The sequence below is a fragment of the Protopterus annectens genome, chromosome 11.part0, assembly GCF_019279795.1.
Source record: "Protopterus annectens isolate FY-2018-M chromosome 11.part0, PAN1.0, whole genome shotgun sequence".
In the NCBI taxonomy this organism is placed as follows: domain Eukaryota; kingdom Metazoa; phylum Chordata; order Ceratodontiformes; family Protopteridae; genus Protopterus; species Protopterus annectens.
This window is the reverse complement of record NC_056745.1, coordinates 11026793-11170971: the sequence shown is the minus strand read 5'-3', so window position 1 is coordinate 11170971 and position 144179 is coordinate 11026793. Positions and strand designations below refer to the sequence as shown.

The following is a 144179-nucleotide window of genomic DNA, read 5'->3' as shown; positions in this document are numbered from 1 at the left end:
TGAACAATTTACAGTTACATTTCATGTTAGAGAGCAGGTGTAGATTCTTAGGTACGTGTTACCTTTAGATACAGACACAATATTATTAATGAACAATTTACAGTTACATTTCATGTTAGAGAGCAGGTGTAGATTCTTAGGTACATGTTACCTTTAGATACAGACACAATATTATTAATGAACAATTTACAGTTACATTTCATGTTAGAGAGCAGGTGTAGATTCTTAGGTACGTGTTACCTGTAGATACAGACACAATATTATTAATGAACAATTTACAGTTACATTTCATGTTAGAGAGCAGGTGTAGATTCTTAGGTACATCTTACCTTTAGATACAGACACAGTATTATTAATGAACAATTTACAGTTACATTTCATGTTAGAGAGCAGGTGTAGATTCTTAGGTACATGTTACCTTTAGATACAGACACAGTATTATTAATGAACAATTTACAGTTACATTTCATGTTAGAGAGCAGGTGTAGATTCTTAGGTACATGTTACCTTTAGATACAGACACAATATTATTAATGAACAATTTACAGTTACATTTCATGTTAGAGGGCAGGTGTAGATTCTTAGGTACATGTTACCTTTAGATACAGACACAATATTATTAATGAACAATTTACAGTTACATTTCATGTTAGAGAGCAGGTGTAGATTCTTAGGTACGTGTTACCTGTAGATACAGACACAATATTATTAATGAACAATTTACAGTTACATTTCATGTTAGAGAGCAGGTGTAGATTCTTAGGTACATCTTACCTTTAGATACAGACACAGTATTATTAATGAACAATTTACAGTTACATTTCATGTTAGAGAGCAGGTGTAGATTCTTAGGTACATGTTACCTTTAGATACAGACACAGTATTATTAATGAACAATTTACAGTTACATTTCATGTTAGAGATCAGGTGTAGATTCTTAGGTACATGTTACCTTTAGATACAGACACAATATTATTAATGAACAATTTACAGTTACATCTCATGTTATAGAGCAGGTGTAGATTCTTAGGTACATGTTACCTGTAGATACAGACACAATATTATTAATGAACAATTTACAGTTACATTTCATGTTAGAGAGCAGGTGTAGATTCTTAGGTACATGTTACCTGTAGATACAGACACAATATTATTAATGAACAATTTACAGTTACATTTCATGTTAGAGAGCAGGCGTAGATTCTTAGGTACATGTTACCTTTAGATACAGACACAGTATTATTAATGAACAATTTACAGTTACATTTCATGTTAGAGAGCAGGTGTAGATTCTTAGGTACATGTTACCTTTAGATACAGACACAATATTATTAATGAACAATTTACAGTTACATTTCATGTTAGAGAGCAGGTGTAGATTCTTAGGTACATGTTACCTGTAGATACAGACACAATATTATTAATGAACAATTTACAGTTACATTTCATGTTAGAGAGCAGGTGTAGATTCTTAGGTACATGTTACCTTTAGATACAGACACAATATTATTAATGAACAATTTACAGTTACATTTCATGTTAGAGAAGAGGTATAAATTCTTAGGTACATGTTACCTTTAGATACAGACACAGTATTATTAATGAACAATTTACAGTTACATTTCATGTTACAGAGCAGGTGTAGATTCTTAGGTACATGTTACCTGTAGATACAGACACAATATTATTAATGAACAATTTACAGTTACATTTCATGTTAGAGAGCAGGTGTAGATTCTTAGGTACATGTTACCTGTAGATACAGACACAATATTATTAATGAACAATTTACAGTTACATTTCATGTTAGAGAGCAGGTGTAAATTCTTAGGTACATGTTACCTTTAGATACAGACACAATATTATTAATGAACAATTTACAGTTACATTTCATGTTAGAGAGCAGGTGTAAATTCTTAGGTACATGTTACCTTTAGATACAGACACAATATTATTAATGAACAATTTACAGTTACATTTCATGTTAGAGAGCAGGTGTAGATTCTTAGGTACATGGTACCTTTAGATACAGACACAATATTATTAATGAACAATTTACAGTTACATTTCATGTTAGAGAGCAGGTGTAAATTCTTAGGTACATGGTACAAATCTGATATTTACAATATGTACATGTGTGTGGTAGCCTATAGATCATAGCTGGAGAGGGGTTTAGAGGTGGAGAGAGAATTATAGGACTAGGTGGGGAGAATGCAGTTGCATTTTTCTGTTAGAGTAAAGGTAGGAATGTAACTGAGATTTAAAGTTTTCAAAGTTATAAATATATTGAAAACTTTTTTTTTAAATCTGATGCCAAGATTGTCAAAGTCTGAAGTATCTGATAGTCCAGTGATTTGTGGACAGACAACATACATCTCATAAGTGATTAATACTTTTTGGAAAATGTATGATAATTAATGCATATTTTAAGTTTCAGTGGTAAAGCAGGGTTATATTTACTGTCTATGCTATATATATATATATATATATATATATATATATATATATATATATAGTGTGTTACACAGTGCTTAAATGTAGTGTACAAAACAGATTTTGAATGGATTTCAATAGAAAGGATATGCTAACATGCTTTACTGTATCAATGTTATTTAAATGTTTGGAAAGCAGACTAATACTGGCTTAATTTTAATAATGGAATGATTTTAATGCAAATTACTTAAGAATAAGTCTATCTCTGATGGCCGCTTGAAAGTGTGGATGTGAGAATAGATTACTTGCCTTTAAGGTGATACGTTCTTGATTACTGGGAGACTGTGACATCTCCTATGGATGATCAGTCATTACAGCCAAAAACTTAGGTCTCCTTTGTGTGTTGTAAGCATTAGTAGCTATAGAACCAATGTAAATGATACAGCACTCATGAGATTAGGTACATTAATATGTGCCCTGACAACCTCACTGACCTCCACACCCTCACTCAGAGTTCTTTCAACACCATTGAACACTGGCTGATTGACAACCAACTCATCCTTAACCCTAAAAAAATATAAATTACTTCTTTTCCTTCCTAAAACTATGTCCAAACTTAGTGCCTCTTTCTATATCTCTTCCCTAGACAATACTATCATGCGGGCCGACTCCCACGTCAAACTCCTTGTATTACAATAGACAGTCAACTAAAATCTGACCATTACATCCAACACTGCATCAAAAAAAAAAATCAGAAACTTGGTGTACTGTATACAAACAAAAAATATGTATCCACTACCTCGAGGACTTCTCTTGCCCAAGCCTACCTCATCCCCTGCCTACTCTACTCATCCCTATATTTACCCACCTCCAAGCCAACCTTATAGCCAAACTTGAACATACTTACAACCAAATTGTTAGATTTGTCTGTGACCTCCGCTATAAATCTTACCACTCCCTCATTGTCAAACAACTACATTGGCTTGAATTCCTTCAACTATTCCAACTATCTCAGGTACAAATGGCCCAGTCACTAATTAACAAACCCACAAACTGGCCCTCTCTGTCCACTCTTATATACCTCTCTATACTTACATGTTCTCTGTGTGGCTCAAAACAATTCCTACTCAACACCTAGAAACCAAACAGATTAATAGGCAGAATGGTCTATCAATGCTGAATATCCCATACTTGGAACAGACTTCCCAGTAAAATACATTTTATCAAATCTACCTTGGTACTATACCGTCTTGCTCTTGGCACCACCCTACCTAACTCCTCCCTCCTCGTTATCTCTTTAGAATCCTAACTCCTCCTTCCTCATTATCTCTTCAACATCCTAACTCCTCCTTCCTCATTATCTCTTTAGCATCCTAACTCCTCCTTCCTCATTATCTCTTTAGCATGTGCTCCTTCCTAAAGAATATTTAACAAATAATGTATCACTTCTCTTAGTCTACTAAAAGCTGATTCTTAATTCATTGTCTTAACTAAGACTCTTAATTCATTGTCTTAACAAACTATAGCAATTATTGTATATCCTCTCTCATACTACTAAACAGTTGTATGCTTTTAATTCACCTTATTTTGCCCTCCAAAATATTTTCTTGCCTCTCCTCTACCTCTTTCTCACTTCCCTATGTTTAAGACTCTGTCATGCATTCCTGTCTCCCTATTTCTACCTCACTGCCAATACTTTTTTCTTTACCCCATCTGTTCAATTCTACAAGTTCTAATAATTTATCTCCTGAATTTATTTGATATGTTAATAAAAAAACAATAATATTTTTTATCTTCTGTATAAACTTTCATACTCTCTTATCTTCTGAATTTTCTCCATCTTTGTATCTGTTGATTGTATATATTGCATGCATGTTTGCCATTATATGGTGTTTATATTTCTAGTATTGTTAAAATATTGTAATCTGCCTTTTTATGTAGAGCTTTTCTCCTTAGGTCTCCACTAAAAACTGGTCACTGGCCCAGTTAGACTAACCCGGTTAACAAAACGCAAATAAATTAATTAATTAATTAATTTTGGAACATACGTGCTTGCATATGGCAAACTGAAAGTGTTGTGGCATAGTTGAGTTCAGGGGATTATGAACATTGGAGAAGTCAGACACGTGTTTCAGATGAGCTTTGGAGTCGACCTAACAGCACGTTCTTGAAATGTATTAAAATAAGACAACATGTCTCTGCCATTATGGTAAGTGCATAACGTTCATTTTTTCTGAGTGTGTTTGTGTGTGTATGTGTGTGTATCATGGTTACGAACCTGCTGGGCAGGTGAGCAACACCATATTTATACATATATATTTTTATATCCATAACAAAATACTCAATGTTATGTCATTCACTCTTCACTGATTAACCTTCTATCATTCTTTTGTTCAGAAGTATGCTGTGATTTTGTGTGCTGTGTGTGAATGGTCAAGTATGCTTGTTGTTCATGGCATATCACAGAAATGGTAAGCACAGTTGAAATGACAGCTCCATGCCTCACTGCAGGCAGGATAGTTGTGTGCATGCACTTTGGTTACTCTAGTAGGATTGAAAATAATGATCTGAGGATGTCAGTTAGTCTTGACCCCAACAGACATTGCATCAACGGTCTTTAGTAACTGTGGACAAAGCAGCAGGACTCAACATTACATGGTTAACATATGATTATGTGTCACTCCTAGGCATTGTAATGGAAAGCCACTTTGTAAATGCAGAATGACGTAGAGCAGGGTAGGTAACGGGAAACTGGTTCACTGGTTTTAGTGCAATAGATTTGCATTCATGTGTATGGGCATACTGACTTAACAGAAATTGCTTTGCTAACAGTAGCTATATACCACTGTTTTCCAGACAACTAGCAATTTTTTCAAGTTTTTCCAATATTGAAAAAGTGTGTGTGTGTGTGTGTGTGTGTGTGTGTGTGTGTGTGTGTGTGTGTGTGTGTGTGTGTGTGTGTGTATGTGTCAGCATGCATACATGCATGCCTGTATGGTGTCTATGGTGTAACAGAGAAGTGTGGAACAAAGATGGACTGACACCTCCTTGCTGCCCTGCTGTGGGGACAATTGCGTCATTGCAGTGGCCTTGTAATGATTAATGAGGGAATGTGTTATGAGTTGAAAGTGATAATAGAACACCCCTGTTGATACTGAAGCAGTGTTTTGTGGAGAGATGAGTAAAGGAACACACTTCAATGGTTCACTGCTTGTGGGTGTGGGTGCACTCAGTTATGTACATAGGTGCACATAGGGTACCCTCCACAGTGTAACAGAGAACAAGTGCTGAAAATGCTGTGTGTGTGTGCGTGTGTGTGTGTGTGTGTGTGTGTGTGTGTGTGTGTGTGTGTGTGTGTGTGTGTGTGTGTGTGTGTGTGTGTGTGTGTGTGCCTGCATGATGTATATGGTGTAATGAAGAACTGTGGAGCAAAGCTGGACTGATGTCTCCCTGCTGCCAAGCTGTAAGGAGCACCATGACAGTCCAGCAGGCTTCAATTAATGGGGGTGTTATGAGTTGACATTGTCAGCAGATCAGACAACCCCACTGAAATTGGAGCAGTGTTTTGTGGAGAGGTGGGTAAAGCAACACACTTCAACATTACATAGTGTGTCTGTGTGTGTGTTGATCAATGTACACAGGATGTCCATGGTAAAACAGAAAACAAGTGCTGAGAATGCTGTGTGTGTGTGTGTGTGTGTGTGTGTGTGTGTGTGTGTGTGTGTGTGTGTGTGTGTGTGTGTGTGTGTGTGTGTGTGTGTGTGGCTGTTTGTATTTTTGTGCATGTTTGTGTGATTACATGTGCCTGTATATGTGTGTGAGTGCATGTGTGAAGGGATGCATGTTGTAACAGAGAAACATGGATTATAGCTGGTACCTCCTTGTTGTGTAGAGAGGTGTGTGTGTGTGCACGCACATGCATGTGCATATGTGTGTGTGTGTGCGTGTGTGTGTGTGTGTGTGTGTGTGTGTGTGTGTGTGTGTGTGTGTGTGTGTGTGTGTGTCTGCATGCATGCCTGTATGACATATATGGCGTAATATGGAGCTGTGGAGCAAAGCTGGACTGATAACATCTTGATGACCAGCTGTGGGGAATCCAGCACTAACATCTATCACTTTGGTTGACAAAGGCATTACAGCAGTGTTTTGTAAACAGGTTGGTAGAGCTGCTGACACTGTTTCAAAATATGTGTGTCATTAAGTATGTAAATGCCTGACTGAATTGAGGGCGATATGATGGGGACAGAAGGGTAGGAGTGTTGGGTGTCATACCAGCATACCTCACAAATGTACCTAATTTCAGCATACAGATTTGCTTTGACATAGTAGAATCCATAATGAATTTTAGAATAAGGTTTTATATTCTCTTGAACAAACAATAACATTTACTGCAATTAAGGACTCTTTTTCATGAAAGGGATGTCAATTTATGTAGTCTTATTCTGTGAGCTTAACCAAATACTGCTACTTAGAAAAAGGTATATAACTTGGAAGCTTTCTCCATGAGTCTGTCATTGAAAGGATGAGATATGCTTGAAATTATACAACTAAAAAAAAAGTCTGCGTGAAGCTACAGTAACAGAAAGTAGTGGGTGACATAAGAGGCAAGGGAGGTCATTGTTAAGGGCAAACAAACCATGTAATTGTTAGGTAAAGCGTGGCATTACCCAAGATGCTTCATGTTATGCTATGAAAGAACAACCATACAAAAATAACGACATGACCTGCCAGAAAGCACTGCGCAAGCCAAAGCAAATAGTTTACTTTGTACATTTGAAAAAATATATATATTGGCCAAAACAGTGGATTGAGATTATTATGTTTTTTATTCTCATATTTCCTGGGATAGTACTAGTCAGCAGTAAGGAATAAAGAGTCACTAGGGAACAGTTTTAGTGGCAACTAGGCTGAGATTTGTTTGATGTCTATTGCCATGCAAGGTTGCTAATTAGCTGAACCTAGCCTAGCTGGAAATGTGAGAATCTATTCATTGAAGGAGGAGAGATGGAAGGAGTAACTTGGATAGGAACTGACACTAACAAAACTTCTCTTTGTAAAAAGTCTTTTTTATCTCAGTAATTTGTTGTCACTTTTGTAAGCTTCTTTGAGAAAAAGTGTATTACATCAGTAGGAACAAACACTTGTAAAACTCCATGCAGGCCAGTGAATGACACTTGACTGTTAAACTTGACAATATTTTTCAGGTTTTCCATTCTAAGTGAATGAAGTCTGATGTGACAACAAAAGGTATGGCTACTTGTTCTCACAATCAGGGCTGTCAGACTGCATTTTGCGACAGATTTAGCCTTCCAAAGGAAAAACTCTCATCAGGATGTCTGCTGCTATATGGACAGACAGGAATAAAAAAATAATTTTAAGCATGAATACTTTTTTTGGTTGAATGCAGCTTTGGATGGTGCATAAAATCATGACTAGATAAAAAAATATGTTTTTTTCATCATTTGCCCCCAGGAGTCCTTTAACTAGGATTTAATTTGATCTGATCAATAGTAGTGTGTGTGTGAGGGGGGTACTTTATTTATTATTTGTTTACCAGGAAAGTCCAACTTGGAACAAAGTCAATGTTCAGGAGAGGCCCAGGGAGAAACACTCCAGATGCATGTCTTTACAACATGGGAGGAATCCCCCACAAATGCAGCGAGGACATGTAGACTCCACACAGAAGGTACCCCAGCAAAGAATCAAACTAGAGAACCTCTTGTTGGGAGGCAACAATGCTACTCCTGCACCCCTGCACTGTATAGGTTATAGGTTATAGGTTAGTAGGTTAATAGGTACTTGTTCTAAAATGTACTTCTACGGCCCTATTTATACTGTTTGCCTTCAACAGGCTGGTTTAAAATGAAACAATACATACCTTTTCCACACTTACTTTTAAGTATGTAACAGCTGATGTTTTTAACATTGTTAAAATATTTCTGATTTTTGTTACTGAGGATCACTTGTCTGTGACGAATAAAGGTATGTTGCTTTGGAACTCTACCTGGGTTTCATGATTTTTGGAAATTATTGTGACTAAGGCCACTTTTTTTTTTTTTTTTTAATATATCAGATCTACAAACACAAAAAGAAAAACAAAGACGGGAGAGAGAAAGAGTTGCACTAGTTTTAATGGTGGGAAAAGAACAACACAAGTGAATATTATAACAGCAACATGAAAGAAGTTGTCATACAGTATGATGTAAATACTTGTTTCAAAGCAGCACTGAATGCATGCAGTCTACTGAAGAACACTTCAAATGTAAGATAATTCTAGAAAGAAGGAAATAATACTGAAAAAGATGCATGCAAGAATAAATGACATGGGGGCTGGGGTGTATGTATACTGTTGCTTGTCCAAGTGTATGAGAACCTAAGTGTGATGCTTAACTCCCTAGGTGCATATCAATTACATTTACATCCTTTTGTGCTTCTGCACATATAAAAACCCTGCCCCCCCCCAAATGAGCCACTCTGAAATTAGGTTTTATCTGAAGGTCAGTTGGTGCAGCTTTTCCTCATTATGACCGGGTGTGACCCCCCTTCAGAAGTAACTTTCACGCAGCATATATAGCTGTTTTTATCGTTCTTTGCGGGTTCTCACTGTAAGTGGGAGAAAGACCACATTTTCTTGGGAGTACCTTCTGTCACTCACGTTTGTTCATTTAAGTCTGTGAATCCCAGAAGGTACATATCCTAACAGAAAACCTCATTTCATCACTACTGCTGTAGTCTTAGCTATATGGGTTATATCCTGCATAGGTTATAACGGCCAGACAGCTTCCAGAGCTTAAGACCTTCCAAGCACCCACACTGTTGGCATCTTGAGCAGAGCTATAAAAAGTCAATAATCTGGGTGCCAAACCCTGCAGAGCTTTCTACTGTCAAATCTCTCTCCTCTTTTAGGCTTCCAAGGGTCAACAGTCGGCTACTGTTTCTCCATTACTAGGCATAAAAGTTCTCTTTGGGGGAAAAATTCCACAATTTATTTTATAACAGAAATAGTATTTTATTCTGTGAAACTGTTTGTTTTATGCAAGGAATTTTATTTTTCCTGGACTGTCACGTGAGCTTACCTCTAAAAGTCTCAGTTCTAGAAATCTGGACAAAGCCAAAACTAGGGACAGATTTTAAATAGTGCTCATGTAAACTTAGAAAATTGATAGAATAAAAAGTTTTGTATTAGTGTGAATTTTTTGAAGGATGTGAAGTCTGAAACTCAAATATCTGCCATTGTTTAGAGACATCAATCCTCAATGATTTGCCAGAAAACCACAAAGTTTATGGGAAACAGACTAAAAAAATCTGGACAGTTGAGAGGTATGAAGATGAGTTTTCAGTCAGTTGGAATATTATACTTCAAGTTTTAACTTTAGGGAAAAAACTTGTTACAAATATTATTTAATTTAGTTTTTTTTTTCTTTTTTTGAAGAATACTTTTAGTAAACTGTGTTTAGGATCTGGAGTAAGCATATGTTGGGCTTGTGACAGTGTTTTCATGATGAAAATATTACTTTTTAGCACTTATCCTTTTACCAGTTGATGCACAGTGATACCTGGACTTCAAGCTTAACTCTCAGCTTTACCATGTAACAAATTACAGGTTCCTTAGTTCTTCATTCTTCAGGCCACAAGAAGAAGAAATTTCCAGAAGGCCTTTGCCCCTATGAATTTGCCTCATCCACAGATGGGTGACTCTGCAGTAGCCATTTCTGGTTCCTCAGACCACTCATCCTCTACCTCTTTGGTCTTCTCTGGTGTAGTCCTTTTGTCCACAATGGAAGGGGGTTAGATGCTTCCTTTGTAGCTCTGTGTCCTTAGTGGGCATGTGACAACTACTCTTGTCGGTCTTACAAGAAGGTGGGAGGAATCCTTCTCTGCCTAGCTGGACTAAGATGCCTGCTCCCTAGGGTCATGTCTCCGATAGGAGTTGATTTACTTCTATGGACATTTCTGTAAAAAAAAAAAAGCATAAAGTTAAACGTTTATGTTCTGCTGTCTCTGTAATTTTATTGAGGGATGATTTATTGAGCTTAGTGCAGAGCTTAATTTAGGGTCTTAACCCCACTCATTTTCGGTTTACTAGTGAAAGAAAATGGGTTTCTTAATTCCCTAATTATTTCCAATCTGATGAGCAGGGAAATGACTGTGAGAGAACAGCATCTGTTTTTTTTTTGTATTTGTTTTTTTTTTTGTCTGTTTGTTTTTTTCCCTCGTGTAACTTATTCTGATGAAATTCTGATTTTCCCTTGAAAGATTTTTTTTCTTTTCTGAATCCATTTTATTTTATTTATTTATTTTATTTTACATTTGTTTACCTGGAAAGTCCAACTAGACACATGTCCTTTTTCAGCGGAGGCCAGGGGAGAAAAGCTCCAATTAACAGAATACACACAAAAAACAATGGGCAGGATTCACGAAGCCTCCGTGTAAGAGTTACAAGGCTTACACAGAGGCTGCAGTTAAACGGTGTGATGTCAGCATGTCATACATATGCATGAGGGCATGCTGAATCACACCTAAGGCTAACACGGTCCGTGGAAGACAGTAGGGGGCGTGTCTGTAGGGCGAGCCCTGCAAACGGACACGCCCCCAGAAGAGTAAAAGTCCCGAAAGTAAACCCCCACGACAGAGTCCGTGTAAATGTGAATAAACACAACACAACACATGCCCCCACAGACTATGAACATAAAATGTATACATGAACATCTTATATCTTTTTTTTTAAGTTGTAAAGATGTTTGCCCATGAGTGTGCTCGTTTGCGCGGGCCTGCCTGTCGCTTAGCCACAGTTAGCAGTCAGTGGAAAAGCATATAAGAACTAAATATGCAAAGTAAGCCAAAAAGCAATAGCGTAGCAGTAGAGACATCGGCTGAAGAGGAGGCAGTCATGGTTCGAGCCCCCACAACATCAATTTTTATTTTTAGTAAACTAAGCACGAAACAAGTCCATGACATATATGTACACATATAAAATTATATTTTATGTAAAATGTAATGAAATGGGCCATGTATTTTGAAGAAATGTGAGATAATAAAAAAAAAAATGTCAGATGTGCCTATAGCTGAGCTACAGTCTAACAAGTTGAGTACATCTGCCTGTAGGTGAGCAGTATTTTAACAGGTTTAAAATGAGTGCCCGTAGGTGAGCAGTGGTTTAACAGGTGTAAAATGAGTGCCCGGGTTTAAGCAGTGTTTTAACACGCTGAAACTGTGTGCCTGTAGCTGAGCTGAGCGTAATATGCGTGCTGACAGCCAAACCACGCGTAAACCAGCGTGATCCTTTTGCGCGGAGCTGCACACCGCGCAAACAAGCTAACCGACGGGCAACATTGAGCAAGCTGTATCAAAACTGCCTTTACACAGACACACCTCCTAGCCTGTGTAGACAGACATAAAATATAAAAAGCAATGGCCAGGTTCGAACCCAGGATACCATGCACCATAGTCAAAGTACTGAACCACTAAGCCATGACAGCTGCACTTAGAAATGCAGTAATAGCATATATATAGGAATGAATAGAAAGAGGAGCATGACAAAGCAGGTTTTGTGAAGCTGATACAATTCCAAAATGGCCAATCACAGATAAGTGCGGGAAAAACGGCATATATAAGCCCCATAGGCGGGAATACAGAGCATAACCGATTGTAGAACCGACTTGCAGCCAGGATGTCAGGTGTAGGTGAGGGTAGTTGCTTCCGAGCACAGAGGTGGGGCGTTGAGGAGTCGAAATATATGGTTTGGCTCCTCGTCCATAATCATGAGGCCCAACTCATGCAGGGCCAGGTCCTGTGGGGAGCATATAGGGCTGAGGCGTGGGACCGGTTGGCTCATGATCTCACCAGTGCCACAGGAATGCCAAGGACTGGTAAGCAGGTCCGTCACCACCATGTGGACCTGAAGAGACGGAAGCAGGACCAACTGAACCGTTGGATCCAGGAGGCCTGGCAAATGCCCAACGCCCCACTACTGAGTAAGTTACATGTAATTATTTATGTAAGAAATTAACCTAGCTGATATAATGGAGATGTGTATTCCAATATTACTTTATTTATATTACAGCTGCAGGTGTCCATTCTGCGAACCGTCGAGCCTATGGCGATAGGCTGGCACAGTTGCGCCACCAGGCAGGTCAGTAATTCTCTCCCTGTAACTGTAAATAAATATATAAGTATGATAGTTAGCAAAAGAGTGCAGTGTAGTCACTAATTAATAAAATGTGCAAGTAACAGTGTAAGAGGGTTTGCAAGTATTGCTTGATTACAAAAGTGTGATGCAGCCTGTAATCCAAACATAAAAATGAAACAAGTCTGAAATAAAGATGTCCCACCTGTAATATAATAGTACATAACCTGCAGCAGGCTGAAAAGTACAGCTGCAGAAGCTGAGTAAAACACGTGTGAAATATATCCCTGTTGAAATACAGAAACATGACAGAAGTGAGACTGTTGGAAAGGATTGTTATAACTACAGGTAAAACATGTCAATAAAGCCTAGAATTAAGTACCATCCTGAATTGTAAAAATAAAACAAGTGAGAGAGTGTGAGAAAGAGGTATGAATCCACCAATAAAGTGGTAATAACTCCTGAATAAAGTATACTGCAGTCAGTACATAATGAAATGAATGTGACAGGCAGAACCAAACAGTAACATGTGTTGAAAACGGTCATGCAGCTGGAATGTGTGTCCCAAAATCTGGATATGTTGCTCTCAGTCTACAATATGCAGATAGTATGGTTGTCTGAAATACCAAACATCCACAGTTGTCTATAGCTATATAAAGCAAATGTAGCAGGATGATGTAGCTGAACAGAGCCAGATATGAATGTGTATGAATACAAATGAAATGTATATTGATGTAGCAGTAACATTCCTATCACCAACCTGAAGTAGTTATCACATAGGAAACTGTAGGCAGAACTGTAGTGTGTATATATCTGCAGCTAGTAGAAATGTATAGCATATGTATTGGTATTTGAAGTTGTTAATTAAATTTTCTTCACCTTACCCTATAACCACATATAATCCATTCCACGTGAAATTGGTATGTGCAATCACAATTAACACCCCTGGACATTTGTCCTGTTGGTTCATACATATTTGCATGTATGTTGATGCATCTGCCCTGTTCATACATCCAAACCTGATGGCCTGTTGCAATCAATCAACCTCGCATGTTGTTGGATTGTGTATTGCTGTTCAAATTATGCATGTGTTATGCTTGCTGTTCAATGGCTTGAATATATGGGTGTTTGGTTAATGGGAATACTAATGCATGCTGTTACAACTAATTGTGAATGATATTGTACGTTACTAACCCAAACTGTCATAACATAATGCAAAATATAGGACGACAGGGAAGGCGGGTTCCAGCGGACCCACCTCTCCCTTCTCAGCTGGCGAGTGCACCTGGCAGTAGTGCCCAGGCCGGAACCTCCTCCGGTGGCCCTGTGCCACTTGCAGGTAGAAGCGCTGCAGGGGATGGGGCTCGTTCCCCCTCTGCAAGCGTGGCCGGAGGAGAACATCCACTCACCCTCCGTAGTGTCCGGACTGTGGTGCGTAGGAAGATCCGGCATGCTGTGCTTGGACTCCTATGCCAGCTTGAGGCACGGGTGGCACAACTCACGGGCATGCCTACTGCCCGGCCTACACAGCCCCCAGCACAGCCCCGTCCTGGGCAGTGAAGGCACAGTGGCAACTGCCCATGGGTGGGGATCTCAGTTTCACTGTTGCCATCTGTGGGCTCATGGGCTCGAGATATCCAAACATCCGTCCCCGTCAATTGTGTAACCCCCCCACATGTGTCATACACCACCCCTGTATGCATCTTGTTTGTCTTGTCTGTTAACCTACACAACCTACCTCCCCAGCTATACCGACATCCTGTACCTGACATACCACTCTCACCTGAAAAAAAAAAAAAAAAAAAAAAAAGGGGCACTCTGTACCCACAAAAAAATTACGCCCCATACATAGCTGCCCATTTTGCACACATGTCTGCTGGACATGTAAACTGTCAATTACAATTGGCTGTACAAGTATTATTGTTGTCCTTACACCTCTCTCAGGGGTGGAAGGTTTCAAATGTCACACTAAATTACAAACATATGCACAGCTGTTGCTGATGAAGAAATGGGCAGCTATGGGCCTTACCTACATCCCTCCTGCAAAACCTGAGCTTGTTTCCCTACTGTCCTACCCTCTTTGTAACCCCTTTTTCACCACTTTCCTGTCTCCCCATTTTCATTTCTTTCAAAGAAATTAGCACGGGTGTGTGCAAGAGTAAGCACTTTTAAGCAGTTGTAAGCGGGTATGCGCTTGTGTGCACGGAGCTAAACGCCAGTGCGCATGCGTGAGCTCCGCGCAAACCAGCGCTAACCCGCTTACAACTGCTTAAAAGTGCCTTAGTCACTCTGAATGACAAGGCCTGTAGTCTGCTCATAAGCAAAATAAAATCCCACTGTCAGTCCCAAACCCAGGACCTTGGAAACAGTAGTCTGCATGACTTACCACTAAGCCATGACTGCTATATAAGAGCATTGTGCTACAATAAATATATCATGCAATAGTAGGAATGAATGTAAAGGGAATATAGGATGTGTAGTACACAAAGCATGTCATGTATATTTACTGTCAAATGTAGTGGATTTCTGTAATAGTAGTGTGTGAACAGAAACAGCCATGCTAGTTGGTAGCTAGTAGGTAATAATGTCACTGTAGCACCTTGCAAGCCACACACATACTCACAGCAGGATAATCACTGCCCATACCCCACAACCTCTTACAGCAACACATCCGGACTAAGTAATAAAAAATGTGGAGCAAAGGCCCAAAAACAGGGACACATTTCAAATATTGCTCCAACAAACTTAGACAGTTGAGAGAGTAACAGGTTTTGCATTATGTTGAATGTTTGGAAGGGTACGAAGTCTGAAACTGAAATGTTTGTCACTATAGTCTGACTTGAGCCCTGAGTGATTTGCCAGAAAAAGCTGTTTATGAGATATGGACCAAAATATGAGGCAAAAATGTGGACATCCTGCAAATATGTGTACACTTGAGAGGTCTGACACTGCCATATTTGAATAGTTAAGAGCCTAGACATAGCAACAGTGACTGAGTTACAGGGATGCCCCACAGACTCCCTGTGAAATGTACAAACAGTAGGCAGAAAGGTGTTACAACACATGCAATGGTAACTATGAAGTACTGAAAGTATGCACCACTTGCACGGCAGAAATAGTGTAGTAATACATATGCTCATGCTAACCCACAGTCACAACTGCAGAATACCAAACAATTTAATGGGTGTACCCCACTGATATGTACCATTCCATGAGGCAGATAAAAGATGCACCTGAGAGTCTCTGGGGCCTGCTCAGCAGCATACTAAAATACCCTAATAGATGTCAAGGCCCACACCATGGCCAGACCACACTGCATGCAGTATCACCCTAGCAGATAGAGCAAGCATTCCAAGGTGTGAATGTACATGGAAAATAGGAAAGCCACAGCAACACACTACAGTCAAGACACCTAGCAGGCATACAAGTAGTGAATGTAAAGGGCAAATATTGAAGCCATAGCAACAAAGTGCAAGAGCCACTGCTATATACCAGTTACACCACATGTCCCACAGGAAAGCACACACACCCACATTAACAGTAGTAGTAGTCTTAGGTGTTAGTGTACATACACACTTAGTACAGTAAACTGGAGAAATGAATGGAGAAATGTTAATCTACAACACAGCCGGAAATATGAGAGAGATACTAACCTTTACACTCACAGAACAGTGTCCACAGCATACCAGCATCGTCCCTGCCCTTAAACTCTGAAAGGGCTATGCCTATCTCACATACCTTTTTATAGCACTGTCCTGAAATCACAGTGAGAACTGCAATCAGTACACAACTGGCTGCATGCAATTAGCAAATGCTGGCTAACAATTGGTGCAGAGGCCATCACATGGACATATGTAGATACCTACAAAAGCATGCTGTACTCCCAGTCCACACATGCAATACTCTCATTGCACCCTCTGGAGGTAGGGAGAGAGAGAGCGAGAGAGAGAGAGAGAGAAATACACAAACAAAAACACTTAACAAAACCTACTAGAAAGCTGACATCTGTCAACTGGAGCAGCAGCAGGACACCGATCCAAAAGGCAACGCAAGCAGCTGTGACAAACATTGGTCTGTATCTATATGTATATGAAGATGTGCATAGGGCAGGGGACATACAGCAACTATCAGTGAAGGCTGTACATACATATGTATGTGAGGGCATCTATGTGCACATATCAATGTAGGTTGAATGTAGGTTGTAGTGCAATGTACAAAGTAGGTTTCACAGTTATGTATGTTTAGCAGTATGTTAGTGTGTGTATACAGTTTTGTAAACAAACATGTTGATATACCTATCTATCATATGGATACGTATGTATGTATGTCAATATATGTATGTATGTATGTATATATATATATATATATATATATATATATATATATATATATATATATATATATATAATATGCATATATGTATACATAGATAGAGAGGGATGTAGGAATACATAGACAGATGTAGATAGATAGAATATGTACAAACATATATGTGTAATACACACATACAGATATAGATCTATGTAGATACATATACATAGACAGACAGATCTGACTATCTATAGATATGACTGTATATGACTATCTCACACTCCCCCTGTCCCACCCCCTCTGTCACTCTCATCCCCTCTCTGTCACACTCCCCCCCTCTCCATATCTATAGCAATATATGTACATCGATATATATATGTGTATGTATACAGACATATATATATATATATATATATATATATATAGACATATATATATATATATATATATATATATATATATATATATATATATATATATATACATATAGATATATATATATATATATAGAGAGAGAGAGAGAGATATTCTGAGTGAGGCACATGTGTACAGATGTATTGCAACAGGTGCCTGGTGACAAAGGCATGGAGTGAACACCAGTGTCGAAACTGGAGTACCATACCCCATTTCAAATCACCTACACCAGTAACCACCAGATATGTCATTGGCTGCCCACCACTGCATGTGTCAGGGGTGAACAGGGTCATAAATGTGTACAATAGTCCCCCCAATGATAGTCACAGTGGCACACTATTCCTGGAATACCTGTACATGGTATGTGTCAGCAGACATGGTGTGTCAGCTATGGACATGTAGGTCAGTGTACCCCTCCACACCACACAATGGCTGCCACGGTATGTACCTCACATGACAGCTACAGATATGGAGAAGGACACAGTGACATGTACGACACTGTGACAATGCACTCAAACACATTACCAATGCACAGTCACTGACAACACCACAGAGTGCACACATACTACCCACATAGAGGTTACCACTCCTGGATTTACATACTTAAGTCACACCCATGACAGATGTCCAACAACCATAGTAACACCTCACACCATCCACAACCTAAATGACCGCTGTGTGTCGTCCTTGACACCACAGTAGAGAGCACATGGCGGAGGTACAGGTTCTTATCCACAGATAAGACATACCCTGTAATAAAACACACAGCGTTAAGAAGCAAGACTCCCCATGAGTACATGTCACACATACCCCTGCTGAATGTTAGTCAGATAGGAAATATGCCATATGAGTCACCCTGTGTAAATGTTTGACAGGAGCAGGTACCATCACATCACATGTGTCAAAATGGTCGGGGTAGCAGAACAGTATGCTGCCGTAGTCCCAGGGGCAATAGCATATTGTATTGTATTGTATTGTATTGTATTGTATTGTGTTGTATTGTATTGGTATGTAGAGGTGCCTCCTTTGTGGAGTGGAACCACTGCTGCTGAACGCCAGTGTACAGGTACATATCCTGTAGTCAGGCTAGTGTTACATAGCACTTCTATATGCGGGTTTAGCTCCTCTTGGAGTTCATGTAGCATGCAACTGGGGATACCATCAGGTCCCAGTGATGCTGTGTTTTTTGCTTTTCTGAGGGCGGCTCTCACCTGGACATCTGTGATGACAGGGAGGTTACATTCAGCTGGGATAAGTATGTCTTCGTTTGGGGGAGAGGGAGAGGGGAAAATTGCACTGAACCTGTCTGCCACAATGTTGCCAATATCTGTGGGTTCAGTGAATTATTTGTTGTTGTGTACTAACTATGAGCATATTGGAGGGTTTCTGACCAGGTTTCTAACATAACTGAAGAAGGCCTTGTGGTTATCTGTAGTGTTCCCGGTGATTTCCCTCTCAAAGCTGCCCATGGATGTTTGTATGACAGAACATAGCTCTTTACTAGTGCTGATCAGACATGCCTTCCCTTTATGGAATTATGCTCTGTCTTGCAGCAGCTTCCATCTTTTGTTATACAATCTGTTTATGGCTGGGGTCCACCAGACAGGATGCTTTCCCTTTGTGGAGAGTGTCTTGGTCTTATATGGGATTGCATGATCCATGCATTCTCGGAGATGTCTGTAGAAATCATTTGTGAAGGAGTCAGCACTGTGGGTTGTGGCTTCCACTGGCCCAGTGGGCTTAAAGGATACCATCTCAGTCTTAAGAAGTGTAAAGTTTGCGTTTGAAATGTTATTCACTGTAGTCGTTTGTGCTGGTGGTGGAGGTGGGATATGTATATCCAGGGCGATTAGTTTGTGGTCAGATCACAGTAGTTGATGATGTACCCCATACAGTACCTCGATACAAACCCCCAGAGTGAGGAGGTGCTTTGGACCTGAATCAGTGTGCTGACTGCTGGGGTTTGGTAGTATGTCGTATGGAGTATGCCAGGTACTGTTGCACAGTTGTTGGCTGAGCACTGATATCTGGCCATTTACATGTGTATCCACCAATAGACAGACAGATGCTATATATGGGAGATATGTTGTATCACAACAGTCGAGTCGCATGTGTAGTATGTGTGCCAAATTCTGCTGACATATTTTGCTGATATCATTTTATTTTCTTTTTCAGGACCATGGCTCACCAACGCAATCCAGCATACTCTGCAGCTGAGGATGAGGAAATACACCAGAGCCTGGTGTGGGATTTTGCAATACTCTTTTCCTGCCCCAGCCAGAATCAGCAGGAGAGGGCTGCACTGTGGCAAGACCTGGTCTGTCAGGTAAATGACATAGGCACGCATAATAGGACATATGAGCAGGTATGACATCACTGCAGTGATTTAATCAGAAATGTCAGTCAGCGTGCATCGGATATCCACAGGCAACAGGTTGCCACAGGTGGTGGGGTGGCTACACATCCCCCACTCACTAGACTGGAGGGACTACTCCTAAGTGTTGTAGCTCCAGCTCACCACCAACAACAACAGCAGCAGACCTGCATTATGATGGAGGCTGGAGCCACACAGCACCATGACTACGAGCGTGCAAGTAATATGCCATATGTATAGTTGACTGTTGTGTACACTGGTAGTTAATGTATGTGTGAGGTGTGTCCTTGGTTTGTAGCTGTCATCATAGTATTTAATGTGCAAGTGTGATATTCTCAATATCAGCAGCTAACCTGTGAAAGGCAACTGTTGTACTACTGACCTGTATCATACTCAGTAACAATGGCACATGTGTGCCCACTGACATTAATGTCCTCACTTCTGCAGGTCCCTCCGGTGTAACAGCAATGCAGCCTATCCATGCTGGTGAGTGTGTATTAACAATGCCTTTAATAGTCTTGATAGTAATAGTAATATTAGGCTCAATCAGTAGTGCTACGTGTATGCATGCAGGTGTGTCTGTGTCTGTGTGTTGATATCTCGCATACTGAGTAGTGTGCAAGTGTGCAACTGTGTGCAAGTGTGCAACTGTGTGCATGTGTGCATGTGTGCACCTGTGCATGTGTGCATGTATGCATCACTGGTAACATTGTGTAGACATTGTAAACTGTGTTTCCTGTTTCCCTCCCACAGGTTCTGGTGCTGCTCTGGTGTCATGCAGCAGGGAACCTGAATCAGGTGCCACGGGTACTGATAATGATGACATCTGTGTAATGGCACAGGAAGGTGTGCCAGGGTCCGTCATTGGTCAGCCAATTGACAGTACACAGCTGTCAACCCCATCAATGCGCACAGTCATCCTGCCAATACATCCTTTGTCACCAATGTCCCTAGGTGATGGACAGGATACAGTGGGCATTGACCAGGGTAATGTGGTATCTGTGGCACATGCTTCCCCACACAGCAGCCATGGGCATGGCCCTGAGATGGTACCACACAGACAGATGTCCAGGGGTTCTCGTGGCAGCATCCGTGGGCGTACTGCCCCTGTCAGACGTGCCCACAGAGGTCTTACAACCTCAGCTATGTTTCGGGCTGTCATGCAGGCACAGTCACGTATGGAACGGTACACCAGACAGGGTCTGAGGGAGCTGACAGCATGTCACACAGCCATGAGTGACAGTATGCGTGACATTGCGGCTGCCATCCGTAATTTCACCGATGTCATAGACAGACGTTGTGGGGACATATTAGATCAGTTCCACAACTACATGTCCATGAGCCAGGGCAATGGTGGATGGTTGAGGCGTCGACGTAGACGTATGCCAGCAACAGCAGCAGCTGGCAGTCGTCGCGGACGACAACAGGGCTGCGGCCGCGGCCGCCCCCATAGTGCCAGCAGCAGCCCCAGCAATGCTGGGTCTGTGCTGTCATCAGACCGCCCCAGGAGACCACGTGCACATGGCTCTGGACAGGCCCAACAGGGATCTGTGTCCAGTCAATGAACACCTGCTTCTGATGACAGTACCCAGTCTGGATTAGTACCGGATACGGTCCGTAGCACCCCTGCAAGGGACAGGTACCGTGTCCGAGGCCAGAGACACTGATCTGTATGACCTGGCAGGTACAGTCTGTGGCTGTCCACAAACACCGGTATATGGCAGCCATGAGGTGGAACTGTGTGCATCCATACACACATGCGAATTGGCAACACCTAGGGCTACCGCATACATGCACACACTGCATCAACATTGCCCCACCTTGAAATGCTGTCCCTCACCAACACACATGCACATACATGTCAATTGGTGGTATCAGTGGCAGACTCAGGCATACCAAGTTCACACCCTGTGCATATGATGAAACTGTGCCACCTCCTGCAATCTGTAACATCAGTGCAGGTACAGGTTAACATGTTGCTAATGCACAGGGTGACTACATAGACGTGTAGTAATAGTATCATGTTGTTAACAGTACAGTGTGCTGATATAATTGTGGGTATATCCCAGCATGCCTGATGCAGTAAGGGTATGATTGTCTTGTACTGTTTTCTACACCCATGGTAAGTACCATAGTGTATCATCTGCACATGTTTGCATACTGGTGGTAAGGATGTCAACAGAAGGCCACATACATAGATAGCACAGGGGATAAGGTAATGAAAGTGTTGATACGCAATGATGGACATGTAAACTGAAAGTGGCATGTTGCCCACACTGGACTCTGCAATGCGGATGTTTGAGGATGTTGATATGTGTGCAGTACTACACGACTGGTACAGGACACACAGGAGCACCCTAGCACTGCAAGCTCACATCTCATACCATGCTAGACAGCCCCAACACACAAAACTAACTTTCACAGGAGGGAGAGTCCCCATAAATGTCAGGGCTACTGTGGTGGCAGGACAGGTAGCATACATCCTACTAAGTATGGAACCACTGAGTGAAGGCTCAGTGTCTGTTATTTGACATGTGTATTACTGCAGGTATGAGCACCTGGGTTTCCATCCGGTTATTGTACATCCTGATGGTACATGGTCTGTACACTTGTGTGCGCTGAGACTGGGACCCTGGCCATCTGACCTGTGTATTTCCATGTACATGTGTATAGTGCCTGCATATTTGCACTGTTACCTACTGGAAGTGGTACAGCTTGTTTGTTGTACAATGGACTACATGCAGCCCTGCTTACTGTAGCTTTGTTTGCATGCATGTTTGCTTGCAGTTACCCTGGAACACTGATTCCACCTGCAATGCAGATTTACGGAGCTTCTGTGGATTCCTAGTGCCATCTGCATAGCTTACTATATCTATGTCCATGTCTCACTTGACAGAACGTCACTGTTTGTCCTGTTCGCATGTACGTTGCCTGTGATGCATTGCATATGACTTACCTGGCATTTGACCACGTGAGCAGTCATATATGCCAGTGCTAACTAATCACAGGCACTACACCCTTACATACTCACCTTCTGTACCTTGTTCCCCATTGGCCCTATGTGCTGTTAATCACCATGGCAATCACAATACTATGGTAGCATGTGCAAAGGTCACTTGTCAGTCACCTCTATGGTACAGTTGTGGAATATGTGAGTCATGTGGCAATGTCACAGCTGCCACATGTACACAGTCAACCCTCTCCCCTACACATGGATGTAAAACACATGTGTGAGATGCAACCACATAGCCAAACTGGGGACTAAGCACTCTGAACCCAGTACTGGCATAACCTGTCAGGTGGCATGAAATACTACAGTGACTACAATACCAGTCTGATGTAGACCTACACTGACAGCAATCCAAACACATGAACACACTGGGGCATTCTTGGAGCCTCAGAATAGCATCCTGCCTGAGCAGCAGACACCTCTGCAGCTGGCACACAGGCATACGTTAAGCCGGAACACAGCACGTGCAACACATAGCACACAAATCCTGTGTGCCAAACAGTCACAGCCTGTACGGCTAGACAACACACCTGCTACAGTTGTGTTAGGTACCTTTATTGTCTGGTACAGTGAGGTCCCGCTCACCAGGCTGGACAAGGTGAAGGTCACAGTGATATGCCCGTGGGGCACTATGGTCCACCTCATAACACAAGCATACAGGTCAGTCAGAGGCATGGACACATATGACTCAGTCATTGTCCGTGCCACTATGGCTGACCTGTGATGTACCTCCCTGGACTACATGATAGGGAACAGAGAAGGGCTCTCTGAGCATGTGGCACAGGTTGGTATGACCCTGACCTTGGTTGGCATCATACCCTCACCAAGAATGCTGAAGTATTACTGAATGCTGAGGAATTACTGTAGCTACAACACCCTAGCTGAAAGGTTCCTAGCATGTAGTCACTGCATTGCTATGGAACAACTTGTTACCACTCCCACAACAGGTGAAAACATGCAGCACCTGTTCATCAACAACATGTAGACTATATGCCCCAGACCAGATGTGTATCCCTCGCTGCTAGGATGATACCATATACAACTCACGCTGTATATACACATAACACATGCAGCACCCACACAGAAAACCACAGTCATAATGTTATCCAGTGCAAATACCATGTATTCACATGTGGCAGGCGTCAGACATGGGAACTATTGAAGGTCACAGGTATATATGTGTATTTGGCACACACATACATCATATGTGTGCATTGCCATTACTGGTTTAATCGATGGCATGCATTATTGTGAACAACAACCCACACACATGGGCATTGTGTGTGACAAAAACACACGTGGCATTTGTGGAATTCAAAGCCATAACTAACTCTGCTATGACAGTAGTGAGAGACGCAGTAGCAGAGCGTGCTATTTGCATTACTGGGAGATTTGCCCTCTTCTGCTGTACTTGTAGGGTGCTGACATCATCTCTGTGTAGAGATTGGAATATGCAGCAGCTGGTGTGTTGTACTGGTTGCCAAAAGGGTCAGTTTTCTCACACATGTACTTGCACACACCCTACTTCCACCCCCACACACATTTGCAGGATTCAAACCCCTACCTAACTATGTTATGACACTAGTACGAGATGCAGTAGCCGAGCACACTATTTGCATTACTGGGAGGTTTTTCTTCTCCGGCTGTACTTATAGGGTGCTGACATCATCAGTGTTTAGAACGTAGAATGTACATCATGTAGTGTGTTCTCCTAGTTGCCAAAAGGGACATTTCTCTCACACAGAATTGCACACACACTAACCCTCCTCATTCAAACGCACACACTGAGCATTTGCAGGATTCAAATCCCTACCTAACTATGTTATTATACTCAAGACGGACGCATTAGCGGAGCGCGCTATTCGCATTACTGGGAGGTTTCCTTTCTCCTGCTGTACTTATAGGGTGCTGACATCATCAGTGTTTAGAAAGGGGAATGTGCATCATGTAGTGTGTTCTCCTAGTTGCCAAAACGGACATTTCTTTCATACAGAATTGCACACACACTAATCCCCCTCACCCAAACACAGAGCATTTGTAGGATTCAAACCCCTACCTAGCTATGTTATTACACTCAAGACAGACGCATTAGCTGAGCACGCTATTCACATTACTGGGAGGTTTCCCTTCTCCTGCTATACTTATAGGGTGCTGACATCATCAGTGTTTAGAAAGGGGAATGTGCATCATGTAGTGTGTTCTCCTAGTTGCCAAAAGGGACATTTCTCTCACACAGAATTGTACACACACTAACCCCCCTCACCCAAACACACACACTGAGCATTTGCAGGATTCATACCCCTACCTAGCTATGTTATTACACTCAAGACGGACGCATTAGCGGAGCGCGCTATTCACATTACTGGGAGGTTTCCCTTCTCCTGCTGTACTTATAGGATGCTGACATCATCAGTGTTTAGAAAGGGGAATGTGCATCCTGTAGTGTGTTCTCCTAGTTGCCAAAAGGGACATTTCTCTCACACAGAATTGCACACACACTAACCCCCCTCACCCAAACACAGACACTGAGCATTTGCAGGATTCAAATCCCTACCGAACTATGTTATGACATGTGAGACAGACACATTAGCAGAGCGTGCTATTCGCATTACTGGGAGGTTTCCCTTCTCCTGCTGTACTTATAGGGTGCTGACATCATCAGTGTTTAGAAAGGGGAATGTGCATCCTGTAGTGTGTTCTCCTAGTTGCCAAAAAGGGACATTTCTCTCACACAGAATTGCACACACACCAACCCCGCTCATCCACACACACACTGAGCTTTTTCAGGATTCAAACCCCTACCTAACTATATTATGACACTTGAGGGAGACGCATTAACAGAGTGCACTATCTGAATTACTGGGCATCTGTTCTGCACCTGCAGTATTTATAGGGTGCTGACATCATTATTTATACAGAGGTATGTACATCTATTATTACCTGTCAGGTGCGGGATAGCATATATATGCATTTGCAGCCACCTACTTCAGGGTCAGATATGCACATCAGCACTGGCAGGTTATGTTTTATACCATGCTTTGTGACCACAGGACCTGTAACACACAACACAACCAGTTCAGACCACCCCTCCCACATCCAGGACACACACTTTGCTTCCCTGGGAACAGTGCCAAGATATGAAGGTGTTCACATACACCATTCCAGTTGTTAACGTCAGGTACAGGTATATTGTGTGTGGGAACTACTCAGGCCTCTACAACATTACCCTACAGCCACTACAATTTGTGAGTCCATGTGCTATGGCAAGACCACACACCACAGCCACAAGGGGGAATACATATTGCAACTGACCATCTGCAACATGGGTACTCACTGTTCCACACCAGAGGTAGACCACCATTGTTGATATCTGACCATACCCACCTTTCCCTGGACATCCATATCCCATCCCCACCCCCAGGCAAGGTTGTCACTGCAAACAAAGTGTATTTATCAAAAGCAGACTTTGCACTTGTGAAGACTGGGGTGGAAGACTTCAAAGGGCCCATGCTGGGGGAGTATACAGGCCACTCTGCATAATCCTTGACAATTGCATTCTATGAGCATGTGGAAGGTTTGCATTGATCATGCTATCCCAAATATACCCATGGCTCCTCCACAACAGGACACCTGTCAGGTGTACACCAGCCATATATGAGCTGTCCAACAGATGGAGTGAGCTAATACATTGCAGAGCAGTAGCCCACAGAGGCAGGACATCTCTGAACAGTACTGGCATGACACTTCAATCCCTCATAATCATCACGACAAAGTGTTGACAGTGAAATTGTCCAGACACTGCAGATAAGGCTCCCCTCAGTCTGTTATTGACGCACACTTACTGTTAGAGGTCCTCACCAACCCTCTTCCAGCACACACCAGCCACATGGATGTGGCATAGCACATTCAACCCCTGGGATCTCCACTGTGTCCCTGCTTGACAGAGGCACAGCACACTAGCCTCAAACGTTGCCTTATGTGACCTACTTTACAGTGGCACAGTAGCCTACTGTACTGGGGAGGCAGACACCAAGCACACTCTGGCTAAGCTTTCATTCCCTAGGGCAAACAGCCTAGTATTGACCTCTACACCCATATGTTTAATTGTCAGATGCACAACATTTGTTGCTGATAGACTGTTTGCAGGTCTTTACTGCCATAGCATTCCCTGTTTCTATGAACAACTTGTGTATCTGTGGAAGATGTTTGAATATGAGAGGGATCCACTATATCACTTATGTCTCTGTAGTCATTTAACTGTGTGCACTGGGCAGATTGCTGTAATGTGGTTGGTTCCTGGAATAACACGTACAAATACCAGATATGTGTGGCCAACTGCTAAACTGAGATATGGCCTAAGTGTGTGAGCATGCCCAGTTCAGGCTTTCCATGGCATGTTGTCTGACATATGTCTCATTTATCAAAGTGTGCGAGCATGCCCAGTGTGAGCTTTCCATATGTTGAACTCTGCAGTCCACCACATTTGTGGATGAGTGTGAACTTCAACAATATCTCACGTTTATGGTTGTGTGTTGGGTGTCATGTTGTGTACTTACTGGCCAACTGCTTTGTGTCTGAACACAACAGGGATTATACTGTGCCTGCAGGGTTTGCATGGGATACTTTGCATACAGTTGTCAACATCCTTTCATACTGACCTAACACTGTAGTACCATATAGTGTACTGGTTCAGTACTTTCACTGTGGTGGACAGTATCCTAGGCTTTAGTCCTATCACTGCTTTAATTTTCCATAGTGAGCACAACAGACTGGTTAGGGGCCACTTGTGCGCATATGACCATGTTGCATTATGTTCAGATATGGACTACTTAAACCAGGCTTGTCCAACATTGGTAGTGTATTCCACAACATAGGTGGACATTGGCAAACACTAGCGATGTGCCCTAGGCCATTTCTAATGCTAGTCAGAGAGTGTGTTTGTCCTTCGGCACACATTGTAACTGGAGTTTGCCATGACTTATGTCATGGTTAGTATACTGTGCCTCCGTCTACCCATGACATAACAGTGATACCCAGGGTAAACCTACCATCTCCCATCCACTCATCAAGATTCCTCTTGAGGAGAGTCGATGAGTGACTCTCTGGCTAACCTATACTGGGAGTTTACTCAAGAGTGGGGGTGGCTTCTGTGCTATGGATCATTCAGTACAGCTTGTCCTATGTATGTCAGTGCTGGGGTTCAGTTCTCTCATGTGCATAGCTCACTGCCATTCAGATTGTACAAGGTGCAGCATGTTCATTGATTCCAGCTTCGACATGGCTTTATACATCAGGCACAACTTGCCTCTGGGTGGGCAGTATGGCAGTGTGTGGAGCTGCAGTTTGTTTAATCAGGCAACACATGGCATCTGTTCTAGCTCTTTGATACTCCTGGTGAGGTACTTTTGGGGTCTTTCCAGTTGATGGAGGTGTCTGCTGAGGTACATCCCACAGGGGCCATTGTAGTCAATTGTGACGCTGATGAAGGATGACTGCAGAGCCACAATGACCTCCCCTGATCTAGATCTGACTACCTTCATGATTAGGTGGGTATATGGTATGTTTCTGTAACCACTACAGCCACATGCTTGTCCAATGCAAGATATCTATCAACTTGTGTCCCCAGGTCTCTTATTACATCTTAAGTACTTCATGGGTTAACACCTATGTGGTAATTGGTGGGCACTTACTGTATATCCACAGGGGTTGACTATACACTTTTCTGCAATTAGCTTGCTGACATGGCTATGGCACCAGTTGTCTGTTTCTATGTGGCCCTTTTGTGGGATGCTTGTGTCAGCTGGAGGGTCAGATATGGTGGCCAGTTTGTAGTCCTCTGCAAACTTGTTCAGACACAGTCCTTCCATGTTGGCCTGTACCTATGGGACATATATACCAAACAAGGGTGGTCCCAGGACCGAGCCTTGTGGGATGCCAGTTGTATCTGGTTTGTAGTCTGACATGGCTGCAGCATTTCTGACCATGTCATTTCTGTCCTTGGTCTGGTTTGCAACCCCTCTACTGACATAGGGGTTTATATTTAAGCTGGTGAGCTTATCTATAATGAACAAGTGGGGTATTGTATGGAAGCCTTTTGCAAGGTCCAGCTAGGCTGTGTGGACCACATTCCCCTCATCAATGACCTTAATGACTGTTTCAAATGAGTCAAACATGTTTAAGGGGCAGGATCTGCACTTAAGAAAGCCACATTGGGTAGGGTCCAGTGTCAGTAGGTCACCAATATCTTTATGTCTGAGGTACATGCTGATCCTTTCCATAGCTTTGCAGACCAAGCTTGTCAGGATTCTGGGGTGGTAGTTTGCAGTATCCATTCAGGCAACACCTTTGTGGAGAAGGACCACTGTTGTTGTACACTGCTCTTTGGGTATATATCCTGTGGTAAGGCTGACATTGAGCAGTAGTGTTATTTGGTGTTCCATTCTTCTTTGAGTCCATGTTGAACTCAGCCCAGGACACCATCTCGTACCATTGATGCTGTGTGTTTTCCTTTGTAGATGCTGGCTGTTACCTCAGCATCTACAATGTCAGGGGGCCAGCACTCTGCTGGGATAGATATTTCGCATTTTGTGGGGGGGGGGAGGTTTGCACTGCACCTGTCAGGTTGGATGTTGGCAATATGTGTGTGTGTTTGGTATGTTGTTTGTAATATGTGTGTGATTCAGAGCATATCTGTGAATTCCCAACAAGGTTCCTACCATCAGTTAAGAAAGCCTTGTGATTATCCTTAGTGTCCTGTACAATTTGTATCTTCATAGGTTTATAGGTTCATATTAGGCTATCCGCCCTAGGGCATTTATAAGCCTAGCCAGAGTGTGTGTGGCTTTCGCCACCCCTTGCTATGTGAATATTATGGCCATTTTACTTTACTGTGCCTCTGTCTGGACGTGGCACAGTGAAGACCCCCCAGTGTACATCTACGATCACCCATCCACTTGGCAAGATTCCTGTTGAAGAGAGTCAGTGAGGGGCTCTGCCTAACATGGAGTGGGATTCCGTTCCACTGTGTAGGGAGCCTCTGGGTTATGTATCTGTCCCTCCAGCACATCCTATTTCATTATGTGTTGAGGTTGACATCTCTCACTCTCACAGCTCTGATGGATTTGGGTTTTCTGGGGTGGAGCATGTCCATTAATCCTGTGTTGGACATGGCCTTGTACAACAGGCATACAACGCCTCTGCATAGGCAGTATGTGACTGCATACAGCTGGGGTGTCTACAGCCAGGCAGCATATGACATATATTTGAGACCCTTTATCCTCTTGGTGAGGTACCTTTGAGGTCTTTCTAACAGCTGCAGGTGTCGGGTAAGGTACATCCCAAATGAGGCATTGTACTAAATTATGGGCCTGATAAGAGAACAGTATAGGGGCACAATGACCTCTGTTGACGTAGATGTGAATCCTTTCATGATAAGGTGGCCAATATAGATGGTCTTCCTAGCCACGTTGGCAATGTGAGTGTCACATGACAGGTTACTGTCCACTTGTGTCCCTAGGTCCCTGATTACTCCTTCCATACATAATGGATTACCACCTATGTGGTAATTTGTGAGTACCTTGTTTGGTATTTGGTGAGACATTCATACTGTCCAGTGTCTTCAGGAAGGCTAAGTGGGGTTCCTTTGTGTGAGAGTGTGGTCTGTAGCATGCTGCAGACTGTACAGCAGTTTTGCCTATGGTTAGTTGCACATGGGTGGTCTCCGATGCTTCGTGCATTGTCAGTTACCTGGACGTGTGGGTATCTGTGCTGAATATGGATACTCCCCCTCCTTTTATGTTTTGGTCCAGGTTTTGGGGCCATAACGCATGATATGAGGTATAACCTGGTAGTGCTGGTGTGCTGTCAGGAGCCTTGCTGCAGGTGTCTGTCACTGCACGGACATCAATGTTCTCCATACTGGGGAGGGCCCCGGGAGCATGCATGTTAAGGTTTACACATCTGGCATTGGGCAGCATTACCCTTATGTTTCTTTCCACTTATGTTTTCTAGGGAGGTGGGTTAGTCTTTTCAGCCTTGCCTACAAAAGCCAATATCCAGATGCCCAGGGGTAACAGGTGCAAGCCATCTCTGGCACAGCAGCGTGGCTTGTCAAGCATGACATCCGAAGCAGACAGACATTGGTTCCCCTTGGAATGACACCAGTAATTGTGCCACTTGTTAAAGCTGATCATTCTGTGTTTGTACTGTGGCATAATTTTTGGTGAGGGTAGGATGCTGCACAAGGTCAGTGTCATACCGGCCTGGACTACATAATCGGAGAGCTCATCTATGTCTCTTTTCATGTAGTCCGGGGAGGTACATCTCAGGTCATTCACGCCAGCATGGACAATGACTGCATCATATTTCTACTTGCTTTGGGGTGACCTGCGTACTTGTGTTATGTGGCATATTGTAGCAGCCTACAGGCAGCTTACTGTACCCTTTCCCTTGTTCAGTCTGGTGAGCAGGACAGCAGTGTGTCTGACTATGTAGTCACCTATTACAACTGTATCAGGCATGTTGTTTCTCCTTCTGGCCTGTGACTGTTTGGCACACCAGCTTTGTGTACTATGTGTTGCATGTGCTATGTTTGGAGGTAGTGGTTGCTTGGGTGTCTGCTTTGGAGGCCTCTGTTGATGTGGTGTGTTTGTAATTAGAGCCTCTGGGAATGTTTTTCTGTGTTTATGTCTTTGGTTTGCAGTTGTGATAGGTCGATGTGAGACTGGGTTTGTGGTGTGTGTGGTTACCTTCTCCTCCTGACTAGTTTTGACAGTACTGAGTTGAGAGAGCTCAGCCTCCGGTTTGGATAAATGGTTGCATCTCTCACATATATTTGTATTTCTTGGGGGAGGTGAGGGTTGTCTGTGTACATGGGGCAGGTGTAACATTGCCTCAAGATTCACAGATTCAACTTGTTGTAGCTGGCCTTAGTGGATTGTATGAGTGGACATATTTTATTGCCATACTACTGATCAGAGATTACTTCCCTTTTTAGGTTTGCTCTATCATGTAGTAGCTTCCTCATTCTCTTGCATGGTTTGGTAATGGCTGGGGTCCACCATGCCAGATGCCTGCGTGTATGGCATTGTGTTTTGGTTTTATTTGGGATTGCATAATCCATGCATTCCTGGCAGTGTTCATGGAATGCCTGTATAACAGGTTCTGAGGTGTGGCCCATATTTTGCACCTGCACAGGGCCTTTAATGGATTCCACATCAGTTTGGAGGAGTGCAACATTTGCTTTACACATGTTTTTCACTGTGGTTTTCTGGCCAGGGACTGTGGTCAGGATGTGTATATCCAGTGTGATTACTCTATGGTCTGATCTTACCAGTGAGGGATACACTTCTCATCTTGCCATCCAGTACCCATGTTGCTGATTATCACATCCAGTATGCTTACCCCTCTTGTGGGAGTGGTACATTGTTCCTGAGCATTTTGGTTTATAGATTCTATGAACCTTTGTCCTAGGGTGTTGGAGCTAGAATAATGCTCCCAGTCTATGTTTGGGTATTTCCAGTCACCCATTATAATGTGGTTTGGAGGGCTTGATATATTCATGTATTCCAACATAGGCCAAGTGCAGTTCCTGGTGTTAGGACGGTAGTCTGTAGCATGCTATAAACTGGGAGGCAGTTTTAGCCACTGTTACTTGACCATGGCTAGTCCATGCTGCTTCTTGTTGTGGTACCAACATGGGGGTGTGGTTATCCTTGACAATTATTGCTAGTCACCCTCCTTTTGTAGCTTGTTCCATGTTTTGAGGCTGTACAGCACAGTATGAGGTGTAACCTGGTAGTGTTAGGGTGCTGTTGTGAGCCTTGACCCAGTTTTCTGTTACAGGACAGATATCAACATTCTCCATACTGGGGGAGTTTAGACTGCATGCATCTTGCTGTTTAGACTTCTGGCATTGGGTAGCATTACATCTAGGTTCTTATCCCTTGTGATACCTATGGAGGTGGGTTTGTGTTTTGAGCCTTACCTATTCAAGGCACGCTGCGGGTAACAACAGCCTTTGCCAGTATCCATAAGGCCAGGACTGATAGGTGCACGTCACCCCTAGCAGGTGGAGCATCATGTCATGCTCAGCATGTCATCCCAGGCTGGCACACATTGGATCCCCTTTGACTAACAGCAATACTTCAGCCAATTATTGCAATTGATTATCTCATCTTCATATTGTGGCATCATGCTTGGTGAGGGTAGGATGTTAGTCAGGGTCATCAAGTTTGCATATACTACATGGTGTTACATTGCTTAACACATGGCAATCATGCCTCAGGTGGTGCTGCAGGGCTGCCTCTGTCGGATGCACATACTACACTCCCTGTACATGTTTGAGAGCAGGTTATGTCATTTTAGGCATCCCTGTTATTATATGAGTGAGTCAGAGAGGGGTATCATTCCCAGGGTTCCTACTGAGCCAGTGTATGTGCTATGCATTTCCTCTTTGCCAAGGCCAGGGCATACTGGGCACACCTCCTTCTGCCTACTGGGGCAGGCTCAGGTTGTTCCTCCTCTGAGTCACGCTCTGCCTGTGATGGCCTTGGCAATGGTGGGGGGCTGTTTGGGCAGGCCCTATGCTGGTCCTGCTGCAGCTGTTTTTGCAGGATCATATTGTAGTTCCTGTGTACTGTTTCCTTGCCTTATTTGGGGGAAAGGAAGTTACCTTGCTTACCAGTGGGAGTGGGAAGCATTGAGCTGCCTTTTGTCCAGTTTTGTGAGGTTTCAGCCAGTAACTAGTAGTTTATTGGTCGTTTTGGGCCAGTTTCTAGCTTTTTCCAGCCCCTGGTAAAGCAGCTAAACGCGTTAGCTGATTTAGCGATTTAAGCGATTTAGCGATTAGTAGGCTGGAGCTGCCACTGTTGCACACTAGGGCAGCGCCGGCTAAGCAGGTTTAAACTATTCGGGCTACCTAAAGTCCACTCTTCAAATTTTCCCTTAAAACTACCTTCCTCGAACTATACTACTGATCAAATCAGCCTATCCTATAACTAAAAAGATCATCTCTACTTGACTCCAAGTAGACTATTCTCTATCTATTAAATCTAGCACTTGCTCCTACAGTACTTATTACCTTGATACGGCACTCTTGTCATAGATAGTACCCCAAAAAGGCAACCCCCCATTTCTCGGTCACCCACGTCCCCCGGAATCTTTTTTTAAAGTTTTTCGTCTATCCTTCTAGCATGTCGAGGGATCAGTTGCTAGTGTCTTCTCCTGCTCAGCTGGTGAACCTGGGAATATTGAGGCAATGTTTCAATTGCCTCATGTACACAGACAACCCTCTCCTCCTCCCACAAAACACAAATACATGCGAGATGCAACTATACGGCCAAACTGGAGGCTGAGCTCTCTCAACATAGGACTGGCAAGACCAGTCAGGAGAAGAAGGTTACCACACACACTATAGACCCAGTCTCACATAGTACCATTACAACCTCAAATCATACACATAAACACACAAAGACATACTCGGAGGCTCTGATCGAAAATCTACCAAAACAGCAGAGGCCACCAAAGCAGACACCCAAACAACCACCACCTCAGAACACAACACCCGCAACACATAGACCTCACAGTCAGAGTGTCAAACAGTCACAGCCCTTAAGGCCAAACACAATGCCAGACACACTAGTCATTGGTGACTCCATAGTCAGACACACTGACGTCCCGCTCACCAGACTGAGTAAGGAGAAGGTCACAGTAAGCTGCCTGTCGGGCGCTAGAATCCACCACATAACGCAAGCACTCAGGTCTCTCAACAGCAGGTACAAATATGACTCAGTCATTGTCCACGCTGGTGTAAACGACCTGAGATGTACCTCCTTGGACTACATGAAAAGAGACATTGAGGAGCTCTCTGATTATGTAGCCCAGGCAGGTATGACCCTGACCTTGAGCAGTATCCTACCTTCACCAAGAATGATGCCACAAAACAGAGATAAGATGATCAGCTTTAACAATTGGCTTAAACACTGGTGTCATTCAAAGGGGATCCAGTACCTGTCTGCCTGGGATGACATGCTGGACAAGCCACGCTGCTTCAAGGACGGCTTGCACCTGTCACCCTGGGATTCGGATATTGGCAAAGGCTCTTGCCACCCCATAGTGCCTTTTTTAGGCAAGGCTCAAATTCTAAACCTACCACCCTAGAACACAAAAAAGGAAAAAAACTAAGGGTAATGCTGCTCAATGCCAGAAGTCTAAATCTCAAAATGCACGCACTCGAGGCCCTTCTCAGTATGGAGAACATCGATGTCTGTGCTGTGACAGAAACCTGGTTCAAGGCTCCTGAGAGCACCCCAGCGCTATCAGGTTTTACCTCATATCATGCGTTCCGCCCCAAAATCCGGACAATACCAAGAAAGGAGGGGGTATCCATATTCATCAAGGACACCCACACCTCAAGACTGGTGGCAATGCACGATGCATCGGAGACCATCCAGGTGCAATTAACCATAGGCAAGACTGCTCTGCAAACTGTAGCATGTTACAGGCCACCTCACAAACTCAGGAACCTCACATGGCTTTCCTGAAAACACTGGAGGGATAAATGTATCTCCAAACACCATCATACTAGGTGACTTCAATTACCCTAATATAGACTGGGAACACTACTCAAGCCCAAACACCCTAGCCCAAAAGTTCCTGGAATTCATAAACTCAAATGCCATGGAACAACTAGTCACCATCCCCACAAGAGGAGATAACATACTTGATCTCATCATCACGAACATGGGAGCACAATGTTCAACACCGGAAGTATACCCCTCACTGGTGAGATCAGATCACAAACTAATCTCGCTGGAGGTCCTCATCCCACCCCACCTGAAATAAAAAGACCACAGTAAAGAACTTCTCAAAAGCCAACTTCACACTTCTAAAGACTAGTGTGGTCTCCTTTCAGGCCCCGAGCTCATGGAAAACAATACTCAAGCCGCTGAATCACTTACAAACGCCTTCTACCAGCACCTGTAGGACTGCATGGATAAGGCAATCCCAAGCAAAACAAAGACTCTTTGTACCAAAGGCAAGCGTCCAGTCTGGTGGACCCCAGCCATAAACAAACTCTACAACAAAAGGAGGAAGCTACTACAAGATAGAGCAAAATCCTTAAAAGGTAAGACACCCTTGATCACTATAAGTAAAAACTAAGAGCTCTCATAAAATCATCCAAAGCAAATTTTGAGAGAAAAATAGCTAAAGACTCAAAAGACAATCATAAGGCCTTCTTTAGCTATGTTAGAAACCTAGGAGGAAACTCCCAGATATGCTCAGAACTAGTTCAAAATGATGTGAAGATTACTGATCTTACAGACATTGCCAACATACTGGCTGACAGGTTCAGTGCAAACTTCTCCCCCCCCCCCAAAAGGAGAGATATCTATACCAAACGAGTGCAGCCCCCAAACATCTCCAGTGCCCAAGTGAGAACTGCTCTCTCCAAGCAAAAACACAGCATCCATGGGACCTGATGGTGTCCCCGGCTGTGTGCTCCACGAACTCAATGAGGAATTAAACCCACAGCTAGGACAGCTGTTTAATCAAAGTCTTACCTCTGGATACGTCCAGGAGTGGCGCACTGCAACTGTGGTCCCACTTCACAAAGGCGGTGCCTCCACAGACCCTGGAAATTACCGCCCATTAGCTTGACAAGCCTTATCTGCAAAGCCATGGAGAGGATCATAATGGACCTCATAAATAAAGACATAGGAATTTGCAGACTTTGGATCCAACCCAGTTTGGCTTTGTCAAAGGCAGATCATGCCTTTAAACTTGGTTGACTTTTTCAAACAGTCACCAAAGCCATTGATGAGGGAAAGGCAGTCCATACAGCCTACCTCGATCTGGCTAAGGCCTTCGATACAATACCCCACTCGGGTATCATTGAAAAACTCATCAGCTTAAATGTTAACCCATACATCACAAGATGGGTTGCAAACTGGCTGAGTGACAGAACCCACAGGGTCAGAGTTGCTGGCGCCATGTCAGACTCAAAGCCTGTCACAAGTGGTGTCCCACAGGGCTCAGTCCTGGGCCCACTCTTGTTTGGCATCTACTTTTCAAGTACAAGCAAACACAGGAGGGTTATGGCTGACAAAGTTTGCAGATGACTGCAAACTGGCCATAGTAGAAAACACATCTGACACAGATATCCTTCAGAAGGGTCTCACAGAAACGGATAACTGGTGCCAGAGCCACGGCCTAAAGTTAAATGCCAAAAATGCATAGTCATACCCTTCGGGAAAAACAAGGTTACCCCTAGCTACCAAATAGGTGGCAATCCACTGAGCACAGAAGAAGTTATCAGGGACCTGGGGACCCAGGTTGATAGTAGTCTGTCATTCGACACCCATGTAGCTAAAGTAGTTAGGAAGACCTTCTACATTGCCCACCTTATCATGAAGGGATTCTCATCTAGATCAAGGGAGGTCATAGTCTCCCTTTACTCATCACTCATCAGACCAATGATTGAGTACAATGCCCCATTCGGAATGTATCTGACCCGACACTTGCAGCAGCTGGAGAGGCCACAAAAGTTCCTCACCAAAAGGATAAAGGGTCTCAAAAATCTGTCCTATGCTGCCCGATTGAAAGAACTCCAGCTCTATTCAGTCGCTACCGCTTGCTCAGAGGTGACCTTTGCCTAACATACAAGGCCATGTCAAACCCAGATTTGATGAATATGCTTCACCTCAAAAAATCTAGATCCATCAGAGCCACAAGGGCGGGAGATTTAAACCTCGACACGGCTATTAATAGGACGTGCTGGAGGGATAGATTCATCACCCAAAGACTCCCTATGCTGTGGAACAAAATCCTGGTACATGTGAGGCAGAGCACCTCGCTGGCCTTGTTCAAGAGAAATCTTGACCAATGGATGGGAGATCGCAGATATACCCCAGGAATTACCTCAGTGTCACTGCTCGACAGAGGCACAGCAAAATAATGGGTATAGTTCCCCATACTAAAGGGGTAGCGTAAGCCACAAAACGATGGGCTAGGCTTATAAATGCCCTCGGGCAGATAGCCTAGTATGAACCTATGAACCTATGAACCTATTATGTAGCATAGCACATACCATGACAATTTGGGTACATGTAGTTGGTGAGTACTGCAAGGCTCCACCAGATGTGTCCAGACACCGGAACCGTGACTTGGGCAGCCCAAACACACGCTCTATTACATTACGTGTTTGTGCGTGTGCCTCATTATGGCGTTCCTGTTCAGGTGTGTGTGCGTTTCTGATGGGTGTCATCAGCCAAGGCTCCAGTGCATAACCTGCATCCCCCACTAGGTGTCCATGTGGGATGTCCCCATTGGCAAATGTCTGGTACAGCTGCGTCAAATGCCAGATATGGGAATCATGGTAGCTCCCAGGGCAGCCAGCAAACACATTCATTATTATGCCCTGGGCATCACACACGACCTGGCAGTTGATGGAGGGGAAGCCCTTGCAGTTTATGTAGGCCCTACCCCGCTCACCGTCTGGTGCTTTGATGTGTATGTGCGTGCAGTCTATTGCACCCACTACTTCAGGGTATGCCACTATTTGCTGGAAGAGACGCATATTGCTGGCCAATACCTCACCGGCATTGGGGAAAATATACATGATCACCGACATGTGCTGACATGGCATCCAGGAACTAGTGCAGTACCCTGGAGGCTGATGCCTGTGATATCCCCATCATATCACCAGTTGGTCTCTGGAAGGTACCTGTTGCTAGTATTCTTAGGCCAACACATACCTTGGTTTCCACTGGGATGGGTTCCCCTCTGTTGGTTCTGTGCGTGAGGCGTGGCCTGCACAGCTTGATAATTTGCTGCAGGAGGTCTCTGTCCACTCTATAGTGCTCCACTATCTCCAGCTCATGTAACCCGTGGTAGGTGACCCTGGGCCTGTACACTCTTCTCTGTCTCCTCACTGTGGGTTGTCTGGCACCATTTGCATTGTCACCACCCTCAGCAAGTCGCCTATGTCTCCTTATGACAGCTATGGCAGCCCCTAGCATTTCTGCTCTGAGTTAAGCTTTTTCAGTTTTCACTTCTAATAGCTTACTCCTGTCTTGCAGTGGCTCTTGAGAGAAACATCCTGCACTGCTGTTTGCAGAGTTTTAAGTGCTGGGCTGGGCTACTATTCTGCCTGTGTAATTGCCTGCTTCTAATTGTTTTCACCTGCTAGCTTCAGCAGTATTCCCTGCTAGCTTCCTACTAATTCTGTTGCTTCCTTTTTCCTTTCTTTTTCCTCAGGGGGCAGCAACGCTCATACCAGCGGAAACATGTTCACAGTGGCTTACACGTGCGCACACATGCTTACATGGCTTAGAATCTACTTATTCGGGTTAAAACACGCGCACACCAGCACAAACAGTCTTACAAGTCTGCCAACAGGCTCCCACATGCTCAGTCTGCCTTACATGCGCGCACACTGCCCTACTCGTGCCTCATGGTGCACACACGTGCGCATGCACGCCCAGCAAGAAACTTTGGTGTTGGCAACAGTGTACACCTTCCATTTCTTGACTTTCCCATGCTTATCTTGTGGCACTCCTCTTTCCATGATATGTGTCTGTCATCTGTCACGTAACACTGTCCTCCAGTGAACTGCATTTCTTTCTGCCATTCCCCCCTGTGATGTCACCTATCTCCTACTCTGTTCCTCCCCCTTATGTAACTCTTACACTACTCGGAATGTGCTCATTTGCTATGTGACAGTGGGATTCAGTATCCTAACACTCATTTACATCAGATTGCCTACTAATGCTTAGTTACATGTCTTAGACTCAGCTTCCCCCTTAGCAACCACTAAACGGTGGCCATGTTGTTTTTGGTCTGCTGGTCCCTGCATTGTAAATCCATGTATTGCATATAACCCACATTTGTGGGTTTATAACCTTCATTTTTATGTTTTATATAGCGCAGCCTGTTTGCGCGGGGCTGCGCTGCGTTTAAACATCGACAATCGCCGAAAAAAATATATATTTATTTCTCATATTTGCATCGGGGTACCTTGCCAATGGCCACATATTTGGCCATTGGCATGCTGCCTGACACATATGTACCCTTTATTTGGAGCTGACATGTCTCCATTGTGTTATTTGCAGAAAAGTACTCAGTTGTCAACTGAGTACATTTCTGCAGCTAACACGACTCTTACATGGGCTGGTTTGAGCTTCGTGGATCGATAATCTACCTCATTTGCATGCCTTTCGACTGCAAGTGAGGTGATTAGCATATCCATGCCCAGTCCGTGTAAGAGACGTTTTAGCTGGTCTCTTACACGGAATTTTGGGCTGTTCCTGGATTGCGAGGGCTGCATGGAGTCTTACACTACTCTTAGACTCCGTGCAAGCCTTCGTGAATCCTGCCCAATATGTATACATATAATAAAAACAGATATACAATGTAACATATAAATCACACAAGGAACAATATGTATACATATAATAAAAACAGATATACAATGTAACGTATAAATCACACAAGAGACTCTAAGTATGCATTAAGATGCCCTAGTACTAAATATATATATATATATATATATATATATATATATATATATATATATATATATATATATATCCATATCAAAGATGAACCAATTGTTTCAGTGTGGCAACATAATGACATTCCAGTTTCTTAGAAAAAAATATGATTTGTTACAAGTGGAATTTCCCCTTGCTACTTCTGTTCCTTCTGTTTTTCCAGCTTTGGAGAATGTTTTCATCACAGCTTGTAACATACTTGACAGACAACTTATAGCATCTAAGAAGGCAGATAAATTGCATAAAGTTCCTAAGTGTTACAAATGTTTATTTTTTAATCCCAGATATCACAATGCAGTGATTTCCTTGCCAGTGAGGTCATATAGGGATGCCAGTTATGCTCCAGAGGTACTTCTGTGAGGAATATTTCATTCACACCAGCCCATTCAGCTACTGGACAGTTTCTGCTTTGGCTAATCAGTCAAATGTTGAGAAGGAAGCTTCAAAATCATATTTACTAACATTTTCTGTAGAAAGTAGCTAGTTTGCATTGTAATCTGACCCACCAGAATAGACAGCAAAATATGTGTTCTGGCAGAACTGCCAGAGGATTACCAGTCATCCATGAACATAGTCAGCTCTGTGGCTTAGTGGAAAAGAGTGCTGACTACAACCCACATGACTGGGAGTGAAGTAGTAGCCTTAGCATCAGAGGAGCCAGTGTGTGTGTGTGTGTGTGTGTGTGTGTGTGTGTGTGTGTGTGTGTGTGTGTGTGTGTGTGTGTGAGTGTGAGTATGTGTGTGTGTGTGTGTGTGTGTGTGTGTGTGTGTGTGTGTGTGTGTGTGTGTGTGTGTGTGTGAGTGTGTGTGTGTGTGTGTGTGGGGGGTGGTGAATGAAGGAGCTGTGCCCATTTGCCTCTGTCTGGAGTGGAGGTACGAAGGTTGTGCATCGGGAAGAAGTGTAGATGGCAGCAGAGTACACTCCAGGCCAGGAGTGATGGGCAGCAGAAACGATGATGCACTACTGTGAAGGTAGAGCATGGTCTCAAACTGTCCATTACACTCCCTTGGAAGGTGGAGCTCAAGATAGGGATGTGATGATAAATTGAGTAACACACAGCACTGGGCCTGAAACCACCATGGCAGGATATGGATTAATCTTAATCAACCTTCATCATCACATCCCTTGACAAGACCACCATTAAAATAGAATGCCACACCAAGCTCTTAGGTACCATTATCGATGATGAATTAAAATGTAACCTGTATATCCAGCAAAGTATTAAAAAATATACCAAAAAACTAGGTCTGCTATGCAGAAATAAGAAATTTCTTACTTCTGATAATAAACTCTCCCTGGTTCAAGCATTCCTCCTTCCCTCCCTTCTCTATGCTGTCCCAATCTTTACTAACATCCAATCTGCACTTTTATCCAAGCTAGAACAAACTAGCCACAAAATAGCTTTATTTGCTACACTCATCACATAATTCTTAACACTGCCTTGCTGCCAACACTTCAATTGCTAGAATTCTCCCAGCAGCTCCTACTGTCACAATTTCACATCACACATTCTATTCTATACAAACCTACATCCTGCCCCTCCAAATCCTCCCGTGTTTCATACTAAACCCCCAGTCATCCTCTCCGTACCTCAGACCAGCAACTCCTTGATATCTGCAAACCCAACAAAAACATTGGAAAACTACTACACAGATATACTGTAGCCCTAGCCTGGAACAAACTCCCCTCATTCATAAGAACTATCTCCCACCCAAAGCACGTCAAAAAGGAACTGAAACACCATCTACTCAACACAAAGTCCTGTCCCTGTCATGACCCTACCTAATTCCTCCACACCCCTTTTCTTTCTCCGTATTCTTCACACAGATTTTATACTCCTCTTTGTCTCTATACTAAACACACTGTGTACATTTTTAACTCCACAAGCTTCACTACTGTAACCCCTTGTATATGTGTACATATTAAGCTATATTTTAATATTTTACTCTTATGATATATTGCATTCCACCACTGCTTTTTCTTCCTATTTTTCCTACCTAATTACAAAAAAAATATTAATCACATCTTGCAACTGTATTTAATTGCTACAAGTTTTTTGTGTCTTTTTTGTACTCATACATATTTCTGTTCTGTATTCATAAATACTTTTATGTAATTATTATTACTTATTGATCTGAAAACTTTGGAGCTTTTCTCCACAGATCTCCACTGAAAATGGCCTTCTGGTTCAGCTGGACCAACCCAGTTAACAAATGTCAAATAAATAATAATAATAAATAAATCTGCTAGTCCACTGAATGATGATTGGTCCTGGTTAATCCAACCTTCACCCGTGGTGGCTACATGAGAAGGAGTAGGCTAATCAGGTGACCAGGAGGAAGAGCTCATGGGCTTCAGCAGGCAACCAAAAGGCAAATTAAATAAATAAAATAAAATCCAAAAACAAAATGCCTCTGCATCATAGCAGTCAGTTTGGTAAGTACATCTGTGTACTCCTGCTGTGCCCTTATCATTTGTCCTCCAGTCTGATGCAAAGTCAATTGGTTTTAGAAGCACAGTGAGAAACACTGATACCTGACAATGAGAGGCTGTCTGGTACCTCACAACAAGAGGCTGTCTAGTACCTCACAACAAGAGGCTGTCTAGTACCTCACAACAAGAGACTGTCTAGTACCTCAAAACAAGAGGCTGTCTAGTACCTCACAAAGGCTGTCTGGTACCTCACAACAAGAGGCTGTCTAGTACCTCAAAACAAGAGGCTGTCTAATACCTCACAACAAGAGGCTGTCTGGTACCTCACAACAAGAGGCTGTCTAGTACCTCAAAACAAGAGGCTGTCTAGTACCTCACAAGAGGCTGTCTAGTACTTCACAACAAGAGGCAAGAGGCTGTCTAGTATCTCACAATGAGAGGCTGTCTAGTACCTCACAACAAGAGGCTGTCTGGTACCTCACAACAATAGGCTGTCTAGTACCTCACAGCAAGAGGCTGTCTGGTACCTCACAACAAGAGGCTGTCTAGTACCTCACAACAGGAGACTGTCTAGTACCTCAAAACAAGAGGCTGTCTAGTACCTCACAAAAGGCTGTCTGGTACCACACAACAAGAGGCTGTCTAGTACCTCAAAACAAGAGGCTGTCTAGTACCTCACAACAAGAGGCTGTCTGGTACCTCACAACAAGAGGCTGTCTAGTATCTCACAACGACAGGCTGTCTAGTACCTCACAACAAGAGGCTGTCTGGTACCTCACAACAAGAGGCTGTCTAGTACCTCACAACAAGAGGCTGTCTGGTACCTCACAACAAGAGGCTGTCTGGTAACCCACAACAAGAGGCTGTGTCATTACATTCACAGCTGAGATGCCTTCTGCAGGGACTATGTTTGCCTTCCTTGTCTTTGTGCAAGCATTCTTCCACATATTTATTTTTTTCTTCCCCATCCAAAAGACATGCAGTAGGCAGACAGGTGAATCTAAATCTTCTGTAGGAGTCCATGTGGTGTATGTTGAAGAAGAAAGGCCCAGCTACCTACTTCCAGACCGTACCTCCCTATGAAGCCCTGTGGATGGTGGTGGCTGTTCATGGGGTCGCTATAGGAGGCGGATGCAACTTGTAAGTCTGAATGTATGGCAGCTGGTTTAAATGAAGTCAGCTTATTTATTTATTTTTTTTGCTAAGGCTTAAAAGACTTTCCATTTTGAAAAAGTTCTTATAGTAATGGCTATGAGTATCGTAGCATGTTCCACAATGCCAAAAATGCATGACTTCTATAGGTTCATAGGTAGGTACTAGGCCATTGGCCCTAGGGCCTGTACAAGCCTAGCCATAAAGATTCCATGGCTTTCGCCACCCAAAAATTATTTTCCTGTGCTCCTGTCGAGCAGAGCCACAGAAGTGATCCTTGGGGTGAATTTCCTATTTCCTATCCAATTGCAAAGGACTAATATGCACCAATATGAAATGGTTTACACCCTGTCCAATGGTATCAGACTCATTTTCACACTCTGGCGTTTATGGAACAGTGCACTGATACACTGATGAAGGGTTTATAACCTGAAAGTTTTGTTTGTAATAAACAGTTTTTATTTGCATTATCCAGTCCTCTTCTGCCTTTGTTTGCATTCCAGTACATGCACTGTGATTTCACTTCATATCTTGCTTTTTCCACTACTTACAAATTATTAAAAGGAAGCAGAATTAGTACTTGCAAAGTGCTCTGTTGTAGCAATGGCTTCCTTTTTTTTCATCAGTAATACGTTTTTACTTTGTCTTAGTCACTTCGTCAAACACAGTAGGGAGGGAACAATTTGGAAAAATGTGAAAACAATTTGGAAAAACCATGGAGGTCTTTGGCTGTAGATCTGTCTTAGTCAGTTACGTACTGTCCCTTTTTTCTTTGTCTATTCTATTTTAGTTTTGACAAAATTCAGAAATCTTACTTTCTGCAAACTTTAGGCACATCGAAGAAGTTACGCTGAGCACACTTGGCTAACATCAAAAACTGAAGAAATACCAATCTCATGAACTCTAGTCATACTCTGACTTATGAATGGGGTCCATTCCCATTATGATATTAGATACCCAAAACTCTTAGAGAAATTAAAGAGTTAGCTAATGTACTCACAATTCTCTTTTCTTATACTCCTTTCTACCTAAAGCCTCCACACACACACACACACACACACACACACACACACACACACACACACACACACACACACACACACACACACTTTCATTCTACAGATATTTCAGTGAACATCATTGCTACTGCATATATTTTCCCTTCTGGCATTATGGCAGCTTATTACATACTGTTGATATAAACTTGTATTTATTTTTTCTCCTATATCTAACCGACCATTTTTACTAAAAGGCTTCTCACCTGTACTCTTTCACTTTACTTCACCCTATATTCATTCATGAAAGATTTGCTCATTCTTTCATTTTCTTCTTTCATTGCACAGTGATGTTTTTTCATACCTACAGATAGACTGCTGATTTTTTGTTTGTCTGCTCCATTTTCTTGTTTAGCATGTATACACTATACTGCACTTCCTGTTTAGCATGCATACACTATACTGCACTTCCTGTTTAGCATGTATACACTATACTACACTTCCTGTTTAGCATGCATACACTACACTGCACTTCCTGTTTAGCATGTATACACTATACTGCTCTTCCTATTTAGCATGTAAATGCTATACTGCACTTCCTGTTTAGCATGTATACACTATACTGCACTTCCTGTTTAGCATGTATACACTATACTGCTCTTCCTATTTAGCATGTATATGCTATACTGCACTTCCTATTTAGCATGCATACGCTATACTGCACTTCCTGTTTAGCATGTATACACTATACTGCTCTTCCTATTTAGCATGTATATGCTATACTGCACTTCCTGTTTAGCATGTATACACTACACTGCACTTCCTGTTTAGCATGTATACACTATACTGCACTTCCTGTTTAGCATGTATACACTATACTGCTCTTCCTATTTAGCATGTATATGCTATACTGCACTTCCTATTTAGCATGCATACGCTATACTGCACTTCCTGTTTAGCATGTATACACTATACTGCTCTTCCTATTTAGCATGTATATGCTATACTGCACTTCCTGTTTAGCATGTATACACTACACTGCACTTCCTGTTTAACATGTATATGCTATACTGGACTTCCTGTTTAGCATGTATACACTATACTGCACTTCCTGTTTAACATGTATATGCTATACTGCACCTCCTGTTTAGCATGTATACACTATACTGCACTGCCTGCTTAATATGTATATGCTATACTGCACTTCCTGTTTAGCATGTATACACTATACTGCACTTCCTGTTTAGCATGTATACACTATACTGCACTTCCTGTTTAGCATGTATACACTATACTGCACCTCCTGTTTATCATGTATATGCTATACTGCACTTCCTGTTTAGCATGTATACACTATACTGCACTTCCTGTTTAGCATGTATACACTATACTGCACTTCCTGTTTAACATGTATATGCTATACTGCACTTCCTGTTTAGCATGTATACGCTATACTGCACTTCCTGTTTAGCATGTATACACTATACTGCACTTCCTGTTTAGCATGCATACGCTATACTGTACTTCCTGTTTAGCATGTATACACTATACTGCACTTCCTGTTTAGTATGTATACACTATACTGCACTTTCTGTTTATCATGTATACACTATACTGCACTTCCTGTTTAGCATGTATACACTATACTGCACTTCCTGTTTAGCATGTATACACTATACTGTACTTCCTGTTTAGCATGTATACACTATACTGCACCTTAGGCTTATACTTGCTTGCACATGCCCTACTTTCTTGCACATCATAACACAATGACTTAATCACCACACTGCATAATTCTACAATTTTCTGAATATACTTAGTCATATTGCGATTTCTGAAGATTAAAAGTGCCAGATTATATCTCACATATTAATACTAGTTTCAGATTTCACTTCATGGATGATAGATGAATGCCAAAAATTACTTGCATGATTAATTGATCATGTACTGCCATCATCTAACTCATTCAAAGTACTGCTTCATAACTAATAAACTTTAGAATCATGATTGGACTTAATTTCAAAGTTCAAAGGATCTTATTTAAACCATTTAAAATATTAAATCTGCTGCAGTTTGCTTGTTTGTGCAATATTCTGAGGGACATGGCATTGTACGTTTGAGTGACATAAGGTTAGAACTATATCATATGACTGTAGAAGTTGGTAAAGCCTTGAAAGCTACTGGTAACCTCATAGAATAGTTTGGAAGTTAAAATGACATAATATATTTCTGCATGCATCCCATGTACTCTTAATATTTACACCCCCATTTGCTTACTACAGTGAAATGGGAATTTCTAAAGCTCTTGCATAGTAACATACAAACTGTACATTGCATAATTCAAAGAAGGGAGTCAACCCATCAGAATTAGTGAAGTGCAGTACCAAGCACAGGGTGTACTTGGCAATGTCACATGGTATATCTTTGATATACAGTACAACATTATGTCCTCCACTAGGTAATTTCACATGGTATACCTTTGGTATACAATATGACATTGTGTCCTGCACTAGGTAAGGTTGCATGGTATATCTTCAGTATATGGTGCAACATTGTGTCCTGCACTTGGTAACGTCACCTGGTATGCCTTTAGTATACAGTGCAACACTGTGTTCTGCACATGATAATGTCGCATGGTATAGCTTTGGTATAAAGTATAACACTGTGTCCTGCACTCGGTAATGTCACATGGTATACCTTTGGTATAAAGCACAATGTGTCCTGCACTCGGTAATGTCACCTGGTATAATTCTGGTACACAATGCAACATTGTGTCCTGCACTCGGTAATGTCACATGGCATAATTCTGGTATACAGTGCAACATTGTGTCCTGCACTCTGTAATGTCACCTGGTATAATTCTGGTATACAGTGCAGCATTGTGTCCTGCACTCAGTAATGTCACCTGGTATGCCTTTAGTATACAGTGCAACATTGTGTTCTGCACTTGGTATTGTCACATGGTATACCTTTGGTATACAGTGCAACATTGTGTGCTGCACTCGTTAATGTCACATAGTATACCTTTGGTATACAGTGCAACATTGTATTCTGCACTTGGTAATGTCACATGGTATACCTTTGGTATACAGTGCAACATTGTGTCCTGCAATTGGTAATGTCACATGGTATAATTCTGGTATATAGTGCAACATTGTGTCCTGCTCTTGGTAATGTCACATGGTATAATTCTGGTATACAGTGCAACATTGTGTCCTGCACTCAGTAATGTCACATTGTATAATTCTGGCATACAGTGCAACATTGTGTCCTGCACTCGGTAATGTCACATGGTATAATTCTGGTACACAGTGCAACATTATGTCCTGCACTCGGTAATGTCACATGGTATAATTCTGGTATACAGTGCTACATTGTGTGCTGAACTCGGTAATGTCACATAGTATACCTTTGGTATACAGTGCAAGATTGTGTTGTGCACTCGGTAATGTCACATGGTATACAGTGCAAGATTGTGTCCAGCACTCGGTAATGTCACATAGTATACCTTTCGTACACAGTGCAAGATTGTGTCCTGTACTCGGTAATGTCACATGGTATACCTTTGGTATACAGTACAACGCTGTGTCCTGCACTTGGTAATGTCACATGGTATACCTTTGGTATGCAGTACAACATTGTGTCCTGCACCTTGGGGGAACTGTTACTGCTTCATGGACAAGATCATCTCTTGTTATTCCTTGTCTCATGCGTAGCAGTGATACTTGCCTAAGATTCATATTGCTCACCAAATGTGTCACCTATAGTATACAAACTTGCTCTTGACGTGTTTGTAACATGCACATTGGATGTTTTATGACACTGTCACGCAAACATCAATCTTCATATGTATTGATATCTATTAGTACCTTTTTTTTTCTGTGTCTGATATAAATAATTGTTCCTGCTTGCCAGTATCTTCCATCCTTACATCCAATATTGATAGTGCTATTATATACAGAGATTGTTAATTTTATATCACTGTACTGTAATGATGCACATCGGGGTTATACTGGTAAGAAACTGTGGGTTACCATTAATAACAATGTTTTAGTCTCCACATGATGTACACACACACACACACACATACACACACACACACACACACACACACACATACACACACACACACACACACACACACACACACACGCATGAGCACACACTCATATGCAAGCACACGCACACATGCACACTCACTCTAAACACTGCAGATCTTCTGTCATTGTATCTCTGCTACTTTACAGGAATAGACAATGTTATTCATAAAGTTGGTGACACCACCATCATGGGAGAGGGAACAGGAGTGGTTAAACTCTGCTACTTTGCACTGCACAGATGTGGAAATATGCTGCATCTCTGCATATTTTATTTATTTATTTAACATTTTTTACCAGGAAAGTCTGACTTGGAATGAGCCAATTTTCAGCAAAGGCCCAGGGAGAAATGCTCCAGATGCATGCCTCTGTAACATGAGAGAGAAAATGGAGCAACCAGAAAAAACCCACACAAATATAGGGAGTATAGCCAGACTCCACACAGAAGGCACCCTAGCTGAGAATCAAACTGGAGATCCTCTTGCTGTGAGGCAACAACGTTAACCACTGGACCACTGCACCACTGCACTGTCTAGTGTCCGTAATCTATCATTTGAAAGCAGTGTTTTTTTTTCTGAACTGCATATTCTGATGTTGATGCCAGCTGTGATCTGCTGAATAAAACATCATCAAGTCATTCACACTGAGACTCTGTTTCTTGAGTTTGGTGAGGATCGAACAAACATACTCTCCCATAAAGTTATGCATGCACTTGCCACACAGATTCACCTCTATGTTTCATGGAAGAAACTGACCAACAGCATTTACATATATTGTCTGTACATCCTACAATCCATGTGTAAGCAAACTTCATTTGCAGTTCCAGGGGATTTATGACTCATATAGGGCTCAAAGTATGTGTGCATTCTAACACCTAGGTCTCAAATATGTGTAAATACCAATGTACCATATGTGCATATGAGCGTTATAGGATTTCATAGGTTCATAGGTAGGTATTAGGCTATCAGCCCTAGGGCCTATACAAGCTTAGCCAAAAATGTACCCTGGCTTTCGCCACCCAAGAAAATTATTTCCCTGGGCCCATATCAAGCAGAGCCACAGAGGTGATCCCTGGGGTGAATTTCCTATTTCCTATGCAATCATCAAGATTTTTCTTGAAGAGTGCTAATGAGGAGCTTTGTTTGATATACATAGGTAGTTCCAGAGTATTGGAAGTCTCTGGGACAGGAATCTATCCCTCCAGCATGTTCTGTTTATTGTGGTGATGAGGTTTAGATCCTTAGAGCGTGTAGCTCAGAGGGATTGGGATTTCTTTAAGTAGAGCATGTCCAACAGCTCTGGGTTTGATATAGCTTTGTATGTTAGGCAGAGATCGCCTCTGAATAGGCGATATGCGATGGAGTAAAGCTGGAGTTTTTTCAGATGGTCTGCATAAGGCATCTGTTTGAGGCCAGTAATCCTCTTTGTGAGGTATTTCTGTGGCTTTTCCAGTCACTGTAGATGTCTTGTGTTACTTACCAAAAGGGGCATTGTACTCTATAATGGGTCTAATGAGTGACGAGTACAGGGGAACAATGACCTCTTTTTTCCTGGATGAGAAACCTTTTGTGATGAGGTGTGCCACGTAGAAGGATTTCCTGACTACTGTGGCGATGTGATTATCAAAGGAAAGACTACTGTCCACCTGTGTCCCAAGCTCTCTTATCACACTTTCAGTGTTAAGTAGACTACCGCCTATGTGGTAGTTCATGGGTACAGAGTTTTTACCAAAGGGATGACAATGCACTTTTTGGCATTGAGCTTGAGGCCATGGCTTTGACACCAGGCATCTGTCTCAGTGAGGCCCTTTTATAGGATATCCACATCATTAGGAGTATCAATTATGGCTCCTAGTTTGCAGTCATCTGTGAACTTCATTAGCCAAAGACCTTCTGTGTTAGCCTGTACTTCAGAAAAGTAGATACCAAACAGGAGAGGACCCAGGACTGAACCCTGTGGTACTCCAGTTGTCACTGGTCTGAAGTCGGATTTGGAGTCTGCTACTTTCACAGTGTGGGTTCTGTCAGTGAGCCAGTTGGCAACCCATCTTGTGACATAGAGATTTATACCTAGTTTAGTGAGTTTATCTATAATTCCAGAGTGGGGGATAGTGTCAAAAGCCTTGGAGAGATCTAGATAGGCTGTGTGAACCACCATAACCTCGTCTTCGGCTTTGGTGACTGCTTCAAAGAAGTCAATCAGGTTTAGAAGACATGATCTGCCTTTTACAAACCCGAACTGGGTGGGGTCCAGAGTTTGAAGATTACCAGTGTCTTTGTTTATAAGTTCCATGATGATATGTTGCATGGCCTTGTAGACCAGGCTCCTTAGGCTAATGGGGCGGTAGTTCCCGGGGTCAGTGGTGGCTCCCCCTTTGTGGAGTGGGATAACCATTGCTGTGCACCATTCAGTGGGGCACAAAGCCTGAGGTGAGGCTATGACTGAACATGGTGCTTAGGTGGGGTGCCTGTTCATTATGTAGTTCATGTAGAACACAGCCTGGGATGTTGTCAGGTCCCATGGATGCTGTGTTCTTGGCTTTGGAGAGTGTGTTTTTTACCTGTGCAGCCGTGATTACAAAAACTTTGCATTCTTCCAGTATAGAGATGGGCCCTTTAGCGGGTGAGGGGGTAAAGTTATCACTGAACCTATCTGCCAGGATGTTGGCAATATCAGTTGGTTCTGTATATTTAGTGCCATTGTGCTGTAACTCAGAGCAGATCTGAGTGTTGCTATTGAGATTCTTGACATAGCTATAGAATGCTTTGTGGTTGTCTTTAGAATCAGTGGCAATTTTGTTTTCATAACTAGCTTTGGAGGATTTTATGAGGGATCTCAGCTTCTTACTGAGGCTGAACAGGGAGCTCTTCCAGTCATGGGATTGTACTCTTTTTTGCAACAGTTTCTTTCTTCTGTTGTAGAGTTTGTTTATGGCAGGGGACCACCAGACTGGCTTCCTTTTTTTGGAGGATAGCATCTTGGTTCTGTTAGTGATAGCATGATCCATGCACTCGTGTAAGTACTTATAAAGTGCATTTGTGTAGGATTCAGCAGTCGTACCTCTATTGTCCATCTGCATGGGTGTTGTGAAGTTTGCCACTTCTGTCTTATGAAGCATGAAGTTGGCTTTGGAGAAGCTTTTTAAGGTGGTTTCCCTAATGGGGGGTGGGGGGCAGGATGTGGATGTCTAGGCTGATTAGCTTGTGGTCGGATCTGACCAAAGAGTAATTGACCTCTGGTGTGGAACACCAGTCGCCCATGTTTGTAATGATCAGGTCCAGAATATTGCTGATTGTAATGCCCCAACTGATTATTATAATCATTTGCTAGTAAATTAAGTATAAAGACACTGTTCACTTTTAAAAGTGGAAAAAGAAACCTGAGCAGAAATGTTCAGTGGGAGCTGCTGAGTCTTCTTTATACTCGCAGGAAGTTTAAGGTATCTCACAGGGAACATTCTATCTTGTCTGTTTTTTTTCTTATACGTTTTATTGAACGGTCTGTCTGTGTGTCCTTTTTACTATTTAGTTTGCATGGTAGTTGGGATATAATGCAGGCACCTTAATCTTTATGAGCATCAACTAGATTTAATGAGATTTAAAAAGTAAAAAAAAAGTCATACACATTCAGAAGCCGTGTAGCTGAAGCACTTGATGTCTACACAATGAAAACTCTCACTTTGCTGGGTTTTTCTTATAGTTTTTTACTGAGAGTTTGTCTGTGAGTCCTCCTTACCCCTTGTTTGGATTTTAGTTGGGGTATTTTTCAATACTTTAATCTTTATCGGCACCAGCTGCATTTAAAGACCCCTTGTTTTTAAAGCATACCCAAACTATCCACTTATGCTGTGATGATGAGGTCGATAAAAAGGCTGAAACATGCATTCTACAGCTAGTGGGTTTGGGCTTTATTAGCTTGAGTGTAACCATAAAGACCTAAAAAGTAAAAAAAATGTCATGAGCATTCAGGAGCCATGTATCTAAAACACTTGATGTCCTTAAAGAGGTCATTTGCATATATTGTATGGGCCTCCACTACAGGATGCTTAAGATATCACATAGTGAAAACTCTAGCTTGTCTAGGTTTTTCTTGTAGTTTTAATGAATGGTTTGTCTATGTGTCCTTCTTACACTTTGGTTTGGATGCATACCTCTCAACCTCACAGTGCAAGAAATCTGGACAAAGTCACAAATAATGGAGGGACTGAGGTCCAAAAATAGGGATGGATTTTAAATATTGCTCCTATAAACTTAGAAAGTTGGTAGAACAACAGGTTTTGTGTTATTATGTATTTTCTGAAGAATATGATGTCTGAAACTCAAATGTCTATCATTATTTTTTTATTATTTAGGGATTCAGTCCTCATTGATTTGCCAGACAACTACAAATTTTATGAAGAACGGACTAAAAATATGAGGCAAAATCTGGACATTCTGTGAAAATCTAGACAGTTGAGAGGTATGTTTGGATGCTAGTTGGGATATTTTCTGGCACATTAATCTTTATAGGCATCAGCTTGGTTTAAATGCCCTGTGTTGCTGAAGTATAGCCAAACTACCTTTTTATATAATTTTTTTTTTTTAGGTTTTAAAACATAAAAGTATAGCCAAGCTATTCACTTATGCTGTGCTGATGAGGTCAATAAAAAGGCCAAAACATGCATGTCCACAGCTAATGGGGTTTGGCTTTATTGGCCAGAATGCAACCATAAAGTGAAAAGAAAACCCATGGACATTCAGAAGCCATGTAGCTGAAACACTTGATGCTCTTAATGTATCATTTGCATATATCCCACATGCCTCCACTACAGGAAGTTTAAGGTACCTTAATCTTTATCGGCATGATCTGAGTTTAAAAACCCCGTGTTTCTGAAGTAGAAACAAACTATCCACTTATGCTGTGCTGATGAGGTCAACAAAAAGACCAAAACATGCATGTCCACAGCTAGTGAGGTTTGGCTTTATTGGCCTGAATGTAACCATAAAGACTTAAAAAGTTAAAAAAGTCATGGACATTTAGAAGTCATGTATCTGAAACACTTGATGCCCTTAAGGGATCATTTACATATATCCCATGGGCTTTTAGCTTGCCTGGGTTTTTCTTGCAGCACCCACAGACAGGAAAACGTGATGTCTCTTCTCCCTTTCCACTTATTTCTGACTTTTATCCATAATCCCTTTTCAGAGCGGCTTAACGTTTCTGTACTTATTTAACTGTTGGCATCACAGTTTTATGTTGTCCATATTAAACCCCTCTCACTCTCTCACTCTCTTTTCATTGTTTATTGTGTTTGTCTTCTCTCTGTCTTCTTCCTCACTCACTTCAGAAAAACATGTTTCGTCTGTGTGGAATACCACTTTTTTTCTGTTTCACCTCATTTTATGTGCTATACTCTCCTATAGTTAGGTGTTAGTACTATTAATTGTATTATTACTGTATTTGTTTCGCACAGAACTGCTGTTTAAGATAACTGTCGACATCTTATTTAATTTTTGAACTACTGTGTTACATTTGCCAACATGGATTGTATTTACTTAATTTTTGAATCATTGCATTCCATTTATAATTCATCTGCATTCCTTGCCTTGCAGAAATTGTACCCTTTTCACATGTTTTTAATTTCTCCAAGTGTTTTGGGTTTCTAATAACATGACTGGAATGGACCTCCATTCCTAAGTCAAAGGGCAATTAAAGTTCATAAAATGAGTCTTGTTTCAATCTTTGATTTATTTATTTATTTATTTATTTATTTGTTTGTTTGTTTGTTTGTTTGTTTGTTTACATTTGTTAACCGCAAAAGTCCGACTGGACACAGGTCCTTTTTCAGAGGAGGCCCAGGGAGAAAAGTTCCCATTACTAAGCAAAGAATATAAATACCTTAGGTTTTTACAATAATAAAAAAAAAAATCACAGGATTGGATGACTTATGAAATAGAGCCATAGATGTTGGGTAACACAAAGAATAATACATAGTTGACAGTAATGACAATACAAAAGTAAAAGTCCATAGGTTTTGACCACTTTTCAAAATCCAAGGATTCAGATTTTTTTTTTTTTTAAGAATGAGCCTTGGATGTTAAATAACACAATAAAATGGATACATCAGTTACAATTTCTATGATTTGAATCCTTAATATGGTTGACAATGCTAGACTGAGTCAATAGAAGGTCAGCCAAAAGTGCTCTTCATAACACCCGCACTGTGCCCAATAATAACTCCTGCAATTCATATGGGATTACATGTATTCGTAACATACCTAAACACAATTGTAGATTCTGTTTTTATAAGAGACATTGCTCCTACTACTGCTGTAACTGTCTGGGTATCTTTCTTCCACATAGCTCTCGTTTCTGTCTGCAGATCCTGATATTTTATGACTTTGTGTCTCTCTTCTCCTACTCTATAGCAAAATTACCACAAGAGGGGAAAACATACTGGACCTGATCATCACCAACATGGGGACTCTATGCTCCAGACCAGAAGTGTATCCCTCACTGGTAAGATCAGACCATAAACTAATCTCACTGGATATTCACATCCCGACCACACCCCCTGCCCAGAAAACCACAGTGAAAAACTTCTCTAAAGCAAATTTCACACTCCTCAAAACCGAGGTGGAATCCTTCAAAGCCCCCGGGCCTGTGGAAAATACGGCCCAGACTGCAGAATCCTTTATAAATGCATTCTATGAACACCTTCAGGAATGCATGGATCATGCAATCCCAAATAAAACCAAGACCCAATCCTCCAAAGGCAGACGTCCTGTCTGGTGGACCCCAGCCATAAACAAACTACACAATAGAAGGAGGAAGCTACTACATGATAGAGCAAAATCCCAAAAGGGAAGGCATCTCTGATCAGTATTAGCAAAAAACTAAGGGCACTCATAAAATCGTCTAACGCCAGCTTCGAGAGAAAAATTGCACACTTCACTAAGGATAATCACAAGGCTTTCTTTAGTTATCTTAGGAACCTGGGTAAGAATTCCCAGATATGCTCAGAATTAGTCCAAAATGACAAAAAATACACCAAACCCACAGACATTGCCAACATCCTAGCTGACAGGTTTAGCGCAAACTCCACCCCCCACCAAAAGGGCAAATATCTATCCCAGCAGAGTGCTGCCCCCCTGACATCTCAGATGCTCAGGTAAGAGCCGCCCTCTGTAAAGCAAAAAACACAGCATCAATGGGACCAGATGGTGTCCCGGGCTGCGTCCTACATGAACTCCAAGAAGAGCTAAACCCAAACATAAAACTACTGTTCAATCTCAGCCTTACTACAGGATATGTACCCAAAGAGTGGCGTACAGCATCAGTGGTCCCTCTCTACAAAGGTGGTGCTTCAACGGACCCTGGAAACTATCGCCCCATAAGCCTGACTAGCTTGGTCTGCAAAGGTATGGAAAGGATCATCATGGACCTCATAAATAAAGATATTGGGGACCTACAGACACTGGATCCTACCCAGTTTGGCTTTGTTAAGGGCAGATCCTGCCTCTTAAACCTGGTCGACTTCTTTGAAACAGTCACCAAGGCCATTGACGAAGGGAAGGTGGTCCACACAGCCTACCTGGACCTCGCAAAAGCCTTCGATACAATACCCCACTCTGGCATTATAGATAAGCTCACCAGCTTAAATATAAACCCCTATGTCACTAGATGGGTTGCAAACTGGCTCAAGGACAGAACCCACATGGTTAGAATTGCTGGAGCCATGTCAGACTCCAAACCAGTTACAAGTGGTGTCCCACAAGGCTCAGTCCTGGGACCTCTCTTGTTTGGTATATATTTCTCGGAGGTACAGGCCAACACGGAAGGACTGTGGCTGACCAAGTTCGCAGATGACTTCAAACAGGGCGCCATAATTGACTCTCCAGCTGACACAAGCATCCTCCAAAAGGGCCTCATAGAAACAGACAACTGGTGCCAGAGCCATGGCCTCAAGCTAAACACCAAAAAGTGTATAGTCATCCCCTTTGGCAAAAACAAAGTGCCCACAAATTACCACATAGGTGGTAATCCATTAAGTACAGAAGAAGTAATTAGGGACCTGGGGACCCAAGTTGATAGCAATCTCTCATTTGACAACCACGTGGCCAAAGTGGTTAGAAAAACATTTTATATAGCCCACCTAATCATGAAGGGATTCACATCTAGATTAGGGGAGGTAATCGTGCCTCTTTACTCATCCCTCATCAGACCCATAATCGAGTACAATGCCCCTTTTGGGATGTACCTTACCAAACACCTGCAGCAACTGGAAAGACCCCAAAAGTACCTCACCAAGAGGATCAAAGGGCTCAAACAGATGCCATATGCTGCCCAGTTAAAGAAACTCCAGCTCTACTCAGTGGCATACCGCCTGCTCAGAGGCGATCTGTGCCTGACGTATAAAGCCATGTCCAACCCGGAATTAAGGGACATGCTGCACCTCAAAAAATCCAAATCCCATCGAGCTACACGCTCGAGAGACTTGAACCTCAGCACTGAAATAAATAGGACATGCTGGAGGGACAGATTCATAACCCAGAGGCTCCCTTCACTCTGGAATAAAATCCCAGTCCAGTTTAGGCAGAGTCCCTCATTGACTCTCTTCAAGAGGAATCTTGATGAGTGGATGGGAGATTGTAGGTTTACCCCGGGTATCACTTCTGTGTCACTGTTAGACAGAGGCACAGTATACTAACCTCGAAAAAGGGCATAGCAAAATTAATTTAAAATGGGTGGCGAAAGCCAAACATACTCTGGTTAGGCTTATAAATGCCCTAGGGCAGATAGCCTAGTATGAACCTATGAACCCTTCCTCACACCATAACGTCTGTGTCATCATGCACTAACTTCAAAGCTGCTCTAAAATCTCATCTAAAACAGCACTGGACATGCCCCTGTAACAAACCTCTCTAACATCTCTACCCCAACCTCTCTAATCCCTTTCTTCCACCCCTCTAACTACCTTGGATTGCAGCGAAATACATTGCTTGTAAACCTATATCTTAGCTGTAATCTTTGCCACTGTTATTCAAGTGTAACAGCTGCTAGCTCAGCTATTAAAATACTTGCTAGTCTTTATGGTAGCAATGATATGTGTTGTACCATTTAAATAAATAATTTAATTTTGAACTATAACTGTTTACTACTACTGTTAAAACCTACCTATACTTCTTGTAACTTGTAATTAATTGTTTTTATTGTGGAGCTTTTCTCCCTGGGCCTCTGCTTGTTGGCTGTTGGTGAAGCACCCACCAAGAGGAGAAAACGCTGAGAGAAGAAAGGAGCCACTTTTGAGATTTTAAGCATTTTTCCTGTTTATTTGCTAAGTTTTTCTGCATAGCCGCCTATTTTGACCATTTTCTGGCTTGTTAAATTTGATTTCTGCATTAGTAACTGTATTTAGAGCACAACCAAAAGCTGTTTACTGAATTTCCTGTTTGCACTTATTTTTAAAATCGTTTTTTTCTCAAAACTTGCATTTTATCTGTCTTTGGCCTAGCACTCTTGTGTGGGGTCATTTACTGCACTGTTATAACTTGTTGATACTTGTGAACCTCTGCTATCTCTGAAAAAAACAAAAAAAATCTTGCTTTTTTCCCACTTTTCTGAGATTTAAAAAAGTTCAGTTACAGGCTTGCTGTTCTGAACTGTTTGTAAGTTTCTGTGAGGCCATTTTTTGCTTGGGATAAAGGGAAGTCTCTCTGTTGATCAGTGGCAGTGAAAAACATTGAGCAGCCTGCCTGCCCCTGTGGGAGTGGTTACTGACTTGAAACTGTAGTTTTATTGGCCATTTTGGGTCAATTCCAAAACTCCTTCATCTTCCTCTCTTAAAACCTGGTTGCCTCGTGGTTTTGGCGTCTTTTCAGGCTTGTTGGCTGTTGGTGAAGCACCCACCAAGAGGAGAAAATGCTGAGAGAAGAAAGGAGACACTTTTGAGATTTTAAGTATTTTTCCTCTGTTTATTTGCTAAGTTTTTCTGCATAGCCGCCTTTTTTGATCATTTTCTGGCTTGTTAAACTTGATTTCTGCATTAGTAACTGTATTTAGAGCACAATCTAGAGCTGTTTACTGAATTTCCTGTTTGCACTTATTTTTAAAATCATTTTTTTCTCAAAACTTGCGTTTTATCTGTATTTGGCCTAGCACTCTTGTGTGGGGTCATTTACTGCACTGTTATAACTTGTTGATACTTGTGAACCTCTGCTATCTCTGAAAAAAAAAAAACAAAAAAATCTTGCTTTTTCCCCACTTTTCTGAGATTTAAAAAAGTTCAGTTACAGGCTTGCTGTTCTTGAACTGTTTGTAAGTTTCTGTGAGGCCATTTTTGCTTGGGCTAAAGGGAAGTCTCTCTGTTGATCAGTGGCAGTGAAAAACATTGAGCAGCCTGCCTGCCCCTGTGGGAGTGGTTACTGACTTGAAACTGTAGTTTTATTGGCCATTTTGGGTTAATTCCAAAACTCCTTCATCTTCCTCTCTTAAAACCTGGTTGCCTCATGGTTTTGGCATCTTTTCAGGCTTGTTGGCTGTTGGTGAAGCACCCACCAAGAGGAGAAAACGCTGAGAGAAGAAAGGAGCCACTTTTGAGATTTTAAGTATTTTTCTTCTGTTTATTTGCTAAGTTTTTCTGCATAGCCGCCTATTTTGAGTATTTTCTGGCTTGTTAAACTTGATTTCTGCATTAGTAACTGTATTTAGAGCACGACCTAGAGCTGTTTACTGAATTTCCTGTTTGCACTTATTTTTAAAATCGTTTTTTTCTCAAAACTTGCATTTTATCTGTCTTTGGCCTAGCACTCTTGTGTGGGGTCATTTACTGCACTGTTATAACTTGTTGATACTTGTGAACCTCTGCTATCTCTGAAAAAACAAAAAAAAAACAAATCTTGCTTTTTTCCCACTTTTCTGAGATTTAAAAAAGTTCAGTTACAGGCTTGCTGTTCTTGAACTGTTTGTAAGTTTCTATGAGGCCATTTTTTGCTTGGGCTAAAGGGAAGTCTCTCTGTTGATCAGTGGCAGTGAAAAACATTGAGCAGCCTGCCTGCCCCTGTGGGAGTGGTTACTGACTTGAAACTGTAGTTTTATTGGCCATTTTGGGTCAATTCCAAAACTCCTTCATCTTCCTCTCTTAAAACCCTCTTTTGCGCTTGTTTTGCGCGTTTTTGTGCATGGCGCAACAGCGGGCAGCGCCGCCTAATTGGGTTTAAACTATTCCTGGCTCCACAAAGTCTGCTCTTCACTTTTTCCCTTAGAACTGCTCTATCTCTCAATTTAAACACCATATTCTCATTCTAAGGCCCTTCACTGGTCCAATTAAGTAATCCTACAAGTTAGCACTATTAAACCATAAGCACTACTTACTCTTATACTCTCTACGATTACCCTGTCCTCTATTGGTCCATCTTAAATTCAGTTTCCCTATATTACTCTAGCATGTCCAAAGGTCAGTCAATGGTTTCCTCTCCAGTCCAGCTGGTGAATCTGGGAATTTTGAGGCAATGTTACAACTGTCTCATGTACATGGACAACCCTCTCCTCCTCCAAACAGGTTCAAATATATGTGAGAGATGCAACTATTTAGCCAAACTGGAGGCTGAGCTCTCTCATATCAAACCTGGTGTAACCAGTCAGGAGGAGAAGGTAACCTCACACAACACAATTCCAGTATCACATAGTCCCACCACATCAGCGAACCAAACACATAAATACACAAAAACATACTTGGAGGCTCTAAATAAAAATCTACCTAAGCAACAGAGACCTCCAAAGCAGACATCCAAGCAAACGCTACCTCAAAACAAAACATGCACAACACATAGCCCACAAAGTCAGTGTGCCAAGCAGCCACAGCCCTTAAGGCTGAATAACACACCTGATACTCTTGTAATAGGTGACTCTATTGTCAGACACACTGACGTCCCGCTCACCAGGCTGAATAAAGAGAAGGTCACGGTGAGCTGCCTGTCGGGTGCTAGGATCCGCCACATAACGCAAGCACTCAGGTCACTCCAAAGCAAATACAAATATGACTCAGTCATTGTACATGCTGGTGTGAATGACCTGAGACGTACCTCCCTGGACTACATGAAAAGAGACATAGAGGAGCTCTCTGATCATGTAGCCCAGGCTGGTATGACCCTGACCTTGAGCAGCATCTTACCCTCACCTAGAATGATGCCACAGTACAAAGACAAAATGATCGATTTTAACAATTGGCTAAAATTCTGGTGTTATTCAAAGGGGATCCAATGTCTGCCAGCCTGGGATGACATGCTTGACAAGCCACGTTGCTTCGTTAGGGACAGCTTGCACCTGTCACCACTGGGCTTTCGGATATTGGCAAAGGCTCTTGCCACCCCCATAGTGCCTTTTTTAGGCAAGGCTCAAAACTCAAACCCACCCCCATAGACAGCACACAGAACAAGAAACTAAGGGTAATGCTGCTAAACGCCAGAAGTCTTAACCTCAAGATGCATGCACTCGAAGCTCTCCTCAGTATGGAGAACATCGATATCTGTGCAGTGACAGAAACCTGGTTCAAGGCTCCAGAGAGCACCCCAGCACTACCAGGCTATACCTCATATCATGCTTTTCGGCCCCAAAACCCGGACCAAACAACAAAAGGAGGGGGAGTTTCCATATTTATCAAAGATATCCACACCTCCAGGATAGTGGCATTGCACGAAGTATCGGAGACCATCCATGTGCAACTAACAGTGGGCAAGACTGCTTTTCAGTTTATAGCATCCTACAGACCACCCTCTCAAAGTCAGGAATCCCACTCGGCTTTCCTGAAAACATTGGAGAACATGAAGATCTCTCCGAACACCATTATATTGGGTGACTTCAACTACCCAAACATTGACTGGGAGCACTACTCAAGCCCCAGCACCTTAGCCCAAAGGTTCCTGGAAATTATAAACTCAAATGCTATGGAACAACTAGTCACCACTCCCACAAGAGGGGACAACAAAATAGACCTGATCATTACCAACATGGGGACTCTATGCTCCACACCAGAAGTATATCCCTCATTGGTAAGATCAGACCATAAATTAATTTCACTGGATGTCCACATCCCGACCCCACCCCAGCCCAGAAAACCACAGTGAAAAACTTCTCAAAAGCGAACTTCTCACTTCTCAAAACTGAAGTGGAATCCTTCAAGGCCCCAGGGCTAGTGGAAACTACGGCCCAAACTGCAGAATCCTATATAAACGCATTCTACGGACATCTCCAGGAATGCATGGATCATGCTATCCCAAACAAAACCAAGACCCAATCATCCAAAGGCAGGCGCCCAGTCTGGTGGACCCTTGCCATAAATAAACTGTACAACAGAAGGAGGAAGCTACTACATGATAGAGCAAAATCCCTAATAGGGAAGGCATCTCTGATCAGTACTAGCAAAAAATTACGATCCCTCATAAAATCCTCCAAGGCCAGCTTCGAGAGAAAAATTGCACAGGACACCAAAGACAATCATAAGGCTTTTTTCAGTTATGTTAGAAACCTGGGATGCAACTCCCAGACTTGTTCTGAGTTGATTCTAAACGACAAAAATACACTGAACCCACAGACATCGCCAATATCCTGGCAGACAGGTTCAGTGCAAACTCCCCAAAAGAGCAAGTATCTATCCCGGCAGAGGGCTGCCTCCCAAACATCTCTGATGCTCAGGTGAAGGCTGCCCTCTCCAAAGCAAAAAACACTGCTTCCATGGGACCAGATGGTGTCCCAGGTTGCGTCCTACATGAACTACAAGAGGAACTAATCCCTCAGATAAAACAGCTATACAATCTCAGCCTCACTACAGGATATGTGCCACAGAATGGCGTACAGCAACAGTGGTCCCACTCCACAAAGGTGGAGCCTCTACGGACCCTGGAAACTATCGCCCCATAAGCCTGACTAGCTTAGTCTGCAAGGCTATGGAGAGGATCATCATGGAGCTCATAAACAAAGACATTGGGGACCTACAGACACTAGATCCTACCCAGTTCGGCTTTGTCAAGGGCAGATCCTGCCTTTTGAACCTGGTTGACTTCTTCGAAACAGTCACCAAAGCCATAGATGAAGGGAAGGTAGTCCACACAGCCTATCTGGACCTTGCAAAGGCATTTGACACAATACCCCACTCGGGCATCATAGATAAGCTATCCAGCTTAAATATAAACCCCTATGTCACAAGATGGGTCGCAAACTGGCTCAAAGACAGAACCCACAGAGTGAGAGTTGCTGGAGCCATGTCAGACTCGAAACCGGTCACAAGTGGCGTCCCACAGGGTTCTGTCCTGGGACCACCCTTGTTCGGTATATACTTTTCCGAGGTACAGGCAAACGTGGGAGGACTATGGCTCACCAAGTTCGCAGACGACTGCAAACTGGGCGCCATAATCAACTCTCCAGCTGACACAAACATCCTTCAAAAAGGTCTCACAGAGACAGATAACTGGTGCCAGCGCCATGGTTTAAAGCTAAATTCCAAAAAATGTATAGTCATACCCTTTGGCAAAAACAATGTGCCCACAAATTACCACATAGGCGGAAACCCATTAAGTACAGAGAAAGTTATTAGGGACCTGGGGACCCAAGTTGATAGCAATCTCTCCTTTGAAAACCACATTGCCAAAGTGGTTAGAAAGACCTTCTACATAGCCCACCTCATCATGAAGGGTTTCACATCTAGATCAAGAGAGGTAATCGTGCCCCTTTATTCATCCCTCATCAGGCCCATCATAGAATACAATGCCCCTTTTGGGATGTACCTTACCCGACACCTGCAGCAATTAGAAAGACCCCAAAAGTATCTCACCAAGAGGATCAAGGGTCTCAAACAGATACCATATGCTGCTCAGTTAAAAAAACTCCAGCTCTACTCAGTTGCATACCGCCTACTTCGAGGCGATCTATGCCTGACATACAAAGCTATGTCAAATCCAGAATTAATGAACATGCTCCACCTCAGTAAATCTAAATCCCTTAGAGCCACACGCTCGAGGGACTTGAACCTCAGCACAGAAATAAATAGAACTTGCTGGAGGGACAGGTTCATAACCCAGAGGCTCCCTTCGCTCTGGAATAGAATTCCACTTCATGTGAGGCAGAGCACCCTCACTGAATCTCTTCAAGAAGAATCTCGATAGGTGGATGGGGGATCGTAGGTTTGTCCCAGGGATTACTCCTGTGTCACTATTAGATAGAGGCACAGTAAACTAAACCTTAAAAAAGGGCACAGTATACTCAAATCAAGGGGTGGCGTAAGCCATACAGAATCGGGCTAGGCTTATAATTGCCACAGGGCAGATAGCCTAGTATGAACCTATGAACCTATAAAAAGCACCTCTGTGCAGTCGTATTTTCCCGGTCAACAAATGTAAATAAATAAATAAAATAAATAAATCTGTACGCAAGAGACTAAAGTCACTGGGTGTGGTGATTTCATATCATACATCAAATGTATGTTATTATTTAGTAACTTCAAACTTCACTGATTTGCCACAGAAATCCAGAAAAATCACAAAATTTATGAGGAACAGAACAAAAGATATGAAGCAAAAGACTGGGCATTCTGTGAAAATCTGGACAGTTGAGTTGTAAATATAAATAAATGTCTGAGAGCCTTCAAGAACTATTCACAATATGCCACTACAAACTAAAGCTGAGTGGGGAGGATATATAACTTAGAATTTTTCTCTTCACTTCTCTCCTCACCTCCCCCAGCTGGGAGCCCATCCTGTGCTATGCATATCACTAAACAGATTTGCATGATAAAACTGTGGGGGACTTGATGGACAGGAAGTGGGTATTTGTGACTGGGAGTTGCTAAAACAAAATCATTCTCAGTGTTGAACTGTTATTCCAGGGGAAAGGCAGCATTCGCTTGTTTCTGTGAAGAGCCTGTTTTGTGGTGCTGGACTCTGAGGCAGAAGCATGAAGCTGGAGGTAAGTCACTTATTGCAGCATGTGTTTATGCACAATTTGTTTATTTATCGGGGAGACTGAAGTTGGTTAAATAAAGGCATAATGCTGACTACCGAGGGAGTAGGCTCCCTGAGAATAATTAGCCCTTCCATTCCTGGTTCCAAACTTGCGATTTGCAGTTGCATACATTTTTGAAACAAGCCGAACAAAATCTACGCTTTCTGTATTTGGCTGCAAGTTGTCGATGTTTGCGTTTCCTGCTGAAAATGGTAGAAATGCATTTTGTAGGTGCACATTAACCCTAACCGGTTTTAAAGATGTTTTATTAGAATAAACAAAACATTATTATTAACGTCAGAGGATGACCGGGAGAGGGACAATTGTAAGAAGACAGACGGAGCGGTTAGCGGTGAACGTTATCGCCTCACAGTAAGAAGTTTCCCGGTTCGATTCTCGGCCGGGGTGCCTTCTGCGTGGAGTCTGCACGACCTCCCTGCGTTCGCGTGGGTTCCCTCCGGGTGCTCCAGTTTTTTCTCACATTCCAAAGCACGTGCCTGGAGCATTTCTCCCCGAGCCCCCGCTGAAGGTGGGCTCAGTCCCAGACGGACTTTCCCGGTAAACAGACGTTAGAGGGCCGAGATGCCACCCAGCTATGTGTATCTACAGGAACGAGGAATAATATATATACACGCACAAAGGCCTGGGGGGGGGGGGCTGACTCCCATAACATTTAATATATTAATTCTGCTCTACGTGGGATGGGGGGGGTAATATATTAACTCTGCTCTACGCGGGATGGGGGTAATATATTAATTCTGCTCTACGCGGGATGGGGGTTAGTATATTAACTCTGCTCTACGCGGGATGGGGGTAATATATTAACTCTGCTCTACGCGGGATGGGGTTAATATATTAATTCTGCTCTACGCGCGATCCCCGGGGGGTAATATATTAACTCTGCTCTACGCGGGATGGGGGTTAATATATTAACTCTGCTCTACGCGGGATGGGGGTTAATATATTAATTCTGCTCTACGCGGGATGGGGGTTAATATATTAACTCTGCTCTACGCGGGATGGGGGTTAATATATTAATTCTGCTCTACGCGGGATGGGGGTTAATATATTAATTCTGCTCTACGCGGGATGGGGGGGGGTAATATATTAACTCTGCTCTACGCGGGATGGGGGTTAATATATTAACTCTGCTCTACGCGGGATGGGGGTTAATATATTAACTCTGCTCTACGCGGGATGGGGGTTAATATATTAATTCTGCTCTACGCGGGATGGGGGTTAATATATTAACTCTGCTCTACGCGGGATGGGGGGTTAGTATATTAACTCTGCTCTATGCGGGATGGGGGGGGGTTAATATATTAATTCTGCTCTACGCATCGGGGGGGGGGGGGTCTTACGCTTTTGTTGTTCTCCGCAAAGCCACATACTGTGCCACAACTAAACAGTGAAAGTGGAACATCCGCAGTCACTTACACTGTAAAACTGCTGCAAGTCTCAGAGAAGTGTTCTTCCTCTCTTTTTTATGTATTGCTTCTGAAATTAATATTTTCTACATCTTCCGCAGGGTTGTTCTTAATTTCGTTTGGTTCTGTGCCCCAGATCCAGAGCTCCAACCACTTACATTCCTTTTACGAAGGGCAAGGACTGTGTGCCTGAGCTGTTCTAACTGACCCAGCCTGCTCCTTTCTCTCTTAAAGTAATATATTCAACTGAGCAAACGACTGACTACATTTATGCAAAGTTTCACAAATATTATCTCTACTGCTACCATGTACTCTTTTTTGTGTCACACTCATTTTTACCTTAATATTTAAATGTATTTCGGTTACTCATACTCGTTTAGCCAATATTCTGTGCTGTAACTGCCCCCCCCTTCCAGTTAGAAACAGTCAGCTTTATGCCTACTGCATGGCTTGTGTACCTGACACAAGCCAGATGCTTTGTAGTGGGTTAGGCCAGGTCTCTGCACTGTATCTCAATGCACTAAAGATTCTTGTCCTTTCATCCTGTCTTCAGTCAGTGCACTGGGCCACCATCAGTGGCTGTAATGCTGGTGTGTTGTCTGCCATCACCACAACTTCCATTCATTTCCTCAGGCCCTAGAATTTATACTATGGCATTGTTGTGTTCTATGACTGCTCCGTTATGCCCACTTTTAGCCATCTCCTGTCTATTTGTATGGCCTTTATTCGGGGCCCTAATATTCTATAGGGTTATGAGCTAACCTTTCTCTCTCAAGTCTTACCTTTGTTTTGATCTATTTTAACTCCTTTAACTTTAACAGGAAGTTCTCAAAGCACTGTCTTGATCTGTCACAAAAGTTTTTAAGTTCTTGCATCCATGCAGGCTTAGAGGTTAGTTTTCTTTCTTCATCCGATTCTCTGCCAGCTGTGCTAACTACAGATGTTTGTGCTTCTATGTTTTCAGACGTGAGATAGTGCAGCTCTTTTGCCTTCCTCCTCTCATGTGTAACTGTACAGATTGCTTCATAAATTTCTTTCACATATCTTTATTATGTACTTAAATTTGCTTTAAATTGACATGACTACCCCAGTCTCCTTGAAACTGAGGTCTTCTCTGTTTATTTGTAAAGGCAGCAATCATTTCTTTCAGTTGAACATTTGGCTAAAGTAGATATCCACTCTGCATTGAACTTTCCTGCTTCAGATTTAATGTCTACAGGTGCACAAAATAGCTAATTTAATTACTATTATCAAGACATGCGTGAATGGGCATACCTTCGTTGAAGGTTGTGCATCAGGGCCGGCAACTCGGCATGTAAAAATCTACTGCCAATCATTAGCCGGCCGGAGTTCCGCTGTGGCAACCCCTAACCGGGAAAAGCCAAAAGACACAACAACAACATAAATCCCTCCTTTCCCCAGAGATTGCCGGACACATTCTGAATTTTGTACTGTGAGCTGTCATTGTTCTGTCTAAAGTGCTTTGCTTTCAGTTGTCTTCCTTACTCCTACTGTTTACATCTGTAAGCCAGTTTATTGAGTTTTGTTGGGGATCAGTAACTCACTGTCAACTTTGTGCATAAATGGGCGTGGCCTGCATGATTGACAAGACAGAGGCCGGTGATACAATATGCTAATGTGGCATGATTGACAGGGAATGCAGATTTACCTGTGACATCATGCATACATTGCTTCGTGGGTAGTTGGTATAGAACAGTGGTATTCAAGCCAAATACGACTAGGGTTGCCACCTTTTCAAATGCCCAAAGTGGGACATGTTTGGTACAAAAGTCATATTTTGCAGGACAAAACATATCCATGGCCAGTGCCAAGGACAGAACTTCACTTCTTTTGCCTAAATAAAAGCTTATTCTTGTAACATTTTAGTTGCTTATTCTGTTTCTTATAACATTTAGGTGTTTCAGATACAGAATAACTGTTTTATGCAACTATTACATAACAAACCTAAAGAAAACCTTATCCCTTCGAAACACACGCTCTAGGGATCTAAACCTCACCACAACAATAAATAGGACATGCTGGAGGGATAGATTCCTGTCCCAGAGACTTCCCATGCTTTGAAACAAGATCCCAATCTACATTAGGCAGAGCTCCTCACTAACACTCTTCAAAAAAACATTGACGAGTGGATGGGAAACAAAAAATTTACCTCGGGGATCACTTCAGTGGCTCTGCTGGACAGAGGCACAGGGAACTAATCTAAGGGGACGGCGAAAGCCAACACATTCTGGCTAGGCTTATAAATGCCTTCGGGCAGATAGTCTGGTACCCACCTATGAACCTATATAGGAAATAATTTTGTCCTAAAATCTCAGGACGTTTGCCAGTTTTTCAATTTTTTTGCAGTACACAACTGCCCAAAGAGAGACTGTCCCTTGCAAAGTGAGACAGTTGGTAACCCTAAATAAGGCTCATGAATGAAAGGAATTAATCAGCAGATGTTTTCAGATTTTTTTTGTTCCCCCATAAACAGAAGACATTAATTCTTTACTGGGTTTTAATTCAGAAGCAGATTAAATTTCTATTATTTTTGTTCTGCCACAAACAGCTCTTCAGCTCCTGCCAGCACAATAATTTGTTATAATCATTAAAAAAAATATTAATGCCTAACCCTAAGCCTAATCAGCTCCTACCAGTTGGGAACTGTGTTGGCTAGGCTTATTTAGGCCCTTGGACCGATTGCCTAATACCTACCTATGAACCTATGAAGCAGCACAATAATTTGTTACAATCATTTAAAAAATATTAATGCCTAACCCTACCCCAAACCCTAACCCTTTTTTTTTGTTCTGCCACAAGCGTTATAATATGAAATGAAGAAAGATTTATAACTATGTGTTCTGGTGTTGACTGCAGGAGATGACACTGCTACTGTGTAGTCTCCTCAGTAAGCAGACAAGCAGTGCATTTTTTAATAATAAAAATAAATAATAATCAGACTTTGTACACTTCAGAAAATTCATGCTAATGCAAAACCCTATTATTCTATTAACTTTTTAAGTTTGTAAGCAATATTTAAAACTTGTCCCTATTTGTGGGCTTTTGTACCAATTTTGCTTACGGCTTTGTCCAGATGTCTTGCTCTAAGAGCTTGAGAGGCATGGCAGTAATGTTTAGGTAAGTAAGTCATTTCTGTCTTTTGTACAGAAGGGTCCCAACCCACGTTTAGTAATAAGCCTTGATTGAATTGTTTACTCAGACTGCCTGCAGAATATAAACACACACAGTATTTTACAGTAAGCATCATGCATCTACATGACAGCCTTTCAACACTTACTGGCTTGAAACATTAACACTGGTTAATTATAGTAGCTGCAGTGGAAATAACTAACACTTGTTCCTCATAATAAAAAGAAATAATAAGTACTTAACTTACAAAAAAATAACAATGAAAAATTCACGGCTGAGCAAAAAAAGGGTTAGGGTTAGGCTGTAATAGTTAGGCTGCAATTTGCAGTGTTAAATGTTAACTTCGATAATTTCTTTCACTAACAAAAAGAAAACGTACATTACATCTTTGTGTGCTTGTAAAATTTCCTGCTTCGGCACGTTATGCACATTCATTTGGACAAAGAGGCTGAATGAAGAATTTCGGAGTGCTTAGTTTGATGTGAATATCCATTATTAATGTATTACTGTAAGCAGTATCAGGTTACTTTTCTTTCGGTTATGTGAGTGTAATGGCTGAAATGCACTGTGAATATTCATGTGGCCAACTGGGAAGAATGAGTAATTTTGGAATGCCGTGATCCTGGGTCTCAGGCCAGGCTGGAGCAGGGCTTGCTACTGCGCATCTAGTGGGTTACTAATCCTCAACAATGTTTATTGCACTGTTTTGTTCCAGAAAACAAATGGCTACCTGTGAAACTCCTCTGCAATGCCAATTATAAGTATTACGTGCATGCACTACCCTGTTGTTTTAGGGTTTACTTGCATACGTTAAAACACACGTTTCTTGCTGCCCATTAGTAGTTTGTTTTGATTCAGATAAAACAGCTTTAACTTTGGCACGTCCTTGTTTGACCCCCACAGATGCTGCTGTACAGAGTGCATTCACACTGTCGTAATGTCTGCCTGTTTTCACTGATTGCTTGCTTTATTATACAGATATTGTGGATTTGTATGGTTTTCATAGTAAGCTTCTTGTCACTTAGATGTTTCAGGTTTGATCCATCACACAGCACTGTTACCCATTCTGAATTCTTCAGTCATTTTACCTCCTCCCTGTCATTCTGATTCAGCCTTGCTGCTGTAGGTGGTATGTTTCCCTGAGTACACAAGCTGTCCGCCTTTTCTATATTTTAGTCAAAATGCGTACGCTTGCTTATCTGCTAGTGCATTCCTGCTTACTCTGTACAAGTCAGATTGTTATTCACAGTTTGGGTAACAAGCAGGAATATTTTGTTAAACTTCTACTCGTCAGCTTTTGTCAGCTTTTTTTTTTTTTCTGCTTCTATGCTCAAAGTGTCACCTTTCTAGTTTGCCTTCTTAAAATTTGACCAGTTTATCGGAAGGTCAGATAACTCTGGAATTTCCTCATGGTCAGTCTGTTGTGAGGTAGAGGGTATGGCGATGTTGCAGTGTGCTGGCTCACCAGATGCGCAGTAGCAAGCTCTGCCCAAGCCCCACCCCAGCTGGGTGATGTATATCTGTACTCATGAATAGCCAATATGATGTGGTTCTCATCTGCATGAATATTCATCGTGATGAGGAAGCACATGCATGCGGAATTGGGCATCATGGAAACCATTTATCTAAAGTTCAGGAACTATACCTTGTTGGTATTTAAATGCAATTTCTAAGATATGCATTATCAGACAGTAAAAAGACATACTTGCCAGCTTGTAGTAGACTACTATTTAAGCCTAGTCTATCTGAGTTTTAAAGTTGACTTGTTGGTTACCCAGTTGTACAAGAATGGCCTTACATATTTCAAAGGTACACACTGGTGTAAAGGTAAGTAGCGACAGGGCAGTACCGGTGATGTGCATCCTTGCGTTACTGTTTTCCCTTTGCTTTTGCAGGGTAACACATCCCTCTCTGTGTGGAGGGCTGCTCCCCCCAACCACCCTACCTCAACATACCAACTCCGAAATCACAGTACATTGAGGATGAGAGAACTACCTTAAGAAACAAATCAACAATGAATGTATGCATGATGTCATTGGCAAGTCTGCATGACATGCCAATCATTCGTGATTTGCATATGACATCACAGGCATTGGGTCTGTCGGTCACTCCGGCCACACCCATTCCTGCATGAAACGGCCGGTGAGCCAGTACACTACAAAAACACCGAGGGTACCATGTCCTTATCTACCAATACAGGTAATGGAGCTCAGGTTTTAAGTTTTGTCATGGGAAAGGCAGCTCTTAGCAGTACTCCTTACTATCCGTTACTGTTCTTCTGCACTTACGTTTGCTCTCCTCTTGTATGAATGGATGCACAGAGCCAGCTTCCTTCTCCTTATAGCGCCTGCATTTTGGCTCAGGAATATTGCTAAAGCTCTGCTCGAGGTTATGTTGCCCTGTAAATATAAACTACCCCATTTCCTCTCCTTTAGGTGGCTCACCTTCTGCCTCACAGTGACTGAACTCCACCATCTCAATTATTTTTCTTTTCTAGACAGAATGGGTTCATCAGAATATAATTTATCTTCAATGCTGCTTTTCTCTTTACTTACATTTACCTTCTCCTTATTTGAGGTTTCTGACAGAAATGGAATTAGAACTGTAAGACTGTACTGCCTCTGTGTATTTGGCTACCCTTGTGGTATCTTTCTCACTGGTAGCTCTTCCTTTCATCTCTCATCTCCTACTTAGAATTCTCTGTTTCTAAAGTCTTCTGTTTTAGATTGACAAAAAGTCTAGAACTCAGCAGAAATGGTATATTTTCTATACTTCTTAACTTTGCTCTATTAGAGTATGTCTTCTCAGTGACTGATTCCTTCTCATTAGTTCTACTGATCATGTCTCCTGTCTGTTTTCAATATTTATATTCTATAACATCTTGTTGTGCAAGTCCCTTCTTTAACACTGATTCTGTACTTGCAGGATGCTGTATTACAGCAGGCTGCAAGGTTTTAGTGTGTAAGTGTCTCCCTTCTATAGGCTGCGTTCCTGCTAGCTCCCCTGTTATATGGGTGCACTGACTCTTCTGTAAATGGTGTATAGTCTTTATTGCTCTATGTTGCCAAGCTAATTTTTGTACATTTAGGGCTTTCAAACAGTATACCTAGATTTTTGTTGGTTATGCACTTAAATACACATATCTGGTGTTTGCTTCCCCCTCCCACTTTGTGTTAGACAGAAGCATATCCATGCACATGTCTGGTGTTTGCCTCCCCCTCCCACTTTGTCTTAGACAGAAGCATATCCGTGCACATATCTGGTGTTTGCCTCCCCCTCCCACTTTGTGTTACACAGAAGCATATCCGTGCACATATCTGGTGTTTGCCTCCCCCTCCCACTTTGTGTTACACAGAAGCATATCCGTACACATATCTGGTGTTTGCCTCCCCCTCCCACTTTGTCTTAGACAGAAGCATATCCGTACACATGTCTGGTGTTTGCCTCCCCCTCCCACTTTGTCTTAGACAGAAGCATATCCGTGCACATATCTGGTGTTTGCCTCCCCCTCCCACTTTGTGTTAGATAGAAGCATATCCGTGCACATGTCTGGTGTTTGCCTCCCCCTCCCACTTTGTGTTAGATAAAAGCATATCCGTGCACATATCTGGTGTTTGCCTCCCCCTCCCACTTTGTGTTAGATAAAAGCATATCCATGCACATATCTGGTGTTTGCCTTCCCCTCCCACTTTGTGTTAGATAGAAGCATATCCGTGCACATGTCTGGTGTTTGCCTCCCCCTCCCACTTTGTGTTAGACAGAAGCATGTCCGTGCACATATCTGGTGTTTGCCTCCCCCTCCCACTTTGTGTTAGACAGAAGCATGTCCGTGCACATATCTGGTGTTTGCCTCCCCTTCCCACTTGTGTTAGACAGAAGCATGTCCGTGCACATATCTGGTGTTTGCCTCCCCTTCCCACTTGTGTTAGACAGAAGCATATCCGTGCACATGTCTGGTGTTTGCCTCCCCCTCCCACTTTGTCTTAGACAGAAGCATATCCATGCACATATCTGGTGTTTGCCTCCCCCTCCCACTTTGTGTTAGATAGAAGCATATCCGTGCACATGTCTGGTGTTTGCCTCCCCCTCCCACTTTGTGTTAGATAGAAGCATATCCGTGCACATGTCTGGTGTTTGCCTCCCCCTCCCACTTTGTGTTAGACAGAAGCATGTCCGTGCACATATCTGGTGTTTGCCTCCCCTTCCCACTTGTGTTAGATAGAAGCATATCCGTGCACATGTCTGGTGTTTGCCTCCCCCTCCCACTTTGTCTTAGACAGAAGCATATCCGTGCACATATCTGGTGTTTGCCTCCCCCTCCCACTTTGTGTTAGATAGAAGCATATCCGTGCACATGTCTGGTGTTTGCCTCCCCCTCCCACTTTGTGTTAGATAGAAGCATATCCGTGCACATGTCTGGTGTTTGCCTCCCCCTCCCACTTTGTGTTAGATAGAAGCATATCCGTGCACATATCTGGTGTTTGCCTCCCCCTGCCACTTTGTGTTAGACAGAAGCATATCCGTGCACATGTCTGCTGTTTGCCTCCCCCTCCCACTTTGTCTTAGACAGAAGCATATCCATGCACATATCTGGTGTTTGCCTCCCCCTCCCACTTGTGTTAGACAGAGGCATGTCCGTGCACATATCTGGTGTCCCTCCCCCTCCCACTTGTGTTAGATAGAAGCATATCCGTGCACATATCTGGTGTTTGCCTCCCCCTCCCACTTGTGTTAGATAGAAGCATATCCGTGCACATATCTGGTGTTTGCCTCCCCCTCCCACTTGTGTTAGACAGAAGTATATCCATGCACATATCTGGTGTTTGCCTCCCCCTCCCACTTTGTGTTAGATAGAAGCATATCCGTGCACATGTCTGGTGTTTGCCTCCCCCTCCCACTTTGTGTTAGATAGAAGCATATCCATGCACATGTCTGGTGTTTGCCTCCCCCTCCCACTTTGTGTTAGATAGAAGCATATCCGTGCACATATCTGCTGTTTGCCTCCCCCTCCCACTTTGTGTTAGACAGAAGCATATCCATGCACGTCTGCTGTTTGCCTCCCCCTCCCACTTTGTCTTAGACAGAAGCATGTCCGTGCACATATCTGGTGTTTGCCTCCCCTTCCCACTTGTGTTAGAAGCATATCCGTGCACATGTCTGGTGTTTGCCTCCCCCTCCCACTTTGTCTTAGACAGAAGCATATCCGTGCACATATCTGGTGTTTGCCACCCCCTCCCACTTTGTGTTAGATAGAAGCATATCCGTGCACATGTCTGGTGTTTGCCTCCCCCTCCCACTTTGTGTTAGATAGAAGCATATCCGTGCACATGTCTGGTGTTTGCCTCCCCCTCCCACTTTGTGTTAGATAGAAGCATATCCGTGCACATATCTGGTGTTTGCCTCCCCCTGCCACTTTGTGTTAGACAGAAGCATATCCGTGCACATGTCTGCTGTTTGCCTCCCCCTCCCACTTTGTCTTAGACAGAAGCATATCCGTGCACATATCTGGTGTTTGCCTCCCCCTCCCACTTGTGTTAGACAGAGGCATGTCCGTGCACATATCTGGTGTCCCTCCCCCTCCCACTTGTGTTAGATAGAAGCATATCCGTGCACATATCTGGTGTTTGCCTCCCCCTCCCACTTGTGTTAGATAGAAGCATATCCGTGCACATATCTGGTGTTTGCCTCCCCCTCCCACTTGTGTTAGACAGAAGCATATCCATGCACATATCTGGTGTTTGCCTCCCCCTCCCACTTGTGTTAGACAGAAGCATATCCGTGCACATATCTGGTGTCCCTCCCCCTCCCACTTGTGTTAGACAGAAGCATATCCATGCACATATCTGGTGTTTGCCTCCCCCTCCCACTTGTGTTAGACAGAAGCATATCCGTGCACATATCTGGTGTTTGCCTCCCCCTCCCACTTGTGTTAGACAGAGGCATGTCCGTGCACATATCTGGTGTCCCTCCCCCTCCCACTTGTGTTAGACAGAAGCATGTGCGGAGGCTTGTTCACGTGCTGATTCTCCTCCTTCACTGATAGTGTGGTGTGTTGGTGTGTCAAAGAAGTATTTTCTTCCCATTTTACCTCCTTAAGGGGAGAATCTTTCCCTATTATCTTGTGTGTTGCATCGAGAATGACAATTTTCTTAGGAAATGGTGAATGTGTGTGTTTTTTTTGTACATATTTCTCTTTCATAAGTGTCATGACCTTGCAGTTCTCTGGCACCAGTTAAGGCAGCTGCAAACATAAGTGGCATAACTGGTGCTAAGGTAGTAGGTGCAACCGAGCAAAACAGTGATTTAATTTTAATGTAAACAGATCTGTTGCCGGTGTTTGCCAGCAAAGGGGATACCACTCCTTCAACCACCCACTACTGTTTAAGTGAAAATAGAAAAATTAAAAAATGATTACTGTTGCACTGCACCAAACTGCAGGCACTGTTTGCATGTGTGCAGGGGCAGGGGGTGTGGGCAGGTGGGGGAAGGCTGCCACTTGTGTTAACTCCCATGACTTTTTTCTATGAAACTGTAAAAGAACGCTCTTCTATTCATCACGAGAGGGGGAAGTGCACAGTATTCTCATGTCATCACTCAGTACTCTGTAGATTTTCCAGGGGAACAGAGGAGCATGGTGAACAGGTTTTGTTGCTGTGTGTCTTGCGGGGTCCTATAAGGACATTTTATCTTTGGCTGTTCTTTGATGCATATTAGAGCTTTCTTCCAGCCTTTTAATCCATGTATGTGATCTACCCGTCATCACTGGAGTTTTGACAAACATTTCAATTTTATGTTAATTTATTAGAGTAATCTTCTAAAAATGTTTGTTCACAAGATGTCATGATAAACCCAAAAACTGATCTGTTAAAAAGACAGAGGCATGCAACTCATTGTTTCAGGTTAAGAGCCTATGAGAAGACCGCTATCCTTCATCAATAAGCAAAGGAATTTATGAAAATGGCATCTGATGATCTGGAGAGGAATTTTTGAAAACTGCACCCAACGACCTGTAGTATAAAACAGCATGCTAGTGAGATACTGACATACATATGGAGCAAGGGATTAGAGATTCTAAAGGATTTAGTGACAAACCTGTGTTTATTATTTAAAAAACTTTATCTACAACAGTCTGTTTATCTCTGGAAATCATTTATTTATTTATTTTACATTTGTTTACCGGGATGGTCCGACTGGATATATGTCCATCTTCAGCGGAGGCCCAGGGAGAAAAGCTCCAAGTTAGTAGATTACATTACATTAGTAACATTTACGAATTAACATAGTTTCCAGTCTTCAGTAAGGTTACAAACATTTATAGAACATGGTAGGCAGCTGAGAGTTTCACACATGGTTTCACACAGATAAGGACTTTATCCCTTAATGAGCTCTAGATATGCCACAAAGCACAGTCATATACATTTTAGAGTCAAATGACAGATTTAATTAGGCAAGATATCCAATACCAGGGGCTGGGTGTTAGTCATGTTTTGAACAGGGACATTGCCAGTGCATTTGAAAGTGTAGTTTGAGGCTTTTTTGAACTGGGTTAGAGAGGGCTGGACAGTAAGTTCAGCAGGTCGAGAGTTCAAAGTTTTGTCTACAGAGTTGGCAAATAGAGAGTCACCAGCTACATTTATGCTTTTGGTTGTTTGAACCAACAGTTTATCAGCAGAACGCAGTAACCTCAGGTTGCTGTAGGGATTAATGATCTTGTTTAGTGCTGGTGTCTTATCGGGGTGGTTTAGAACTTTGTGGGCTATTATAAGTTGGTTGTATTGGAGAAGACTAGTCCATTCAAGCCAACCTAGTTGAGTTAAGTTGATACAGTGGTGGGTCCTGAAGGTTGTACCTGTAGAAAATCTAGCAACATGATTGTAACAGCTTGTAAGTTTGCTAAGAGTGGTTTTATTCACGTTAGTGAAAGGGGGGGGCATACAGAAGGGGAGACAGTAAGTGGGATCGAGCGATAGAAGTTCTTGCAAATGGAGTGAGGAAAGGTTTGATCGTGCGGGGGGAGCCCAGTTTTTTGTTGACGGTTTTGATGGTTTGATTAACATGTGTATCATATTTTAGGGTATTGTCGACTGTGACCCCTAGGAGTATGGTGTGAACATCTGGGGATATAAGTGTGCCATTGTAACAGCATCTGCAGTAACAATCATAAAATTGAAAAGGTTCAGTATCACACCTGAAGAGGTAGGACGTGGGTAAGACAGAATATTAGGGTAACAAATGTATTAAATGTGTGTTCACCTATTGCTGTGCAGTGCTTTACTCATTTGAGTTGCAATGTCTTCTCCATACAGGCGAACAACCTTTTTGTCATCCGACATTTTCTCTCTTCCAAAATCTTGTATTAATCATTTTCTGTCTAAACAATAGTAAATAGAAATTTCTTTCTTTGGAAGGAGTGTCGCAAAGCTCTGTATTTCCACAGAGTGAGACATCAGAAAGTTCAACTGCTAAAACTGAAAAAAAAAAGGAAACACTGAAGTACAAGGCAATATTTGCTTGAAAAGAAGTAGCTGCTTGTCTTCTGTTTCTGATAAAACAGCATCTCTGGCTTACTAAAGTTAGTATGTTCGGTTGTAAACCAGATCTACAGAAACGCTTCATAATTAATGCTGTGGTATATATTTGCCAACTACCATTACGTGGTTGAGAAAAGAAAATTTATACTCGTGTACATATGCAGACAAATTCAGTGTCTGTCCAGAGTACACATAAGTAGAAACAATGGCTATATACATACTCAGAAGGTCATTTTGTAGAACTGAACATATAAACATTTTCATGCAATGTATCCTGCTTACAGTGTAAGCCTGCAAATGGTCTGTGTTACATTATCGGAAGTCAGTAGATGGCCTGTGGCTTACCAAGTTTGCAGATGTCTGCAAACTAGGTGCAATCGTTGAGTCCACCATATTAACATATTACAAAAGGTGCTAACACAGACAAATGATTGGTGCCAGAGCCATGGACTAAAATTAAATGCAAAACGTGTATCGTTATTCCCATTGGCAAAGAAGTAGTCCCTGCAAAGTGCGTCATAGACGGCACCCCCCCTTATAGGTTCATAGGTTGGTACTAGGCTATCGGCCCTAGGGCCTATACAAGCCTAGCCATAACAATTCCCTGGCTATCTCTTCCCACACTATTTTATTCCCTGGACCCCTCTCTAGCAGGGCGACTGACATGATCCCTGGGGTGAATTTCCTACAAACACTGTGGTAACAAACTTGAGAACCCAGGTTGATGTGTCCACAGTGGTAAGGATAGCCTTCTATGTTGTACATCTCATAAGTAAGGGCCTTGCATCCAAGACTAAGGATGTTATAACTTCTCTATACTCGACCCTCATCAGACCACTAATTGAGCGCAATGCTCCCTTTTGCATGTACCTCACCAGACACCTGCAGCAACTGGAGAGACCACAGAGGTTTCTAATCAAGAAAATTCACAGCCTCCAGAACATGACTTACTTGGAAAGACTGAAGGCCCTGTCTCTGTACTCTGTATCCTGTAGGCTGCTGAGCGGTGACCGGTGCCTGGCTTGCAGAGCAATCTTTGACCCTGCCCTAATGAAAATGCTGCATGTCTGCAAATTGAGTGGGACAGAAGTCACTCGCTTCAGGGATTTCAACCTAGCTTGTGACATTAATAGAACATGTTGTATTGACAGATATGTCTCTGAGAGATTGCTGCTCCTCTGGAATAAACTCCCATTTCACAGGAAGCAGAGCTCCTCAATGCCACTGTTTAAATGTAACCTTGACAGATGGGAGACCATAAATTCACCCTGGTGGTGGTACCTGTGGACAGGGGCAGTCGGTGCTGATCATAGATTCACTCTGTTAACAATGACCATTTAACTGTGGTCAACTAGGGAACAAAGGTATTACATGACTAGGCTTGTAAAGGCCCTAGAGCTCTTAGACTAGTAACCTACTATGAATCTATCACAGCCACATTGTCGAATGGCATTCTTAATGACAGAGCAGTTTATTTTTTATTTGTTTATTTATTTGTTTATTTATTTATTACATTCGATTACCGGGTAGTGACCAACTGGACATATAGCCCATTTTCAGGGGACACCCAGGGAGAAAAGCTCCAGTATTAAGCTACATAAATACATAATATTAAGGACTGAAATAGTTTGTCGAACCGTTCTAACAGCTCTTACAGTAGGAATTTGGAAATTTGCCCTTTTCACCCACTGTAGTGTGATCGTGGAGTTGATATATATATAATTAGTTGGCAGGGGTCAATGGACTGCATTGTGGATGAAACACCATTCGACAGTGTGGATGTATGATGAAATAGTATAGACCCACCTGAGAAACTCCCAAAAAATGAAGGGAGGGTGGCCTAATGGTTAAGGTGTTTGCCTTACAAACACAAGGTGCAGGGTTTGAGTCTCACAAGGGATAATTGGCTAGGCTTAAAATGGCTCACAAGGGCAGTTAGCTTAGTACTAACCTATGAACCTATGAAACTGCACTTTTACTCTATGTACACTTGATACATAGAAACAGATGCATGCTTGCGGTTTGTTGCCACATGCTCATAGGTTCATAAGAGGGTACTAGGCTATTGGCCCTAGGGCCTATATAAGCCTAGCCAAAAATGTACCATGGCTTTCGCCACCCAAGAAAATTATTTTCCTGTGCCCTTGTCGAAGCAGAGCCACAGAAGTGATCCCCGGGGTGAATTTCCTATCTCCCATCCAATCATCAAGATTTTTCTTGAAGAGTGCTAATGAGGAGCTTTGTTTGACATAGATAGGTAGTCTGTTCCAGAGTATGGGAAGTCTCTGGGACAGGAATCTATCCCTCCAGCATGTTCTGTTTATTGTGGTGACAAGGTTTAGGTCCCTAGAGCGTGTAGCTTGGAGGGATTGGGATTTCTTTAGTGGAGCATGTCCAACAGCTATGGGTTTGACATAGCTTTGTATGTTAGGCAGAGATCGCCTCTGAGTAGGCGATATGCGACGGAGTAAAACTGGAGTTTTTTGAGACGGTCTGCGTAGGGCATCTGTTTGAGGCCAGTAGTCCTCTTTGTGAGGTATTTCTGTGGCCTTTCCACTTGTTGTAGATGTCTTGTGAGGTACATACCAAAAGGGGCATTGTACTCTATAATGGGTCTAATGAATGATGAGTAGAGGGGAACAATGACCTCTTTTTTTCTGGATGAGAAACCTTTTGTGATGAGGTGAGCCACGTCGAAGGATTTCCTGACCAATGTGGTGATGTGATTATCAAAGGAGAGACTACTGTCCACCTGTGTCCCAAGGTCTCTTATCACATTTTTGGCATTAAGTAGACTACCAGCTATGTGGTAGTTCATGGGTACAGAATTTTTACCAAAGGGGATGACAATACACTTTTTGGCATTGAGCTTCAGGCCATGGCTTTGACACCAGGCATCTGTCTCAGTGAGGCTCTTTTGTAGTATGTCCACATCATTAGGAGTTTTGATTATGGCTCCTAGTTTGCAGTCATCTGCAAACTTTGTTAGCCAAAGACCTTCTGTGTTAGCCTATACTTCAGAGAAGTAGATACCAAACAGGAGAGGACCCACGACTGAACCCTGTGGTACTCCACTTGTCACTGGTCTGAAGTCGATTTGGAGTCTGCTACTTTTCTGTCCGTGAGCCAGTTGGCAACCCATCTTGTGACATAGGGATTTATACCTAGTTTAGAGAGCTTATCTATAATTCCAGAGTGGGGGATGGTGTCGAAAGCCTTGGTGAGATCTAGATAAGTTGTGTGAACCACCTTACCCTCATCTATGGCTTTGGTGACTGCTTCAAAGAAGTCAGTCAGTTTTAGGAGACATGATCTGCCTTTTACAAGTACGAACTGGGTAGGGTCCAGAGTTTGGAGATTACCAATGTCTTTGTTTATGAGTTCCATGATGATATGTTCCATGGCCTTGCAGACCAGGCTCGTCAGGCTAATGGAGCAGTCGTTCCCGGGGTCCGTCGTGGCTCCCCCTTTGTGGAGTGTGATAACCGTCGTGGTGTGCCATTCAGTGGGCACAAAGCCTGAGGTGAGGCTATGACTGAACATGGTAGTTAGATAGAATGCCAGTTCATTCTGTAGTTCGTGTAGAATGCAGCCTGGGATATTGTCAGATCCCATGCTGTGTTCTTGGCTTTGGAGAGTATGTTTTTTACCTGTGCAACTGTGATTACAGGAACTTTGCATTCTTCCGGTGTAGAGATGGGGCCTCTAGGGGGTGAGAGGGAGGTAAAGTTAGCACTGAACCTATCTGCCAGGATGTTGGCAGTATCAGTTGGTTCTGTATATTTAGTGCCATTGTGCTGTAACTCAGAGCAGATCTGAGTGTTGCCATTGAGATTCTTGACATAGCTATAGAATGCTTTGTGGTTGTCTTTTAGAGTCAGTGGTAATTTTGTTTTCGTAACTAGCTTTGGAGGATTTTCTGAGGGATCTCAGCTTGTTACTGAGGTTGACCAGGGCGTTCCTCCAGTCATGGGATTTTACTCTTTTTTGCAACAGTTTCTTTCTTTTGTAGAGTTTGTTTATGACAGAGGACCACCAGATCGGCTTCCTTCCTTTTTTGCTAACTGACAAGAGGAATTTTCATGCACGCATTGCCACATATCTAGAAATCAGAATGTTATACTTGCTAAATGTATAAAGATAAAACATTTATAATGGCTGTGCACATGCGGAATGGCAAACAGCACTACAGAGAGACATACAAAGTGATGAAAGTAATAATTTTCCCACCAAACTAACCATGACTACTTTATTTAGAAGTGCCTTATGATTACCTCCTCACTAGATTTTCAGACACTACTTTTTTCACACATAATCATATCTGAAAAGAAGCACTATCAGTAAAAACTTTCTGTTTAAGGAAACTCAGAGGGTCATTTATGATATGGGGTGAAAATCAGAGCATGACAGTGACATAGCCATACCTATAGTCTTCATTTAATATGACAAATGTGACTGTCAAGTGCTGTTGAAAAGTGTCTGAAAGATGGGGCAGCTGTATTGATGTAGTGGGGTAAAACCTTGATTGCAACCCTCTTGGCCCAGGTTCAGTTAGTCACTTGTGCATCTGTTCAGGCTAGTATGAGGAAAATGGGAATGTCCGTCCAGAGTAAGGGACAGACTGTGACCATCCGATGCCACAGTCTCTTGGCATATGGTTTGCAACATAAAGAGAGGCCGTGACATGGGCATTTGGCCAGCAAGCTATGTATGCAATGGATTTCGTCACAGGAGCAGAGGAGTGTGGCATCACATGGGCAAATCATAGTGGCCCTCAGGATGTGGGTTGCATGTTGTCCACCCAGCAGAGGGGTTAGGATCTAGCATTTACACCCTCTTTGCCAGGATGCTGTCAAGGACACAAGACAACCCTGTGGCTACCTGGATTATGGCCCCTCTGAGTGACTGTCACCCTCTTGCAGGGGATACCCAGTATGGAAGAAAAGATGAGCTCAAGTCTGATTGGGCGAGGCTTGATGTTCAGTTGGCATGACGACAAAAACATAATGAGCAAAGTGTGCAGATGCTAGTCTAAGAAACAAATGGCTTGTTTTTCTGTAAAAAACATGTAAAATGTCATTTTATCCTTGGCAGAATTCATGCTAAAAATGCTGCACAGTATGCAGAGATGAGAAACTCAGTAACCATGTAAAACAGCATTCTACTTCTCACCATCTCCTATCATTTTCGAATACTACTGCAATGCATTGTAATTTGCTAAATGGCACACCGCGACGGTTACTTACTGCTCAGAATTTGAGATTTATACTTTATTTCACTGAAGAGATGATGTTTTTGTGCTTTTGTCTGCCTATGAGAAAAAAATAGGAAACTAAGAAGAGGATAGGATGAGACAGAAAGTGAAGTGCGTCGAGTGATGTGTTCCTTTCCATTTCTTCCTTGTCGGTAGTCTTGTATTTTCAAAATACATGAGAGAGACTGATCTTTGCCTGCTCAAAGACCTGCATTCACTGCTGCTCACACGACCAGCCCCAGTAACATGCAAATCAAAATATTCCACTTATTAGTGATTTAGGGAGTTAACTGAGTTTGCTAATGATTTCTCATGCTGACAGGGGAGTAAATTAAACAGTAAAGTGGGAAACTCCCCAAAATGTGATGTGGTAAAGGGAACACACCTCTGCAGTGTTGAGAGGAAGAAAATGGACTGTCTGAAGTTGGGAAGAGATACCCCAATATCATCCCTATTAATTGGACCAGTGATTTCTAACAAAATCAAAAGCCTGGCAGCAGAGCTATGGCTGGATGTTTACTGCTTGTCAAGAATAGCACTAAACATGTTACAGGTTCATCTTCCCCTGGCAGACATGGCCTCAATGAATGTTGCATGGTTCTTACCCACAAGCTCAGAATTGTCCTTGTGTGTCTGCCGCCTTTTACCCCACAGTCTGCTATAAAGGGTATCTTAATTCCCCTGCTTAATCACCCCCACATTGGGGAATTTAACTCTGCTTAGTGTATTCACTCTTTGCTAGTTACTACGCCCACAAGACCTGATCAGCTGACTGGAAAGTGAACTACTGGAAACTGTCTAATTAATAAACAGCTGGCAGGGGTTTGGACATGCATGCAGATAGTAACCTGGCTTTCAACCAACAGGTGTCTAAAATAGTAAAAGAATCGTTCTGTATCACTTGGGTTATAAGCAAGGACATGGCATCTTAAGTCCAGAGAAGTCATTGAACCTTTGTACTCGGACCTCATTAGACCCATCGAGTATGACGACCCTTTCAGTATATACCTGAAGAGGCACAGGAAATGATTGGAATGTCCACAAGTGCTCCTATCTCTGGACTCTGTTTCCTACAGACTGTTTAGAGGTGATTTATGCCTGGCATGCAGGGCATCCTTCTATCCAGCTCTAATGGACCGTTTGCATATCTGCAAAATGAACAGCATCAGAACTACTAGTCTACTAGATCTAAGGATTTAAACTTTGCTTATGACTTAAATAGGGAAAGATTTGTATCTCAGAGAATCACAGTTTTCTGGAATAGGTTTCTTATTCATGTGAAACAGTACCTTTTCATAACAGTATTCAAGCACAACCTGGGCCAGTGGAGGAGAAATTTGAAATTTACCCTGGTTTGACAGCTATGTCTCTGAAGGACAGAGGAAGCCATTAATTAATGCCTTAACTAACCTACAACCCTTAAAATAACCTCTAATCCACAATAACTCGTGGGATACATTTGGGTTGTATTGTTGTGCTTATAATGGCCCCAGTGGCTATTAGCCTAGTACATGGCTATGAACCTTAGAGCCTAAGTAGTTAAACTCCGACTATGCTTCCAGATGCAGGGCATCCAGTCGGGGCCAGTATCTCGCCCAATGACCAGTGTATTATGCTTGTTACCTTTCACCTAAATCTTAGTGTCGTAAAGGGTTCCCCTTCACAATCCCGAATTACTGAAAGCTCGAAATTCAGTAACTCGAGACTGTAAAGTCGAAAATGCAGAAGCGCGAATCTGCATAAGCGTGAATTCAAATATCTCGAATTCGCGCTTATGCATGTCAGCTACGGGACGGGAAGTGTGTGAGTCGGGATGTTCCACGGAAGTGAAGGTAAGTGAGTGTATGTGTGTGTTTTGTAAGTTGTGCGTGTGGGTTAGGGTAGGGAGGTGGGAGTATGAGTGTAAGTGTTGGATTTATCTGTGTATGTGTGATGTGTTTGTGTGTGTACGAGGGAGTTTAAAATTTATGTGTGGTGTTTTTTTTTTTTTTTTTTTTGTATTAGTGCGATCTCGGAGTTAGAATATATAAGGTGGGGGGTTTGCCCCCCTGCGTACATGTAGTGTAGGGCTTGTAGTTTATGTTATGTGGGTTGTATGGTGTGCGTGTTGTGTTGTGTGGTGTATGTGTTCTGTATGTTCGGGGTTTTGTGTTTTCGTGCTTGTGGGTTTCGGGATTTTTGTTGTTCGACTTTATAATTTTGAGTTACTGACTTTCGAGCATTCAGTAATTCGATATTATGAAGGGGAACCTTGTAAAGACACTATAATAATTTGAAGGGCCTTGCAGCAAGATTCACATTTCCAGCTGTGAAATAAGTTAGCATATTGTGATCGGTCCTTTGACAGTTTGTAAACCAACAGTGATACTACACTACTTTCTTGTTATGTTATCATTTCAAAATAAGAGTGAGGCTACTGGAAACTGCTAGGAGCAGATGCCTTTAGTTGTGCTTTAAATCTAAATATCTAAGCCAAATATAAATCAGAATCCAAGCCTAATAGCATCAGTGATTCTGTATCATGTATCATGATATCATGTATCATCTGTATCATGGCCTGACTTCACATAGTAATCCAAACTGCTGCTAAAGGCATGTGGGCTTTAAACAACCTTAAACAACTTATTTTGAGTTTCAAAGTTTATTCACATCCTGAATAATTTTTGCACAGACACAGTTTGTCTCCTTCAAGACTATTCTGTCTCTCTTGAACTCTGGTCTCAGTAGGTGACCAAACCTTTAGGTCAACATTTTGTACTGAAATTAACTTTAGTGCCGAAGTGCTGTGTCTGCTGTCATGATGGAGTAGCTGGTCATTGTCTTAGGAAGAACATATAGTCAAGCCTGGTCATTAGTGGTCTGTCAGTTATTGATAACTGGCTTCTTGCTGACATCTTATTGTGTGATCACAGTAGGTTAATGGTAGGAGTAATCTATATCTCATAGGAAGTTACTGGGCTAATGGCCATAGGGCCCTTACAAGCCTAGACGAGTTCTACCCTTATTTCCATGATCAGCACCTATTGTCCGTGTCCAAGAAGGACACAGGTGGAACCCCTGGGGTGAATTTACAGTTACCCATTCAATCGTCCAGTTTGTGTTTGAAGAGGGACAAAGAGGTGCTCTGTTTGACATGAAATGGGAGTCTGTTTCAAAGGTGTGATAACTTCTGGGAGATAAATCTGTCCCTCCAGCAGGTTCCATTAATGTCACAAAGCAGGTTAACGTCTTTAAAGTGAGTAACTCATGTACCATTTGACTTGCGGATATGCAGCATTTCCAATAAAGCAGGGTCAGAGATAGTCTTATATGCAAGGCAGAAATCGCCTCTGAGTAGGCTGTATGAAACAGAATAAAGTGACAGTAATTTCAGACGATCCACATAGGACAGATGCTGAAGATCTATATATGTATGTTTGAGTGTGTATATATGTGTATGTGTGGGTGAATGGGATGAGTGTCTTTGCATGCAATCAGGTGGGGAGGAGATGTTTTGTGTGTGTGTGTGTGAAGAAGGGGTTCCATTGGTTTGGTCAACATCTGTTTAATCGACTGCATTTTGTCAACTATACAGATAGTCAACAAGTGTGCAAGAACGACAGTCCCTGGGTAAGTGGATATTCCCTTTCCCTAGGGAATGTGTGATCTCTGGGTTAGTATGTATAATACACGGGGTGTGTTACGTTTTAAGTAATGTTTGCATGCACTGAGAATGATGTAGCATGGTTTACTTAGGATGCATTCATGGTGTGTGTGTGTGTGTGTGCGTGTGTGTGTGTGTGTGTGTGTGTGTGTGTGTGTGTGTGTGTGTGTGTGTGTTGGAGTGGCTGCTGTTCCACACGCCCCTAGAATATTGAACAGAGTTTTCTACACTGGGTATGAAGAAACACTAGAAGCAGGGAAGACTCTGTAACTCGTGCCTGAGCAGCTTTGGCATGTATTGCAGGTTGGTGGAGCACTAGGCACCACGGATTATTTGTGTCCTACTGCCACGTAATGGTTATGGGGAAACAGGAATAACTCTATATTCATACCTGCATGACAAATCAGTAAATATAAGAGGGTACACTAGACACCAGGGACACTCTGTGTGGCATATTGAAAGGCACATGTTAGAAAAAATGATGTAGAAAACCACTGGACACCAGATATAAGTAGAATGCAATAAAAGGTGCCAAACCACCTCCAAACCCTGCACCCTTCCACTGAAGACAGTAGTCCTTTGCACTACAACTTAAAACCAGGGATTTATTTTAAAAATGTGCATATAAAAAAATAAATAGGGAGAAAAGGGATTTGAACTTTGCACCCTTGACACAAGAAACCCTTGCATCAGCTTACCGCACTGACTGGAGTTAGTGCAGGATATATGTTTATGTATAGGATCTCAAGTATTTTGCAATGCCTGCAACATGTCGTGGCGTATGAGGGAGAGACACAGGAAACATTAGGTATAACTCTCAACCTCACAAACAGCTTTTGTCTTACTATGCATTTACCGAAGGATCTGATGTGAATGTGGCATTAAGGACTGACTGTAATCTGTGAATCACCTGAGCAGGGCAAAAGTAAACATCAGGGGTATGTATGGGGTATGTGGTGTATGTGTGTGTGTGTGTGTGTGTGTGTGTGTGTGTGTGTGTGTGTGTGTGTGTGTGTGTGTGTGTGTATGAATATTTTACTGTGTGCTTGTGTGTGTAGGAGAATAACTGATGGGGGAGGGGTACCTGTGCTTATGCCATGTGACCATCACACGTAGTACCACAGGAAGTGCTGATCTGCATTCATCACACTTAGTACCACGGGAAGTGCTGATCTGCATTCATCACACTTAGTATCATGGGAAGTGCTGATCTGCATTCATCACACTTAGTATCACGGGAAGTGCTGATCTGCATAAATCACACTTAGTACCACGGGAAGTGCTGATCTGCATTCATCACACTTAGTACCACGGGAAGTGCTGATCTGCATTCATCACACTTAGTATCACGGGAAGTGCTGATCTGCATTCATCACACTTAGTACCACGGGAAGTGCTGATCTGCATTCATCACACTTAGTACCACGGCAAGTGCTAATCTGCATTTTGCAGTAGTTTACTGTGATTTCTTACCCAATGATGAGTTCTTGCTAATGTGTATGATTAGCAAAATACTGTATTCCTGGAAATAGGGCCTTTTTAATGTGGGTTCTTAATGAATCATCTGTATTTTTCTTGTATTTAATTCCATTTGTTATTTAAATGTTACTAGTTTATGGTCTGTTTCCTCAGTGATTTATAAATCATTTGATTTTGCGTTTATTTAATGACCATATGTGTACTCAGAGAGGTGCTACTGATGAAATGCCATCTTACTGCAGTATTCTTCATTCCTGTATCAACAGTGTTCCCTGATTGTATACAGAAGGTGGGAATATTGGTTGTGACTGTCTTAAAATATGTGTTCATTTCAATAAGTCGGCAAGGTGACAACTCTCACCAATGGATACATGTAAGAGTCTTCCTTTAACTATCTTATTCTTTTATAGACAGGTGTCAGCTGCTTGGCAGACATAATTGGCTACAATTATTCGTTATGCCCACTTTACTTTATAGCACGTGATACTGATAAGTTGTCATCTGAGAGTCTTCTTATAACGTGAATCTAAATTAGTCTAAAAATTAGCAGAAGATTGTGCACTTGACCACTTCAGTAATAGTTTCAGTTAATACCTTAACATATAATCATGTAATTCCTTTGTTCATGCACTATTCTTTTATCAACATGCATATGAATTTGCCCTTTTGAGTCATTTTACATACCACTTACCCATCTGTATATCTCAGATTATTCTACTTAAGCAGATTTCTGTTTTTACTACTAAAACAGAAGTATTGCAAAACTTAATGCCTCTCAAACCTAGGGCATAAAATACTTCATGGAATAAAAACATTCTAGTTTGTAATATATCCTTAGTAATTCTTCGGATATAGGTTCTTTGGCTGACCTCAGGATGTGTGCAGCACAAAACACCTCCTCCTCCAGGATGGTGTCTTTATGCTTTTGACTGGTCTGCAGTATTAATGAAACCATAAAATGAAAAAAAATGATGCTGTGCTTTAATTTCGTAATTGTGTGTCTTAACTTAGTTAAAGATAATGGTCACCATTGCAAATTGTCAATCAGAAATAAGCACATATTAACAAAGATTTGTCTAAACCATGCTGTGGTAAAGACAGTAAGGTCATTTTGTTAGCTCTTATCATATTTAGGTTTTCTTCTTTAAAAGAAATGCTTGTATGTCTGACCTGGCTATGGATTTTCCCGTATAGAAATGGTACTCTCCTTAAAAGCTGTTATCCCTCTGTATTTCTTTGTCTCTCCTTAAAGGCTGTTATCCCTCTGTATGTCTTTGTCTCTCCTTAAAGGCTGTTATCCCTCTGTATGTCTTTGTCTCTCCTTAAAGGATGTTATCCCTCTGTATGTCTTTGTCTCTCCCTAAAGGCTGTTATCCCTCTGTATGTCTTTGTATGGACATTTATATTTTCTCTCTCCCTCCCTTTCTTTCTGTTATTGTGGCACTATGAAGTTGGTCCTTTTGTTAGATTTCCACAGTAATTGTTTTAAGATATACACATTCCTAGGGACAGTGTAAGCAAACAAGTCACTTTAGATTAATAAAGTCATCCTCAACACAACAGAATGAAGCAGAGTTATACTTTCGGTTTGAGCTACAGTGGTGAAGATGCTCTACTGACAAGTGTTTACACAAGAGATTTTATTATTTTATACACAGCCATACTGTTTCTAAGATAAAACATTTTATATTTTAGTTTGCAATCAAGGACATTACTTAAATTTCATGTTTTTAAAAGATTGAATGATGCTTCAAATAATCTAACTCATATACACTAAAAAAGTACACCGACATAAACTCAGTTTCTACTTCTGTTTTTGATGCTAAAGTAATTTCATATGTATATAGACTGCATAGCTTCACATTGATGTTACTGGACAGTTTATGTACATATATTTTTATATACACTGTTTCATAATATGTTTGCAGTTGTCTATGTATTCTTCTCATGTTTGTGGAGCTTTTTTCTCTGGGCCACCTCAGAAAATGAGTTTTGCTCAATTAAACCTGGATAAATAGAGACATAAATAGATATATAGATAATCGGGCAGAGAGACAAATAGACCGATAGATGGATAGGCAGACAGACAGACATACTTGATACTTTGCTATCTGTATTGTTCACCACAGCATGCATGTATGCATACATTGTGTTCCACAGTTTGTAGTGGGGTAGTGAGTTTTCTGTGCAACACAGTGCTCACCACAGCACTGTCTGTGCAGCACACTGCAAACCACAGCACCATCTATGATTGCAGACTGGTCACCAAAGCACCATCTGTGATTGCACACTGCTCACCGCAGCACAGTCTCTGCAGCACACTGCTCACCACCTCACCATCAGTGATTGCTGGTTATGTTGCCTACATAATGTGCAATTTTCTTATCATTCTTGTATGTAATCTTCACAGGATGCATATGTTTGCTGTCTGTTTTATTATAGGATCATAGGATCATAGCAAATTTATTTATTTATTTATTTATTTATTTCCAGTTTGATAACCGGGGAAGTCCACTGGGCCCGAAAGCCCGTTTTCAGTGGAGGCCCGGGGAGAAAAGCTCCACGATAATACATTACACACAAAAACACAGCAGAAAAGATCTAAACTAATACATACAAAAACACACTCTGTTCTAATAGCATAATACTTTAACAAATTCCAAACAAGAAAGAGGAGCATTGGGCACAAAACATAAGAAAAAGATATATTAGTGAAACTGTGAATGTTAGTAAAGTGGGAAAGGAAAGGAAATTATAGAAAGAGTTTGAATGCAAGAGCAGGGATGCATGGGAGAAATGAATAAGAAGCAAAGAAATTAAAGGAGAGGAGTAAGAACAGGATAGAAAAAGAACAGAATACTAAATGTTCAAATTATGGATGAGTCCAGGAGACCACCTTGAGAAAAAAAAAAAAAAGAAAAAAGTCAAAAGATTTAAGGAGAGAGTAAGCATAGCACTTGAAGAAAAATAAAGGGTTTATTCAGGGAGAAAGGAGGAGATAATGTAGAAGAGAGGGGAGCTAGGGAGAGAGTCAGAAGAAGGGGAACCAGGGGGGTGGAATGGAACTAGGATAAATAGAGATCTAGGTAGGAAGTATACAATTACATTTCCAATTTTGGAAAAGGTGAGAATGAAGAAGAGATTTAAAGTGTTCATAGCTTGTAGTGGCTCTTAGAAGGGAAGGAAGCGAGTTCCATTTTTGCTGTAGTATGGGAAAGTAGGAGTTGGCCAGGGGTCGCTTTGGGTTTGTAAACTGAAATAAGATTTTGGTGGCTAGATCTTAGGGGCCTTGGAGGAGTGTATATGGTTAAGGTATTAGATAATGCTGGGCAAGCAGTGGGTTTAAAGATTAATTTGTGTGCAGTAGTAAGTTGGAGGAAATTGAGTTGATTAGGGAGTTCTAGCCATTGAAGACTACGGAGGCAGATGCAGTGGTGTGTAGAATGAGCGGAGTTAGTAGCGAATTTGGCAATTTTGTAGTAGCAACTTTCAAGTTTTGTGGAGATAGAAGAGGAGAGATTGGATAGAAGAGGAGCACCATACAGCAGAGAAGGGAGAAGGAAGGTAGTGGCGAGAGTTTGTCTTGAAGATGGAGTAAGAAAGTTTGCATTTCTATAAAGCATACCGAGCTTCTGATGAGTTTTCTTTATGTTAAGTTGAATATGAATATTAAATTTCAAGTGTTCATCAATGGTTACTCCGAGTAATTTAGCACTACTAACAACTTCTATAGATAAGCCTAGCCAAGAGTTTAGCCCATGCTTAACCCGATGCCCCTGTCCAGCAGGGACACAGGTGGAATCCCAGGGATGTAGTTTCTGTTTCTAATCCAGTTATCCAGATTGTGCTTAAATAGGGGTAAAGAGGCACTCTGCTTGACATGGAGAGGGAGTCTATTCCACAGAATGGGGAGTCTCTGGGACACAAATCTATCCTGCCAACAAATCCTATTGATGTCACAGACCAGGTTGAGGCCACTCATGTGGGTTACTCGAGTGGAACTTGACTTGTGTATGTGCAGCAGTCCCATCAAGGCAAGGTCTGAGATCATCTTGTATGCCAACCAGAGGTCACCTCTGAGGAGTGTGTATGAAACTAAGTAGAAGGACAGGGCTTTTAGCCTTTCTGTGTATGGTAGATTTTTGAGGCCCTGCTGAATGTGCTTTGCGAGGTACATGCCGAATGAGGCATTGTACTCAATAATGTGCCTTATAAGGGAAGAATACAGGGAAGTCATGACCTCCTTGTCCCTGAATGAGATACCCTTACTTATAAGGTGAGCCATGTAGAAAGCTTTCCTTACAACGGAAGCAACATGGTGGTCAAAGGTCAGGTTGCTATCAACCTGGGTGCCCAAATCCCTCATGACTGTTTGCGTGCTTAGGACATTGTTATTAATGTGATAATATGTGGGGACGTCACTCTCCTCAAAGGGGGTGATGATGCATTTTTGGTATTTAGCGTGAGGCCATGTTTATGTCACCAGTCATTTGTTTGGCCAAGACCCTGTTAGAGGATGTCCACATCACTAGGGGAATTGACAACAGCGCCCATCTTGCAGTTATTTGCAAACTTGATCAGCCATAGCCCACTGGTTTTGGCCTGGACCTCAGAAAAGTATATCCCAAATAACAGAGGCCCCAAGACCGATCCCTGGGGTACACTGCTCGTTATGGGTCTACTACTTGAGGTGGCTTCCCCTATTTTGACTAAGTGAGTTCTATCAATGAGCCATTTAGGTACCCATCTGGTAACATATAGATTGATGCCTAGTTGAGAAAGTTTATCTAATATACCCGAGTGGGGAATAGTGTCAAAGGCTTTGGTCAAGTCAAGGTAGGCAGTTGCACCATCTTCCCCTCGTCCATGGCTTTGGTGACTGTTTCAAAGAAGTCAACCAAATTTAATTCATCATACCTTCCATTTTTCTTGTGCAAGAGGATGTATGTTTATTGTCTTTAGGTCATTTGTTGTTTTATTTTGCAGAATAGTATGCATTGTTGATTTGTTGATTTGTCCTTTTCCACCTATACAGCTAGATTGACACTTTTCTTGGCATGCCTGTTTTTCCTTTGACAAGGTCTCAGTTGTACCACAGGGTAGGCTTCTACATTATTCTAGACAGCATCATGGAAAAACGATGGGTAAACTTATATGACTGTCATGGCTCTCTGGCTCTTTCCATAATTGTCTTGCTCTGTTTTGTGGTGGTATTGTTCTGAATAGCACATTTTGGGCACATTTGGAGAGCTGAACATAGATTACTTCATGTTGTGTTGGTTAATGCTTCACACCTACTCCATTGATACTTGTAGTCTGCCTTTTACATGGGTACAACACTGCCCCATTAGTGTTTCTGCACAGTACTTCTGTTTTATGAGTCTGCCTCCCCCTTTCATTTTCTTACCCTGAGAAAGACACTGGGATCTTTTTTGTTAGTTGTATGAGGTGTGATTGTTGTATAGCGTAAGGAAAATAAATATATTTCTGACAAAACAGAGAACATTTATGCAGGTTAGGCAATAAATATTATGTTTTTAAGTTCTTTTTGGAAAATTTCATATTCATCTAATTAGAAATATCAAGAAACATTACATAAATCCTTTGTACTTTCAGGTCCCAGAAACTTTTGAAGATGTTGCTGTTGATATTTCGAGGGAAGAAGGGAAGATGTTGAGTAATCAGGAAAAAGAACTGCACGGGGAGGTGATGCAGCAGAACTACGAACACGTGGTATCAGTAGGTAAGGATGATTTGCACTACCCAAGAAGTGAAACTGTAGACATGAAGTACAAGAACATGGTGCCAGTGAGTGAGGGAGTTCATATCTGTACTACACAGGAAGTGATGTCAAGGAACAATGAGCACATGGTGTCAGTATATAAGGATGATCATAGCTGCACTACACAGGAAATGATGTCAGAGAATGACAAGCGCATGGGGCCAGTAGGTAAGGAAATTCATGTCATAGCTAAGCAGAGAGATAATAGTGCAGATCTGTGATAACATGGGGACATTCAGGTGATTTCCTCCATTCTGACCAGTCATTAAGATACTGTCTTGGTAGTAGTCTTCTTCTTCTCTGTCAGCTGTTCCCGTTAGGGGTCGCCACAGCGGATCATCTGTTTCCATTTCTTCCTGTCCTCAGCATATTGCTCTGTCACACCAGCATGTCCTCTCTCACCACATCCATAAACCTTATCTTAGGCCTTCCTCTTTTCCTGTTACCTGGCAGGTCCATCCTTAGCATCTTTTTTCCAATATAACCAGCATCCCTCCTCAGCACATGTCCAAACCAATGTAATCTTGCCTCTCTGGCTTTGTCTCCAAACCGTCCAACCTGAGCTGACCCTGTAATATACTTATTCCTAATCCTGTCCATCCTAGTCACACCCAGTGCAAATCTTAACATCTTTAATTCTGCCACTTCCAGCTCTGACTCCTGCCTTTTTGTCAGTGCCACTGTCTCCAACCCATACAACATAGCTGGTCTCACTACCCTCTTGTAGAACTTCCCTTTCACTCTTACTGGTACCTGTCTGTCACAAATCACTCCTGACATTCTTCTCCACCCATTCCACCCTGCCTGTACTCTCTTCTTCACCTCTCTTCCACACTCACCATTACTCTGAACTGTTGATCCCAAGTACTTAAACTCATCCACCTTTACCAACTCTACTCCCTGCATCCTCACCATTCCTCTATCCTCCCTCTCATTCACACACACATATTCTATCTTAGTCCTGCTGACCTTCATTCGTCTCCTCCCTAGAGCTATCTCCACCTCTCCAGGGTCTCCTCAACCTAGCCCCAACTCTTACTACAGATCACAATGTCATCTGCAAACATCATTGTCCATGGGGCCTCCTGTCTGATCTCGTCTGTCAACCTGTCCACCACCATTGCAAATTGTCTTGGTAATAGTGCATATTCTAAATTCCTTGGAGCACAGTCATTTTCTGTCTGCCAAGTAGCTGGTACAGATGCTTCTCCAAAAACAACATGATTATAATAAGATAATCCTAAGGTTAGCAATAGTTTGGAGGATTCCTCCAGTTCCATGTGTAAATAAACGTGTGGTGTGTTACACATATGAAATGCTATCCCTTGTTATGGAAGCTAATATGTCTTTTATTCATGGCAAGAGATGTAGTACTGAATGTTTCCCTCTTTAATACTTATCTTGCTGTCTTTAAACGTCTATGATTATGCCTCTTCTAACTGGAGATCATGTGGTCTTGGCCCACTCACTTTACTCTGCTTTAGACAGGCACCAACATTTTCCAGCCTTCTCGACTCCAGCTCTATCTTATTTCTTTGTACATAATATATCACCTTGGCTGCATGACACTTTGATCTAACCTTACTGTTTAGTTCACTTTCTGACTCCATGGCCATTATGATGTCCATTTCCTTGGCAAAACTTGCTTGACAGCTAGTGCCTTCTCTTCTCACAAACAAGCAGACTATGCCATTTATCTGTACTCCACAACCACATGAATTTTACCTTCACAAGGTGTCTTCTTCTTCACATACATGTTTAGCACAGATGCCTCATGTACGGGTATGTGAAAAAATATTTTGTATAGTTTTGCAGAGAAATCATAGATTTTGCAGCTGCTAAATCTAGTTCCATTTTAAACTTTATCCCACAACTTTTCTGATGACCCAGATGATTTTTCTGTTATTATTAACCATACTACATAATCGTACACCATTACATCGTATATTATATGCTTCCATTTAATTTTTGCTCTAAAATGAAAATGGTTATCATCCTTTATCATTAGGCATCCTGGGTTTACTGCACAATGTATTTCTGCCACGTTTTCACTGGCGCTGTCGTTCAACGTGACCCATACTTTGAATGCATGCTTCAATTCTGTTGCGTAAACCAACAGTTTTAGCCTTGTGTTATATATTGCCACTTAAGAAAACGTACATGGCTTTTAAGAAACTGGTAAATTATATAATTATGCAATCCCATCTTGTAGTTCACATGTATATGTCAAGTATTTCATAATAAATGCTGTTCAATGTCCAAATGTCAAGTAAATCCCCTTTCATATTACCATAATACATGCCACATGAAATGTACTTTAATGCATCAGTTACTTGCTGTAGAGTAGTGGTTCTATGTTAAGTTTCAATTACTGTTTGTAGGATTGCAATAAACTGGGCATGGTGGCGTCAGTATGCATTTATCATATAAACTTAGTCACCCTTCTGATATTATTTAGTGGTCAGTGGTGTGTATTGTGAGACCATAGTGCCTGAACATCATATTGTAATTTGTGGCAGTAGGTAGGATTATGCAGTTGTTTGTCACATTTTAAACTGGTGCCAGTTGTGCTGATTTTAAGACTGAGGTATCAGACTGGTTTATAGCAGCATAGTTACTGTGAACCAATCTTGTATAGCTTGCAAAATACTGTTGTCACCAAAAAGTGTGTGCACCCTTGCAATCATAAGATAAATATGGCATTTTATACTCCGTCTGCATTGATGATGACCAATTTAATATTAAACTTAGTAAGACCGTCTTTTGTGGTGAGGCTGCAAAGTATGTGTAGAGCAATAAATGTCTGCAGATGTGTTCTCTACTAAATTAATGAAACTCACTGTCAGTTTGCAGACTCCCCTGAATTTGGCTTGGACTCCAGATTAGCTAATTTGTATTACTAATGTTGCATGACTGAGATTTTGCTGTTTGTTGCATCTGTCACATGTTTGTCAAGTATAGATGTTACGATTTCACAACAATAGGTTCATAGGTTCATACTAGGCTATCTGCCCGAGGGCATTTATAAGCCTAGCCCATAGTTTTGTGGCTTACGCCACCCCTTTTGTATGGGGAACTATGCCCATTATTTTGCTGTGCCTCTGTCTAGCAGTGACTCTGAGGTAATCCCTGGAGTATATCTGCGATCTCCCATCCATTGGTCAAGATTTCTCTTGAACAAGACCAGCGAGGTGCTCTGCCTCACATATACCGGGATTTTGTTCCACAGCATAGGGAGTCTTTGGGTGATGAATCTATCCCTCCAGCACGTCCAATTAATAGCCGTGTTGAGGTTTAAGTCTCCCGCCCTTGTGGCTCTGATGGATCTAGATTTTTTGAGGTGAAGCATATTCATCAAATCTGGGTTAGACATGGCCTTGTATGTCAGGCAAAGGTCACCTCTGAGCAAGCGGTAAGCGACTGAATAGAGCTGGAGTTCTTTCAGTCGGGCAGCATAGGACAGATTTTTGAGACCCTTTATCCTTTTGGTGAGGACCTTTTGTGGCCTCTCCAGCTGCTGCAAGTGTCGGGTCAGATACATTCCGAATGGGGCATTGTACTCAATCATTGGTCTGATGAGTGATGAGTATAGGGAGACTATGACCTCCCTTGATCTAGATGTGAATCCCTTCATGATAAGGTGGGCAATGTAGAAGGTCTTCCTAACTACTTTAGCTACATGGGTGTCGAATGACAGGCTACTGTCAACCTGGGTCCCCAGGTCCCTGATAACTTCTGTGCTCAGAGGATTACCACCTATATGGTAGCTAGGGGTAACCTTGTTTTTCCCGAAGGGTATGACTATGCATTTTTTGGCATTTAACTTTAGGCCATGGCTCTGGCACCAGTCATCCGTTTCTGTGAGACCCTTCTGAAGGATATCTGTGTCAGATGTGTTTTCGACTACGGCGCCCAGTTTGCAGTCATCTGCAAACTTTGTCAGCCATAACCCTCCTGTGTTTGCTTGTACTTCGGAAAAGTAGATGCCAAACAAGAGTGGGCCCAGGACTGAGCCCTGTGGGACACCACTTGTGACAGGCTTTGAGTCTGACATGGCGCCAGCAACTCTGACCCTGTGGGTTCTGTCACTCAGCCAGTTTGCAACCCATCTTGTGATGTATGGGTTAACATTTAAGCTGATGAGTTTTTCAATGATACCCGAGTGGGGTATTGTGTCGAAGGCCTTCGCCAGATCGAGGTAGGCTGTATGGACTGCCTTTCCCTCATCAATGGCTTTGGTGACTGTTTCGAAAAAGTCAACCAAGTTTAAAAGGCATGATCTGCCTTTGACAAAGCCAAACTGGGATGGATCCAAAGTCTGCAAGTTCCCTATGTCTTTATTTATGAGGTCCATTATGATCCTCTCCATAGCTTTGCAGATAAGGCTTGTCAAGCTAATGGGCCGGTAATTTCCAGGGTCTGTGGAGGCACCGCCTTTGTGAAGTGGGACCACAGTCGCAGTGCGCCACTCCCTGGGTACGTATCCAGAGGTGAGACTATGATTAAACAGCTGTCCTAGCTGTGGGTTTAATTCCTCGTTGAGTTCGTGGAGCACACAGCCTGGGACACCATCAGGTCCCATGGATGCTGTGTTTTTTGCTTTGGAGAGAGCAGTTCTCACTTGGGCGTTTGAGATGTTTGGGGGGCTGCAACCATTTGGTATAGATATCTCTCCTTTTGGGGGGGGAGAAGTTTGCACTGAACCTGTCAGCCAGTATGTTGGCAATGTCTGTAGGATCAGTAATCTTCACATCATTTTGAACTAGTTCTGAGCATATCTGGGAGTTTCCTCCCAGGTTTCTAACATAGCTAAAGAAGGCCTTATGATTGTCTTTTGAGTCTTTAGCTATTTTTCTCTCAAAATTTGCTTTGGATGATTTTATGAGAGCTCTTAGCTTTTTACTTATAGTGATCAAAGGTGTCTTACCTTTTAAGGATTTTGCTCTATCTTGTAGTAGCTTCCTCCTTTGTTGTAGAGTTTGTTTATGGCTGGGGTCCACCAGACTGGACGCTTACCCTTGGTACAAAGAGTCTTTGTTTTGCTTGGGATTGCCTTATCCATGCAGTCCTGCAGGTGCTGGTAGAAGGCATTTGTAAGTGATTCAGCGGCTTGAGTACTGTTTTCCACGCTCGGGGCCTTAAAGGAGACCACACTAGTCTTTAGAAGTGTGAAGTCGGCTTTCGAGAAGTTTTTTACTGTGGTCTTTTTTATTTCAGGTGGGGGTGGGATGAGGACCTCCAGCAAGATTAGTTTGTGATCTGATCTCACCAGTGAGGGGTATACTTCCGGTGTTGAACATTGTGCTCCCATGTTCGTGATGATAAGATCAAGTATGTTTTCTCCTCTTGTGGGGATGATGACTAGTTGTTCCATGGCATTTGAGTTTATGAATTCCAGGAACTTTTGGGCTAGGGTGTTTGGGCTTGAGTAGTGTTCCCAGTCTATATTAGGGTAATTGAAGTCACCTAGTATGATGGTGTTTGGAGATACATTTATCCCCTCCAGTGTTTTCAGGAAAGCCATGTGAGGTTCCTGAGTTTGTGAGGGTGGCCTGTAACATGCTACAGTTTTCAGAGCAGTCTTGCCTATGGTTAATTGCACCTGGATGGTCTCCGATGCATCGTGCGTTGCCACCAGTCTTGAGGTGTGGGTGTCCTTGATGAATATGGATACCCCCCCTCCTTTCTTGGTATTGTCCGGATTTTGGGGCCGGAACGCATGGTATGAGGTAAAACCTGTTAGTGCTGGGGTGCTCTCAGGAGCCTTGAACCAGGTTTCTGTCACAGCACAGACATCGATGTTCTCCATACTGAGAAGGGCCTCGAGTGCGTGCATTTTGAGATTTAGACTTCTGGCATTGAGCAGCATTACCCTTAGTTTTTTCCTTTTTGTGTTCTAGGGTGGTAGGTTTAGAATTTGAGCCTTGCCTAAAAGGCACTATGGGGGTGGCAAGAGCCTTTGCCAATATCCGAATCCCAGGGTGACAGGTGCAAGCCGTCCCTCAAGCAGCGTGGCTTGTCCAGCATGTCATCCCAGGCAGACAGACATTGGATCCCCTTTGAATGACACCAGAGTTTAAGCCAATTGTTAAAGCTGATCATCTTATCTCTGTATTGTGGCATTGTGGCATCATTTGTATAATGCACTGCATCTGTCACATGTTTGTCCAGTATAGATGTTACGATTTCACAGATGTGTGTATAATGCACTGCATCTGTCACATGTTTGTCCAGTATAGATGTTACGATTTCACAGATATGTGTATAATGCGCTGCATCTGTCACATGTCTGTCCAGTATAGATGTTACGATTTCACAGATATGTGTATAATGCGCTGCATCTGTCACATGTCTGTCCAGTATAGATGTTACGATTTCACAGATATGTGTATAAGGCACTGCATCTGTCACATGTTTGTCCAGTATAGACATTACGATTTCACAGATATGTGTATAACACACTGCATCTGTCACATATTTGTCCAGTATAGATGTTACGATTTCACAGATATGTGTATAACGCACTGCATCTGTCACATGTTTGTCCAGTATAGATGTTACGATTTCACAGATATGTGTATAACGCACTGCATCTGTCACATGTTTGTCCAGTATAGATATTACGATTTCACAGATATGTGTATAACGCACTGCATCTGTCACATGTTTGTCCAGTATAGCTGTTACGATTTCACAGATATGTGTATAACGCACTGCTGTCGGATGCATACAATAAAAAGTGCTCATTATCTCCCCATCTGTTGATAGTTAATGAATAATGATTGACAACTGGGCCATTTGAGTTGCATTTGGGGATGGGTCTATAGTGATACCATAATATTTAAGTTCGAAAATATCCCTAATAAATTGATAAGTCCATCATATGTGGTTGAAAATAGGTAAACACTCTTTCACTGCCTGGATATCTGGATTTTTTTACATATTACATGAAACAAGATCCAAATTCAGGCAAAATGTCGTAGTTGTCATTCTTAGGGTTCTTGTGATTATGTACAGTTTATTATGAACAGAAAAATGCAGCGGTTAGCATTGCCGCCTCACAGCAAGAGGTTCTCCGGTTCGAATCTCGGCTGGGGTACCTTCTGTGTGGAGTCTGCATGTCCTCCCTGTGGTCGCGTGGATTTCCTCCGGGTGCTCCGTTTTCCAACCACATCCCAAAGACATGCTGTAGGTGAATTGGACACTCTAAATTGGCCCTAGGTGTGAGTGTGTGTGCCTTCTGTGGAAGGTTGGGCACCGGGCTGGCAACTCAACACTGTAAAACACCACTGCCAATCATGAGCGGACAGGTGATCCGCTGTGGTGACCCCTAACCAGGAAAAAGCCGAAAGAAGAAGAAGAATTATGAACAGAAAAAATGTAATCTTTTTTTTTTTTTTTTGCCAGAAATGCAACTGCTACAGATACTCAGTTAAAAATATCAGTCCAGTATTTATTTGTGTTCCCCTTCTATGTTTGTAGTTCTTTGTGTGTTCATGCAGACATTTTATACTGTAGCAGCATACAGGAGATACGGCAGTGAAACATTCTGATTTTTTCATGTACAGTCATTCTTGCTTGTGTGCATTTTTTAGCCATTAAATAAAGTTAGAAACTGCTGTGTGATTTCATTAATCAGACACAGCAGTATACTTTTCAAGGGGACTGTAAGAATATAGCCAGTGTCTGTTAACTACCTTACTATTCATATGCACGCATATCTTGCTTTTTCACCAGATTATTTAAGACTGAACTATAGAGTTGCACTTTTTTTGCAGAGGGTAAGCCCCCTGAAACAACCTCCATCCCCTAAATTACATATATCAACAGCTTGTTTGCACCCCAATGAAGAAAAGGGGGGAATCCCTGAAAAGTGCTCTCCCAGCCCTTACAATACAACACACTGCACTGAAACTCACCATGATATTAAATGTTTGAACTAAAGCTGCTTATCTGCCGATGAGCTAGTAATCTGCAACTATGCCATCTCAACCTCCTTAGCTGCGAGTATGAGCCAGTAATCTGCAACTATGCCGTCTCAACCTCCTTAGCTGTGAGTATGAGCCAGTAATCTGCAACCATGCCGTCTCAACCTCCTTAGCTGCAAGTATGAGCCAGTAATCTGCAACTATGCCATCTCAACCTTCTTAGGTGTGAGTATGAGCCAGTAATCTGCAACCATGCCGTCACAACCTCCTTAGCTGTGAGTATGAGCCAGTAATCTGCAACTATGCCATCTCAACCTCCTTAGCTGTGAGTATTACCACCCACTTAAAAAGGAACATTTATTTTATAATTAGTAGCTAACCACTTAATTATAACTTTAAAAATTGCTGTTTGGTATAAATGTCAATAACTAATACTGCCTAACTCTCAAAGTATCATATGATGACAAAGGAAAATCCTAGGCTTTTTTGGAAACCAAAGAAAACATAGAAATAGTTTTCTAACTTTTAAAATAATCCTTATTAGGAGGAAGACCTTAGAGGTTGTATAATATATAGAATAGGAACAAAGCCATTTTATTATCTGTAGTTTATTATCAAAGGAGTTAATCTGTTCCAATTAGAAAACAAGTTAGAGATTAACTGTGTATGATTTTTCTGCAAAGGTTTTCTTGATAAAAACATCAAAATATGCCAAGGTTAGATGCTCTTTATCAATAATGTTACATTAATTTAGTTGTAGTTTTTTCTTTATGTTTATAAAAAGAAACTGCATCTCCAAGTTATTGGAGAACTGACAATTTTTCAAATTGTTTAATGTCGAAGGCCAGTTCTTTTAATACTTCTCTAGAGATCTGCAATCGATCAAATTGAAATTGCTACCATTTCATTGAGTAGAGTAAAGTGAATGGGAAGTAAGCAGCATCCTTGTTTGGTACCTGTAGTTATGGGGATTGGTTCCAAAGAAAATGTGCCTAACTTGACATAGGCTTTATTATCTTTGTCATTATAAATGTTTAAAGGGAAATACATTATGGATGGAAGTCGTATATTTCTAATCATATGAACAAATAGCTCCAATTTGTTGAATCGAAGGCCTTTCTAATACGGACATTATTAAAACGAGCATCTTGCTTGTCATTATTTAGAATATCCATAAGTGTTGTTATTCTTTTGATATTATCTTTTGTTATTTATTTTTAATTAATGAAGCCAGATTTGATCTGTATTAATTACATCAGGTATAGAGTCTTTTAATGTATCCACTAACATGGACTTAAAATTTTTATAGTCAGTATTTAAAAATTAAATAGGAGAACAAGAAAGTCATGACTGAGGATTCTTGTATGTTTTTTTGCTTAAACTACAATCAAAGATTGTTCTGGAGATTTTTCAAGCAAATATGTAATGTGTCCTTAACCAACTCCCTCTCTCTCTTTCTGTGTATATATATATATATATATATATATATATATATATATATATATATATATATATATATATATATATATATATATATATATATTACTATCAAAATGTCAAAAATTAAAAAAAACGGTACTAATCAGTGAATTGTTTTGCTAAAAGTACAAATGACCAAAAGACCCTATTGCTGAAAAACAGCTATTAATGCCGAAAATGTCAACAATGACATTTTACGGCATTAGCAACAATGCCACCCTGGCCGTAACTCCCTAGCCCTACACCTAACATCCCGTTTGTGCAGGGGGGAAAGCTCCCATGCACCCCACTGTGGGGGGCTAAACCCCCACACCTCCCTAACTTAATATTCCAACTCCAAGATCGTACTACAGTGAAGAAAGGGATGTATTTCCCTACCTGCACTGTACTGCGATCCCTTTACGTGAGTGAACGTTATATTTGCGAATGCACAGTCCATTCGCAAATATAATGTTTGCTCATGTAACCTGCACACATATGAAGTATTCAAACATCTGTAGTTCGAATACTTACTTGCATGGCGAGGTTTCAATTGTAAACATATATATATTTGGTCCTTAGAATAGTTAGACAAAGTTGAACTTTTGTGTGCTGTATCAGTAAGGGGAGGTGCTGAGGCAAACACAAGACAGCAAAGGGAGACAGTGACAAAAAACATAACATAGACAAGACTGTAAAGGGAGATGACAACACAAACAGGGGTGTGGAAGGCAGTGGAGAAGGGGGAATTAGACACAAATGACTGACTGGAGATAAAAATATAAAACACACAATGAATAGAGGAGAGAAACGTGCCTGAATATCGACCAAATGGAGGGACAGTATCAACAGCGGCTGACCACTTAACACTCACGCAATTCCTCTGCAGTCTCAGCTGACAATGGCTGCAGTTCGTGGTTCTTTTCTCTGATTTTAAGGAGTCTAGAAGACTTAAAAGGTTTCAAATTATTAAAATTTAGAATTGTGTTTATTTATTTATTTATTGCTATTTATTTATTTATTTTTATTTCTTCATATGGTTTTATTATATGTGTCATTGTCTCCCCCGTGGTGGTGGTGCTGCGGTAGCGTTGTCGCCTCACAGTAAGACGCTGTCCGGTTCGATTCTCAGCTAGAGCATCTTCTGCTTGGAGACATGCGTGAATGGGCGTACCTTCATTGAAGGTTGTGCGTCAGGCCTGGCAAGCCGGTACGTAAAAATCAACTGCCAGTCATTAGCGGACCGGAGTTCCGCTGTGGCGACCCCTAACCGGGAAAAGCCGAAAGACACAAACATATGTGTCATTGTCTGTGTTTAAATGTTAATGTTTCTTGGTGGTATGTGCAGGTATTGTGGTGAGCCATACCACCATGTGCTTCCCAGGTGAGCCACCACCATAGGCTTCCCAGGATAGGTGAGCCACCACCATGGGCTTCTCAGGATAAGTGAGCCACCACCGTGGGCTTCCTAGGATAGGTGAGCCACCACTGTGGGCTTCCCAGGATAGGTGAAACACCACCGTGGGCTTCCTAGTATAGGTGAGCCACCACCATGGGCTTCCCAGGATAGGTGATCCACCACCATGGGCTTCCCAGGATCGGTGAGCCATACCACTGTGTGCTTCCCAGGATAGGTGAGTCACCACCGTGGGATTCCCAGGATAGGTGATCCACCACCATGGGCTTCCCAAGATAGGTGAGACACCACCGTGGGCTTCTCTGATTGGTGATCCACCACCATGAACTTCCTAGGATAGGTGATCCACCACCATGGGCTTCCCTGGATTGGTGATCCACCACCATGGGCTTCGCAGGATAGGTGAGCCACCACCATGGCCTTCCTAGGATAGGTGAGCCACCACCATGGGCTTCCCAGGATAGGTGAGCCAGCATCATCTGATCACTTCCATTCTCCTCATTTCAAGTTCATTTAGTGCTTGAGCTACTAATGGGACCAGCTGAGTTACAGCCCAACCTTCTTGCCACAGATGGGGCAAAATGTACACAGATTATACAAAACTGAAACAGGGTTAAACAGAGATGTTATGTAAGTAAGACCTAAAATAGAAGCATAGTTATTGTACACTGTGTACAAATACAGGATATTTGAATATATTTTTCACGTATCAGTATTATACAGAGAGACGGGATAGATGGTATGAAAAAGAGGAGAGACCAGTAGAAGTGAATGCAGGGTGGGCTGCCCAGTAGAAGTGAATGCAGGGTGGGCTGCCCAGTAGAAGTGAATGCAGGGTGGGCTTCCCAGTAGAAGTGAATGCAGGGTGGGCTGGCCTGTAGTAGTGAATGCAGGGTGGGCTGCCCAGTAGAAGTGAATGCAGGGTGGGCTTCCCAGTAGAAGTGAATGCAGGGAGGGCTGGCCTGTAGAAGTGAATGCAGGGTGGGCTGCCCAGTAGAAGTGAATGCAGGGTGGGCTTCCCAGTAGAAGTGAATGCAGGGTGGGCTGGCCTGTAGAAGTGAATGCAGGGTGGGCTTCCCAGTAGAAGTGAATGCAGGGTGGGCTTCCCAGTAGAAGTGAATGCAGGGTGGGCTGGCCTGTAGAAGTGAATGGAGGGTGGGCTTCCCAGTAGAAGTGAATGCAGGGTGGGCTGGCCTGTAGAAGTGAATGTAGGGTGGGCTGGCCTGTAGAAGTGAATGCAGGGTGGGCTTCCCAGTAGAAGTGAATGCAGGGTGGGCTGGCCTGTAGAAGTGAATGCAGGGTGGGCTTCCCAGTAGAAGTGAATGCAGGGTGGGCTGGCCTCATGTGTCTTGCAACTTTCCTTTATTCGTGCACTGAGGTGGTCACCTACGTTTTCCCATTACTTTATCCTTCTAAGTTTTAGCTCATGTGCCATCATTCTTAAGGTGGACTTGTTTAATTCCTTTGCATTTGTTTTCCTTTTCTGACCTTCACTTGTCATTTGGTTATGACTAAGCTTTTGAGTCTCCCTTCTAGTATTTTGCTGATTGCTGCTGATAATGGGCAGAGCTCCCACCTAGGTTCAGGGGTCCAGCAGACTTCTTTCCATGCCTTTGTTTCTTTTTTTCTTTATCTCTGTCCCACTCACATTAGCCCAGCATGTGTGTGCTCCATTCTCCTTATTGTCCCCATATGTAGCAGCAGCTGTCTTGCTTTCTAACCGCTTTCTTCATCTGTACTAATACGTAGAATCATGTATGGATTATCATCACATGCCATCCCCTGCTATATTTTAAAAATATTAATTTGTACATTATTGTGTTGTATGTGGCCTGGCCAATTCACCCCTAGAAGTATAAATACCATCTTGGGTCTCCCCTAAAAGAGGCTACAAGCCTAGTGTGACTAATCCAGTCAACAAAGGATAAACAAAAATAAATAAGTATTGTGTCTTCGCCAGTTTCTCTGTCATTTGGACAGTTTTGCTAATTTCCAGCCTTTCTCCCAGCCTCTGCATTTCCTTGAGTTTTGTTGTCAGTCATTGTCCTTATCTCATTTCACCTCCCCACTTCCCTCTGTTTCCTCCATTTCTTGTGAGTGTTCTTGCCTGTTTCCTCATTTCTTTCACTTCGTATATTTCTTTGTTTTTCTTCATGATTTCATCTGTATGAACCCATCACCTCAGCAGTGTTGCACCTCAAGTGGAGCACTTTCCATTTGTCTGCTGCAGTCGCAACTGCTTCCTTTCTACCATTTTGTTAGATTTTCTGAATCCTTTCTCAGACTCTGCCCCCCACCTGTTTTCCACCCATTTTGTTACATTTTCTGAATCCTTTCTCAGACTCTGCCCCCCACCTGGTTTCTGCCCATTTTGTTAGGTTTTCTGAATCCTTTCTCAGACTCTGCTCCCCCCCGCCTTGTTCCCAGTCTGCACTTAACTGTGTGTCATTAATGAAGAGGATGATCCTGTTCTGTTTCCCCCAGAATGTTTAAAGAAAGACACATAAGAATAGTGGACCTACAGTACTTCTGCTGGACGCAAGACCTGCTGTTGCACTCCACTGTTCGCTGTCCTTTTTCATGACACCATAACACTGTCTGCTACTGATTAACCATGCAGCAGTTCACTTCCTCATTTTGATTCCACTTCAGCCCTTCCTGTTTTCCTAGAAAGCACTTTTGCAAAATGTGTTGATAAAGTACAGGTAGTCACATCTGCTGCTGCATTCCCATTCAAACGTGTGTAACACTCTCTTAAAGCTGGATCACTTTTGGCTTACAGTGCCCTCTGACCACATGCCCACATTACTTATTCTCTTGTGCATTATTGGTTTCTAATAAAACAGACGGACATGGCTTTAGGATACTCTTCATGGCACTCCCTTCCACTGTTGTTAAGCTAAAAACGTGAGAAAGTAACACATAATTAACAATATCGCCAGTATAATGCATTCTACTTGGGCAGTGTATGTTTCCTGCTTCCTACCATGACATCCCATGACACCAGTTCAGTAATAGTTAACTCACTAGTTATGAAAACGTATGTCTGAAGATATGAAAATATCTATATCAAGTGAGACACACTGGCAAATGTCTCCATTGTAGTGCATCCTGGGCAAACAGTCAGCGTAGTTTTGTCTCACACCCATCTTTCACATTCTGCCAGGTGGGTTTTAAAGTTAGAGTAGGATACCGTGTCATTCTTGTTTATTACAAATTTAAAACTCAAATGCTGGCAAACCACACAAGGAATTCAAACCTTGAATTTATGGTTAACAATACTGAAGATCTGCTGTTTAGTCTGAAACTCGAAGTAATAAATGTTTTTCCTTTTTTGTCTCCTTATATCTGACCATCAGCTGCTACCAGTTCCTGTCCATTTACTGAATCCACCAGACTATCGTGTGTCTCCACCCTGGCTAACCCACACCCGTGCCTGTTGCTGGTGAGGACAGTGAGGCCCTTGGTGCAGCCCACATCCATGCCTGTTGCTGATGAGGGCATTGAGGCCCTGGTGCAGCCCACACCCATGCCTGTTAGTGGTGAGGACACTGAGGCCCTTGGTGCAGTGTCACTACTGCTGCCAGAAAGCGTTTTTGCACTACTTTCCTGCACAGTGCACATGCCCAGTAACATCCCAAGGGTAGGATAAATAATAGCCTGATTCAGTCTTCCCTGCCTATCCTCAGCACCTCAAAGCTGCTTCCCTCGTCTCCACCAGAGAAGTCGGGCATGATAGTTTTTTCCATGTACACTCCCCTCCCACTTTTTTCTCATGATGGACACGTGTATCCTTCCTAGCGAGTGCCTGCAATGATTGCCACTAATCGAACCTATGTCACCTTAGCCATAGTCAGGGCTTTATTTTTCTATGCCATGGCACTGATGGGTAAGTAGTACATCATGTCACCTGAGCCATAGTTGAGGCTTTATTTATCTCTGCCATGGCACTGACAGGTAAATAGTACATCGTGTCACCTGAGCCATAGTTGGGGTTTTATTTATCTATGCCATGGCACTGACATATAAGTAATATATCTTAATGTTGCTTTATCTCTTGTCTTACTTCTCCTAGACTGTATTATCCCAGTAGGTGGTTATGAGTCCTGCTGGTGGAACAAGTATACCAGGTATTAGCACTTTGTACTGGACCTGACAAAACTGGACTTTTCACTTATAGTCAAACAGTTGAAAAGGTCCACTTTGGCAAATTGTAAGAGAGGAGAATGTAAGTTCTTTTGAATGTAGGCTTTTAAAGCCTCTATGAATTCCAATAAGAATTAGAGATTTTTTCCTTGTGAGGGTAGTTGATTCCATGTAGCAGGATCAATCCTAGAGAAAGCTCTCTCACTTATTATAGTCTCGAAGGATGGTCTTATTTAGGTGAAAGCGTACTGTTGGATATAACGTAAGGAGTAATTTGGCTCCCTTGTGGATAGTTTGCACCTCAAAGGAGGGAGCCAGTAAGGAGTGTTGCATGGATCGGTTTAGATAATTTTGCAAGACATATCTGAGGTATGTATTCATATCTGCTGAAAGTGCAAATCTGCCAGGTTTGGTCTCCATAATTTTTAGTTTGCCTGTGTTTCAGGAAGTGTAGAGATAGAGGATTGGTAGACTATATTCACATTTTGGAATGAAAACATTTCTTGCAGTGGCAGTCCCAGCTGACGGACTGAGACTATACAAGATATTGTAGCAAAGTTTAAGTTTATGATGATTATTATAGAAGAAAAGAAGGAACTTGTAAAGAAACTGCTCGGTCTTACAATGATCAGGTGATTAAACACGAAAGCAGCAGTTACAGGCCTGATAGTGTCACGTGCGTCTGAGGTAATGTTGCAGGAAATGCTGTGTGTTGGAGGCTGCTGCCATTTAAAGTTGATTCCATTTCAGTGACTGTGTTGGTGTAGGAAATTAGAGGATATTTGCTTGGATCCAAACATGGTTTTATGCACAGAAAACTCACTGAGTGATGGGGCTTTAATGGCTGTGTGCAGTGAGCAGGTGAGCAGCGGAGCGGGGCAATGTTCGTTCTTGGAACTAGAAGCTAGTCTGTTTTAGATTTCACCTGTGGGCAGGAGAAACATGATGATGCCAAAACTGGTATGGTGGTAACTCATGAAAAAGGCAGTCTGGTGAATTGTGGTAACTTTTAATCTGGTTAAAAAGGTAAAACCTGAGATTTGATGGAAAACAATGAAGCTATATGGCTTTTTAAAATTTTTTGGCCCCTTCCCCTTATAACCAACTTACAGTGATTCTTTATTGTACCATTTCCCTTCCTGACTTATGATATCTAACAGACTCCAGGAGGGATAGCTAAATGTCCATGATTGCAGCCATCACCACCAAGGCTAACAGGTACTCTGTGTTCCTAACGACCCACTTTTTGCTGGAGAGCCCAACATACTGCCTACTAAACTGTGATGGAAAAAGAGTACCTTCCACATGCTGACAAAGTTTGGGAATGGCACTGGTCTATCTTCTTCTGTTGAAATTGTGTTTGAGCATGCATTGACCTCCTCTTGTTTGGAACTGGTTTTAGATAACCTGCCATCCTGAGGCAGAGAGCAGGCAGCTTGTATAGTTATAAAAATAATTTTCTCAAAGATTTTTCCTTTCTTTCCTTGCGATCCAATTGGAGTGAGTTGTCTTTGGAATTTTCCTCTCAACAGTACCAGGCCTTAGATTCCAGAGCAGAAGATTGGCTTTGAAGCCTACCACTAGGAATCTTACAGTTTATACCTCTTTCCTTTCCAGTTATGAGTTGAGATGTGAATGAGAGTTTATCTTCATATGTGCGTTCTGCATTCGAGCGAAAAGCAGATGTTCGAAAGGACATTTACAAAGTTTGCAAATGTCGATCACAAAATGCTTCGAATATGCAATGAGCGAATGCACAGTGACATTCGCTTATTGCAAATTTGGCATTTTGGGGCGGATTGCACTATAGTGGGGATCAGAAAATGGACCCTTTCACTACTGTAGTGCGATCTTGAAGTTAGTATATTAAAGTAGGGGGGTGTGGGGGGTGCAGGGGGGCATGCCACCCCTGCATTACACTTTATTACACTATGTATTCAACTTTTGTGTGACTTTTGCCTGGCAATGAAGAGGAAGTTATTGTCAATGACCAAAACTACTTCAAAATTTACAACTTAAGTGGTGTCACACTTACCAAGGATTGGGCAAACCTCTTTGAGAGAGGTCTTAACTTTGTACCTTCCAAACATTTTGATATAGAAAAAGCTTTACTTGACATTATGATTTTCACCAGAAAATTGAATTTTATTGCCACCATGGGTGGAGAAGCAAATGGAAATACTACCATCACTTCTTGTAAAAAGGTAAGTGTAAGTAACCCTCCTTTACATCCCACTGTACAATTGTACTAAAAGATTTGTATGAATGACATTAGGCAACTTTCTAAAAATTGGAATTCAAATTTATTACATAATTTAACCAAAGAGGAAACCATACTCCTCGAGAATATATCTAATAATAAAGCCATTCGAGTCATAAAACCACACAAGGGAGGTGGTCTTGTGGTCATGGACCAGGACAGGTACATAGAAAACATGTTAGGACATTTATTTAGGGAAGGGTGCCAGCAGATTTCCCGTAATGAACTTAACATCGCATACAGACATATGGACATGGTTCTTATGGATCTACTTTTGAATGACCAGATATCAGAAGTAGAATTTAACTATTGTACACAAAACAACAATATTTGGGATACCTAAGATTCACAAGAACATCTTGCATCCACCTTTAAGACCTGTTGTGGAATCCAAGACTTTAACTATAGCCAAATACATAGACCTCCAGTTAAAGAACTGTCTGGGGTCTTTTTCTCACATCATCAGAGACTCGTGGGATTGTTTGAAAAAAATCAAACAGGAATAGTTCAGTGATGACATAATTTTCACTACAATTGATGTCAAGGACTTATTTAGTGTTATTCCCCACAAAGAAGGCATTGAAATGTTTTATGACTTCTTATGTCAACAGACCAAGTATTTACACACCAAAATACTTACATTAAGGACATTAATGGAACTTCTGTTGGAGAACAGTTTTTTGACTTTGTAGCTATGGGGGCAGCGTGTGCACCAGTTTTTGCCAACATTGTTCTAAATCAGTGGGAACTGTGTCAAGTTTTTTCATCTTCAGGGATGTCCCATTGTAAGTTTTACGGTCGTTACCTGGATGACATCCTCATTTTCTGGGATGGAGACTGTGACCAGTTGCATGAATTCTTAGTGTTCCTCAATTCAAGCACTACATTCCTCAAATTCTCCATGAAAATGAATTCTGACTCTATTAGTTATTTAGACATCAATAACGTATTCTTCTCCACCATCTATCGCAAAGCTACATACTCAAACTCCCTTCTCCATTTTGAGAGTGGGCACCCCATGCGTCAAAAATTATCCTTAGTCAAAGGTCAGGGGGTGTGGCTAGCCCGCATGGTTAGCAGGATGGAAGATTTCCAGGAAAGGGATGTTTTATTGAGTATGCTTTTAAGAAGAGGATATCCGAAAGAATTTGTTACACCTTTGTTGGAAGAAGTTACTAAAAAGATTAGAGGGACATTTCTATCCCTTATTAGGAATTGATATTACCAGATTGTGTGCACCATTGGAGAACAGTAACAACCATACTGGTCGTTTTCACGATGGGCTCATCCTCACATACACTCCACAGTTCCCACTGATTCGTGACACTGTTTTCAAAAACTGGTTCATCCTTAACAGTGATGAAAGCCTAGGTCAGTGGGTGGGTGAAGCCCCCGTAGTGGTTTACAGAAAGGACATCAGCATCAAGAATATCCTTGAAAGAAATCCATCTAGTAGTACCACCGGTAGACTGGGAAAAAATCACTAAATGTGGGCAGTGCACGCAGTGAAAGCACATATTAGAGGGAGACAGGGTTTTACTCAAAGGTTATGGATGGGTTAGATTATTTCAGAAATGCAATTTTGGTAGTAAAAAAGTCATTTATGCCAGCATTTGTCAGACCTGTATGTGCTTCTATATCAGAAAAACAAAAAATGCTTTTAGAACCCGCATTTACCAACATACTCATGATATAGATAAATGTAATATTACAAATGCATTAGCCAAACATATCAGCCCTCACCCAGGTCACTATTTCAAGTTTGTAGTTCTTGAACAGATCATCATAGATGAAAGGGCTGGCCCTATTGACCATTTACTGGAGTATAAAGAACTATTATGGCAATTGAGGGTCAATGCCACAACTAGCCCAGGGCTTAATTATATGGTTTCACTTAGCAGCTTTTTAAAATTAAAAGCAGACTTCTGCATTTAAATATTTAATGTCTCTTACAACCATGACAAGAATGTTATTGATTTTATTTGTTCTTGGTTATGAAAATATAGTTAGAAAGAGGTATAACACCTGTGGTAAAAATTTACATGACTTGCTAGTAAAATGCATTGAGGGAGCCTGTACCTTTAAAAAGTGGATGTACTTTTTATGGTTATTTTAATTGATTTATTGCACTGGTTATATAAGACTCAGTGTGTAACTTGATTTTATTCTGAAGAAGTCATAGTTAAAAATTGACGAAAGCGCTCAATAAAATTTTACTTTTCCTGGTTGTCCAGTTCACTTTGTATTTTCTTAGCTTTGCTCCTTTTGGTTTACAATGGATTCCAACACTGTTATAAATGTTCAACATTAGCTCAACTGCCTAAATTGGCTCTTTCCTATTCTGGGCTAGTAGAATTAGCCTTTTACTAACCAGACCCTCTGTAAATGCCATAGGAAAAGACATCTTACTGGTTCAGATTGAATATTGTCTCCTTATGAAGAATGCTGCTTCTGAAAGCAATGTAACAGTGATTCATTCCATGTTAAATGCCATTTGCAGATTCATCACTTTATCCCTAATACGTGAGCAGCAGTAAAAAAACACTGAAACAACGAACTGACTACCTGTGACACAATGTGCCACTAATTTTTGACTTTGTTAACTTATCAGTAATCCCACCTTCTCTACACTGCTTTCCAGATTATTCCAACATGTAGTTACCGTACTTAGTCGTCTTGTCCTCTCCTCCGAAGAGCCCAAGGCAGGCATCACTGCTCAGGCCACGTTTTCATTGTCCTTTGCCCTAAACTGAGGAATTAACTCTCCCTTCTTTCCTTAAATATTATTTCTCTTACCCCATTCTTCCCCATTTTCCAACCAGAAATAAAAGGACATTCCAAAACTCTGTGAAAAAACTCTTATTGCAAGTTTTTTATAAGTCATAGGACATTTTTGAGAGACTTGCTTGGCTACAATCACCTGCATTAGAAGCTGAAGTTAAGTGCAAACTTGCAGTTTTAAAAGTACTGTATTTTATTTTTTCTGATACCTAATTGTTTCACTGAATAGTGTGCTGTGTGTCTCTCTGCAGTTAGTTCCCCACTCACCCTCCCTGTTCTTGTCTTGATGTTGTGTTGGTGGCTCTGGAATTGCCCTTCCCTCCTGTAAGTCTGTATTAGAACACTCCTCCTGGGTTCATCTCATTTGCTCACTTAACCGAGTACAGTGAGATCATATTCTGAGTCTAGTGTTCACTCTACTTAATACAGAGAGAAGATTTGAGAAGGCCAACCCACTTAGGTTCTTCCCTCCTCTCTCCTTGCACTTTACTAACAAAAAATTGACTTTATTCATCTGTTTTTACTGTATTTGTGTTTCCTCCTACTTTATTTTGCTTTTGCCTCTTCTTAAAAGTACTCAGTTTTATTTATTCTGCTGCATTTATTACTGCTAGGTAGTAGCCTGATTAAACTGTAACTGTTATTCTAAGTCTTTTGGTTAAAGCACTTAGGCTTCATACCAGTTGTTTTACATTAAGGTTTGTGGTCTGCACTGTTGTGGCAGGACAGGTAGCTTACATCTTTCTAAGCTGGGAATTGCTAATTGAAGGCCCAGTGTCTGCTGTTCTAAAAGTGTATTAGTTCTGGTATAAGCAGTTGGACTAGAGGCCAGTTATTCTACATTAAGAAAGTTTATGGTCTGCACTTTTGTGGGAGGAGAGGCTGGATTCTGCCCTTCTGAGCTGAGAATTTCTGGTTATAGGCTTATTGTGCCTGCTTATTTGAACTGTTTCTTTCTGAAATTAGTGCACCTTGTTGATGTAGCATAGACCAGATTCGGGCCTGCTGAGCTTTGTTCGTATAACTTGAGCACTGATGCAGGCCATTTTTCTTTGGAGAAGGTTCCCCTGCACCCTAGTGGCAGGAGTGTGCAATTAGAACTTGTCTGATTGAAGACTGCTGGAACAGGGCTCAGTTTTGAGCTTTTTTTCTGGCTAATTGGTAAACTTGTTTAAATCAGTTTTTTCATTTTCTATTGTTTTATGTATGCATATATATATATATATATATATATATATATATATATATATATATATATATATATAAATTTGCTTTATTCATCTGCTTTTACTGTATTTGTGTTTCTTCCTACTTTATTTCGCCACCCATTTTAAATTAATTTTGCTATGCCCTTTTTCGAGGTTAGTATACTGTGCCTCTGTCTAACAGTGACATAGAAGTGATACCCGGGGTAAACCTATGATCCCCCATTCACTCATCAAGATTCCTCTTGAAGAGAGTCAATGAGGGACTCTGCCTAACCTGGACTGGGATTTTATTCCAGAGTGACGGGAGCCTCTGAGTTATGAATCTGTCCCTCCAGCATGTCATATTTATTTCAGTGCTGAGGTTCAAGTCTCTCGAGCGTGTAGCTCGATGGGATTTGGACTTTCTGAGGTGCAGCATGTCCATTAATTCCAGGTTGGACATGGCTTTATACGTCAGGCACAGATCACCTCTGAGCAGGCGGTATGCCACTGAGTAGAGCTGGAGTTTCTTTAACCGGGCAGCATATGGCATCTGTTTGAGCCCTTTGATCCTCTTGGTGAGGGACTTTTGGGGTCTTTCCAGTTGCTGCAGGTGTCTGGTAAGGTACATCCCAAAAGGGGCATTGTACTCAATTATGGGCCTGATGAGGGATGAGTAAAGAGGCACGTTGACCTCCCCTGATCTAGATGTGAATCCCTTCATGATTAGGTGGGCTATAGAAAATGTTTTTCTAACCACTTTGGCCACGTGGTTGTCAAATGAGAGATTGCTATCAACTTGGGTCCCCAGGTCCCTAATTACTTCTTCCATACTTAATGGATTACCACCTATGTGGTAATTTGTGGGCACTTTGTTTTTGCCAAAGGGGATGACTATACACTTTTTGGCATTTAGCTTGAGGCCATGGTCTGGCACCAGTTGTCTGTTTCTATGAGGCCCTTTTGGAGGATGCTTGTGTCGGCTGGAGAGTCAATTATGGCGCCTAGTTTGCAGTCATCTGCAAACTTGGTCAGCCACAGTCCTTCCGTGTTGGCCTGTACCTCCGAGAAATATATGCCGAACAAGAGAGGTCCCAGGACTGAGCCTTGTGGGACACCACTTGTAACTGGTTTGGAGTCTGACATGGCTGCAGCAATTCCAACCATGTGGGTTCTGTCCTTGAGCCGGTTTGCAACCCATCTAGTGACATAGGGTTTTATATTTAAGCTGGTGGGCTTATCTATAATGCCCGAGTGGGGTATTGTATCGAAGGCTTTTGCGAGGTCCAAGTAGGCTGTGTGGACCACCTTCCCCTTGTCAATGGCCTTGGTGACTATTTCAAAGAAATCGACCAGATTTAAGAGGCAGGATCTGCCCTTAACAAAGCCAAACTGGGTAGGATCCAGTGTCTGTAGGTCCCCAATATCTTTTTTTTTATGAGGTCCATGATGATCCTTTCCATAGTTTTGCAGACCAAGCTAGTCAGGCTTATGGGGCGATAGTTTCCAGGATCTGTTGAGGCACCACCTTTGTGGAGAGGGACCACTGTTGCTGTATGCCACTCTTTCGGTACATATCCTGTGGTAAGGCTGAGATTGAACAGTAGTTTTATGTTTGGGTTTAGCTCTTCTTGGAGTTCATGTAGGACGCAGCCTGGGACACCGTCTGGTCCCATTGATGCTGTGTTTTTTGCTTTGGAGAGGGCGGCTCTTACCTGAGCATCTGAGATGTCAGGGGGACAGCATTCTGCTGGGATAGATGTTTGCCCTTTTGGTGGGGAGGGGGGAAGAAGTTTGTGCTGAACCTGTCAGCTAGGATGTTGGCAATGTCTGTGGGTTCGGTGTATTTTTTGTCATTTTGGACTAATTCTGAGCATATCTGGGAATTCCCACCCAGGTTCCTAACATAACTAAAGAAAGCCTTGTGATTATCCTTAGTGTCCTGTGCAATTTTTCTCTCGAAGCTGGCCTTAGACGATTTTATGAGTGCCCGTAGTATTTTGCTAACACTGATCAGATATGCCTTCCCTTTTTGGGATTTTGCTCTATCATGTAGTAGCTTCCTCCTTCTATTGTATAGTTTGTTTATGGCTGGGGTCCACCAGACAGGACGTCTGCCTTTGGAGGATTGGGTCTTGCTTTTATTTGGGATTGCATGATCCATGCATTCCTGAAGGCATTCATAGAATGCATTTATAAAGGATTCTGTGGTCTGGGCCATGTTTTCCACAGGCCTGGGGGCTTTGAAGGATTCCACCTCAGTTTTGAGGAGTGTGAAATTTGCTTTAGAGAAGTTTTTCACTGTGGTTTTCTGGGCAGGGGGTGGGGTCGGGATGTGAATATCCAGTGAGATTAGTTTATGGTGTGATCTTACCAGTGAGGGATACACTTCTGGTCTGGAGCATAGAGTCCCCATGTTGGTGATGATCAGGTCCAGTATGTTTTCCCCTCTTGTGGGAGTGGTAACAAGTTGTTCCATAGCATTTGAGTTCATAAATTCTAGGAACCTTTGAGCTAGGGTGTTGGAGCTAGAGTAATGCTCCCAGTCTATGTTTGAGTAGTTGAAGTCGCCCAGTATAATGGCGTTTGGAGAGACCATCATATTTTCCACTGTTCTCAGGAAGGCCGAGTGGGGTTCCTGGGTTTGGGAGGGTGGTCTGTAGCAGGCTATAAACGGGAAGGCAGTTTTACCCACTGTTAGTTGCACATGGATAGTCTCTGATGCTTCGTGCTGTGCCACCAACCTGGAGGTGTGGGTGTCTTTGACGAATATTGATACTCCCCCTCCTTTTCTGGTTCGGTCCAAGTTTTGGGGCCAGAAAGCATGGTATGAGGTATAACCTGGTAGTACTGGGGTGCTCTCGGGAGCTTTGAACCTGGTTTCTGTTACTGCACAGATATCGATGTTCTCCATGCTAAGGAGAGTTTCGAGTGCGTGCATCTTGAGATTTAAACTTCTGGTGTTGAGTAGCATTACTCTTAGTTTCTTATCCCTTGTGATACCTATGGAGGTGGGTTTGTCTTTTGAGCCTTGCCTAAAAAAGGCACTATGGGGGTAGCAAGAGCCTTTGCCAATATCCAAAAGCCCAGGGGTGACAGGTGCAAGCCGTCCCTAGCGAAGCATCGTGGCTTGTCGAGCATGTCATCCCAGGTTGACAGGCATTGGATCCCCTTTGAATGACACCAATACTTAAGCCAATTGTTGAAATTGATCATCTTATCTTCATATTGTGGCATCATTCTTGGTGAGGGTAAGATGCTACTCAAGGTCAGGATCATACCGGCCTGGGATACATGCTCAGAGAGCTCCTCTATGTCTCTTTTCATGTAGTCCAGGGAGGTACGTCTCAGGTCATTCACATCAGCATGGACAATGACTGAGTCATATTTGTACTTGCCTTGGAGTGACCTGAGTGCTTGTGTTATGCGGCGGATCCTAGCACCCGACAGGCAACTCACCGTGACCTTCTCCTTGTTCAGCCTGGTGAGCAGGACATCAGTGTGCCTGATGATAGAGTCACCTATTACAAGTGTATCCGGTGTGTTGTTTAACCTTAAGGGCTGTGACTGTTTGGCACACTGGCTTTGTGAGCTATGTGTTGCACGTGTTTTGTTTTGGGGTAGTGGTTGTTTGGGTGTCTGCTTTGGAGGTCTCTGCTGCTTAGACAGATTTTTATTTAGCACCTCCGAGTATGTTTTTGTGAAGTCCTTCAAGGATGCATCTGCAGTCATAACATATGGGTTGTCCTGCCTCAGGCAGCCCTTCGGTCGGCCGGATTCCAAAGTCTGGATCTGGCCTCGGCTGATGTCGCACTTCACCCGACGTCATAGCTCCTGGGGTATAAAGGCATCAGCCGACGCCATTTTCCTCAGTCTTTCTTGCCGCATGGTGCCCGAAGCAGAAGCTGTTCGCAAGTGCCGGTCGGTCAGATCCAGAGATTTCAGCTACCGAAGACTTCTAAAAAAGCTAAGTACCCCGTTGGGGACTCTTTCTTGCCTCAGCCGATGTCAGACAAAGTAAATAATTGTTTAACTTGTGGGAAACAAATACCTCATAAGGATTTCCACTCTTACTGCCTTCCTTGCTTAGGCCCAGACCACGACGTATCAGCTTGTTTAGCCTGTGCTTCCTTCAACCGACGGACACTTAGACATCGGTCAGAGTTTGCTGAAGAGTTTTTTGGCTCCGCTTTTGCATATAAAATGCCGTCGGAGACTCCGACTACACATTTAGCTAAAAAACGCAAGGAAAAGGACCGACACTCGCGGCCCGCGGTTTCGGCTGAAACCACGGTTAGGCCTACCGTGAGTGTCTCGGTTTCGGCTGAAACCGAGACCTCGGTTCTCCCTTCGGCCGAAAGCATGCCTCCGACAACCGAGGCCGCACAGGCCCCGGCTGAGTCGGCTACAGAAATTCCTACTGAAGAAGCAGGCACACAAGATTTGTCCGACACCATTCCGTTGGACATCTCTACTCCTGCACGTGGGGCAGCTAGACCCCCTGCTTCTATGTCTATCAAGGCCTTCTCCAGGGCTAAAGCAGCTAAACTTTCCAAGGCCTTACCTACAAAAGCTCCCTCTCACAGTCCTACCTCAAGTTCTCAGATTCTCAGCCTTGCTGAGGACCTTATTTCTCTGATCAGGGGATCCCAACCTCACCCAGACAAGGCCTCACAACCCCCTCCTGAAAAGAGGCCTAGGACTGAACCCCCTGAACCTCTCTCCTCTGACTATTCCTCGGATGGTTCAGATTTATCTGACCATCAGGAAGGACCATACTCACCTTATGAGGATTCTGATGCAGAAGACTCCATTCCTTCTGCCTCCCCTCCAGAAGAATTTTCATTTGGGGAAACTCTACACTCAATGAGGGAACACTTCCAATGGCAGGGTCAGGATTTTTCTGATTCTAGGAAAAGGCTAAGGACTTTTTTACACTTACCACAGCATAGGCCTTTAGCCATACCACCTGTACTATCAGTTGTTGATGATGCATACAATGATGCCAGTTCTGCCTCTGATTCTCTTCCCCCAGCCCCTGCCAAACCTGACAGATACTACAGGGTCCCGGACTCTCACTTCCACTTGTATAAGGCCCATGCTGCAGACCCAGAAACCATTTCCCAGGGCCCTAAGGGTGTTGCAGCTGCCTCTGCCAAAAACCCCCTACCCTCTGAAAGAGAATCAAGAGCATTAGAGAGATGGGGTAAAAAGGTTTATACATCTGCTACTCTTTCTGCCAGGGCTTTAAACTGTCAATTTCACATGATACAGTACCAGGAATTCTTGTTAGATCAGCTGAATAAAAAGCTGTCCTCTCCTGAACCTTTAGACCGTAAGTCCCTTCAGGATTTGGTACACAACTCTCAGCAGGTCAGTAATCATTTCTTGAAATGTGGCTATGATGCACTGGAGGCTTCATTTAGATCAGCTATGACTGGAGCAGTGATTCGAAGGCATGCCTGGCTAAAAGAGCAATCCTTGCCAGACCATGTTAAGTCAAAACTCCTAGATGCCACTATGGAGAAACAAAGTTTATTTGGCTCCCCTGCACAGGAGGTTCTAAAGAAAGTGGAAGAAAAAGCAAAATCTGTCCAAACAGTCAAGGATTTTCTGCAGGTCCAACCTCCGAGGTTCAGCAGAAATTGGCCTTCAAAGAATTGGTCCTTTCCAGACACCTCCAGAGCACAGAGAGGCAGAAATAGACGCCCAAGAGGCAGAGGTCAATCAAGGGGTGCCTACAGGGGTCGTCAGTGGCAACCTGCCAACCAGAGAAGTGCCGCCACAGCTGCGACTGCAACCACTTCCACAGGACAGACACAATGACTTGGCTCTGATTCCGCCTACCAGGGAACAACTGGAAGCACCCTTGGGCGGAAAGCTAGCTTTATTTTCAAAAAACTGGCATTGCATTACAGGAGACAAATGGACTTTGCAAACAATAGACAAAGGCTACAGGTTTCACTTCCACACTCTACCAAAAAAGAGGAATGACAAACCTTCCACCAAGCCAGAAATCAGAGGCTCTAAAACAAATCATCAGCTTACTAAGGATGAGAGCAATAGAAAAGGTACCATCTATGGAACAAGGCCAAGGATTTTACTCCAGACTATTCCTTGTACCAAGAAAAGAAAATCAATGGAGGCCTATTCTCGACTTGTCCGCACTGAACACATATCTCATTGTTCCAAAATTCAAGATGCTGACCCTACAGCAACTTCTTCCCATGTTGGGCAAGGAGTCTTGGCTGGTGACTCTAGATCTCAAGGAGGCATACCTGCACGTCCCTATACGACCAAATTGCAGAAGACACCTCAGATTTCTTGCAGGATCAGAGCATTATCAATTCTCAGCATTGCCCTTTGGCTTATCTACTGCGCCCAGAGTATTCATAAAATGCCTGGTATCAGTAATTGCACATTGCAGGCTTCAGGGAATTCAAATCTACCCATACCTGGACGACTGCCTAATACAAGCGGACAACAAGACAAAAATAATAAAGGATTTGGCCTATGTCATAGAACTGCTGCAAGCCTTGGGATACACAGTCAACATACAAAAGTCAAGACTAGTGCCATCCCAAAGGATAACATTTTTGGGTGCAGAACTGGACACAATAACTCAGATGGCTTTTCTCACAGAAGAAAAACAAAAGCAACTACCAGTCTACTTCATGGCATTAACAAGACAAACTCAGCTTACTGCAAGGAAAGTCCTGCAGGCCCTGGGTTACATGGCATCCTGCATAATCTTGATCCCACATGCCAGGCTGCATATGAGAAAATTACAATGGTACCTAAGGAATGTATGGTCTCAACACAGACACAGTCTACAAGCCCTGATACCAATCATTCCATGCCTGAAAAAAGAATTCCTGTGGTGGGCTCAGGCCTGCCAGATCAACAGAGGATTGCCTTTCCACAAACCACATCCAAGGCAGACCATCACCACGGACGCCTCAGACCTAGGCTGGGGGGCACACATAGAAGACAAGTGTATCCAAGGCCTATGGTCCCAAGACCAGCTGAATCTACACATAAATCTAAAGGAGATGCTGGCAGTGAAGCATGCAATCGAGGCATTCAAATCATTCCTCCAGCAAGGACACCTGCTGATAAGGACGGACAATACCACAGTCATGTGGTACATCATCAAACAGTGAGGCACACATTCATACCCTCTATGCCGGATGGCAATGGACCTGTGGAACTTAGGCCTGAATCTCAACATCCAACTGCAGGCCAGATTCGTACCAGGAAAAGAGAATTCACTAGCAGACAGCTTAAGCAGAACTACCACGGATGCTCACAAATGGATGCTGCATCCAGACATCTTCAAAACCATAACAAAGAAATGGGGAGTGCCAGAGATAGACCTGTTTGCCTCCCCACTCAACCACCAACTGAAGAAATTCTGCTCAAGAGTATACCACCCACAAGCCTGGAGGGTGGACTCCCTTTCTTTCAGCTGGAAGGCCCTGACAGTATATGCCTTTCCACCACTCCCATTGATGTACAAAGTTCTACTGAAGATCAGAGAGGAACAGCCAAAGGTAATTCTGATAGCTCCAGACTGGCCAAGGCAGCATTGGTACCCGCTACTGAGAAGCATGTCTCGGACGAACTCATGGCCTCTACCTCTATGTCCTTTACTTCTAACGCAGAACAACTACAAGACCCTGCATCCAAACCTAAAAACGCTGCAGCTAACTGCTTGGAAAATTGCATAAAACAAAACCAACCTGTTTTATCTCAGAGAGTTAAGGGCATTATCCTGGAGGCTCGCAGACCCTCCACAAGGAAAACATATTCAGCCAAATGGAAGAGATTCCTCATTTGGAGTGCAGCAAAGGGAACAAATGTCACACTGGCAAACCTCGCACACATCCTAGAATACTTAGCAGAACTGTTCCACAATGGCCTGTCCTATTCTTCCATTAAGATTCATGCATCAGCAATTTCAGCAGAGTACAACATGGATCCTCCTGTCTTCTCTCATCCTCTCCTCAGACAATTTTTGAGAGGGATCAAAAATGTAAAACCTCCAAGGAAACCACCTCTGCCTGCATGGGATCTCAATTTTGTGCTAGAAAAATTAACACTTCCCCCTTTTGAACCAGCAGCAACAGCAGACTTACAGTTCTTATCTTGGAAAACTGCCTTTCTGCTAGAAATCACTTCAGCAAGAAGGGTATCCGAGTTACAGGCATTAATGGCAGTGCAGCCTTTCCTTATCTTTCACCAGGATAGAGTGTCTCTGAGAACCAATCCTACTTTTATGCCAAAGGTGGTATCCAGGGTATCCTTGAACCAAGCTATTCATTTACCTACATTCTTCCCTAACCCACAGAACAGGGGTGAAAAACTACTACACACCTTGGATGTACACAGACAACTGCGCTACTATCTGGACAGAACTAAGGCCAGCAGAAAAACTGACCAGCTTCTGGTAGCATATGCAACAGGAGTGCAAGGAAAAGCAATTTCAAAACAGACAATCTCAAAATGGATAGGAAATTGCATTCGATTCTGCTACTCATTTCATGGAAAGACAACTCCTGAAAATATCAGGCCTCACTCCACAAGAGCTACAGCCACCACTACAGCTTTCCTACGAGGAGTGGCTACCAAAAACATTTTAGAAGCTGCTACTTGGAGCTCCGTGCATACATTTGCCAAGCATTACAATCTTCCTTTATACTCCAGATCCCGAGCAGGTTTTGCAACTGCAGTTTTACAGGGGATCTTAACTACACCATCATTATCTTAGTGCCTCCTCCCTCAGTTTGGCTATGGTATTCTACCCATATGTTATGACTGCAGATGCATCCTTGAAGGACATAGTACAGTTTTGTACCTACCATAAATGTAGATGTCCGATGTGTATGCATCTGCAGTCAGGATTACCCACCCTCCTTCCCCTCTGTGGTATTCCTAGGGTACTTACCCCTCTCTTAGTAGCTGGGGGAATCTATTATGGTGTATTTGTTTGTATGTATATATGTATATATACTTTTTGATTTCTACTGTTTGGAATTTTCTACTTTTATACAAATTTAGCCTTCCTAGAGGGCACCTGGCATCTGGGGCAAGAAACACTGAGGAAAATGGCGTCGGCTGATGCCTTTATACCCCAGGAGCTATGACGTCAGGTGAAGTGCGATGTCAGCCGAGGCCAGACCCAGACTTTGGAATCCGGCCGACCGAAGGGCTGCCTGAGGCAGGACAACCCATATGTTATGGCTGCAGATGCATACCTATCGGATATCTACATTTATGGTAGGTACAAAACTGTACTTTTTATGTGTTTGGTTTGCTGCTGTGGTAGGTCTATGTGAGATTGGAATTGTAGTGAGTGTGGTTTTCTTCTCCTCCTGACTGGTTACGCCAGTACTGAGTTGAGGGAGCTTAGCCTCCAGTTTGGCTATATGGTTGCATCTCTCACATGTGATGGAATTTGTTGGGTGGAAGAGAGGGTTGTCTGTGTACATGAGGCAGTTGTAACATTGCCTCAAGATTCCCAGATTCACCAGCTGGACTGGAGAGGAGATTGACAACTGACCTTTGGATATGCTAGAATAGTATTAGGAATTCCTTTATAATTGAAATAAAAGGGTGAATGGGGGAACAAGGTACTCAAGGGGAGTTTGTGAGGGTGTAGTGCTTTTAATTTTTTAGTGCTGACATATAATTGCTTTAGTGAGCAAGTGCCAGGTAACTTAAATGCAATGTGTTACAGGTAACTTAAATGCAAAAATGACAAACAGTAACTTCCGTTCAAGTGAAACAAGGAAATAAGTACAGTAAGCAATGCAGATATCACTAGGGATCCACAGAAGTGCTGAAAAGCTACGTTTTAGGTGAAATTAGCAATTCAGGGAAATAACAAGCAAACAAGCATACAAACAAAGCTAGATTCAGCAGGCCTGGATCTAGTCTATGCTACAGCAAACAAGTTGTACCAATTTCAGTAAGAAACAGTTCAAATATGCAGACACTATAAGCCTTTAACCAGAAATTCCCAGCTCAGAAGGGCAGAGTCCAGCCTCTCCTCCCACAAGAGTGCAGACCGCAAACCTTCTTAATGTAAAATAACTGTCCTGAAGCCCAAGTGCTTAAACCAGAACTAATACACTTTTAGAATAACAGACACTGAGCCCTCATTCAGCAGTTCCCAACTTAGAAGGATGTAAGCTACCTGTCCTGCCACCACAGTGCAGGCCACAAACCTTCCTAATGTAAAACAACTGGTCTGAAGCCCAAGTGCTTAATCCAAAAGACTTAGAATGATAGCTACACTTTAATCAAGTTACTACCAAGCAGTAATAAATACAATTGAATACTTTAAAGAATGCCTGGATTGGTGTTCAAGTTATACAAACAAAGCTAGGTTCAGCAGGCCTGGATCTAGTCTATGCTACAGTAAACAAGGTGTACCAATTTCAGTAAGAAACAGTTCAAATATGCAGGCACTATAAGCCTTTAACCAGAAATTCCCAGCTCAGAAGGGCAGAATCCAGCCTCTCCTCCCACAAGAGTGCAGACCACAAACCTTCTTAATGTAAAGTGGGTTTTTCATTCACTCTGTATATAATGTCATTTATCAGTTTTCTACATATCCATGAGACGACTATGATATTCACTTTCTATATAACAAATGTATATATTGCATTGTGTCATTCACTCAGTATATAATGTCATGCATTTACTGGGCTTTCACTGGCTGAGACTGAAATACGTCCATGGAACCAATTATCTACCCCAATTAAATACGTCCATGGAACCAATTATCTACCCCAGTTAAATACGTCCATGGAACCAATTATCTACCCCAGTTAAATACGTCCATGGAACCAATTATCTACCCCAGTTAAATACGTCCATGGAACCGATTATCGACCCCAGTTAAATATGTCCATGGAACCGATTATCGACCCCAGTTAAATTCAAAATCAATGCATAAAGCAAAGGCTGTCGTAGATGAACATTTTACATATTCTCTGAAATAATCAATTTATAATACAAAGCATACTCTGTCTGTAAATAAATATATAACAATACCAACAGACACATCAGCTTAATTGACAGAAACAAAAACTTACAGAAGTGGGACATATGGCCAGAAGTTTGGCTACATTTGCTGGGTACATCCCGGCTTGGGCCGTAATGCTGACGCCATAACCTCACTGTTATTCTCATTATCATGTGTTCATAGGTCAGTACCGAGCTAAGGACCAGCGGAGCCCCTTTAGGCCTAGCCGTGCATCCTAAATCTCTTGTCATATTGCATTTCGGTTTTACTTATTGCTTTACTGCCCAATGGCTGCAACTTTCTGACTCAAGCAGTGTTTTCCAATTTGCATATCTGGTCTAGCCAGCATAAAAAGTTAGCATGGGTTACAGACATTAGATATAAAGAAGTGCAACAGCCCTTCTTTCAAATGGCAAAAGCTCCTACTTGTGAAACACGTTACATTAGTGCAGGACTCACAAATGAGCCAAATTACAGATTAGGCTACCTGCATCACTTAACTCCAGTATGCAAAGTGCACACCACAGTCAGTGCCAAAAAATAAGAAAAAAAGTTCTGATAATGGAAGTACAGCATTTGCTCTCAACACTGTAACCCTACCACTGTTACTAACAGTGTGCCACTTTTCCCTTCAACAGACTCACATTGACTAGTGGTACTCTTAGGGAAAGCATGATTTGATGTAATGACATATGTGTTTGGATACTCCTTCTGGGCCCATCTCATTTGCTCACTCAACTGAGTGCAGTGAGATCATATTCTGATTTCAGGCACTCCTACTTTGTACAAAGAGAGCATCTGGGAAACAGACAAAAAAAAATTAAGCTTATTTCCTGCCTTTCCTGTTAAGTGGTATAGAATATTTGTAGGCTTCTGAGCCCCCAAGCCCTTCTGTGTTGGAGGGAAGCCTTCTAGCCTAGTTTTTTTTTCTTATAACTAGCCAGTTTTATAGTTTCAGCACTCAAATCTGTTTCTTTGATCTCAGCACTTGTTCAAAAAAAAAAAAAATTCATCTGCTTTTACTGTACTTGTGTTTCTACCTGCTTTATTTTACTTTTGCATCATCTTAAAAGTACTCAATTGTATTTATTACTGCTTGGTGTAACCAGGGTTGCCAGATTTCCAGCAACCCAGGTAGGGACAAAAAAAATAGAAGGTCTCTCACGAAGTGAAGACCAAAAAAAAAAAAAAAAAAAAAGGTCTTCGGCAACTGAAGACCAAAAAAATACACAGCAGATAGGTTAGTTACTTAAATGTGCTGCAGTTGCCTTGAATTGTGTGTGAGTAGGTGGTGCATGGGTTAGGAGGGAGGTGAGTGAAAGGGGAAGACACTGGAGGTAAAACAAATCAATGTTGTACTTAAAATATTACATAAATAATCATTAAAATGCAATTGGCAGACAAAATAAAACATAAACTGCAGTAGTAACGCCACATCTGGTATCAGACTGCAAGTCCAGAGTGGTAAAAAAGTAGAAAGCTGTTTGAATTACATTAGTTCACAGAGTAAAATACAGGAAAATATTGCAAAGAACACGCTATAACCACAAGGGCAATTCGAATCTAGCCCAACAAATGGGAGCTGTGAGTGCAAGCTTGCAAGCTCCACTACAGAGGGATTTAATACAGTAAATCAGTAATGGCTATAGTGTTGAGACTTGCTGGCAATCAGAAGCTACCCAAGAGGAAACAGAAGCTGTGACTGCAAGCTTCAACAACGACAGTAAACTAGGGCTTTATTCCAAATCATATAGCAGTATTCTAGCGTTTAGCTGTATTGGCAAACACAAAACTATGTTGACAAACGGAGGCTATGCCTACAAGCTTTCAAACGCTACTTAAAAGGGATATATTACAGTAAATCAGATAGCGGTATCAAATTACGCTGGGAGTTATTGTACGACGCAAAATGGTTAACAAATACTGTAAGCCCTGAAGTTGAAAATGCTATATCTAGCTTAATTCTCGCCAAACAAACAGGAGCAGAGACTGCTTTATCGCAAATGCTAGTAAAGAGGATATACATAAAAAAAAATAACGTTGACCTTTTGGCAGTAACAAAGCCTTTTCCAGCAAACAAACGTCAGCTGCGACTGCAAGCTTCCTTATGGCAATACAGTGCGATAGTGTAAACTGCTCAAAACATACATACACAACTATGAAGTGGATAATATGCAAGTCTGCCTTTGAAATGATGAATATTAAACTTACATTACAAACATTCACAACCACAAAGTAGATAATATGCAATTCTGCCTTAGAAATGATGAATATTAAACTTACTCAGATGGTATAATATACAATTCTGATTTAAGGATGATAACACTTACTCAGCTCGTTTAACACAGAACTGGACCAATACAGGTGTTAGCCAAGGTGCAAGGCCAGCAGCGAGCTTCTCGTGTTTAATGCATTGCAGTTCCGCATTAAACACGAGAAGCTCCGTGTTTAGCGCTTTTTGATTGGCCCGTATACCGGCATATGGGCCAATCAAAAATCGCTAAACACGGAGCTTCTCGTGTTTTAATGCGGAACACAAGAAGCTCCGTGTTTAGCAATTTTTGATTGGCCCGTATGCCAGGTATGCGGGTCAATCAAAAAAAAAAAAACAAACAAAGTGGAGGCTGGCCGGGATTTAAACCGGCAGGGCGGGACTCGGGATCAGGCTACTGATCTCGGGACAGTCCCGCCCAAATAGGGACGTCTGGCAACCCTGGGTGTAACTCATTCTAAGCCTTTTGATTTAAACACTTGGGCTTCGGACCAGTTGTTTTGCACTGAGAGGGTTTGTGGTCTGCACTGTAGTGGCAGAACAGGTAGCTTACATCCTTCTAGGTTGGGAACTGCTGATTGAGGGCTCAGTGTCTGTTATTCTAAAAGTGTATTAATTCTGGTTTAAGCACTTGGGCTTTCAGGCCAGTTATTTTACACTAAGAGGGTTCGTGGTCTGCACTCTTGTGGGAGGAGAGGCTGGACTCTGCCCTTCTGAGCTGGGAATTTCTGGTTAAAGGCTTATAGTGCATGCATATCTGAACTGCTTCTTACTGAAGTTGGTGCGCCTTGTTTGCTGTGGCATAGACTGGATTCGGGCCTGCTGGATCTAGCTTTGTTTATATGCTTGTTGTTTGTTTTCTTGTTATTTCCCTGGAATGCTAATTCCACCTAATACGCGGCTTCTCAGTGCTTCTGTGGATCACTAGTGATATCTGCATTGCTTACTGTACTTATTCCCTTGTTTCACTTGAAAGAAAGTTACTGTTTGTCGTTTTTGCATTTAAGTTACCTGTAACACATTGCACTTAAGTTACCTGGCACTTGCTCACTAAAGCAATTATATAAGTCAGCACTGAAAATTAAAAGCACTACACCCTCACTCCCCACTGGCCCTTGTTTTCAATTATTAAGGAATTCCCAATATTATTCTAGCATGTCCAAAGGTCAGTTGTCAATCTCCTCTCCGGTTCAGCTGGTGAATCTGGGAATCTTGAGGCAATGTTACAACTGCCTCCTGTACACAGACAACCCTCTCCTCCTCCCAACAAATTCCAACACATGTGAGAGATGCAACCATATAGCCAAACTGGAGGCTAAGCTCTCTCAACTCAGTACTGGCATAACCAGTCAGGAGGAGAAGGAAACCACACTCACTACAATTCCAGTCTCACATAGACCTACCATGGCAGCAAACCAAACACATAATCACACAAAAACATACTCGGAGGCTCTAAATAAAGATCTGCCTAAGCAGCAGAGACCTCCAAAGCAGACACCCAAGCAACAAAACAAAACACGTGCAACACATATCTCACAAAGCCAGTGTGCCGAACAGTCACAGCCCTTAAGACTAAACAACACACCTGATACACTTGTAATAGGTGACTCTATCGTCAGGCACACTGACGTCCCGCCACCAGGCTGAACAAGGAGAGGGTCACGGTGAGCAGCCTGTCGGGCTCTAGGATCCACCACATAACACAAGCACTCAGGTCACTCCACGGCAAGTACAAATATGACTCAGTCATTGTCCATGCTGGTGTGAATGACCTGAGACGCACTCCCTGGACTACATGAAAAGAGACATAAAGGAGCTCTCTGAGCATGTAGCCCAGGCCGGTATGACCCTGACCTTGAGTAGCATCTTACCCTCACCAAGAATGATGCCACAATATGAAGACAAGATGATCAATTTCAACAATTGGCTTAAGTACTGGTGTCATTCAAAGGGGATCCAATGCCTGTCAGCTTGGGATGATATGCTCGACAAGCCACGATGCTTCGCTAGGGACGGCTTGCACCTGTCACCCCTGGGCTTTCGGATATTGGCAAAGGCTCTTGCTACCCCCATAGTGCCTTTTTTAGGCAAGGCTCAAAAGACAAACCCCCCATGGGTGAGCAATACAAAAACACCACTTAGGGACTGAATACCTTATTTTGTGCCATACTTTTGGACTGTGTACCTCATTTATTGCCATGCACGAGGACTGTGTACCTCATTTATTGCCATGCATGAGGACTGTGTACCTCATTTATTGCCATGCACGAGGACTGTGTACCTCATTTATTGCCATGCACGAGGACTGTGTACCTCATTTATTGCCATGCATGAGGACTGTGTACCTCATTTATTGCCATGCATGAGGACTGTGTACCTTATTTATTGCCATGCATGAGGACTGTGTACCTTATTTTTTTGCCATACTTAGGTCAACTGTGGATCAGGTGGCCATATTACAGAAACACTTGTAATTTTTTCTAAAGACAAAGGAGGTACACAGTACATATGTCTTATCATGATGCATTTTAAATGGTTGAGAATGATAATGAAGTTAGTAGTGGTGTGCAAGAGCAGTCTGTGACTTTACAGCGGTATATGGTGTAATGATATTAACCGAATCGGAATCCTTGAGTGTTAACGAAATGCTCTGTGAAAGGAACTGTGATGAAATCGGTGAGCAGCAGTACTGTGTTTTCTCATTAGTATTAATTTTTGGTAACGTCAAAGTTAAACCGAGTTGGATTGATTTAACAATGGCTGAGTGGGGTATGCAAATTCTGTTGACAAATGACTGCTGTATGGCAGAGGTTAACAGATTGTAGAACAAGACTTTTTTTGACAAGCCAGCAATCAAGTTGCAACATCATGTTAGCTTACAAAGTGCAATGTGACTTTTGCTAATAAAGTTTCTTTTCCACCTGTACTCCATTTTCAGAGCTTACAGCCATGGAGACAAAGAATGACAGTGAGAATGCACCTGCACAGACCCAGGCTGCTTGTCAGACTACAGTGGGACATGAAACTCATACAATGTCTCGAAGGCAAAGAAATCGGTACAAAGAAAATATGAGACTGAGGAGTGACAGACAACAACAGGCAGCTAATGGCATGAACCAGCAAGGACAACAGGATTTTCAGAGTTTACAGGTATAGTTTCACCCAAGGGTGAGGTTAGCACACAAATTATCAAAGGCTTTGTTCTTGAATGTGCTGTATGCAAGCTAAGCATGGCATGAATAAGTTGTATTATGTGCATCCAAACTCCTATCAGTGCTGTGTGACGCCCAGCAGAAGGTGTGCTTGCATGTTATGGGTATTTTGGGGTGATGAGGTGCTTCATTCCTTACAGTATACTGTAATGGCTGTGTGTGTGTGTGTGTGTGTGTGTGTGTGTGTGTGTGTGTGTGTGTGTGTGTGTGTGTGTGTGTGTGTGTGTGTGTGTGTGTGTGTGTGTTCCATGAGCAGCATCAAGTGTGTTATGCAGTGGCATTAAAAAAGAAATCAACAGGTACATTTGTTATGAGTGAGTGATGCATATGTTTGTGTACTTACAGGCCAAAATTCAGGGGCTTTCAGAAGAAGAACTGCGTCAGCTGTGCACCATGATTGCTGAAAGGAATCCTGAACTGCTGTGGGAGATTCTTGAGGAACAGCAAGAGAGGCGTAATATAGCAAATGTTGAACATCATTCAAAAGTCCCTCCCTCATGGTGTGTTTGCCATTGCTGCAGAAATATGCCTACTGCGATAGAAAGTGTCTGCTGTGGGAAAGCACCAATGAACTGTTTATCATTTGTTTCGGTGAGTACAAGATTAGTAAAACACCTTGTTGAGTGCCAACAATCACATCAGGTTAAGTGATTTGTATATAATGAAGACATTGTTGCAGTGTTTATGTATGATGATTATATTGCAGCTACTTTGCCTGTAGTTTCATAAGTGATTACTATCCCGGGGGGGAGGGGGATCTGCCTCGCCCAGGCAGCCATAGGCCAAATACATCAGGTGGGCTTTTTAAGTATAGCTATGATCCACAATGCATTTGACAAAGGCACACATGGTAGCCTTAGATATATAAGCGTAGCCAGTGTGAATTATTGAATCTGAAGTAGTTAACTTCATTTGATCAGCAACCTGTGGATATCGGATCCAACCTGGATCTGAGCCAGCAGCTTTCCAAGCTAAAGATCCAAGCTCTCAGCTCCTCCCCCTTACCCATAATACCCTGCTACCTCCCTCCAGTCCTCAGATCTCATTTGACACGGCTTCCGAAGCATAAGGAATGAGCTCTTGGCATTTTTTAGTGAGAAGAATTTAGGAGTTTTCTTGTTTAAATTCTAGCGATCAGAGTGTGTTATAGACCCATAGTTTAGTTAAACTATTTGTTATTTACTTTTAGTGGTGAATTAGTGTTTTTCCCTTCCCCTTACTGTGTGTGTTAGGATGTGTGCTTGAGCGTGATGGCCAAGGGTCCTAAGGCCATTTTTTCAAAATGTGCTGAGTGTGGTCATAAGCTGTCCCCAGCGGATGGCCACACTCAGTGCATTCTCTGCCTGGGGGTAGCCCACTTAACATCGGGCTGCCAGATTTGTGCAGCCTTCAACCCCCGGGCTGTGAGAGACAGGAGGAACAAGTTAATCTTGGCGGACTCTTACCCCCGGATTCTTCTTCCTCCTCTCCCTCAGTGGCGCCAGTCACGGCTGCGACTGTCCAGCCTTCAGCTTCCCCTCCCCTGGCTGGGACTCAACCTCCTGCTGTTTCCCAGGGAGAGGGGAGCTCTTCTAAGAAAGATGGGGGGCACAGAGAGAAAGAAAAAGAGAGAGCCATAAGAGCCATAAGCAACGGGCCAAATCAGCACCTTCGGCTCCACCGGCTAAAGTGTTTGGTTCCCCCGCGAGGGTTTCCAGGTCTTCTCTCTCTCTCGGCTCCGTTCTCCATGCTTCTGTCCGGAGCCAGAGGAGAAGTTCCGGTCACCCTCGAGGTCATCTAGGTGGCCTTCCAGGTCTGCCTCGATGACTTCTTTGAGGTCTACGAGGAGTTTGTCCTGCGCAGATATGGACCGGATGATGCGTCGATTCCTGCAGGCCCAGATGCAGATGGGAGTGCTCCTGCCTCCCCCCTCTGGGAGGTAGCTCAGCCCCTTTCTTTGCACCAATCGCTCCTTCTCCGATCCACTATCGGGTTTCAGAGCCATCGGAGACGGGGAGTCAGCGCCGATAGTAGTTGCTACTTCGACGCCGGCTTTACCCTCGAGTTTATCGGGTCATCTTTTGGATCTGAGCTCTCGGGGCCAAGAGCCGAGCTTCGATCCACAGGGGTGAGTGTGTCTTTGGCTCCATTGTTGTTGGAGCGCACTTCCCTCTCGGGTCCGATGACGTTGGCTCCAACACCGGTCCTCACATCGGAGCTGAGGGGACTACTCTCGGAGCCAGGGGAGAGTGGTTCACCTTCGGCGTTCGATGTGGTGGAGAGGGTGCTGTCGGAGTTCGAAGTCCCCGGTCCGTGCTACGGATCCACCCTTCACTCCCTCGCATTTGGGCCTGTCTTCCATCGTCAGGCCCCAGGGACAGCCTGCGTCTGCGCCCCAGTTAGTTCCTGTAGAGAAACAGGACCCCGTTGGTGAGCCCTCCTCGGACAGTCCCACCGAGGAGGTCCCTCACAAATGAAAGTGCAAGTGAAGGCACTTGGACTCCCCTGAGTCCCTCATGGAGGACACAGACTTAGAGGAAGGGGAAGGTTCCCCCAGGTCACTCCCAAAGGACGTCTCCTTTGGAGACATTATGGAGATGTTGCACATAAGAGGGGGGTGGTCAGCCCAAAAGCCTTCCTCGGATGAGTCTGCATTTCTGGAGGTGTTTGACACAGGCCCGTCTACCTCCTGGGTGTCCCCCCGGCCGACCCCTTGGTAGACTTGATTACTACCAGAGCTTGGAAAGAGCCAGACACTGTGAAGCCAATCCTCAAGAGACCGGACAAACTCCTTAGTCCCCCTTCTGACAAGCCCGCATGGAATAAAAGTTCCCCGGTAGATGCCATGGTGGTGGTGGCTGCCACCAAGAAGGAACTGGCACAAGAAAGTTCCTCGGTCCATCCTCCTGATAAGGAGTCTCGGATGATGGACCACATTGGAAAGCAGATGTTTGCTTCAGCCACCTTTTCTATAAGGGTGCTGAATTATTTGGCACATGTCATTAGGCTCCAGTGGGATCTGATAAAAGAATACGCTGGGTCCCCCCCAGAGTCCATGGCGGCCGAGGACAAACGTACCTTCGTGGCTCGCATAGCCACTCTAAAGTCAATGTCAAACACTTCTATGCGGCTTCTCTCCCTTGCCACGGAGAGGGCAGCTAGAGCCAGCGGAGCAAGGCTCGCCCTGCGGCGCCATGCCTGGCTCCATCTTTGTGACTAACCCTTCAAGGCATCCTTCGCTAACGCTCCCTTTGACGGTTCTACGCTATTTGGCAAAACCATCCGTGACACGCTACTCCAGAGCGAGAAAGATGGGAAGACTCTGTCTGCCATCGGAATCTGCTTCTCTGCTCCTCAAAGGTCCTTTTCAAGGAACCAGAGAGGGCAAAAGAAGATGTGGTTCTGGAAATATCAGCAGTCCCGTCCTGCTCCGGACCCTTCGTCCTTCAGAGGCAGGGGAGGACAAGGTGGACGCCGGCCCAGAGGCAGAGGGGGGGCCGAAGAATTTCGGGTTGAGGGAACCCTTATCCAACCGACCTGTGCAGCAGCCCTGAGGGGTTGCCCGACTGTCCCTCTCTGGAGGCAGTCAGGGGGCGTTTTTCAGAGCATCTAGCAAGTTGGGAGTCCATTACTACAGATTGCTGGGTGCTCCGAATCATATCCAGAGGTTACTCTATCCCCTTCCTGAATCTTCCCCCGTTAGGGAGGCACCTCCCCAATGTCCCACCCAATCAGAGGGAGGCTGCAACTTCAGAAATAAAGAAGTTACTAGAAAAAAGGGCCATCCAACACGTCCCCCCAGAGCAATCTGGGTTGGGCAATTACTCCACGTTCTTTTTAGTGCCAAAAAAGACAGGGGACTTAAGGCCAATTCTCGACCTGTCAACCTTGAACCTGTGTGCTCCATAGACCTCAAGGATGCATACTACCATTCTCATGGACAGACGATCCAGGAGGTATCTCCACTTTCGGCTGGGGGCCAGTCATTACCAGTTCAGGGTTCTTCCCTTCTGGCTCACCACAGCCCCCAGGATGTTCACCAAGGTCATGGCAGTTGTAGCAGCCCACCTGAGACTTCAGGGAATTCAGGTCTTTCCGTACCTAGACGACTGGCTCCTCACCACCCCCACCAGGCATCTACTCTCTTTTCTACCAGGGATTATGCTTTACTCTTGGCCCATCACCTTGGCATTACCATAAATTTCAGGAAGTCTTCGCTTTACCCTGTTCAAGTTCTAGATTTCATAGGGGCCAGGTTGGACACATTCCAGTCCAGGGTCTTTCTCACAGCAGACAGGTTATGCACCTTGTCACTCCATGTATTGGCGCTTCTACAGTCTCCGGCCCCGACCGCAGAATTAGTCCTGAGAGCCCTAGGATCCATGGCGGCGGCCTTCAGTCTTTCACCTTTTGCTCGATTGCACATGAGAGTCCTTCAAGTGGACCCTTCAATTCCAGTGGTCCCTCCTCCTACACCCTTTGGATTAACCAATTCCCGTGAGCAAGGTTTGCAGGAGCTCCCTTCTCTGGTGGCTTCATTCCCGAGAGCTTCGGGAAGGGAGACCATTCGTGGATGCCTCTACCCCAAACCACGCTGACCACGGACGCTTCTCGCCTTGGGTGGGGGGGGCATTGCATGGGCAGGACTATCCAAGGCACGTGGACCCCTGTAGAGGCCGGTCTGCATATCAGTGTTCTGGAGATGAGGGCGGTGCTTTTAGCGTTGCAAGCCCTTCAGGACCTTTTCCCTCCAGGGACTATTGTAATCCAGACGGACAACATGGCGGTAGTCTGGTACATCAACAAACGGAGGAACCAGGTCTTACCCTCTTTGTCGAGAGGCTATGAGAGTTTGGGAATGAGTGAGTTCCACCAACCGCTTTCTAACAGGGAGGAACCAGGTCTTACCCTCTTTGTCGAGAGGCTATGAGAGTTTGGGAATGAGTGAGTTCCACCAACCGCTTTCTGATAGCAACGCACATTCCAGGTCGGTCCAACATTCTAGCGGACAAGCTGAGTCGTTCTATCCTCACACCTTACGAGTGGTCTCTAAACCCCTTAGTAGTGAAACAGATCTTCCTGAGATGGGGTCAGCCTTGCTGCGATCTCTTCGCCTCTCCTTCAAACGCAAAATGCAGCGATTTTTTTTGTTCTAATTCCCCCATCGGGAGAGAATCCCAGAGATGCTCTGGTTCATGCTTGGCCATCCGGTCTTCTTTACGCTTATCCTCCTCTTCTGCTAATGAAATTTCTGCAGAAAGCTCGTCGGTTGGGGAGCAAAATAATCCTCATAGCCCCATTCTGGCCTCATCAGATCTGGTTCCGATATCTGCGGTCTCACATCATAGCTCCTCCTTGGGTCTTAGATCCCATTCCGGATCTGATCTCTCATCCTTCGGGATTGCAAACTCCGAACCTGGATGACCTCAAGCTCACGGCTTGGTTGATCCAGTTCCACTAACAGCTAGGACTCCCGGTATCTCGTCTTCCATAAAAACTATTCTGGTAGTGGCACTTAAACCCTCTACCAGGAAAATCTACAAGAGTAAATGGAAGCGTTTTTCCATCTGGGCCAAAGAGAGGGATTTGGATACTTTCTCGGCTACCGTTACAGCAGTTCTTGGATTTCTGTCCCACATTTTCCATCAAGGGGCCAGTTCTTCTACTGTGAAGGTTCAGATGGCTGCCATTTCTCATTTCCACATCGGGGACAACCTTAAACCCTTAGCTTCCGCTAAGATATGCAAGACCTTTTTGAAAGGCACCTTCCTCTTAAGACCCCCAGTCAAGAATGCGGTTCCCCCATGGGACTTAACTTTAGTTCTCCAGGCCCTAACGGCTCCACCCTTTGAACCTGCAGCTTCCGTTGACTTAAAATACTTATCCTGGAAGACTGCCTTCTTGATTGCAATTACTTCAGCTAGGAGGGTATCTGAACTTCAAGCCCTTTGTACGAACCCCCCGTACCTGGTTTTCCATAAGGACAGAGTACCTCTCTGGACTAATCCTTCATTCTTGCCTAAAGTGGCCTCCGAGGCCAATATCAATCAAATCATAAATTTGCCTGTTTTCTTTCCCAACTTTCAAAACAAAGGGGAGTATAAACTGCACTTGTTGGATGTGCATAGACAATTGCCATTTTACTTGCATAGGACAGCTGCTTTTCGCAAATCAGAACAGCTTTTCGTGTCTTTCACTAAGCCGTCCTTAGGCAAGCCAGTTATGAAGGTTACCTTAGCCAGATGGATTTCCCACTGCATCTTATAAGCGTATTCAGCTTCCGATAGGCCAGAACCCTTGGGGGTTCATGCTCACTCAACCCGTTCTATGGCTACCTCTGCAGCATTTTGGTCAAGAGTTCCCTTAGATGACATATGTTCAGCAGCTACTTGGGCCTATTCTCAAACTTTAATTTCTCATTACAAGTTGGATCTGATCTCTAGAGGTAGGGCAGCCTTTGGCTCCGCAGTGCTCAGGAATATCCTTCCTTGAGGTCCTCCCAGGTTTTTGGTAGCTGGGGACTCTGTCTCACAGGTTGCTGATCAAATGAAGTTAACTACTTCAGATAAAGAAGTTATGTACTCACCATAACGTTCCATTTGAGTAGGTGACTTCATTTGTCAGCATCCACCCCCCCTTCCCCCTAGCCTGTTTCGTGATCATATTCACAACAGAAGGTTTCCTTCTGTTGCGCATCAGGTTAGGGTTTCTCTTTCGAGTATGTTAGACTGTTGTTGGTTGAGAAGTGGCAAACTCGATCTGAGGACTGGAGGGAGGTAGCAGGGTATTGTGGGTAAGGGGGAGGAGCTGAGAGCTTGGATCTTTAGCTTGGAAAGCTGCTGGCTCAGATCCAGGTTGGATCCAATACCCACAGGTTGCTGACAAATGAAGTTACCTACTCAGATGGAACGTTATGGTGAGTACATAACTTTTTTTATTGACATATACTCATATTTTATGGATTTAAATTTCTCTTAATATGTATGTTATTTTTATGAACGGTTGCAAAAGACACTTTAGTGATGTAGCAGATAGATCATGGTCTGTATTAGCTGAAATTGATGGCAACGTGGGATAGTTTGTACAAATGATATAATGGCCAAACTATGAGCCATTTTGTATGCAAGATGAATTCTTGTAACAGATACTGTTGTGGTTCAAGGCATCAGGTATGTACCGTAATGTAAGTGGTACTGGTACAGTATCCCAATGAGGTTAACAGGTAATCTCAGAATGTATACCTCACCTATGTACACATTAAAGATTAATGTTGGCCGGATGATGATGGACAACATAACTGTGACATTACATATGTATTATCAGGTGTGGTGCAAAGAAATTGTAAGACACAGCCAACTCAGTTTTTTATAGAACCCTTACAAAAGTGTCCATCATGTAGAAGGTGCATGAGCAAACCATGACTGTGTTTAAGATATGCACGTAGACTATGAGCAGTTGTCAGCTGTAACAACTAATGTCTTATTAATTTGGAACTGTTGAAGATAGCATCGGGATATAGTTGCTGTATTGAAAATGAAAAAGAACTTATTAGCTTAGTTATTGTGACACCTAATTGAAAGTTGCATGAAGACATGACACTGTCAGTGCATTTGAACGTGTACTGTTGCATTAATGCATCATTTGTGTAACTTATTAAGGAACTTAGACTATGTTTTGAGCAAATTGTCATTGGCTGTAGAGAGAACTAATGTTATTTTTTTTTTCAGGAAATGAGTGAGGTTGTACTTCATAAGACTGTACTACATGTTGCTGATAGATACAGGCGAACACTTTTTGGATTACCAGTGGACACTGATGAAAATCATCGCTATCGCCACTGTGCATATCGACAGTTTACTGTCTGGCATTATGGTCGAATTGGAAGCAGAGCACCAGTTATTCCCAGTTGTTGTGTCTGGCGCATTCGTGACTGTTATCCTGATGCGTTAGGCCAGTACACTGGTTTTCAACCTAAACGGAAGAGGACTGCATATGACTAGTAATGTGATGTTGTCATTAATGAATAGTTCTTAACTAGTAAAGTTTCAAATGGTTGCAATTTTACAATAAAAAGCGATATTGCCTAAACACTGAAATTTACGTGTATTTGTCAATGAGATTGAACTGCACCATCAGCAAGTGGTTCACTTATGGCAACTGTATATTGAAGTCAATGAATGAATGTCATGTTTTTTTTTAGTGTATAAGAAAATAATTAGTTACTGATGGTACACTAGTTGTGGACAGATGATTTTATGACAGATCAATGTTTGGGACTCTGAAAAATAAAAGACTGGTATCATGTGATCCTGTTAAGCAAATCATGTAGGAGGAGGGCAAAGTAATGTTGAGGATATGTAGTGCTATGTGTCCATGAAAGAAAGTGTATATTTAAGGGAAAAGGAGGCACGTAAAGCAACAATGAGACTACTGCGCATTACATAGTCTGGTAATAGTTGATCTGCAGCTGACTATCTACATACAAATAAAAGAGAATTGAGCAATATGTAACCACATGTATGAATGAGAAATAATTGTTGAACAGTTGGCATAGTGCCCCAGTGCACATTGCATGCTCCTGATGTATGGAGCACTCATTACAGTTAAATAAGGTGCAGTGTCTCAGAACTGAATGGCAGTGATGGTAGTACACCTGTACAGTGGCATGCACTGCATTTCATATACTGAATGACAGTGATGGTAGTACACATGTACAGTGGCATGCACTGCATTTCATATACTGAATGACAGTGATGGTAGTACACCTGTACAGTGGCATACACTGCATTTCATATACTGAATGACAGTGATGGTAGTACACCTGTACAGAGGCATACACTGCATTTCATATACTGAATGACAGTGATGGTAGTACACCTGTACAGTGGCATACACTGCATTTCATATACTGAATGACAGTGATGGTAGTACACCTGTACAGAGGCATACACTGCATTTCATATACTGAATAACAGTGATGGTAGTACACCTGTACAGTGGCATACACTGCATTTCATATACTGAATGACAGTGATTGTAGTACACCTGTACAGTGGCATACACTGCATTTCATATACTGAATGACAGTGATGGTAGTACACATGTACAGTGGCATGCACTGCATTTCATATGAGGCACAGTACAATACTCAGTTAATGTTGTGGAAGTGTACGTATAAAACATTAGTTATGGTTTAAGCTCTAAGTAATAGCAAGACTACAGATTTACAAGGGTGAAAATGAAACTATTTAAAATAAGTGTGCATGTAACAGTGAAACAACACATGAGTGAGAAATGTCAAGCTTCACAGTGTGTGGGTTCACACGCTTTCCAGGGCACAGATACTAATACTTGATCAATAAAATGTGTGAGATGAGGAAATAACATGGAAAAATGAAATAAAAGATCGATACTGTGCTGCTGTTACCATGGTGATAGTGGGATGTCATAATGCAGAACAAGACGTAAAATGTCCGGGGATGCCGAAAGATGCCCACCGGTGAGAGCAAGAGATGCATTCGAAACAGCCTTAGGTTCATAGGTTCATAGGTTCATACTAGGCTATCTGCCCAAGGGCATTTATAAGCCTAGCCCATAGTTATGTGGCTTTCGCCACCCCTTTAGTTTGAATAAAAACTATGCCTATCATTTTTCTGTGCCTCTGTCAAGCAGTGACACTGAAGTAATCCCTGGGGTATATCTGCGATCTCCCATCCATTGGTCAAGATTCCTCTTGAACAAGGCCAGCGAGGTGCTCTGCCTCACATGTACCGGGATTTTGTTCCGCAGCATAGGGAGTCTCTGGGTGATGAATCTGTCCCTCCAGCACTTTCTATTTATAACCGTGTCAAGGTTTAAGTCTCCCGCCCTTGTGGTTCTGAGGGATCTAGATTTTTTGAGGTGAAGCATATTCATCAAATCTGGGTTTGACATGGCCTTATATGTCAGGCACAGGTCACCTCTGAGCAAGCGGTATGAGACTGAATAAAGCTGGAGTTCTTTCAGTCGGGCAGCATAAGACATATTTTTGAGACCCTTTATCCTTTTGGTGAGGAACTTTTGGGGCCTTTCAAGCTGCATCAGGTGTCTGGTCAGATACATTCGAACGGGCATTGTACTCAATCATAGGTCTAATGAGTGATGAGTACAGGGGACGATGACCTCCCTTGATCTAGATGTGAATCCCTTCATGATCAGGTGGGTGATATAGAAGGTTTTCCTAACTACTTTAGCAACATGAGTGTCAAACGAAAGACTACTGTCAACTTGGGTCCCCAGATCCTGATGACTTTTCTGTGCTCAGTGGATTGTCACCTATATGGTAGCTAGGGGTAACCTTGTTTTTCCCGAAGGGTATGACTATGCATTTTTGGCGTTTAACTTCAGGCCATGGCTCTGGCACCAGTTATCCGTTTCTGTGAGGCCCTTCTGGAGGATATCTGTGTCAGATGTGTTTTCGACTATGGCCCAGTTTGCAGTCATCTGCAAACTTTGTCAGCCATAACCCTCCTGTGTTTGCTTGTACTTCAGAAAAGTAGATGCCGAACAAGAGTGGACCCAGGACTGAGCCCTGTGGGACACCACTTGTGACAGGCTTTGAGTCTGACATGGCTCCAGCAACTCTGACCCTGTGGGTTCTGTCGCTTAGCCAGTTTGCAACCCATCTTGTGATGTATGGGTTTACATTCAAGCTGATGAGTTTTTCGATGATACCTGAGTGGGGTATTGTGTCGAAGGCCTTTGCCAGGTCGAGGTAGGCTGTATGGACTGCCTTTCCTCATCAATGGCCTTGGTGACTGTCTCGAAAAAGTCAACCAAGTTTAAGAGGCAGGATCTGCCTTTGACAAAGCCAAACTGGGTTGGATCCAAAGTCTGCAAGTTCCCTATGTCTTTATTTATGAGTTCCATTATGATCCTCTCCATGGCTTTGCAGATAAGGCTTGTCAAGCTAATGGGGCGGTAATTTCCAGGGTCTGTGGAGGCACCGCCCTTATGAAGTGGGACCACAGTCGCCGTGCGCCACTCCTTGGGTACGTATCCTGAGGTGAGGCTAAGATTAAACAGCTGTCCTAACTGTGGGTTTAATTCCTCGTTGATGCAGAAAAAATTAATATGAGGACATGGTAGCTGCAATTGTGAAATAACCCAATACCAGCTGCTTTGCATGTGTCTGAATTGGCCTCAAGTGTTGCAGATAACAATCAGTACTTCATTGTATGTTTTTTTGCAAATGGCACCCCCCTGCATCTTATTGGTGCAGCTACATACAGCACTGTCTTTGTCACAAATGTGCAGTCAGACCCGTCACACAGGCACAGATAAACTCTTACATGTCCTTTAGTTGGCAGAGCATTCACAATATTTTTTATTTTTGTTCATAGCGTCATAAGACAGAGAACGTTAGTCAGTCATTAATGCCACAAATTAGGCTGTCATATTTCATTATAATTTTAAAGTACATCTTGGTTCTCAGACTCACTTCTACTACAAGAGCATGTACAAAGAGGTTGACTAGCCTCTCTCTGGGGTTATGTAATCATTATTTATTTATTTAACATTTGTTTACTAGGAAAGTCCGACTTGGAATTAAGCCAATTTTCAGTGGAGGCCTGGAGACAAACACTCCAGATGCATGTCTTTGTAATCATCTTCAAAGCAAAACAGTGTACACTTCTACAACTTTGATTTTCAGAATTTAGAGTTTTGAGGCTACAAAGTTAAAGATTGTTGTGACAAGTTATAACAGTATCAGTAGTATTTTGCCTGCAGTTTCCTCTGGTGAGGGAAAATATCCTTTAAGTAACATAGATTGTTTTCCATAGTGCCAGCCCGTAGTCATTGTTTACAGGTTTGTGTACGACTCATTTGATGCTTCTTCCTGGGCTATGTCCACTGGTACTGTATAGAGGAAGTTTGCCTGGCTGTATTACCAGAACCTCAGATATTAAAAATGAGAATTTAAATTATTCTTTGTATAGTGATGCAGTGTTTATCACCTCTATTGTACAGGTGATCCAAAAGAGAGACAAAATGGTTCAGTTAATGCAGGAGAACTGAGAGATTTTTCAGGCCCATTTTTTCCAAAATTTTTGAAGAGTTTCTGTAACCTGTCATCCGATTTTGACAAAACAAAATCTGCACAAAATGCAGATAAACAGACAGTTAATAAGCAATGGCAAGGGTGTTCCAGAAAAAATTCTGGAACCTCCCAAATCCAAAGACCATTCAACAAGTCAGAATGACTATTGTCTCCACTCCCACACTGTCACCTCCTTTTACATTACAGGAAGTCTGACTGCTCACCTTTCTGTTTGAGAAATATTTTCAGACAAATGGGTGCTGAAGATGATTCATCAAGCTTTGGCAGTTCAT

General features: G+C 42.7%; 1 protein-coding gene across 1 annotated transcript; it reads left to right on the top strand.

Annotated features, from left to right (window-relative positions):
- Positions 1–64747: 64747 nt before the first annotated feature.
- On the top strand, positions 64748–139897 carry LOC122815120. Its single transcript, XM_044087371.1, has 5 exons — positions 64748–64833; positions 93970–94096; positions 131555–131766; positions 132174–132419; positions 139535–139897. Exons 1-5 carry the CDS (start codon positions 64822–64824, stop codon positions 139805–139807), a joined length of 870 nt encoding a protein of 289 aa, XP_043943306.1. The 5' UTR covers positions 64748–64821; the 3' UTR covers positions 139808–139897.
- Positions 139898–144179: the final 4282 nt, after the last annotated feature.

What these genes read in the sequence shown, in the direction of transcription:
- LOC122815120 (XM_044087371.1), top strand. An exon ending in AGGATTTTCAGAGTTTACAG is followed by an intron (nt 131,767 to 132,173) that starts GTATAGTTTCAC and finishes GTGTACTTACAG; the next exon opens with GCCAAAATTCAGGGGCTTTC. An exon ending in ACTGTTTATCATTTGTTTCG is followed by an intron (nt 132,420 to 139,534) that starts GTGAGTACAAGA and finishes TTTTTTTTTCAG; the next exon opens with GAAATGAGTGAGGTTGTACT.